Genomic DNA, 129251 nt, shown 5'->3' on the forward strand with positions numbered 1-129251 from the left:
CTTCCGGCGTCCGTCGCCTGGCAACAGCGCCCCCTGTGATGACGTACCGCATGTCATCACAGGGAGCGCTGTTACTGAGACAGATGCCGGGAAAGGAAGAACATTGAAGCAGCGTGGGATCGGCGGACTCAGGTTCGTTATAACTATTATGTCCGCTCCCCCCGCTGCTGCGCCCCCCTCCTGCCACCCATACCTGGCTAGCTAACTAACCTATATTGCAGGATCCTGCCTATCTAAACTGTGGGAACCTACCTAACTAACCCATACTGCGGGAACCTACCTAACTAACCTATACTGCGGGAAGGAACCTACCTATCTAACCTATACTGCGGACCCCTACCTAACTAACTTATACTGCGGACCCCTACCTAACTAACCTATACTGCGGACCCCTACCTAACTAACCTATACTTCGGGAACCTACCTAACTAACCTATACTGCGGGAACCTACCTATCTAACCTATACTGCGGGAACCTACCTAACTAACCCATACTGCGGGAACCTACCTAACTAACCCATACTGCGGGAACCTACCTAACTAACCTATACTGCGGGAACCTACCTAACTAACCTATACTTCGGGAACCTACCTAACTAACCTATACTGCGGACCCCTACCTAACTAACCTATACTTCGGGAACCTACCTAACTAACCTATACTGCGGGATCCTGCCTATCTAACCTATACTGCGGGAACCTACCTATCTAACCTATGCTGCGGGAACCTACCTAACTAACCTATACTGCGGGAACCTACCTAACTAACCTATACTGCAGGAACCTACCTATCTAACCTATACTGCGGGAACCTACCTAACTAACCTATATTGCGGGATCCTGCCTATCTAACCTAAACTGCGGGAACCTACCTATTTAGCCTAAACTGCGGGAACCTACCTAACTAACCTATATTGCGGGATCCTGCCTATCTAACCTAAACTGTGGGAACCTACCTAACTAACCATACTGCGGGAACCTACCTAACTAACCTATACTGCGGGAACCTACCTATCTAACCTATACTGCGGGAACCTACCTATCTAACCTATACTGCGGGAACCTACCTATCTAACCTATACTGCGGGAACCTACCTAACTAACCTATACTGCGGGAACCTACCTAACTAACCTATACTGCGGGAACCTACCTAACTAACCTATACTGCGGGAACCTACCTAACTAACCTATACTGCGGGAAACCTACCTAACTAACCTATACTGCGGACCCCTACCTATCTAACCTATACTGCGGGAACCTACCTAACTAACCTATATTGCGGGATCCTGCCTATCTAACCTAAACTGCGGGAACCTACCTATTTAACCTAAACTGCGGGAACCTACCTAACTAACCTATATTGCGGGATCCTGCCTATCTAACCTAAACTGTGGGAACCTACCTAACTAACCCATACTGCGGGAACCTACCTAACTAACCTATACTGCGGGCACCTATCTAACTAACCTATACTGCGGGAACCTACCTAACTAACCCATACTGCGGGAACCTACCTAACTAACCCATACTGCGGGAACCTACCTAACTAACCTATACTGCGGGAACCTACCTAACTAACCTATACTTCGGGAACCTACCTAACTAACCTATACTGCGGACCCCTACCTAACTAACCTATACTTCGGGAACCTACCTAACTAACCTATACTGCGGGATCCTGCCTATCTAACCTATACTGCGGGAACCTACCTATCTAACCTATGCTGCGGGAACCTACCTAACTAACCTATACTGCGGGAACCTACCTAACTAACCTATACTGCGGGAACCTACCTATCTAACCTATACTGCGGGAACCTACCTAACTAACCTATATTGCGGGATCCTGCCTATCTAACCTAAACTGCGGGAACCTACCTATTTAACCTAAACTGCGGGAACCTACCTAACTAACCTATATTGCGGGATCCTGCCTATCTAACCGAAACTGTGGGAACCTACCTAACTAACCCATACTGCGGGAACCTACCTAACTAACCTATACTGCGGGAACCTACCTATCTAACCTATACTGCGGGAACCTACCTATCTAACCTATACTGCGGGAACCTACCTATCTAACCTATACTGCGGGAACCTACCTAACTAACCTATACTGCGGGAACCTACCTAACTAACCTATACTGCGGGAACCTACCTAACTAACCTATACTGCGGGAAACCTACCTAACTAACCTATACTGCGGACCCCTACCTAACTAACCTATACTGCGGGAACCTACCTAACTAACCTATACTGCGGGAACCTACCTATCTAACCTATACTGCGGGAACCTACCTAACTAACCTATATTGCGGGATCCTGCCTATCTAACCTAAACTGCGGGAACCTACCTAACTAACCCATACTGCGGGAACCTACCTAACTAACCTATACTGCGGGCACCTACCTATCTAACCTATACTGCGGGAACCTACCTATCTAACCTATACTGCGGGAACCTACCTATCTAACCTATACTGCGGGAACCTACCTATCTAACCTATACTGCGGGAACCTACCTAACTAACCTATACTGCGGACCCCTACCTAACTAACCTATACTGCGGACCCCTACCTAACTAACCTATACTTCGGGAACCTACCTAACTAACCTATACTGCGGGATCCTGCCTATCTAACCTATACTGCGGGAACCTACCTATCTAACCTATACTGCGGGCACCTACCTATCTAAACTATACTGGGGGCACCTACCTATCTAACACATACTGGTGGCAACTATACGGGCTACCCTATACTGGAGGCACCTACCCTACCTATCTAACCTACACTGGGGGCAACTACCTATCTAACCTATACTGGGGCAACTATACAGGCTACCCTATACTGGAAGCACCTACGTAGCTAATCTATACTGTGGGCACCTATGCCTGGCTCCATGGGGGGGGGGGGGGGGGGATTTTTACACCCTCGCCCTGGGTGAAATTTAGCCTAGAAACTGCCCTGCCTAAAATCGACGATCATCTCAACCGTTTTTGTAGTGTTGAGGACCAGCCCGTTCTCCCTACACCAGTGGCAAATTCTGTCAATCATATCTATGAAACCGATCGATAATACAATAATTCGGGATCGATTGTACCCACCAACCTCTCTGTTTTCATACAATCCGATATGAAAAGTCTAACTGATAATACAATTGTTCAATAAAAGGTACCCATTAAAAAGGTAACATTTTTAGTGAAGTCGGATCACGCCACTAAAGGTAGTGTGATTCCGACCTGATTGCTAAGCTAACCTCTGTGAAATCGATATTTTGCTACCCCAAAATCTTTTGTACTGTTTAAGTGGACCTGAACTCTTGCACAGGACAGAAGGAAAATGTATGTATTTAGAGAGTTTAGCCTGTCTAATCCCCGCTCATCTGTGTCTCATCACCACTGTAATATGATATGGAGGCTGACATGTTTGTTTCCTTGTAAACAATGCACATTGCCTGGCTGTCCTGTTGATCCTCTGCCTGTAATAAATTCAGCCATAGACCCTGAACAAGCATGCAGGTCAGAAGTCTATAACAAATCTGACAAGATTAGCCGCATGCTTGTTTCAGGTGTGTTATTCAGGCACTACTGCAGCCAAGTAGATCAGCAGGGCTGCCAAGCAACGGTATTGTAGGAAATAAATATGGCAGCTCCATAGGTCTCTCCCTTTGGATTCCTTTGAACAAGAATGAAGAGTTCTAACACCTAACAAAGTTCCTAACGCAGAAAGAAGAATCCTTGAGACTCCTTTTACACCTGCATTCCGTTACCCTAGTTTGCTGCAAGGGGCTGCAAACTTTTACACTTATTGCAGTTCCTTGCGGTGAACCAGGAGTGTCCAATCCGACGCAAGGGTAACAGCGTGTTACCGCAAGCTCCGCCCTTAATGCAACGCGTGTTGTGTAAACGACAGTGTGTTGCACTGCGGACACATACGCATACCGACGGCACACATGCACGTACTGTTGTTTTTATGGTCTGCTCATATATTGGTTATTAATGCCAACAGAATATAACTGTTCCCTTATTTCCAGGGTGAGTAAGATGTATGAAGCCAGCAGCTCGTTCTCTCATGATCACGGGTTCTCCTGTGATGTAGAATCCAAGGCGAGTATACAAGCCGGGGTTCCATTTATCACCTCTGGATCTTTGAAAGTTGGGATTGACCTCGGCACCAGCCACACCTGGAATATCACCAAGACCAATACAAACAAGGTAACGTGTCTGACAGAAGCTAGAGAACCAAGACAGGGAGGTAAGCCCTCTAATGCTTGTGTAGGAGATTAGGCTCCTCCCAGGATGGCCACCTACCAACCATATGGGAGATCAACCAGGAGCAACCATGGCAGAGTCTCCAATAGGAATGTACGAGACTAGATGGTATTTCACCCTAACAAGCTGCATTTATTACTGAAATAATGTCATTTTAAAGGGGCACTATGGCGAAGAATTGTAAAATTTTAAATATGTGCAAACATATACAAATAAGAAGTACATTTTTTTCCAGAGTAAAATGAGCCATAAATTACTTTTCTCCTATGTTGCTGTCACTTACAGTAGGTAATAGAAATCTGACAGAAGCGACAGGTTTTGGGCTAGTCCATCTCTCCATAGGGGATTCTCAGGGATTTATTTATTTTCAAAAGCACTTAGTGAATGGCAGTTGCTCCGTCCAACTGGCAAATCAGTGTGCAGCGAGCAGGGAGGCTGACCAGCATCATTGTTTAAATCCTTTTCAGGGAATGTCTTTATAAAGAATAAAAGCCTTGCCGAGAAACCCCTATGAAGAGATGGACTAGTCCAAAACCTGTCGCTTCTGTCAGATTTCTACTGCCAACTGTAAGTGACAGCAACATAGGAGAAAAGTTATTTACTGTATGGCTCATTTTACTCTGGAAAAAAACACTTTTTATGTCTGTTTTTACACATTTTAAATTTTACAATTCTTTGCCATAGTGCCCCTTTAACTAGAGAGACCCATTATACAGTATCTCACAACAGTGAGTACACCCCTAAGTGAAGAATGGCAAACCTCTGCCCAAAGTGTCAATATTTTGTGTGCCCACCATTTGTTTTCCAGCAACTGTAGCAAGAGGCATGTTGAGGCTGTCTTATTTATTTCCTTTTAAGTAATCCCAGTTGCCTGGCTATCCTGCTGATCCTCTGCCTCTAATACTTTTAGCCATAGACCCTGAACAAGCATGCAGCAGATCAGGTGTTTCTGACATTATCGTCAATCTGACAAGATTAGCTGCGTGCTTATTTCTGGTGTTATTCAGACACTTCTGAATCAAAATAGATCAGCATAGCTGCCAGGCAACTGGTATGGTTTAAAAGGGAATAAACATGCTTGGGACCCCCGCCTGTCACGTGCACTAGTGTTTGTATATTTAATTTTTAATTGCAGCTCCCTACGCAGTTTAGTTAGGAGGGGGCGAATGAGAGGGCAATTCCTGCACGCTGGTGCCCCCTGCTGGCCATATAGCCCTTGCCTATATGTGATAGAGATGGGAAGTTCGGATCTTTTCAATGATTCGGATGATTCGAATCGGATCATTGAAAAGATCCGGATCTTTGATCCGAATCTCGGATCATTTTACTAGGGAAGCATTTGGGGGTGAAATGACTAGCAGGACAGGACTTTCCCTGCAGTGGACAGAGAAGGGGAGATGGTGAACAGAGACGGGCAGGGAGTGGACAGAGAAGAGAGGAGGGACGAGCAGAGAGCAGAAATGTTTGTTTGTACACAATACCCACATGCTGCAATCATATGCTTTACATGTATTTCACCTATATGTTCATCTGTATACTTTGAATGCAAACGTCTCACAGTGAAAGAAAGCATTCCCCAATGTGTCCTTTTCTCACCTCCAACACCCATCATACATTTAGGGAGAAGTGAAGTGCAGCAGTTTAGAACAGTGCAGGAGGATCATATTGCCCTGCAATCACAGTGCCTGCCCTGTCCTAGCCCAGCACGCTGTCTACAAAGTTACTGAGCTGTGCTTCTGAGCCAAAAGTTTCCCATTTGTTCACTATGCACAACTACGGAACAGACAGCCTGTAATCAGCAGCACGTTATAGCCAGTATGTGTGCTCTACACATATCTGGCAGTGGCACCAATGTCCCCTCTCTCTCATCTACCTGTCCCTGCAAGGCTGGCTCCCCTCCAACAGAACGATCCATCTCAGCTCTGCTTCCAGGACCCCGCTGCCCGCTGAGAGAGGGCGTGTCGCTCCTGGCCCCGCCCCCTTTGTGATCCGAATCGCTCATTTTGATGATTCGGATGATTCGACTCACAAAAGAGATTCGGATCAAAGATCCGAATCGTTCATGATCCGGACAACACTAATATGTGACTGAAGCCCTCTCCAACACATGGCTGAATTGCTCAGCCTCTGCATAATAAGTACTGCAGACTAGGTGTATTTTATTTGCACTTCTTATTGGCTGACTGGCAGTCTGCAGACTATAAGTGGCAGAGTGCTGCCTGGGAGTGAGCAATTTCCTTATGTGATGAGTGAGGGGGTAGTGGGGGTAAGTTCCTGGTGGTGGCAGCTCCAGGGCTTGCCTGCGCTCCCCCATTGTGTTGCATGCTGCTTTGGGGGTCCCGAGTGGTGGCAGTGCTCAGGACCCCCGCCTGTCATGTGCACTAGTGTTTGTATAAGGGAATAAATATAGCAGCCTCCATATACTTCTCACTACAGTTGTACAGTGACCAGATTTTTCTTGGCTCATCCCGGGACGGGAGGGGGTGCTAGTGCGCCGCTCTGAAAAATGGGCGTGTCCATGACCGTGGAGGAAAAGTGGGCATGTCCATGACATGGTGTGGGCGGAGCAAACTGTGCTGTAACTCTGAGGCAGTGGGCCAGAGTTTCCTCCCAGAACACAGATAGGCAAAGGTAATTAGGCAATGTTCCCCAAACACATAAGAAAGCAGTGTTCCCACAATGATGTGGTGAAATGGGAGATTGCATCATGGATGTCAGTCCATGACATGACTATGTACTCTGTAAAGTGCTGCAGAAGATGCCAGTGCTACATAACTACATAATAATGATATGGCGGGACATTAGACTTTGACTATGGTAGGATAGATTGTGAGCTCCTGTGAATACAGTCAGTGACATCACTATGTACTTGGTAATGTGCTGCAGAAGATGCCAATGCTATATAAATACATAATAATAATATGGTAGAACATTAAACTATGGCTATGGTAGGATTAGATTGTGAGCTCCTCTGAGGTCAGTCAGTGAGTATGGGCCGAACGGTTCGCCGGCGAACGGTTCCAGGCGAACTTTGGGGGTTCGCGTTCGCCTGCATCAGGCGAACTTTTGCGGAAGTTCGATTCGCCCCATAATGCTGTATTGAGCAAAATTTTTAGCCTCCATTTCACTGTCAGCAGACATGTTATTGTCAAACACCCTCCCTTCAAGCTAGGTCCTTTATACCATTTGACTCAGTTGTCTGCCTACACTAATTAGTTATGGGACAGCTGCTGCACACTCTGCTAGGGAGATTTTAATTGGCCTTCTCCTCCCACCTCCCTCCTACCCTTCTACCTATTCCCTCCTCCCTCCTACCGGAGGAATAATAGAACCATTAGGTTGGAGGGTCTCTTCTACCTATTCCCTCCTCCCTCCGGTTCTGCCAGGGAATTATACTATTTTAAAAAGCAGTATACATCATACCATAGCCGGGAATCGAACCCAGCTCTCACTGTGTGATGGACACGTCACCCTAAGCACTGTACCACTACAGTAGTAAGTGAAGCTAGCCTAAAATGTACCATTTATGCTCAACGCAATAGAACCATTAGGTTGCTTAAAGGAGAACTGTAGTGAGAGGTATATGGAGGCTGCCATATTGATTTCCTTTTAAGCTATTCCAGTTGCCTGGCAGCCCTGCTGATCTATTTGGCTGCAGTAATAATAATAATAATCCAAACATTTGTATAGCGCTTTTCTCCTGTTGGTCTCAAAGCACTCAAGAGCTGCAGCCACAGGGACACGCTCAAGGGGCCACCCTGCAGTGTTAGGGAGTCTTGCCTTGAACTCCTTACTGAATAGGTACTTGACCTAGCCAGGATTCAAACCCTGGTCTCCCATGTCAAAGGCAGAGCCCTTAACCAGTACACTATCCAGCCACTGTAGTGTGAATCACACCAGAAACAAGCATGCAGCTAATCTTGTCAGATCTTACAAAAATGTCAAACACCAGATCTGCTGCATGCTTGTTCAGGGTCTAGGGCTAAAAGTATTGGAGGCAGAGGATCTGCAGGATAGCCAGGTAACTGGTATTGCTTAAAAGGAAATCAATATGGTAGCCTCCATATACCTTTCACTACAGTTCTCCTTTAAAGGGAACCTTAACTGAGAGTGATATGGATGTTTCCTGTAAACAATACCAGTTGCCTGGCAGTCCAGCTGATCTTTGTGACTGCAATAGTGGCTGAATCACACCCTGAAATAAGCATGCAGCTAATCCAGTCTGACTTCAGTCAGAGCACCTGATCTGCATGCTTGTTCAGGGGCTGTGGCTAAAAGTATTAGAGACACAGGATCAGCAGGCGATTCAGGCAACTGGTATTATTTTAAAAGGAAAAATCCATATCCTTCTCCGTTTAGGTTCCCTTTAAGGATTTGTAGCATAAAAGCCAACTCACATTGGCTGGGATTTGACCCTGGGTCTCACTGTATGGTGGACAAGCACACTAACCACTATACCAACTGAAGCTGGCCTGAAATTGCTGGCCTAAAATTTACTATTTATGCTCAATACACAGTGAGATCTGGGTTCGATTCCTGGCTATGGTATGATCTATACTGGTTTTTAAAATAGTATAATTCCCTGGCAGAAGAGACCCTCCTGGAGGGAGACGGGAGGAGGAAGGAGGCCAATTAAAATCTCCCTAGCAGAGTGTGTCACCTGAGAGATCGCTCCTTAGTTTATGTTAAAGGTATTATGTGTATTCAGAATAATGTAACTATTTATTTGAATTGTTGTTCTGACTGCCCAGTTATTTCCTGAATCTGACCCTTTTCTGGTGTTTTAGGTGGAATTCTCCAACCAGTTTAATTTCCAGGTGCCCCCAGGAAAAGCTGTGAAGCAGATGGCCCTGGTGCAGAAGGCCATGGTAGAGGTGCCATACCGTGCAAGCGTCCGTACAACATTCAGCAACGAGGCCTCCATATCAGGGGTGTGGAAGGGGGTTTGCTATTTTAACATCTATGTCAAACAGGCTGATATCTAAATGCATGGAGCAGTCTGACCACCATGTACTGCAAATGCGGCCAAAGTCCCTCCCCAACCACCACTGAAAATGGACAATCACTGGATATAATCGGCCCAGAATACAACAATGACACAATATTAATATTTACAATGAGAACAAGGTTTAATAAATTATTTTCTATTGAAGTGTTCTATTTCTCTAGACTTTGCAGTCATGTTTTTATCCCTTTGGACCAGCCTACCACTTGGGATGGGATTGGAAGGCATCCCTACAATGCAAACATTTAAGCTCGGCATACACCATGCTGTCTTGGTTGTACAATGCTAAGTCTCATCACATCTATATGTTTTACTAACCCAGGCGATTATCTCTAGTCTGGCTTTCACCCAGGCCAGGATTTACATCCACTAGAGCCTATAGGCACAGATGTCCTGGCACCCAAGGCTCCGCCCTCCATGAACCTACAAACCCCCGAACTGCCCCGCAAGTGTGCTGGCTGTCACTTCTCCCTTACTTCCCTGGCCTGTCATAGGTAGCTACAGTTGTCCCCTAGCATTAGATTAGGCAGAGGTACCCTCAGTATTAGGTAGCTAGAGGTGCCCCCGACTGAAGACAGATCTTGTCAGTGGAATGCCGAGAGCTGGGTGTGTAACCTCTCATATAAGCTCTGCTTGGGACTCCGGACGGCATAGGGAAGGAGAGCAGGATTGGGGAGGGGAGTGAGCCGGCTTTCCATCATCAGGTGCCTGTAGGCACGTGCCTACTGTGCCTTATGGTAAATCCGGCCCCATACACCCCACAGAGGTAGATCTGACCAGTAGTCAATGATCTCCTAAAAGTTACATCTAAAGGCATTCTTCTATACTCCTCCTAACCTATAAGGTCTGCTCAGAGAACAGAAATCCTCATGGGTTGTCTGACTATGTGATGTGTCTCTCCACAGTACTATCTGTTATTATCCTTTACAACAACAGCATAACATTTGTAAAGCAGATGCTTGATTATACTTTGGAGTGAACAAGTTACTATATACGGCACCATTTACCCCAGACTGGGCACTGTTTGGGATCTGAGCGCTAGAGGGAACAAGGTTTAGTAGGGGTAGTAAAAAAAACCTCACATTTATCATTTCTGCCCTAGCATGGAATACAATATTACAAAATTGGATCCGCCAATACCAACACTGAAGTTGTATTTGTACAGTACAATGTCTCCTTGATGGATTGGCTTGAAACTCCCCAACAGAAGAACACCCATACTAAAAGGTTTTATGAAGTCTGGGAAATTGCATGGACACAATAACTACTGTATATACTCGAGTATAAGTCTAGAAATGTAGGTGTGATTCACTTGATAAATGTATAGGGGTCGACTTATACACGAGTCACAGGAAACACTGAACACACTGAGTAATGTGTGTACTAATAGTGACATTCCCATTTGCAGTAATTTACCCAGTGGTGAGTGACACTTTGAGGAAAGGAAATGCCAAGCAAACACAGGTCTGAAAGTCCTGGCCACAGCAATTAACAAGGAAAGGGGCAGGGGGGAAATACCGGGCTGCATACAAGGGAGTGAATAATTGCAGCACTTGGGGGCCTGGAGGGAGGTATTGGCTGCACTTAAGGGACAGGAGGGGTTAATGGCTGCAATACTGTATGCAGTGCTGTCATTAACCTCTTCAGGGCTTCAAGTGCAGCCATTAACTTTGCTGGATAGACTTATACCTGAGTCAATAAAAAAATTCCAGCATAAGAGGGTTGAATATTGGAGTTGACTTGTACATAAGGTGGCCTTGTGTTCGAGCAGATATGGGAAGTCTATCAAGGAAAAAACTCTCGCACAGGACAGAAAGAAAACATGGAGAAATGCACACTGTATGTATTTAGAGAGTTTAGCCTGTCTTATCCCCCCCCCCCCTCATCTGTGTCTAATCACCACTGTAATCTGATCTCTCCACTGTGTCAGTTGGCTGCCTTGGCAGAGCAGCTAAGTTGTAAACAGCATGTTAACCCTTTGTCTGCTCCCAATGAAAGCAGGAAGCAGACACACTGCAGGTTTATTGCAGGATTTGTATCCGCTGTAACAAAAATGTTTTACTTTAAAGGTTATTATGCTGTTGCTTATGTTTTAGAGCAGAGAGGACTTTCTGAGTTCAGGTCTCCTGTAAAAATCACCTTAGATGCAGCCAGCATAAGATCTGTTATTTAAATAGATATCAAAGACACGCCTTATATCCATATATTGCTGTATATTGGTATGTAACCTCACCAGTGTTGCCTAGCCTAGGATGTTCAGCTATGGAACACCCCCCGCCTCCCCCCCCAGCATTCAGGAAGAGCAGGTATATTGTGTACTGGCTTCAGAATTCTCATTAAACAGACATTCTACAGAGTTGCACCTGACGGGATGAAAGATGTCTCCACCCGTGATAAATGTTAGAAGGTAAATAAGGTAGAGAGAAGATTTTACAATGGGCAAACACTGACTAAGTAATTTATAAGTGGATATTAATAAAAAAAAGTATTAAAAAGACACTATGGCAAAAAAATTTGTGCAAACATATACAATAAGAAGTACATTTTTTTCCAGAGTAAAATGAGCCATAAATGACTTTTCTCCTATGTTGCCGTCACTTACAGTGGGTAGTAGAAATCTGACAGAAGCTACAGGTTTTGGACTATCCCATCTCTTCATGGGGGATTCTCAGGGATTTATTTATTTTCAAAAGCGCTTAGTGAATGGCAGTTGCTCTGTGTGGCGAGCAGAGAAGCTGGCCAGCATCATTGTTTAAATTCCTTTTAGGGAATATCTTTATAAAGAATAAAAGCCTTGCTGAGAATCCCCTATAAAGAGATGGACTAGTCCAAAACCTGTTACTTCTGTCAGATTTCTACTGCCTACTGTAAGTGACAGCAACATAGGAGAAAAGTAATTTATGGCTCATTTGACTCTAGAAAAAAACAGACTTCTTATTTGTCTACTGTATGTTTGCACATATTTCACATTTTAAAATTTTTTGGAGTAGTGCCCCTTTTCACTACAGTTCATCTTGAAGGTCAGATTCCAGATACAGTGGGTTGCAAAAGTATTCGGCCCCCTTGACGTTTTCCACATTTTGTCACATTACTGCCACAAACATGCATCCATTTTATTGGAATTCCACATGAAAGACCAATACAAAGTGGTGTACACGTGAGAAGTGGAATGAAAATCATACATGATTCCAAACATTTTTTACAAATCAATAACTGCAAAGTGGGGTGTGCGTAATTATTCAGCCCCCTTTGGTCTGAGTGCAGTCAGTTGCCCATAGACATTGCCTGATGAGTGCTAATGGCTAAATAGAGTGCACCTGTGTGTAATCTAATGTCAGTACAAATATAGCTGCTCTGTGAGGGCCTCAGAGGTTGTCTAAGAGAATATTGGGAGCAACAACACAGAGAAGTCCAAAGAACACACCAGACAGGGCAGGGATAAAGCTATTGAGAAATTTAAAGCAGACTTAGGCTACAAAAAGATTTCCAAAGCCTTGAACATCCCACGGAGCACTGTTCAAGCGATCATTCAGAAATGGAAGGAGTATAGCACAACTGTAAACCTACCAAGACAAGGCTGTCCACCTAAACTCACAGGCCGAACAAGGAGAGCGCTGATCAGAAATGCAGTCAAGGTGGCTCTGGACGAGCTGCAGAGATCTACAGCTCAGGTGGGGGAATCTGTCCATAGGACAACTATTAGTCATGCACTGTACAAAGTTGGCCTTTATGGAAGAGTGGCAAGAAGAAAGCCATTGTTAACAGAAAAGCATAAGACGTCCCATTTGCAGTTTGCCACAAGCCATGTGGGGGACACAGCAAACATGTGGAAGAAGGTGATCTGGTCAGATGAGACCTAAACTGACCTTTTTGGCCAAAATGCAAAATGCTATGTGTGGCAGAAAACTAACACTGTACATCACTCTAAACCATCCCCACTGTCAAATATGTTGGTGGCAACATCATGCTCTGGGGGTGCTTCACTTCAGCAGGGACAGGGAAGCTGGTCTGAGTTGATGGGAAGATAGATGGAGCCAAATACAGGGCAATCTTGAAAGAAAACCTCTTGGATTCTGCAAAAGACTTGAGACTGGGGCGGAGGTTCACCTTCCAGCAGGACAATGACCCTAAACATAAAGCCAGGGCAACAATAGAATGGTTTAAAACAAAACATATCCATGTGTTAGAATGGCCCAGTCAAAGTCCAGATCTAAATCTAATCGAGAATCTGTGGCAAGATCTGAAAACTGCTGTTCACAAACGCTGTCCATCTAATCTGACTGAGCTGGAGCTGTTTTGCAAAGAAGAATGGGCAAGGATTTCAGTCTCTAGATGTGCAAAGCTGGTAGAGACATACCCTAAAAGACTGGCAGCTGTAATTGCAGCAAAAGGTGGTTCTACAAATTATTGACTCAGGGGGCTGAATAATTACGCACACCCCACTTTGCAGTTATTGATTTGTAAAAAATGTTTGGAATCATGTATGATTTTCGTTCCACTTCTCACGTGTACACCACTTTGTGTTGGTCTTTCACATGGAATTCCAATACAATTGATGCATGTTTGTGGCAGTAATGTGACAAAATGTGGAAAACTTCAAGGGGGCCGAATACTTTTGCAAGCCACTGTAAATATGTTATCCCAGAAACAATGCAATTCTACAAAAATGACCCATGGAAAATCATATGGCTACAAATCAGGAATTATTGAAATATAAGTACCTATTACTGAATACCTCAAACAATAATTGGCATATGATATAAGCATTGTTATATCGTTAACTTCTTTATATTCTTTAAGGGTTTTTTCGCCTTCCTCTGGATCAACAGGGGTATGTGAGGGTGCAGGCTGGTGTTGTACCTTCCTCTGGATCAGCAGGGGTATGTGAGGGAGCAGGCTGGTGTTGTGCCTTCCTCTGGATCAACAGGGATATGTGAGGGAGCAGGCTGGTGTTGTGCCTTCCTCTGGATCAGCAGGGGTATGTGAGGGAGCAGGCTGGTGTTGTGCCTTCCTCTGGATCAACAGGGGTATGTGAGGGTGCAGGCTGGTGTTGTGCCTTCCTCTGGATCAGCAGGGGTATGTGAGGGAGCAGGCTGGTGTTGTGCCTTCCTCTGGATCAACAGGGATATGTGAGGGTGCAGGCTGGTGTTGTACCTTCCTCTGGATCAGCAGGGATATGTGAGGGAGCAGGCTGGTGTTGTGCCTTCCTCTGGATCAGCAGGGATATGTGAGGGTGGAGGCTGGTGTGTCTTCCTCTGGATCAGCAGGGATATGTGAGGGAGCAGGCTGGTGTTGTGCCTTCCTCTGGAGCAGCAGGGATATGTGAGGGAGCAGGCTGGTGTTGTGCCTTCCTCTGGATCAACAGGGATATGTGAGGGTGCAGGCTGGTGTTGTGCCTTCCTCTGGATCAACAGGCATATGTGAGGGAGCAGGCTGGTGTTGTGCCTTCCTCTGGATCAACAGGGATATGTGAGGAAGCAGGCTGGTGTTGTACTTTATACTGGTTGAACTCGATGGACGTATGTCTTTTTTCAACCAAAATAACTATGTAACTATATATCTAAATCTTCTTTTCTTCGTTTTTTTTTTTTTATAGGCTAAACAGTCTTAATTTCTGCCCGTTATCTTATTTTATGCTTTTGTTATCCTGTTAATTCTCTGTTATATATACTGTATGCAAAACTGAGTGCACTGTAACTATAGATCTTAATGTTTGCTACATTTAACTTTGTTCACTCGTTAAAAACAAAAAACAAAAATCATAGGGCAAAAACACTTGGGGCCATATGCAATTCACTTTTTCACCTGAGTTTTCTCCTAGGAGATAATGCTTCATCTTCAAATTGAAATATCTTTCCAGAACTGTTCAACTAAAAAAGTACCAAAAAGTAGGTGAGAAAGTACTATTAAAATTATTTTGAGTATTTTCTTGCTTGCTGGTGGCCTAAAATGCATTTTATTGACAAGTTTAAAATTTTCACCTAGGAGAAAACTCAGGTGAAAAACTGAATTGCATATGGGCCCATGTGTTTGCAGCATATAAAGAGGAGCTTTCAGGTCCAGTCTGCCTATCAAGGAAGCAACCAATGTCTCCCAAAACAGAGAACAATCGGATAGCATTGATTGGTGGTCTGTCCCAACCTAGATTTCAACAGTCACAGTAAAGCTAGCCATACATCTAACAATGATGGGCAGATTCGACCAAGAGACAAATCTCTCTGTGATAGAATCTGATTAGAGAGACATCTGTCGGCTGCCCATACACTGCAGGCCAATTCCCGATCAATTCCATGCTGAAACTGATCCGGAATCAGCCTTGAGTGCCTCCTCGCCATCCCCACTTATTTCTACTGGTCGCCGTCTGTCCCCTGTGCCCCGTGCTGTATACATTACCTGTCCGCCGCTTGCTCCAGGCTCCCTGCATGTGCATTTACACGCCCAATGTGGTTGCCTAGTAATGTAGTGTGCCATCTTGCTCCCGAATCGGTGCGATTTTCATCCAATTATAATAATCGAATCAGATTTAGGATGGTTGATCGGCCGCCAAGTCGCCTGACGTATGGCCACCTTAAAAGGAACCAGAGATGAAAAACAAAGATTTTATACATACCTGGGGCTTCCTCCAGCCCCATCCCCTCTGATCGCTCCCACGCCGCCATCCTCCGCTGCCCGCAGCTACAAGAACCGGGTCCCATCACTGACATCAGTCGGAGCCAGTCTAAGCAAAGGAGAAGTGCGCTGGTTGCGTATCTCTCCAGCAGCCACTGGAGAGATACGTAGAGAGCGCACGTCTCTTGCGTAGCCCGGCTCCGACTGACATCAGTGACGGGAGCCGGTTCTTGTAGCTGCGGGCAGCGGAGGATGGCGGCGTGGGAGCAATCGGAGGGGATGGGGCTGGAGGAAGCCCCAGGTATGTATAAAATCTTTGTCATTTTCCCATCTCTGGTTCTCTTTAAGAGTCCGCAGAACTGCACAGCGCTGGGTGCAGAGTGGAGCTGTGCAATGGCCAGTTCACCACTGTTCTCTCTTTCCATCTATAAACCTCCTAAAGACCATCTGTCAACTGGGGAAGCAGGCATTTCCCTTTCTTATTTATAAAAATAAAACATAAATACTTAGAATAATATTAGGTATAAAAAACATAACACTGTGTAGGTATAACAACCCGAAAACATTGGCTGGGTTTGGGGAAGTTTTATTCATGTTCTGCAATTTCCTCCCATTTCCTGAGGTGATGAAAACATTGAGCAGCAGACATCCCGGTGTCATCATCGTCAGCCTACAAGAGACACTAGCTACAGTCCCAGGACTCCGGACCCACCTGACCATGTCTAGTAAGTACTGCAGCATTCTGTGCCTGACCCTTGTGGGGGCCTGTCCCACTATGTAGCATTTTTGTTCCCCAGATATTGCCAAGCAGTATAGGGAGCCTGGTTCATTACCATCTTCCAGCGGTGGATTGAATCGATGCTTATCTCTCCTGTTCACTGTGGCCTCATAGCTCTGAACACCTCCTGCAATACTAGTGTCCCTGCATGTCACGTGAAATGAATGGGGAGGAGTTCAGATATATGGGGGGATACACCGCTGGAAGCAACTCTGCAATTGGTTGTGATAGGGCCCTGCTGGAGGGGGCTTCAGGATGTGTGGAGGAGAGCAGTGGGCCTCCAGGGGCCGCAGAAGCTATTGTTACACTTAGTGTTGGACTGGGAGCTGGAAAAGCTGAGGAAATCCACTTGCTGGCCAAGCAGCAGTAATCAGTGTTGCTGCTCGCAGTGAAGACTTGCTGCAGGTTTCTATTGGGAGTGATAACACAGGGTTACTGCTGCTTGGCCAGCAGGTGGATTTCCTCAGTTTTTGTCACCTCCCAGTCTGACACTGGTTACACCCCTGGTAAAATATTTAATAATAGTAATGTTAACAATAACAAAAGTAATATATACAAGCATAGTATTCCATGTCAGGTACGTTTACACAGATACCTGCCACTCATTTATATGGTGCATTTAGTTTTCAAAGGTGGTAAGACACCCTTTTTTTTGTTTATATTGCTTTGGATATGCCATGACCTGAATGTTAAAGTTTATACAGTACATGCTTACATGCTTAGACTGTCTGTGTGTTAAATAGCCACAAGGTGGCACTGTGTAGTTTGTAAGTGTGGATTTTCAGTGTTATGTGCTGTTGTGTCAAAGAAGGAATAGCAATAGCCACCGACCATCTTTTGATATATCATGAGAATGTTTGATGTTCTCTTTCCTAGACTTCCTACTGTTTGCCCTTTTCAACAGTGAGATTCTTGTTGGATTGCCTCCTTCCAATCCTTCTGATAACTTTCATGCACGATCTATGAAGCTTGGGAGGATGGATGACGCAGGGCTTGTGGCCTACAGTCCCGACGGGCTGCTCTACGTCGTACGTGGTGCCGATCTCTACCGAGGACCTGTGCCTGCAAGCTTTAAGCAGAATTGGTTTGATGAAGCTCAACAAGTCGGAAAAAACAACTGGGATCAGTTCAAATCTATCTTTTTCCACCCAAATGGTCATCTCTATGCTGTGACCTCGTTTGGGGAGTTCTACGAAGGCCCACCACCAACCAACAAGCTAGAACCTTGGAAGACCAATAAAATTGGTGACAATTCATGGGAAACATTTAGTGCTTTGTTTTTTGATGGAAATGGGATCCTCTATGCGGCCGATGAAAGTCAGCTTTTGAAACAAGAGCCACCTACGAGTGCAGATGAGCCATGGACCCAAACCAGCGACAACATTGGCTCTGGGAACTGGAGTAGCCTGAGTCATTTCATGGCATTTGATCCCGATGGCAACCTCTGGTGTGTCTCCAAAGAGGGTGGAAGGATGTATATGGGCCGCCCCCCAATGATGACCACCGTTAATACCTGGATTCAGGGAGTAAAGAGCCTGGGGGTAGATTACCACAACTATGCAGCGTTGATGTTCATTCAGGACCGCACAATTACCAGTCTGGAGTTCTTGGCTGACCGCGGCAAAGTTCTATTAGCCAGTAATGAGGTGGTGGCGGAGAGGGTCTACAACAACAAGGGGAGCAGCATTGACCTGGAGACCACCTATGTGTAAGTAGATAGACAATGCCAAAACAGTCAGCACTGTCTGTAGGCGGAGAGCTCTGAGGGCCGATTAATCATGTGCGACCTTCAAAACTCACTGATGTTCTGAGGACTGGAGCATTTCTATTTTTTTTAAAGTAAACTTCAGATGAAAGGTAGGAAAGAGGTTTTACTTACCTCGAGCTGCCTCCAGTCCATCTGCTCCCTCAATGTTCTCTTGGACCCCCCCATTGTGCTGCTGTGCAGTCTGCAATCCATTGCACATATGCCGTTTCCTGCCTGGTCTCCTCCACCACGCTCCCGTGATCAGGAGCATTCTGTGTAAATGCATTTATAGTGTTATCAAATTGCGCATGTGCAGAATGCTGCCGACCTGCGGTTGCGGGAGAGAGCAGCAAGAACCATGACTTTACGGGGCCGAAAGCTGCAGAAACGAGGGGACCAGGAGGACAGGGAGAGAGCTTACAGACTACAGGGGGTGGAGGAAGCCCCAGGTAAGGATAAATCATTTCCTCCCTTTCGACTCAGCCTAGGTACACTTTAACCATTTAATGTCGTAGTGACAGTATATCTATGCCCCTGGAGACTTCATCTTAGCTCCAGGGACGTAGATATATGTATCTCGACGCGATCGCTGCTGTGCGCAGTCCCACACGCATTCACGTCCCCGCTCTTTAGTACACAGATTGGTGAATGGGAACACAGGGGAGCACTAAGCACCACCAGGGAAGCTATATGTGGGTGGGAGGGGGAAGCACTAGGCACCAGGGGAGCTACATGGGGGTGGGAGGGGGAAAGCACTTGGCACCAGGGAAGCTATATTGGGGAAGGAGTGGGAAAGCACTAGGCACCAGAGAAGCTATATTGCCGATTGCCGAAAGATGGAGTAAGCACTAGGCAAGTAAGGCAACCAATATCAGGAATGGAGGGGGTAACTAGCCCCCAGTGAAATGAATGAGCACCACATGCGGAACTGGGGCGTGGCTAAAGGTGTTTCAAGGTGCTTCTTAGTGTCCCTAAGAAGACACTATTATTATTATTATTATTTTAAAATGAATCTCCGAAAATGGGATGCTCTGAATAGAATGTGCCATGGATGGGGGGGGGGGGGGGGGTTGGTGTAACCTACGGTGGGCTGCGTCTCTGGCCTCTCATCCTTATGCAGTGCGCCATGTTCACTTTCATTTTCCTGGCAGTGTAGTGCACGCCACAGTGCATGCTGGGAGATGTAGTCCATGGATGCCAGTACAGAGATGTATCAACTAATCAATATAAAATCATTAATTTTTTTAGTAGACAAAAATACATGAGTTGCTCTTTTTCATCGGATGATTTTTGAACCAAATCCATAGCCTTTGCAAAAGTTAGCCTAAAGAGTCGGAGCAATTTTGGGTACCTGGAGTCAGAGTTGGTGGTTTCATAAAGTCGGAGTTGGATGATTTTTGTATCAACGCCACAGCCCTGGTTATGGGACTCCAGCAGACATGATTGCTGAGCCTTCAGGAGTATTGGGCTGTAACGGTTGGGATGTGTAGGGATGATGATCAGTCATTAGCATTGTTGTATTGATCAGAATCGCTCTTTCTCCAGGGTGAAGAAGACATACGAGGTCACCAGCTCCTTCTCTCTAGATGACAACTTCATATTTGATGCGGGAGCCGTGGCAGTTGTAAAAGGCGCAGTTCCAGTTATCACCTCCAGATCTAAGGAGTTTGGGATTGACCGCAGCACCACTTACACCTGGGATCTGACCAAGACCAATACACACAAGGTATCGTGTCTCAGTGCTGGGAGTCCTGTGCTTGTGTCCCCGGCTCTGCCATGAGGATGGGAACAGATCCAGAACTATGATGCGGAAATGTCACAGCTGGAGACAAGACAAGACACAGAACATTTATATTGTGCTTTTTTCCTGGCAGTGTCAGCAGGCGTGCCCCGCGGCACGCCTGCAGATACGGTTCCCGACTGCGGGTTTGACCAGATCAAGCGGGGAGCAGCCTAATTTAAGATACAACAAGGCTGTTGCCCCTCATAGCACTTCTCACTGCCACCACTAGCTGCTGCTAGACATTTCACGATTCCCACTCTGCTGTCGAGTGATCTGCACACAGTCCGCGTTTTCGTATTTGGGTCAGCTTTGCGCTTAGGCCAAACACGGGATGCCACACACACAATACAATCGTGCAGTAGCAAGGCACAATCAGGCACTGAACTTGTAACGCAAGTTACACTGCAGACTCTCTCTAGGCTATGAGCGTTGGCTTAGTACAGCAGAAGTCAAACTTATTAAATAAAGGTTTAATATTCCAGAAAAAAGTGTAACAATGCAGAAAATAATATATACAAAAGATTTACAAAAACAAAGTAAAAATTACAAAGGATAAAAGTTACAAAGATACACAATAAGACAGTTTGCTTAAAATAAAATGGGAATAAACGTTACCAGCATATAGATCTGAGCGTTGTTGCGAGGAGAACGCGGTTCTGGTCAGACCAGGTTAGTCCTAGCGTTTTGCTATCTCCAAAGAACTACAACTCTAGATATTCCTAGCTCAGGTTTTATAGCCAGATTTATAGCCACTCAAATGTCCAGATCCAGGAATAATCCAATTTCCTCGGGTGTGACAGCACATCCTTGCTGACCAGAGTTTCCTGTTAGCCTTTGAAGTTCCCAGACTCAGTTAGTCAGGATTGTATGTTTGGTCAACAGGTAGCTGTTTACATGAATGCAAAGTTCAAAGCAATGCAACACCTTTTCAGGATGCAGGACAAAAGCGGAGGTTGCTATCTAATGACCTCTTTCCTTTCTGGGGGCACAGGTTACAGGTGACAAACACATCTGAGACAGTATTTCCTAGCAGATCAAAGGTGGGGACATGACTGCTATTGGCCTAATTAGCCATCTCCTAATTAGAGGCTAGCAAACCAGTTAAGCAGTTCCTGCTCCTACTATTCACAAGAGTTCACCCCTCAGATGCAAATGTACTATATCCTGTCATACAGACAATCACAGCTTCCCCCAAAGCCAGACTGGCTTTAGCAGACATACACATGATACAGTCAGAAAAATGAAAAATATGGCTTCCACGAGATACAATATGGCGGCTATGTTCTGCATATTACTGTACATATCATCATCACCACATAGATCCTCACAGGTGGGCTCAAAGCGCCAGAGCTGCAGCCAATAGGGTGTGCTCTATAGGCAGAAGCAGTGTTAGTGAGACTTGACCACGGTCTCCTACTGAATAGGTGCTGGCTTACTGAACAGGCAGAGCTGAGATTCGATCTCAGCTCTCCTGTGTCAGAGGCAGAGCCCTTAACCATTACACTATCCAGCCACCATAGAATAACCATGCTGGTGGATTCTCAGATGTTAGTCTGCCTCAGGGGTGGGACTCAAAACCATGGTGTCCCCAGCACCATCCTCATCACTATCCCCGCCCTTACAGATAAACACATCATCACCTGTTTTATTATAGAATTGGTCAAAGACACAGGGACTAGTCTGTGCCACATATTTACTACTAGCTGATTTTTGATTGGCTTTTGTAGGCTCCTCCCACCTTTCTGAATATTAATCCCAGTCACTCAGTGACCAACTTTGCAAAGTATGAGAGCCCTACCATTAACAGTGTAAGAATGGCTGCAGTTTACATTTTCCCAGTGACATTTGTATTTGTCTCCGCCCACTGATGACCCGGCATTTCCCGAATATGTATTTGTCTGGTGTTGGTTGCGTCCACTTTTTCTAACCCTAACACACAATTACTCAATTACTCAATTTTGTAAGCTTTACGGTCTTTGGTATCAATACAAAAGCCAATCAAAATTCGCCTATTGATTTTCAAGGGGAATATGTAATTGCTGCCATTCTTGCACTGTTAATGGCACAAGCCTCAAACCTGGTACAGTTGATCATTGGGTGACTGGGGTTCAAATTCAGAAAAGGGGGTGGAGCCACAAACAGCCAATCAGATTTGTTTCATTCCAATGCAAATTATTGATGCCGAAGACTACAAAGCTCACAAACTTGGTCATTGAGTAATTGTGTGTTAGGGATAAAAAAAGTGGGCAGAGTCAACACCAGCCAAATACATACCCGGGTAATGCCAGGTCATCAGCTATTATATATATATTGTCTTTTTTTTACTGTAATATCGTAACTCTGTCCTACAATGCTCCTAATTATTCACTTTCTGGTGTTCCAGGTGGAAATGTCCGAACCGTTCCCGTCACGGGTCCCCCCTCGAAAAGCAGTGAAGGAAATGTTTGTTGTGCAGAAAGCTGTGGTTGAGGTTCCTTTCCATGCCAACGTCACCACACACTTTAATTTCACCACAACGATATCCGGGGTGTGGAAAGGGGCTTGCTACTTTGACCTACATGTGGAAACGGTTAATGTCTGATTGGATGGATAGAGCAGAGATAGAGAGAGCATACTGCATGTACCACCCCTTCCTGTAACCATAGAGAGCATACTGTACTCTGATCTCCATATACTGCACGTACCACCTCTTCCTGTAACCATAGAGAGCATACTGCATGTACCACCCCTTCCTGTAACCATAGAGAGCATACTGTACTCTGATCTCCATATACTGCACGTACCACCTCTTCCTGTAACCATAGAGAGCATGCTGTACTCTGATTTCCATATACTGCTTGTACCACCCCTTGCTGTAACCATAGAGAGCATATTGCATGTATCACCCCTTCCTGTAACCATAGAGAGCATACTGTACTCTGATCTCCATATACTGCATGTACCACTCCGTCCTGTAACCATAGAGAGCATACTGCATGTACCACCCCTTCCTGTAACCATAGAGAGCATACTGTTCTCTGATCCCCATATACTGCATGTACCACCCCTTCCTGTAACCATAGAGATCATACTGTACTCTGATCCCCATATACTGTATGTATCATCCCTTCCTGTAACCATAGAGAGCATACTGTACTCTGATCCCCATATACTGCATGTACCACCCCTTCCTGTAACCATAGAGATCATACTGTACTCTGATCCCCATATACTGTATGTATCACCCCTTCCTGTAACCATAGAGAGCATACTGTATTCTGATTTCCATGTGCTGCATGTATCACCCCTTCCTGTAACCATAGAGATCATACTGTACCCTGATCTCCATATACTGCATGTCATTCTGTGCCTGTACAAACTGCTGCCTATCCTACTCCGCGGGAGGTAAAAACCACCCAGGTTTTACTAAAGCCAGCCCCAAAACTCAGATGGTATAAAAGTTCGGGCAGAACCGACCGAGTCTCCAAAATTCCATCAACTAAAGATCTTCACACACATGTGCTCCAGGAGAGCAGAGCACATGGACTACCATAACATGCTTTGTTTCATGGACTCTGATATTAATGCCTGTAGTTGCTCCAGGAGAGCAGAGCACATGGACCACCATAACATGCTTTGTTTCATGGACTCTGATATTAATGCCTGCATTTGAACTGGACTTTATTTCTTTCAATCTCCCCACCAGGACTGCTAAGCTAGGTAACCCTCACCATTATTTCCGCTTTGTGTTTATATGTTAATTAGTGTATATAAATGTGTATAATGCATTTTTGTTATTAAAACGTTTAAAAATCGTAACGGTTATGATCTGTTCCTGAACATACACAATCGTACTTACTCCTCAGAAAGCGTTACATTGTGTTCTGTAGTATCTCCAACCCATATGCTTGAATCGGGCACAGATAGACAGATCTGGAGCCGATCCCTGCATACTGCTAAGGGTTAAGTTACAGTGTTCTCAGTGTGCTAATATAGTTACAGTCGTGCGCTGACTCGCAGGTGGTGGCAAGCATTTGAATTGTATATGTGTGGTGAATCCTTTGGAGTCAGAATGCTCCTCTCGGCTAGTCGGTTCATAGACTGCGAATCCAAATATGGGCAACTATGCGCAAAGCGACAGCTAGAGCATATTGCATGTACCACCCCTTCCTCTAACCATAAAGAGCATACTGTACTCTGATTTCCATGTACTGTATGTACCACCCCTTCCTGTAACCATAGAGAGCTTACTGTTCTCTGATCCCCATATACTGCATGTACTCTGATTTCCATGTACTGCATGTACCACCCCTTCCTGTAACCATAGAGAGCATACTGCATGTACCACCCCTTCCTGTAACCACAGAGAGCTTACTGTTGTCTGATCCCCATATACTGCATGTACCACCCCTTCCTGTAACCATAGAGAGCATATTGCATGTACCACCCCTTCCTGTAACCATAGAGAGCATACTGCATGTACCACCCCTTCCTGTAACCATAGAGAGCATACTGTACTCTGATCTCCATGTACTGTATGTACCACCCCTTCCTGTAACCATAGAGAGCATACTGTACTCTGATCTCCATGTACTGCATGCACCACCCCTTTCCTGTAACCATAGAGAGCATATTGTACTCTGATTTTCATGTACTGTATGTACCACCCCTTCCTGTAACCATAGAGAGCATATTGCATGTACCGCCTCTTCCTGTAACCATAGAGAGCATATTGCATGTATCACCCCTTCCTGTAACCATAGAGAGCATACTGTACTCTGATTTCCATGTGCTGCATGTACCACCCCTTCCTGTAACCATAGAGAGCATACTGTACTCTGATCTCCATGTACTGCATGTACCACCCCTTCCTGTAACCATAGAGAGCATACTGCATGTACCACCCCTTCCTGTAACCATAGAGAGCTTACTGTTGTCTGATCCCCATATACTGCATGTACCACCCCTTCCTGTAACCATAGAGAGCATATTGCATGTACCACCCCTTCCTGTAACCATAGAGAGCATACTGTACTCTGATTTCCATGTACTGTATGTACCACCCCTTCCTGTAACCATAGAGAGCATACTGTACTCTGATCCCCATATACTGCATGTACCACCCCTTCCTGTAACCATAGAGAGCATACTGTACTCTGATCTCCAAATACTGCATGCACCACCCCTTCCTGTAACCATAGAGAGCATATTGCATGTACCACCCCTTCCTGTAACCATAGAGAGCATACTGTACTCTGATTTCCATGTACTGTATGTACCACCCCTTCCTGTAACCATAGAGAGCATACTGTACTCTGATCTCCATGTACTGCATGTACCACCCCTTCCTGTAACCATAGAGAGCATACCTAAGTCTAAAGTGTTAACAAATGATCCGAGCTCATCTATCCCTGCAACATACACCTATTGATTCGCTTGATAAATATATGTTTATAAGGTGTATATCATAAAACACAGTTCATTCGATTCATGAATATGTATATATGCAAATGTTGTAGGACTTCACAGTCTTCTATCAGGTCCTCTCCAATGCTTTATATAGGAGGTTTGGTTTGTAAGATGTTAGAGTGTGTTGCCTTTACCATCTGAAGAAAGAGCTATACTCAGAAACGCCGTGCGTCATGGTGACCCAGCCCACACTTGCTTATGCCTCTGATGGATTTTAAAGAACACTAAATAAATTCTGTGATTTTAGATGGTGCGGATCCTAATAACTTATTTTATACCATAGAGAGCATACTGCATGTACCACCCCTTCCTGTAACCATAGAGAGCATACTGTACTCTGATTTCCATGTACTGTATGTACCACCCCTTCCTGTAACCATAGAGAGCTTACTGTTAGTCTGATTTCCATGTACTGCATGTACCACCCCTTCTTGTAACCATAGAGAGCATACTGCATGTACCACCCCTTCCTGTAACCATAGAGAGCATACTGTACTCTGATCTCCATGTACTGCATGCACCACCCCTTCCTGTAACCATAGAGAGCATACTGTACTCTGCCACTAAAGACCACGTTTGTCAATAATCTAGTGGATACAGCAGTCCACGGCCCTCCCTGATGCGTTGACAAGAGATCTGACTTGCTGGATATTCTAGGCCGAACGCTACCTGATACTATTGTTTACCCTCCTTACCCTTCCTGTTGTGTTGTGCACTGTTCATCGCCCCCCTCCCCCCACCCTCCTCCTCCTGGAGGCTACTGACACGTCTATACAGCATCATCCCCAAACATTCCCAATCCCAGCCGCGTGACAGTGATCGCATGTGAGTTCTTAGCTTTAATCTCATCCTTATTACCAGTGTTATATTGTGGGAGTAAAGCCCACCAGAACTCTTGCACAGCACAAAGTGATTAGTCTTTTTTCCATATATACGGTAGTTGCTGAAGAAATTCCCTTCTCTGTGTTCTGTGTTTGTTTAGCCAGTTCAAAAGGGGTTGATTCATGAAAAATACCGTGCTCAAGCAGCGGGGGTTGATACTAGAGAGGTGAAGAATCGTGTGTTATTGCTAACGAGCGCACGCTACGCACAGTGCTGTCAGCATAGGGTGCGCTCTTCAGTTCCGTGCGATCCTTCCTAATGCAGCGCGATGGCCTTGGAACGCAACTGACTTCCTTCAGTAGCGTGGGCGATACTACGATAACTAACATAGTAGTGCCGCGCTACTGAAGTGTCGCGCTACGGAGCCACCGCCCAGTAATAGAAAAGGTCGCGTGGAAGTGATGAGCGTGAGCTACGCTGATGGAACTGCACATAGAGTGCGCTCATTAAAGGGGCACTACAAAGAAAAACTGTACAATTTAAAATATGTGCAAACATATACAAATAAGAAGTAAATTTTTTCCAGAGTAAAATGAGCCATAAATTACTTTTCTCCTATGTTGCTGTCACTTACAGTAGGCAGTAGAAATATAACATATCTGACAGAAGTAACAGGTTTTGGACTAGTCCATCTCTTTATAGGGGATTCTCAGTAAGGCTTTTATTCTTTATATATTCCCTAAAAAGGATTTAAACAATGATGCTGGCCAGCTTCTCTGCTCCCTACACAGCTTTTTGGCAGTTGGACAGAGCAACTGCCATTCACTAAGTGCTTTTGAAAATAAATAAATCCCTGAAAATCCCCCATGAAGAGATGGGATAGTCCAAAACCTGTTGGTTCTGTCAGATTTCTACTACTTACTGTAAGTGACAGCAACATAGGAGAAAAGTCATTTATGGCTCATTTTACTCTGGAAAAAATGTACTTCTTATTTGTATATGTTTACACATATTTTACATTTTACAGTTTTTCGCTGTAGTGCCCCTCTAACAAAAACCCACACTGCTTCACCTCGCTAGCTTTAACCCGCACTGCTTGAGGGCCTGTTCACACTAGGGGCGTTTTTTTTTTTAATTTTTTAAGCGGTGGCGATTTTCAAAATCACCCTGAAAGCGCTTGTGTAATGACTCCCTATGAGAGAGTTCACATCTGAGCGGTTCGTTTCCGATCCGCTCAGCAAAGCGCTGCCTGTACCATTTTTGAGGCGATTTCGCCTCAATAGAAGGTATAGGTAAATCGCAAAACGCTCAAAAAATCGTTTTGTGCAGTGATTGCGTTTTTAAGAATAAATACATTGTATTAATTCTTTTCCAGCTCAAAGAGTTCCCTTCCTGACTTGCGTCAGGGAGTGAAAGAACGGAATCGCTCTGCAAAAGCGCTTATTGAAGCGCTGTACAAAAACAGCAGCGCCCACCTGACTGCTGGTAGGAAAAAAAACTCCTCAAAAACCGCCTAATGCGAATGCTAAAGTGAACAGAATGCCCTGAATGTGGTATTTTTCATGAATCAACCCCAAAGAGCCTTATTAGTTCTTATCATAAGCTGTGAACAGACTGCAGGAGCTCTGCCACAGCTCACTCCTCATACAGTTACACTGAGCCTTAACCGTTTCAGTGCACCCTGGAAAGTGAATCCAAGTTTAAACTGCAGGGTTTTTTGTTTCTTTTTTAAGTTTTCTATAAATTGTAATTTTATTGACATAAAGGTTATCATGCTGTGGCTAATGATCTTTTAGAGCGGAGAGGAAGATTTGAGTTTAGTTCCACTTTAGTAGGTCATACATTAGAAGGGGCACTGCAGTGCTTTACCAGTCGCACACTGCAGCCTAGGCTCTCAGCAGGTGGTACGTCTGGCCCTGGCGGTACTTGGGCTGGTTCAGGGGGTACTTGCACTTATTATAGGAAGTCTAGAACTATTTGGGATATAAAAAAAATCAAATAAGCCTGTATAGGCATTTTTAGTTAATGGAGAACATGAAGGAATATTTGAAAAGGATTTATACAGAAATATTGTGCACTCCTAACATATATACAGTATATGTCTCAGGGTGTACTTGAGATGATGTCATTCACAGTAGGGGTTACCCAGCAAACACCTGATGTAATAATGCATAAAGGCTAGCACTCTCTCCTTGCATACCTCCCAACTTTTTGAGATCAGAAAGAGGGAAACATAAGCCACACCCCAACCATGTCCAGTCACACCCCTAATCACACATACTATAAAGATTTCATAGGAAAAATATGTTGTTTTATAATTCAAACCACACTGGCCCTTTCTATCTTGGTTAATTTTCCTTCATATTAACATTTGAAAATAATAAAGCAAGAGAACCAGTCCTTTAAACCAGCACCACACAGTAATGAAGTTCAATCAATCAATTTATTTATATAACAAAGTTAATTCTCACTAAAGAAACATGTTAAAAACACTTAAAATCAGTCATGCTGCCCAATACAATGACAATCATAATGCAAGTGCAAATCAATATACTATAGACATATATATATATATATTGTGAAATACTTATGCGCCTGGATATGTATTAGTATGGCTGATTATAATCAGCAATTAACACTGTAGAGTGCTCAAAACAGAGCTGCTCACAGTGATTGAACCCGGGTTCAGTATATGGCTCATAAACAGTACAGTGATATAACAATGTCGTACAAATAGTGAACACACAGTGTAAAAAACCAACCATCAATATGATGCATACAATATATAAGATGCAATATGATCAATTAAAGTGAAGAAAAAGATCCTAAAGTGAATAGTGATACTCAATGAAGTGACCATGATACTGCATACTGAAAAGTGGACACAGTAAAGATTGCAATATACTTATCCGGACAGCGCAATGAAGAGGGCAGCAGAGCAATAAAGGAGCCCCCGGCGGATGTCTCCACCGGTTCCGCGGCCGCAACGCCGCTTTGTCAAGAGCAAGGGGGACTCGTGTGTGGTAATGGCGATAGACGCCAAGTTTTATAGTGAGAGGAGGCGGAGATCACGTGATCGCGTAACGCACGCGAATCACGCGCTCTGTCTGGCCAATGACGCCGCAGGAGGCTGGGAAGGCGGGGAGAGGAAGACGCAGAGTCCACGCTGGACGCAATAGGGAAATGGGTGTGAGTCCTAGAGGCAACAGGCGAAGCAGAGGGGAGCGGCCATGAAACCCACGCTGGAGCGCAAACAGGAAGTAAGTATCAACTAAAATAAATACTACATTAGAATGCATCAACATATCAATAGAATCAAAAAGTACTTCAATAAGTATCATCTCGTGTTCAATCTACCTACAGGGTTATAAACTGCCAACCATATTAACATTATATATATATATTGATAACGACAGTATAGTAGATAGACATTCCAAACATACAGTCCAATGCGTGTCTGATTAGAGTTCCTGGGTACAGTTTATGTACACTAGGGACCAACAATAAGGTACCCCAGTATCTCATATCCGGAAAACAAATTCAGGGGGATCCAAATGTCCATCTGCTTAATATCACACATATATGTGTGACACATGAGACCCGCAAATCCAGCGAAAAGGAAGTCCAGGGCAAAGATCTCAGTCCACAATCAGTCCCACAGAGTCCGAGTTCACATGACCCCAAGTAACTCAACAGGAACATGATAACAAACAGGTATGTATATAGAGATATCCAAAATTCTCAATCAGGTTAGATTGGGGTTGTGGTCTCCTGTTGATCAACTCCGTTCGGTTCTTTGCTCTGGCAGTCTGGAAAGCCTTCTTGATGACTTTTTTTGGGTATCCACGAGCCAAGAATCTGTTCTGCAGGTCCTGTGCTTGTGATATAGGTCTGATGTGATAGAACCATCCTCTTCGATTTTCAGTATCACGTCCAAAAACTCTGTTTGTGATTGGGACATCTGTTTGTAGAATTTTCCGTTAAAGATGAAATAGTTGTGGCCCAAAACAAAGTTCAACAGCATGTGCCAGGGGGTAATCTGATTTCATCAAGTATCCGGAGTAAGTCCATACTATCACGTAGATAAGAGTCCAATGATGTAACATGCTTCTGCAGAAAAAAGTCAATGAAAGTACAGGCTGGTGCTGTTAGACTGTTTATACCTGCCACTATAGGTCTCCCTGGTGGATTTTGAATGGTCTTATGCACTTTTGGTAACATATAGAAGGTGGGCACTGTTGGGGTTCTTGGAAATAAAAATTCAAATTCTTTAGAAGAGATGATACCGCCTTGCTTAGCATCTAATAGCAAAAGTTCCAATTGATCCATATAATACATAGTGGGGTCACCTGGTAAGACCACATAATTATTACAGTTCTGTAGTTGTCTATACGCCTCCCTCAAATACATCTCCCTTGACCAGATCACGATGTTTCCTCCTTTATCAGCCTCTTTAATAATTAGCTGAGAGTTTGACTTCAAGTTGTCAATAGCTCTTATTTCGTTCTGACTAAGGTTAGCATCATATTGGGGTCGAGGACTCATCTTTGTAATGGACTTGAGCATGACATCAAAAAATATTCTAATAGCTGGAAAGTTACCAAAACAAGGTAAAAATTTGGATGGATTTCGAAATAAGCGAGATCTTTGACTCACCACATCTTGGTCTTCGGTTGATTCATTAAGTAATTCCAAAAGGTCATTGAGTGCCTGGCGATCCATTTTATTTAGATTTCCTTCCATAGGTGTAGTAGATTCAAAATGTTTCTTAAAAGACAACTTTCTGCAAAACAGATATAGATCCTTAACCAACTCAAATTTGTCCAGAGTCTTTGTTGGAGAAAAAGAAAGGCCCTTTTGTAAAACTGCAATTTCATGTGGTGATAACACATACTCCGTTAGGTTAATAATATTTAGTCTGTTGGACTGGCATGTTCCCTGTGTCTCCTGCGTTTGGCATTCCTGGGAGTGTCTAATATTGATCTGAGATCTCTTATATTTCTGGCCACCCCGTCTGGTTCGCCTTCTTCCGTGTCGCTTGATAAAAAATCACTGTATGTATCTGAGACATCAGTGGGTACTGATCCATATTGGCCATAATTGGGTTTAGGTTTTGGGTCCCCCCTACCACCGCCCTGGGGTGCTGGATTTCCACCCCTGGGTCCTGGTTTGGGCCTGCGTCTAATCCGTTTGTTATTGCCTCTATGTGTCCACCTGTATGCAGTACCAGTATCATAGTCATGTCGGTCCCTTTCCAATTTTTTCTTTTTACCCTCAATGATGGATTGCTCCATCCGTTCCATATCTTTTTTGAACATTACGGTAAAGGGTTTAACAATAGTGTCTTTACCAAGTCTACCCAATTTATTCTCCAAATCAGAGATGCCAGACTTAACCTCTAATAATAATTTTTGATCGTGCTCAATAAGCATATCTATAATGATCACCGAACATTTACCCAAACCTTCCTCCCATTTGTGTTTGGAATCTCCCAAAAGTTCCCATGTGGGGAATATTTGGACTCTTAGGCCCCTGGGATAAATGGACTCTTTTTTGTACTGTTCCAAGCTATGAATATTCCACCACAGACGAATGTGGTTTCTATGGAGATCCTTATATTGTCTAAGTATATTTTTGGTTTCATCTGGCATCTGCTGATCAGGGGGTACCCTGCTAGAAAAAGCTTTGTTCAATTTAGCGTTCCAACTGGCCTCAACTGACTCCAAATACCCCTCCATCCTTTCTAATCACTAGAAGATAATTCGTTAATATCACTGAGATAGGTGCCTGAGAAGAATTAGGGAAAAACCCTTAAAGCATACTATACAATGGCAATTATCTCAGCAACACTATCCATTGCGTGTGCTAGGACTAAATGTATCAGACAATAAAGCAAGAGAACCAGTCCTTTAAACCAGCACCACACAGTAATGAAGTTCAATCAATCAATTTATTTATATAACAAAGTTAATTCTCACTAAAGAAACATGTTAAAAACACTTAAAATCAGTCATGCTGCCCAATACAATGACAATCATAATGCAAGTGCAAATCAATATACTATAGACATATATATATATATTGTGAAATACTTATGCGCCTGGATATGTATTAGTATGGCTGATTATAATCAGCAATTAACACTGTAGAGTGCTCAAAACAGAGCTGCTCACAGTGATTGAACCTGGGTTCAGTATATGGCTCATAAACAGTACAGTGATATAACAATGTCGTACAAATAGTGAACACACAGTGTAAAAAACCAACCATCAATATGATGCATACAATATATAAGATGCAATATGATCAATTAAAGTGAAGAAAAAGATCCTAAAGTGAATAGTGATACTCAATGAAGTGACCATGATACTGCATACTGAAAAGTGGACACAGTAAAGATTGCAATATACTTATCCGGACAGCGCAATGAAGAGGGCAGCAGAGCAATAAAGGAGCCCCCGGCGGATGTCTCCACCGGTTCCGCGGCCGCAACGCCGCTTTGTCAAGAGCAAGGGGGACTCGTGTGTGGTAATGGCGATAGACGCCAAGTTTTATAGTGAGAGGAGGCGGAGATCACGTGATCGCGTGACGCACGCGAATCACGCGCTCCGTCTGGCCAATGACGCCGCAGGAGGCTGGGAAGGCGGGGAGAGGAAGACGCAGAGTCCACGCTGGACGCAATAGGGAAATGGGTGTGAGTCCTAGAGGCAACAGGCGAAGCAGAGGGGAGCGGCCATGAAACCCACGCTGGAGCGCAAACAGGAAGTAAGTATCAACTAAAATAAATACTACATTAGAATGCATCAACATATCAATAGAATCAAAAAGTACTTCAATAAGTATCATCTCGTGTTCAATCTACCTACAGGGTTATAAACTGCCAACCATATTAACATTATATATATATATTGATAACGACAGTATAGTAGATAGACATTCCAAACATACAGTCCAATGCGTGTCTGATTAGAGTTCCTGGGTACAGTTTATGTACACTAGGGACCAACAATAAGGTACCCCAGTATCTCATATCCGGAAAACAAATTCAGGGGGATCCAAATGTCCATCTGCTTAATATCACACATATATGTGTGACACATGAGACCCGCAAATCCAGCGAAAAGGAAGTCCAGGGCAAAGATCTCAGTCCACAATCAGTCCCACAGAGTCCGAGTTCACATGACCCCAAGTAACTCAACAGGAACATGATAACAAACAGGTATGTATATAGAGATATCCAAAATTCTCAATCAGGTTAGATTGGGGTTGTGGTCTCCTGTTGAACATTTGAAAATAAGAAATATATCAATCTAAAGGATGGAAATAAAGTTTTGAGTCAAACACATTTTTTCAGTAGAAAAATATATATTTACATAGAAAGAGGGACAAATGAGGGAAAAAGAGGGACAGAAGGACAGGGTCCCCAAAGAGGAGGGAGCTGTATCCTTGCAGCATTGGGACCTGGTTCAGATCCCAGCCACTATCTGCAAGGAGTTTGTAGTTTGTACATTCTCCCCGTGTCTGCGTGGGTTTCCTCCAGACACTGATTTCCTCCCACACCCCAAAAACATACAGATAAGTGAATTGGCTTTCCCCTAGGCCCTAGACTATGATACATACACTACACTATACATACATAGACATATGACTGTGGTAGGGATTAGATTGTGAGCCCCTCTGAGGACAGTTATGTGACAAGACAATATACTCTGTACAGCGCTGCAGAAGATGTTTGCGCTATATAAATACTAAATAATAATTATAAATGACACAACCAAACAAAACCAGAAATATAGACAAACAGTAAAGTATAAATGTCTACATTGCCATCTAGTGGCCATTCTGCATACTGCAGTATATGCAGTACATAACAACTCTCAGTAAACCGTACTTAGGTGTCCTTCAGACTGATCTGCAATGTGGCCTGCAGTGGCGTAGCTAAGTAGCTGTGGGCCCCAGTGCAAGTTTTGCATTAGGGCCCCCTGTCACGGACGGTTGCGGGGCCACAGGCGCGTCCTGTAACCGCCCGTGAAGAAAAAGCGATCGCACTCGATTCCCTGCATCGATTGCGCTTCAAATCGATACAATCTGGGTTGAGTGTGTAGGGGGAGCTGAAGTCCTTTTCTTAGCAGAGAGAGCACCATCCTAAAGGCTGGATGGCTCTTTTGATATGCTAATGAGCCTGAGCCTAATCTGCCCCGGAGAGTCCCTGGCTTCAAGCTGTGCTGATGGCCCATCCATCAGGTATAAGGTGACAAGCACCATGGCAGAAGCAATCTAGTTGGGCTAAAAGCCAGACCCACTGGCTCATTCCCAGCAGGGGAGGCGACACCTCGCTGGCTGCTCCAAACTTCAAAGAGCCTTTGCCTGGGAATAACCTGAGTCTCATAGCATATCCATAACTTCCCAGATCTGTCATATTTCTGGGGTTCCTGAGATGGCAGCTTCGCCAAACGTGGGGGAAGTGTAGCATGAGCCCCGGTGTTGGTTCTGAGGAAGTTTCAGAACATTCTGAGGTAAGGACTGCCAGTTAGGCAGTTTGGAATTGCCCTGCTGATACCACAAGGGTCTCACCCCTCATGTTTGGTATCAGGCTGCTGGGTACATCGAGGCAGACCTGAAAATATTAATAAATCTGCCCTGACCTGTACGGTTCTGTGAGATAGAGCCCATATATGGTTACGGCATGATTTCTGGCCCCAGGACAAGGGGAGGACTCATCTCATGTTCTAAGGGGGGGTGTGGGCCCGCCCTCACTCCCTCCTACTGAATCAGGGGCATAAGAATGGCAGAGGAGCCAAACTCAGTGTCCTCCACACTGAAACATCTTGAACTCATCAGATGCCAGCTTGAGGATATGCTGGCATCCACCTGGTCTGAACTCTGAACTCAAATTGAAACCCAGAACTCTGTTTTCCCACAAAAAGGACATCTTTCCAGGAACTAAGTATTTTTCTCCCTTCTTTTATTTTTTATACTGGCTATTACTGTCTTAATAATTGTGATTTTAATAATTGTCTGTATATATTAATTATTTATATTGCGTGAATAAACGACTTTCTCCAAGTCATTCACTGTCCGCTACCCTGCTTATCAGCACACACACAGAACTGATCCCGGGTCTCTGAAGATACGCTACTGTTTGTTTGTTGTTGGCTAGACAGAATACCGTGTGTTTAACCGTTTTATTCGCAGGACTAGTCAGTCAGTTAGTGGGCTCCACGGTCCCATGGTAACCGCGGTGGTGGCAGTTTACTCTGAACCAGTAGGTGACGTTGTAATTACCCGTGTCTCACAGGCTCCCTTCTGAGTTGTCTGCGGCTAATTCTTAACGGTTCCTGCGCATTGACTGCGACCAGAGTTCGCACGCTCTGTGCGCTGGCACCGTTTAGAAGGCTAAGTGCGGTCAGCCACTAGGGTTCCTGTGACAGTGTTAGGCAGCGGTTGGGACCTGTGTTGTGCTGAAAGTATCTACGATAGCGCTAGCGCTATCGAGAAACGAACTAATTCGTTGGTGTAGCTGGAAGGCAATATATTTTTTATATATACAGAGAGACTGTGTAGCCAGTACCCCTCCCCAAAAGTTTTATTTTATTTGGCATGGAAATGTCCGGGAACTACAAGAAAATGTGCCTGGCGGACCTGCAAAATCTTTGCCAAGAGAGAGGCATTGATGTCGGCCGCAAGACACAACGGGACCTGGTAACGGAATTGTTTCAATGGGATACCCAGCAACTGCGGGAGCCGGGGGTGTCCGCTGAAGTGGATACCAGCCCATCTGACCCAAGTCAAGGGGAACCAGAGACTGAAGATTCTGCGCATACGGAGGTTGAGCATCCTGCGGGCCCTGCTGCAACAGTTACGCCAGAGACTGTCAGTGTGGACCCCAATCCCAGAGTTTCTGAAAGTACTCGCCCGGAAACGGCCAGTACTGGACTGTCCATGGTTGCTGACCCGGTAATGCAGCAGGCATTACAAAAGCTGATGGAGACTGACCTGGACAAGTACCTGCAGTACATGGCGGAGCAAAAGCGAGAGGAACGGGAGCGCCAATCTGCAGAGGCGCGGGAGAGACGACAGCATGAGCTCAACATGGCAAAGGTTCAACAGGCCAGCCGGAGTTCACCGCCCAGCCTCCCTGCTGAAGGAGCTGCACCACCCGTAAGTGCAAAATTTAAATTTGCTAATATTGAAAAAGACACAGACATTGACTTGTTTTTGCGGTCTTTTGAAAAAGCATGCCGTCAGTATCGTCTGTCCCAAGACCAGTGGGCCAGACATCTGACACCTTTGCTGCGCTACAAAGCGCTTGATGCCTTCGCAGAATTGCCTGCGGAGAAGGATAATGATTATGCTGCTATAAAAGACGCTATCATTACTAAGTACCAGCTGACGCCAGAAGCCTATCGGAAAAAGTTCAGGGCCTGGCAGAAAAAGTCTTCTGATTCGTATCGAGATGTGGTCAGCAGCTTGCTCACCACACTCCGCCAGTGGACACTAGGCCTCACCAAAGGGTCTTATGGCATCCTGGAGGACTTGATAGTCCTCGAACAATTTCTGAACATTTGCCCTGCTGATGTACGACAGTTTGTGTTAGAACGCAGGCCGGCTTCAGCCACTGTCGCTGCAGACCTTGCTGAGACTTTTGCAACTACCCGGGTGGCTGATACCCGCAGAACTGTCCCATCCAGCTGGAGAGGAGGTCAGCCCAATACCTCGGCAGACCCTCCTGCCCCTGTGAGCCGTCCGCCACAGAGGCCACCCAGCGCAGCTGCTGCACCCAGGCCTGCAGCGCCTGGAGAGGTCACCTGTCACTACTGCCGCCAGCCCGGACACATGAAATTCGACTGTCCGGAGCGGAGACAGACACCACCAGCACCTGGATCATCTGCATCACCTGTACCTCACCCACAGCAGAGGCAACCCGCCAGCGAACCACAGCCTGGATCATCAGATTTTGTCCTGTTTGCCCACGGAAAGGAAATCCGCGACCGAACCGACCAGCAGCAACTTGTTAGAGTGAACGGCAAAGTTGTCACCGGATTTCGAGACACCGGAGCTGACATCACGTTAGTTCACTCACATCTTGTGCCAAAGGAGAGCATCAGCTCCAGCCGATCCCTTGCCCTTACTGGAGTAGAGGACACCCTTTTTCACATAGCCCACGCGACAGTGAAGCTGGATTGGGGAGTGGGAGGAATCCAAGAAAGGGTTGTTGGGGTTATGAAGGATCTCCCAGTCCCTGTGTTGCTGGGGACTGATTCGGGCAAGCTTGTGTCCTACTATGAACCTGCCACGACCGCCTTGTCGCTCACGGAAGGAGACGGACTCTCCACCCACCACCAGGTACTTTATACACTTGGGGGAGCACCAGGGGGAGGTGGGTTGAATGTGCCCAGTTCAAGGGTACCAGGTTCAATAGTGCCTGCTTCAAAGGCACCTGAGTTTGATGTACAGACTGTCTGTTGTGATGATGCTGTAACTGTACCTGAGTTTACTGTACAACCTGTCTAATGAAAAAATGTCTATACCTGTCAATGTCATTACTGCATGCAATGATGATTTGAGTAATGTCCGTCTGTGCCATTCTGACAGTGTACCTGTGCTAGCAGTACCGCGCAGCTGCACTGCTCAGAACCCGAGCTCAGAACAGGTGGAGGGGGTTCCGGCCTCCTCCCCCTCCTCTGACCGCAGGGATGAGACCTTTCAGCCGCTGGCCTCGTGTGACATGAGCCAGTTGGCTGAAACTGACAGCGCCGTATTCTCAGCCGCACTACAAAGTGACCCAAGCCTGAAGGTGCTCAGGCAGCAAGCCGCTGAGCCCCTCGCAGACGGGGCCGCTTTCAAGGTGTACTGGGAAGGTGGGAGACTGTACAGTGAGTCTGTACAGCCCCCTACAGGTAGATCCCACGCGAATACCAAATGGCTTGTGGTCCCGAGTGCGTTCAGGGGACATGTGCTGAAATCTGCACATGGTAATCCTCTGACAGGGCACTCAGGGGTCCGCAAGACACTTGCCGGTATTCGGAAACAGTTTTATTGGCCCCGGATGAACAGGGATGTAGCAAACTACTGCAGAGCATGTGCCGTCTGTCAGGAGCTGGGAAGGTCCAGGGATCCCGCGGGGTTCCCTTAGGTCCACAGCCACTTAGCAGGGGAACCCTGCGTGGGCTGGCTGTTGACCTAACCAACCCACTGCCCGTTGTCAGCAGTCCCGGCAGACACCACGTCCGACTGCAGTGGCGCAAACGCCCTGTCCAGAATGGTCCATGTCGGGTCAACCCTGAGGGTAGCAGACCGCGCCCCCGGTCCAGGGGAACCGAGCCACAGGCTCCAATAGGTTTTCCCGCCGCACCGGCAACCCGAGACCCGTCAGCCAGGTTGGCCGACACGCAGCGGGCAGCCGACCCCAGAACGCCAACGGGGAACTAGATCAGATCTCGCAGGTTAGCGGCAACGACACACATCTTGCTGATGAATGTCTATCTGCCTTCTCCCCAGGGAGGGCTGTCACGGACGGTTGCGGGGCCGCAGGCGCGTCCTGTAACCGCCCGTGAAGAAAAAGCGATCGCACTCGATTCCCTGCATCGATTGCGCTTCAAATCGATACAATCTGGGTTGAGTGTGTACGGGGAGCTGAAGTCCTTTTCTTAGCAGAGAGAGCACCATCCTAAAGGATGGCTCTTTTGATATGCTAATGAGCCTGAGCCTAATCTGCCCCGGAGAGTCCCTGGCTTCAAGCTGTGCTGATGGCCCATCCATCAGGTATAAGGTGACAAGCACCATGGCAGAAGCAATCTAGTTGGGCTAAAAGCCAGACCCACTGGCTCATTCCCAGAAGGGGAGGCGACACCTCGCTGGCTGCTCCAAACTTCAAAGAGCCTTTGCCTGGGAATAACCTGAGTCTCATAGCATATCCATAACTTCCCAGATCTGTCATATTTCTGGGGTTCCTGAGATGGCAGCTTCGCCAAACGTGGGGGAAGTGTAGCATGAGCCCCGGTGCTGGTTCTGAGGAAGTTTCAGAACATTCTGAGGTAAGGACTGCCAGTTAGGCAGTTTGGAATTGCCCTGCTGATACCACAAGGGTCTCACCCCTCATGTTTGGTATCAGGCTGCTGGGTACATCGAGGCAGACCTGAAAATATTAATAAATCTGCCCTGACCTGTACGGTTCTGTGAGATAGAGCCCATATATGGTTACGGCATGATTGCTGGCCCCAGGACAAGGGGAGGACTCATCTCATGTTCTAAGGGGGAGTGTGGGCCCGCCCTCACTCCCTCCTACTGAATCAGGGGCATAAGAATGGCAGAGGAGCCAAACTCAGTGTCCTCCACACTGAAACATCTTGAACTCATCAGATGCCAGCTTGAGGATATGCTGGCATCCACCTGGTCTGAACTCTGAACTCAAATTGAAACCCAGAACTCTGTTTTCCCACAAAAAGGACATCTTTCCAGGAACTAAGTATTTTTCTCCCTTCTTTTATTTTTTATACTGGCTATTACTGTCTTAATAATTGTGATTTCAATAATTGTCTGTATATATTAATTATTTATATTGCGTGAATAAACGACTTTCTCCAAGTCATTCACTGTCCGCTACCCTGCTTATCAGCACACACACAGAACTGATCCCGGGTCTCTGAAGATACGCTACTGTTTGTTTGTTGTTGGCTAGACAGAATACTGTGTGTTTAACCGTTTTATTCGCAGGACTAGTCAGTCAGTTAGTGGGCTCCACGGTCCCATGGTAACCGCGGTGGTGGCAGTTTACTCTGAACCAGTAGGTGACGTTGTAATTACCCGTGTCTCACAGGCTCCCTTCTGAGTTGTCTGCGGCTAATTCTTAACGGTTCCTGCGCATTGACTGCGACCAGAGTTCGCACGCTCTGTGCGCTGGCACCGTTTAGAAGGCTAAGTGCGGTCAGCCACTAGGGTTCCTGTGACACCCCCCAAGCACTATATACATAACAATTGATACGGTGCACCAAAACCTGCCAATGGCAACTACAGTGTCAGAGGTGCAGGAAGGGGATGGGGAACAGTGTGTTAATGTTTACTACTATTCAAACCATCTATGGTAGTGGTAATTTCCAGCACAGGACCAATAAACAGCTAATGCTGTGGTTGAGGGTGGGCCCCTCAGGGCCCCTCTAGTCCAAGGGCCCCAATGCGGTTGCTACCTCTAGACCCCCTATTGCTACGCCACTGGTGGCCTGTATTTGCTAACACAGCTGTGTTGGTATAAACAGATCTCACCCTTTGGTGGCATGTGGAACATAATTATAGAAAATGGACCTCACGTTCCTGTACTGCTAACGGTGTAGAAGGGTTCACACTTTTTCTCACAGTTATAGGATGTTAAACACACCTGACCCAAGGCAAGACTACCCAAGGTAAGCCCAGGGGTAGGTTCTTACTGTAATCACATACCTCTGTACTTTTTCTCTCCTTGTTCCCCAGTCCCCATAATAACACCTTAAATAATCTCACTTTTTGCATAAAGGTAGAGGCAGGTTTGCTGTGATATTCCCTCCTCTTTCCCACCCCACTCATTACTCTTAGCCTGTCCCCCTCCCACGGGACGAGTATTTACATTCACCATTGGTGAATGGGAACAGGGTCGTCGGACTGGGACACTAAGGGCCCACCGAGGAAGTTTCAGCCTGCCCCCCCCCCCCCATTTTGGGCTCACATACACATGTACTCCCGAAATTTTGCATGTTTTTATGGTAGGGAATAGATTGTAAGCACTTCTGAGGACAGTCTCCAAAAGGGATATGTCCACATACGGAGTGCCCAGCGCGCCGCAGCAAAAATAAATGGGCGCCACCACGCACCGGAACATCGGCGTGGTCATGATGAGTCATGGGCAGACTTTAAAAAAAAAAAAAAAAAACACAAAATAAGTAGCGGTGTTATTCACAGAGATTAGGTCTGACCAGATACATTTGAGATAAAATAATCAAGTAGTTACATGCCTCATGATAACTTATCAAGTAGTCAAATGGCAGCAGATTTTCTGACAAAATGCAATCAGATTGGTGGCAGATTCCCCACAAAATGCAATTAAATTGGCAGCAGATATCCCCACAAAATGCGAATAGATTGGCGGCAGATATCACCACAAAATTCAAATAGATATAGCGGCAGATATCCCCACAAAATGCAATCAAATTGGCAGCAGATATCCCCACAAAATGCAAATAGATTGGGGACAGATATCCCTTCAAAATGCAATTAGATTGGTGGCAGATATCCCCACAAAATGCAAATAGATTGGCGGCAGATATTCCCACAAAATGCAATCAAATTGGCGGCATTTTTCCAAACAAAATACAATCCGATTGGTGGCAGATATCCCCACAAAATGCAATTAAATTGGCAGCAGATATCCCCACAAAATGCAAATAGATTGGCGGCAGATATCCCCGCAAAATACAATTAGATTGGCGGCAGATATCCCCACAAAGGCAGGTCCCCAGTTAATGCTGAAAGGGGGTGCAGTGGGCACAGAGGGACTCCCCTCCCTCACCTGGAGCCCCCCCACGTTAAGGTAGGCAGGTCACAGGTGTCCCCAGTTAGGTAGGCAGCAGCCAGGTCTAAGTCCCCCCCCCCCCCCAGCTTGGAAGGGGGGACAGTGGGCACACAGAGCGGCGGGGAGGGTTGAAGCTTCCCCCCCTCCCTCACCTAGGGGCCCCCCTTCCGCGCTCCCCTTTGCGCACTCCCCCTCCCTCCAAAATTGCAGCCAGCGGCAGCGAGCGGGGAATATCTTACCGGCATGATGAGATGAGAAGATCCATCGCTCTGCGTGCCGCTGGCTGGTCTGGTCTCCTCCAATGCACTGTGTCCAATCAAGCTCTCACGGGAAGTACTGCGAGAGCGTGATTGGACACAGTGCATTGCAGGAGACCAGACCAGCCAGCGGCACGCAGAGCGATGGATCTCATCTCATCATGCAGATAAAGCTATTTCTCATTAGCTGCCGCTGGCTGCAATTTTGGAGGGAGGGGGAGTGCGGAAGGGGGAGCGCGGAAGGGGGGCCCCTAGGTGAGGAAGGGGGGGAAGCTTCCCTCCCCGCCGCTCTGTGTGCCCAATTTCCCCCCTTCCTGCGCTGTGCCCGCTCTGGGGCCCCCAGCAGGCGGGGCCCACCGATCTTTCCATCGGCAGTTCGGTGGGTCAGTACGGGCCTGAATGGGAACATGTGTTCCCAAAGCCAATCAAAGTGTCTAATAAATGACCCCTGTTGCAACCAGTAACAGTGATCGGGGGTTGTGGAGTCTGAGAAATATCCCAAAAAACCTTGCGCTCCTGTCCTGATGATAACCGACTGCTACAAATGCCGATTTTCCTTTTTCCCAATGCACTGTGCTGCTCCAATCACAATTGGCAAGGGGCAACAAATCTAGAAAAGATGAAGCACTCCATGGTCATCTGACGAAGGCGCAGAGCGCCGAAACGCGTAATGACGCCATACGCACGCTAAACCACAGCCACGCCCACACCCACTGCGGGACGGCTTCCCCGGACATCGGAGAACGCGCTACTGGCCACAGCGCGTTGTTGCCAAACCTGCATGCCTGTGTAGCGGTGGACTGTACCGCTGATGAGCGAGTTGTCATTTTATTTCCTGTAAGTAGAACTTTTAATTTGCGATTAAAAATTATCCCCTGATAATGCACCATGGAGCGCTTCATCTTTTCTAGATTTGTTGTGGAGTCTGAATTGAGGAGTCAGAGAAATTTCCCTAAGAACTGTAATTTACCGCATTTAAATGTATACTATTTTCCATTGAAATTTTAAAATCGATTTTCTCAAAAACTATAAGGTCTCCTCTTGTTCCCACTATTCTTCTTAACATATCTGGCAAATGTGGTGTTCCTACCATGTAAGGGGGCTTTGCGGTTAACCGCTAAAGTCGACGGGAGATGATCACGAATTAATTTTTACCGTGATCCCCACGATCACAACCGTGATTGCATTCCGAATATTTGTAATCACAGAATTTCCGTGGCCGATTTCCGTGATCCAGCATCGATCACAGATTCCGATTCGGAAGTCAAATAGTGAAAAAGTGCTGGTGAATCACGGCTATTCCATGATCACGGAAATTATCTGCCCATCACTGGCCTCCAGTATAGCTTAGCTAGATAGGTGGTCAGCCTGCTTGCTCACCCCGAAGTTCCTGTATATCGCTGCTACAGGAAGCTGCTGTCCTGCGTCCTTCCTCTGCACACAGCAGCCGGGTCTCGCTGCTCTGACACTTCTTTGACAAAGGTGAGGAGGTGGGGGCCTGCAAGAATGGCAGCAATTAAATATTCCCCTTTAAATAAATAGGTGAATTATGATTGGCTTTTGTAGGCCCCACCCACTTTTCTGAATATCACTCCCAGTCACCCAGTGCTCAACTGTGCAAAGTTTGAGAACCCGACCATTAACAGTGTAAAGGTGGCCACACACAATACAATTAAATGATCCGATTTTACGGCAATTCGATAAAAACGATCGGATCTCCCGAAAAAATCGAAAGCTTTTTTTTCATTCGACTGAAAAATCCGATCGGATTTCCCGTTTTTTCGATTTTTATCTATCCGGAATGCCAGATATTTTTCTTCAATTTCTCTAAAGATTGTATGGTGTGTGTTAGATTGTCAATTTATTAATATACACATCCTAGCAATTTTCTCAGAGTTTCCAATCATTTTTATCATAATTGGGGAAAAATTGAACATAGGTGTGTGGTACATTGGTCATATTTTTGAAATGTTACAATCCGTCAGAAAAATTGCTTGCAATTCTTAAATTGAACAGATATTTAAAAGAGTGTATGGTGTGTGGCCACCTTAAGAATGGCTGCTGTTTATATTTTCCCATTTAAAATAAACGGCTGAAATTTGTTTTGTGCTCCGCCCACTTTCCCTGGATTTTTCACCAAGTTTGGGGACTCTGGCTTGATTACTGTGAGAATGGCAGCCTTTTACATGTTTTCCATTGATGTGAATGGGTGAAATCTGATTGGCTGTTTGTAGCTCCACTCAGGTGTGCAGGGGGGCCGCGAGACCCCCAGAACCTATCATCCCAGGTAGTAAGGGATCTGTATATCAAGTTTGGTTGAAATCAGTAAAGGCGTTTTCGCGTGACCAGAAACACAGCCCAGGAAAGTTTGTAAACATGCTCTGCAATTTCCTCCCATTTCCTGAGGTGAGGAAAACATCGAGCAGCAGACATCCCGGTGTCATCATCAGCCTACAAGAGAGACTCTCTGCAGCCGCAGGAGACAGCGGACCCGCCTGACCATGACTAGTAAGTACTGCAGAGTTCTGTGTCTGTCTCTTGTGGGGGCCCGCCAGGTCTATGGGACGTCACCACCTCTGTACATGCCATATGCCGACATGGAGGCTACCATACATAAGCCAGCACTGAGACAGACATACAGATATCCACATGCTGAGGGGGATGCGTGTCCTCCACACGCCTGACACACGCTGGTCACATGACCTCCTGGCCTCAGCACTTCCTTCCTGATGGAAGGAAATTCTCACATTTGTAGATACAAACTCAGCACTTTCCAGATCAGCTCTGTATAATGTGAGCAGTAACCAGTGGCGTAGCTAAGGAGCTGTGGGCCCCGATGCTAGTTGTGCAATGGGGTCCCCCCCCAAGCACTCTATGCCTAACAATTGATGAGGCGCACCAAAGACTGCCAATGGTAACTACAGTGTCAGAGGTGCAAGAAGGGGATGTGGAGCAGTTTGTCAATGATTACCACTATTCAAAGCATCTATAGAAGTGATTATTATGAGCACAGGACCAATAGAGAGTTAATACTGTAGTTGATGAAGGGCCCCGATGCGGTCGCAACCTCTGCACCTACTCCCCTGGCAGTAACAGCGCATAACTTCATCTCTGTACATAGAAAACACCACCATCCCACAGTATTCCTAAGAGAAGCTAACAGATGGGCCAGTCAGGGTGCCCATACTTTTCTCGATTTCCAAAATCGGTATTCGGCTGATTCCATCATAATGATCAAATCTGGCAGAAATAGTTCATCCAGAGCGATCAATGACTACCTGGATCGATCAATTAATCAATGCGGCAAGCTGGAAAAATCGAGGTTGCAAGGTCTCAATTGGGAGCACAGTGGTAACAGAGTTTGTTTTCCTGATGACTGACGGACTCCTGACTCGTCTCCCCCCAGGTGTCTCCCCTGGACGGTGCTCAGGCATTGGGCTCACAAGTCCAGAAGGACTCGAATTTGTGATTCAATCGAAGTCTAATGATTTCAGCTGTGACCACAGGCAACGAGGGGTTAACTTACCCAGAAGTCTTCAGTGCCATCTGCGTTTTATTACGCGTCATAGGCGTAATGAAAGCCGCGTTCCAGGACACACTAACGCGCTTCCTTTTTCAAGACGGCAGTGAAGACTTCTGGGTAAGTTAACCCCCCCGCTGCCTGTGGTCACAGCTGAAGTCATTAGACTTCATTTAAATCACAAATTCACTAGCGGTGGTAAGTGTTGCAGGAACGTCTGTTCGCTAGTGCACCTCCACTGCTGATTATATCAGTGCATTTAGCTTTCAAAGGCGGTAAGATAAGATACCTTGTTTTTGTTTATATTTCTTTGGATATACCATGACCTGAATGTTTATACGTACATGCTTACATGCTTAGACTGTGTGTGTGCAAGGTCGCCACAAGGTGGGACTGTGTTTTTTGTCAATGTGGATTTTCAGTGTTATGTGCTGTTGTGTCAAAGAAGCAATAGGCACCAACCATCTTTTGATATATCATGAGAATGTTTGATGTTCTCTTTCCTAGACTTCCTACTGTTTGCCCTTTTCAACAGTGAAATTCTTGTTGGATTGCCTCCTTCCAATCCTTCTGATAACTTTCATGCACGATCTATGAAGCTTGGGAGGATGGATGACGCAGGGCTTGTGGCCTACAGCCCCGACGGGCTCCTCTACGTCGTACGTGGTGCAGATCTCTACCGAGGACCTGTGCCTGCAAGCTTTAAGCAGAATTGGTTTGATGAAGCTCAACAAGTTGGACAAAACGACTGGGATCAGTTCAAATCTATCTTTTTCCACCCAAATGGTCATCTCTATGCTGTGACCTTGCTTGGGAAATTCTATGAAGGCCCACCACCAACCAACAAAGAAGAACCCTGGAATGCCAAAGAAATTGGTGACAATTCATGGGAAACATTTAGCGCTTTGTTTTTTGATGGGAATGGGATCCTCTATGCGGCCGATGAAAGTTACTTTGTGAAAAGAGAGCCACCTACGAGACCAGATGAGCCATGGATCCAAACCAGCACCACCATCGGCTCTGGGAACTGGAGTAGCCTAAATCATTTCATGGCATTTGATCCTGATGGCAACCTCTGGTGTGTTGCCAAAGAGGGTGGAAGGATGTATATGGGCCGCCCCCCAATGATCACCACTATTAATAACTGGATCAAGAGAGTGAAGAGCCTGGGGGTAGATTACCACAACTATGCAGCATTGACGTTTATTCAGGACCACACAATTCAGAGTATTACCAGTCTGGAGTTCCTGGCTGACCGCGGCAGAGTTCTATCAGCCAGTAATGAGGTGGTGGTGGAGAGGGCCTACAATAACAAGGGGAGCAGCATTGACCTGGAGACCACCTATGTGTAAGTAGACAGGCAATGCCAAAACCTTCAGCACTGTCTGTAGGCGGAGAGCTCTGAGGGCCGATTAATCATATGCGACCTTCAAAACTCACTGATGTTCTGAGGACTGGAGCATTGTTTTTGTTTATTTTTTAAGTAAACCTGAGGCAAAAGGGAGGAAAGAATTTTTACTTATGGGGCTGCCTCCAGTCCCTTCTAGTCCGTCTGCTCCCTCAACGGGAAGCAGAAAATTTGGGCACAGGCAGCAAGTGGACTAATTGGACGCCGTCATAGACGCCAATGTATTTTATCAGTATTTGGGCGCGGAACTGGAAATTTGGGCACCCAGCAAATGGCGGGCGCTGGTACAGTGCCCGCTAAATATCGGACACCATGGGCACCCAAATGCCCATATACTGTATTTATAGTGCCTGTGGCGGCACCTGAGAACTTGCTTTTTGGCAGGTAGTTAGTTTGTGCAGGTAGGGGAGTGGTTATGGGTTAGGCGTCAGGTAGGCAGTTTGTGCAGGTGGTGGGAATTAAGGGTTAGGCGTCAGGTAGGCTGTTTGTGCAGGTGGAGGGGTTAAGGGTTAGGCGTCAGGTAGGCTGTTTGTGCAGGTAGGAGAGTGTTTATGGGTTAGGCGTCAGGTAGGCTATTTTTGCAGGTAGGAGAGTGTTTATGGGTTAGGCGTCAGGTAGGCTGTTTGTGCAGGTGGAGGGGTTAATGGTTAGGCGTCAGGTAGGCGGTTTGTGCAGGTAGGAGAGTGTTTAAAGAAAACCTGAACTGAACATTAAAAGTCAAAATAAGCATACACAAGTCATACTTACCTTCCATGTAGCCTACTCCTCAGTGTCTTTCTCCTCTCCCGCGTCCTGTTTGTTCACTGTGATCAAGGGAATTTTCCGACCTCCATTTTGAAAATGGCCATTACCCATAACAGCTTTCTGGTCAGCACACAGTTAAACTGTAACATCGCCCACTTGAGCCATAGGGAAACATGGACATTACTTGGTACATCAGTTTTCCTCTCAGCTATAACTGACAGCAACTGATATTTTACTGACAGCAACTGATATATTTCAGATCTGACAAAATATTGTCAGAACTGGAAGGGATTATTGTCAGAATAAAATGTTGAGCTTCTGAGAGGAACTGATGGCAAGGTAACTATGTAATGTTCATTTGAAGTTACCTCATGTGTTTATTTTAAATATTTTTACTCAGTACAGGTTCTCTTTAAGGGTTAGGCGTCAGGGGGGAGGAGTCTGTGTGAGAGTAGAGAGTTAAGTTTAGCTATAGTAAAATATTGGTATTTAATATCGATATTTAACACTTTATGATTACTGTCAGGGTGCTTGTTCTAAGCACACTGATGGTGAGTGTGAGGACATCTAGTGGTAAAAAAAAAAGGGGTAAAATGGGGTAAGCGGTGAGCGGCATTACTAACCTACGGTGAGCTGCTCCTCAGGCCTCTCATCCTTATGGAGCACGCCATGTTCGTTTTATTTTCCCGGCAGTGTAGTGTACACTGCAATGCATGCTGGGAGATGTAGTCCATGGATTCCAGTACAGGGATGGATCAACCAATCAATATACAATTATTCATTTTTTGGTAGACAAAAATACACGAGTTGCTCTTTTCCACCACTGGCGGCTATGGAGTTCCAGCATATTGAGTGCTGAGCCTTCAGGAGTATTGGGCTGTAACGGTTGGGATGTGTAGGGGAAGCAGGAGATTTGGGCGCATGAGACAAGTGGACAAAAAGGGCGCCCCATTCACTCCCATTCAGGGCCGGATTTGTACTTTTTACTGCCCAAGGCCCACTATCACTGGCCGCCCCATGACAACGGTAGGGTTAGAAAAGGGCTTTCAGACATGAAAAAATGGGGTGGTTAGTGATACTGATAGATCAGGATATCATTTACAAAAAAAAAAAAAAAAAAAGCGGTTAAGGGAGATTAAAAGCTAGGTATCAGTGACATGACTATGTACTTTGTAAAGTGCTGCAGATGTCAGTGCTATATAAATACACAATAATAATATGGTAGGACATTAGACTATGACTATGGTAGGATTGGATTGTGAGCTCCTCTGAGGACAGCCAGTGACATGACTATGTACTCTGTAATGTGCTGCAGAAGACGTCAGTGCTATATAAATACACAATAATAATATGGTAGGACATTAGACTATGACTATGGTTGGATTAGAGTGTGAGCTCCTCTGAGGACAGTCAGTGACATGACTATGTACTCTGTAATGTGCTGCAGGAGATGTCAGTGCTATATAAATACACAATAATAATATGGTAGGACATTAGACTATGACTATGGTAGGATTAGAGTGTGAGCTCCTCTGAGGACAGTCAGTGACATGACTATGTACTCTGTAATGTGCTGCAGAAGACGTCAGTGCTATATAAATACATAATAATAATATGATAGGACATTAGACTATGACTATGGTAGGATTAGATTGTGAGCTCCTCTGAGGACAGTCAGTGACATGATTATGTACCGTACTCTGTAATGTGCTGCAGAAGATGTCAGTGCTATATAAATACATAATAATAATAATAATATGATAGGACATTAGACTATGACTATGGTAGGATTGGATTGTGAGCTCCTCTGAGGACAGTCAGTGACATGACTATGTACTCTGTAATGTGCTGCAGAAGATGTCAGTGCTACATAAATACATAATGATAATATGGTAGGACATTAGACTATGACTATGGTAGGGATTAGATTGTGAGCTCCTCTGAAGATAATCAGTGAAGTCACATGACTACAGTATGCATTCTGTAACAGCACTATATAAATACTTATACTTAGGACTACTTCACACGGGTGACCTGCTGGTCGCTTAAAGGAAACTAGACCTGTGGATAAAAGCAGATTTGATACTTACCCGCGGCTTCCTCTAGCCCCATAAACACGTCTGTGTCCCTCGCCGTCCTTCCACGGTCTGCCGTTCAGCCGCAATCAGCCCCAGTAACTATCTCAGTCGCGTCAGTCTGGGTCTATTGTCCATGGGTGGGAGGTCTGCGCATTCGTAGAAGACACAGACTGGATCCGACTGACGCAATTACCAGGGCTGATCGTGGCTGAACTTTTTGTAGGGCTGGGAGAATGCGTGGGTATCAAATCTGCTTTTATCCACAGCTCTGGTACACTTTAAAAAGAATCTGAAGCGAGAATAAATCTCGCTGATTCTCTTATATATAGCAGGGGCATGTTTGCCCCTGCTAAAACGCCGCTGAACGGGGGTCCCTTACCCCCCAAATCCCCCCCTGCTGTCGTGGATTTTGCTGCTGCTGGAGGCAGAGCTAATGGCTGTAGCTCTGCCTCTCTTGGCGCGTTTATCAGGCGGCGGATCTCCGCATCTCCCCGTCCCTCTCAGTGAAGGCAGACTGAGAGGGGCGGGGAGACGCCTCTCCCCATCCCTCTCAGTGAAGGCAGACTGAGAGGGGCGGGGAGAGGCGGCGATCAGCGCTGACAGATGCACTGAGAGGCAGGGCTATAGCCGTTAGCCCTGCCTCACCAGGAAGTGATCCCCACGCTGCACGGAGGGGATTTGGGGGGTAAGGGACCCCCGTTCAGCAGCGGTATCAGGGGCGTAACAATAGGCCCTGCAGCGCCTGCGCCCGCGGGGGGGCCCGGCCCCCCCCCCTGGGGCCCGCTCGGGGCCATTTTTGGGGGGCTGGAGGGGTGGCAACATGAGGGGAAAGCCTTGCCCACAGTCGGCGGGGAGAGGGGAAGTTCCCCCCTCTCACTCACCTCGGGGCTCTCCCCTCTGCGCTCCCCTCCAGCTAGTGAATGTGTGTGGGCAGAGGGCAGCAGCGGAGGCGGCAGATACATACCTTCTTCCTTGCGTTCCATCGCCGCCTTCTCGCTCTAGCGGCTGACGTCACTTCCGCTTCCGGAAGTGACGTCAGCCGCTAGAGCGAGAAGGCGGCGATGGAACGCAAGGAAGAAGGTATGTATCCCGCCGCCGCTGCTGCCCACACACATTCACTAGCTGGAGGGGAGCGCAGAGGGGAGAGCCCCGAGGTGAGTGAGAGGGGGGAACTTCCCCTCTCCCCGCCGACTGTGGGCAAGGCTTTCCCCTCATGCTGCCACCCCTCCAGCACCCAAAAACCGGCCACGAGCGGGCCCCAGGGGGGGAGGGGGCCCGCTCTGAAAATCTGCAGGGGGGCCCGGTGGGGCCTAGTTACGCCCCTGAGTGGTATAACAGCGTTTTAGCAGGGGCACACATGCCCCTGCTATATATAAGAGAATCAGCGAGATTTATTCTTGCTTCAGATTCTCTTTAAAGAGGAGCTGTTAGGTATAAGGTCTCAGAGAAAATAAACAAATATAACAGTAGCTAAATACTGGCTGTACTTACATTACATATGCATTTCACTGTCCACGTTTGGATTTCACAGAATATTTATATAGTATATGCAGAGAATGATGCTCCTGACAGCCCATGGCAGGTTCCATGTTTGTGAAGCCAAATGTGTCGTCATGTCCTGCCTGCTTCCCTATTCACAGAGGAGCTCGTACAGAATAACACAGTGTGCAGTGAATATTAATGAGCCATGTGGCTAGGAACAATAGCGGACTCCTGCAGTGTACTCTGCCCCGGAGATTTATCTGTGCTGTGGCTGGACTGAGTTAGAAGCTGCTGAAACTTGATCCCGTCTTCTCCTTAGCAGCCGAGGGGAGGGCCCCAGAATGCTTTGCAGTATGGAATGCGGCTTGCGTCTTCCTTAGGAGCTTAGCTTTGCTGATAAGCACACATTAAATGTAAGAGAGATTTTTATCTTTAGTAATGTCTTTTTGGCTTCTGTCTAAACTGTTTAACACAGGAGAATAGAGGTTTAAATTAGCTTCTGCAGCCTGACAGTTACTCTTTAAGTACTGTCTATTAAAATGAATGGACAGCGGTGATACAAGTGGTACCGTTGTTGTCATCTGCCTGGCACTTAGGCGATCCTGCAAGGTACGAGGTGTTAAAATCATTGCATGCTGGGAAACGCAGTCGAAAGCCGCCAATTGCTTTTCTGCTCGCTAGCAGAAAAGCATTTGAGCGAAACGCTGCAGGACACCCCTCTGAACCGGGCCCTAGGGTGACACATTGGTGGAATGTGTTTGGAGAGGGACATACAGTATAATATACAGGAAGGAAAGACAGGGTGAGAGGTGTATAAAGTTTAGAGACTGGAAGGGGGAGGGGAAGAGGAGGTAAGGGGAAACACAGCCAGAGAAGGATGGAATGGAGAGATGGGAGAGAAAAGGAAAGGTATAGTTTTGTGGTGATACAGAAGGCATCATTCTTGGAGGACAGCTAGAGAGAACTGCAGAGAATTATCAAGCTAGCATGAGAAAGATGTGAGGACATTTCTGCTGAGAGCATCTCTCACGGGCTTCCATCATTGCAGGGACCTGTGTCTGCTCTCTTCCTCACCCTGAAAGCAAGGCAGCTCTAGCCTGTAATCTAATGACAGATAAGGCTGCAGTGATTGCTGGTCTCTTCCAGACCAGACACAAGCACGGAGCAGCTTCAACGAAGTTCCAGGCTTGAAGGAAGGGTGAGAGAGAGAGCTCACCAAGGAATGAGTCACTGTAGTACTGGCAGCAGTAGGGAGACACACTTGTGGAAACAGTAAATTCGGGCGCCTGAGGCTAGTGGACAAATCGGGCGCCGCCATTCACTCCTATAATAAATATCGTTTAATGGGCGCCCGATAGGAAAAAAGGGCGCCGGTGAAAAATAACGTTTTAAAAGCGGCGCCCGGAGACTTAATGTTTTATTACTGCTTCTCATGATTACACATTATTTAATGATTTATAATTTTTTAAATATTATTTTTAAACGAAAAACAGTACAATATTTTTTTCAAACATTATTTTTAAACGAAAAACAGTACATTTTTTTTTTTTTACATTATTTTTAAACGAAAAAAACAACAGGGGGGTCTTAGGTTTAGGCACCAACAGGGGGGTCTTAGGTTTAGGCACCAACAGGGGGGGTCTTAGGTTTAGGCACCAACAGGGGGTCTTAGGTTTAGGCACCAAAAGGGGGGTCTTAGGTTTAGGCACCACCAGGGGGGTCTTAGGTTTAGGCACCACCAGGGGGGTCTTAGGGTTAGGCACCAACAGGGGGGTCTTAGGTTTAGGCACCAAAAGGGGGGTCTTAGGTTTAGGCACCAACAGGGGGGTCTTAGGTTTAGGCACCAACAGGGGGTCTTAGGTTTAGGCACCAACAGGGGGTCTTAGGTTTAGGCACCAAAAGGGGTGTCTTAGGTTTAGGCACCAACAGGGGGGTCTTAGGTTTAGGCACCAACAGGGGGGTCTTAGGTTTAGGCACCAACAGGGGGTCTTAGGTTTAGGCACCAAAAGGGGGGTCTTAGGTTTAGGCACCAACAGGGGGGTCTTAGGTTTAGGCACCAACAGGGGGTCTTAGGTTTAGGCACCAACAGGGGGGTCTTAGGTTTAGGCACCAACAGGGGGGTCTTAGGTTTAGGCACTAACAGGGGGGTCTTAGGTTTAGGCACTAACAGGGGGGTCTTAGGTTTAGGCACCAACAGGGGGGTTTTAGGTTTAGGCACTAACAGGGGGGTCTAGGGGTTAGGGGTAGGTACAGGGAGGGTTACTTAGGCACCAACAGGGGGGGTCTTAGGTTTAGGCATCAACAGGGGGGTCTAGGGGTTAGGGGTAGGTACAGGGAGGGTTACTTAGTAATTTTTTTTTTTAACGTTATTATACGTTTCAGTATTTAAACGAAAGATTAACGTTTTTACAATTGCCGATTTAATGCACATTATTTAATCATTTATAACTTTAAAAAACATTAATTTTAAACGAAATACAGTACAATACATTTTTAAACGTTATCCATGCTTATCGTTAAAAACCCGGCGCCCTTTTTTCCCAGCGCCCCTTTTTAACGTACGCCACACTTGTTATGCACAGACACTTGCTTTCTCTCCCTCGATCCCCAGAAGTACACACGCCGACATTAGTTACCCTTCTCTTCTTCCTCCTCGTTTGGTTTGAAACTCCCTCTCCTCAGCCCTCCCCCTCAGTGTCAGAGTGGAGAGGGAAGGGGCGCCCTTTCTGTGCCATGTACGCTGGCAGGAGATACTGGGGCAGGAGCACAGCGTGGCTGCAGACAGCTGATTGCCGAAAAACAGCTGTTCTCTGCTGCCAGTGTGTGACACCCGCCCCAGCTCTCCTATCGGTAGATTTCCGCCCTAGGCATAGAACTAGGTGGCCTGTGCGGAAATCCGGCCATGCTCCCATTATAAATATTGTTTAATGGGCACCGAACAGGGAAAAAAGGGCGCCGGAGATTATTAACGTTTTACAAACGGCGCCCGGAGATTTTTAATGTTTTATAACTGTGCTTGTGATGATTTAACTTTACAAAATGAGCCCGTGACGAATAACGTTTATAAAAATACTAAACATATTTATCCTATTTAATTAAAACATTATTTAACATTTTAACCCTTACTGTTTGTAAAACATTATTATTCACAAAATAAAGCGATCAGTACGTAACGTAAATTCCAATATATTTTTTACAGTCACTATTTGTAAAACATTATTATCCACCCAAAAAAATGATTTACATTTCTTTATTTAATTTTTTTTATTTATTAATGTTTGTAAAACATTATTATCCATGGGGGGTCTTAGGTTTAGGCACCACCAGGGGGGTCTTAGGTTTAGGCACCCCTAGGGGGGTCTTAGGTTTAGATACCACCAGGGGGGTCTTAGGTTTAGGCACCACCAGGGGGTCTAGGGGTTAGGGATAGGTACAGGGAGGGCTTTGGGGTGGTTAGTTTTAGGCACCACCAGGGGGTCTTAGGTTTAGGCACCACCAGGGGGGTCTTAGGTTTAAGCACCCCCAGGGGGGTCTTAGGTTTAGGCACCACCAGGGGGGTCTTAGGTTTAGGCACCACCAGGGGGGTCTTAGGTTTAGGCACCACCAGGGGGTCTAGGGGTTAGGGATAGGTACAGGGAGGGCTTTGGGGTGGTTCGTTTTAGGCACCACCAGGGGGGTCTTAGGTTTAGGCACCACCAGGGGGGTCTTAGGTTTAGGCACCACCAGGGGGGTGGTTAGGGTTAGGCACCACCAGGGGGTCTAGGGGTTAGGGATAGGTACAGGGAGGGTTCTGTGTGAGAGTAGGGTTAGGTGTAGTTTAAGTACAATTGTAATAATACTAATCAACAGTTATTATGAATGTACTTATATTAATATCATTGTTATAAACAATATTTTCACATTTTATTATAATAATAAACGATAAATCAAGATTATTCATAACAATATATAATTATAATGTTTAAACAAATATTACTTTTTTTTTTAACAAACCTAATTATAAGTAGAGGTGTACCGAACGGTTCGCTGGCGAACGGTTCCAGGCGAACATTGGGGGTTCGCGTTTGCCTGCGCTAGGCGAACTTTTCCGGAAGTTCGATTCGCCCCATAATGCACTATGAGGGTCAACTTTGACCCTCTGCATCACAGTCAGCAGGCACATTGTAGCCATTCAGGCTACAGTAAGCCCTGGAGCCCCCCCCCCCCCCCTTATATAAGGCAGGGTCCGGCGGCCATTACAGTCACTCGTGTGCCTGCTAGAGAGAGGAAAGGGACAGCTGCTGCAGACTTTTTCTCTTAGGGACAGATTAGTTAGGTTCTAGGCTGCTTTGCTTGTTCCTGACTGATTAATATTGCTTTTAAAGCACCCAGCAACAGCTCTTTTCAGAGCTCAACCTGTACATTTTTTTTTTCTGACACTTTTGTTGCATGCACAGCCTTGCTAATTGATAGTGTGTGTGCCACTGCCAGCAGCCCAGCACATTCAGTGACTGACTGCCTGTGTGTGTGACAGGGAGCTGCACATTGTACTACCCAGTACTGCATATACCCCAGTACCTGTTGTGTTTACTTAACCCACCTCATCACTGCATATACCTAGCTTTGTGTTGAGTGAACCCAGCTCACTGCATCTAACTACCCAGTACCTGTTGTGTTTACTTAACCCACCTCATCACTGCATATACCTAGCGTTGTGTTGAGTGAACCCAGCTCACTGCATCTAAGTCTAACTACCTGTTGTGTTGAGTGAGAACCCACCTCACTGCATCTTAAGTACCTTTACTGTATACTGTTCAGTGAACCCAGCTCACTGCATCTAACTACCCAGTACCTGTTGTGTTTACTTAACCCACATCATCACTGCATATACCTAGCGTTGTGTTGAGTGAACCCAGCTCACTGCATCTAACTACCTGTTGTGTTGAGTGTGAACCCACCTGGCCACCTCACTGCATCTAACTACCTGTTGTGTTGAGTGAGAACCCACCACACTGCATCTTAAGTACCTTTACTGTTGAGTGAACCCAGCTCACTGCATCTAACTACCTGTTGTGTTGAGTGTGAACCCACCTTGCCACCTCACTGCATCTAACTACCTGTTGTGTTGAGTGAGAACCCACCTCACTGCATCTTAAGTACCTTTACTGTTGAGTGAACCCAGCTCACTGCATCTAACTACCTGTTGTGTTGAGTGTGAACCCACCTGGCCACCTCACTGCATCTAACTACCTGTTGTGTTGAGTGAGAACCCACCTCACTGCATCTTAAGTACCTTTACTGTTGAGTGAACCCAGCTCACTGCATCTAACTACCCAGTACCTGTTGTGTTTACTTAACCCACCTCATCACTGCATATACCTAGCCTTGTGTTGAGTGAACCCAGCTCACTGCATCTAATTACCTGTTGTGTTGAGTGTGAACCCACCTGGCCACCTCACTGCATCTAACTACCTGTTGTGTTGAGTGAGAACCCACCTCACTGCATCTTAAGTACCTTTACTGTTGAGTGAACCCAGCTCACTGCATCTAACTACCTGTTGTGTTGAGTGAGAACCCACCTCACTGCATATAGCTAGCATACCCCCGAGATGGACAAAATGGACAAACCAGGTAGAGGAAGAGGTAGAGGCAGACCCAGAGGAAGGCCACCAGGCACCGGCAGGTCTGTGGCTGTGCGAGGTGGTGTTGCTGTGATTTCATGTGGACCTGCCCCAAAATACAGTGCTCAGAAGAAGGCACGTGCCATCACTTCCCAAAATCGTGAGGAGGTGATTGAGTATTTAACACAGAACACCTCATCTCCCGCAGCCACCAGCGCTACAACAAGCACCACATCCGCTGCATTTGACACTTCGCAGGAGTTATTTGGTGGTGGTGGTGAAATCACTGATTCCCAGCCACTACTGCAACAACAACAAGAAGGCGCAGGTACACCACCTCATACGTCTGAGTTAGGTGGCGATAGTATGGACGTAACGTGTGTGGATGGGGATGATGGTGGACCACCTGAAGTTGGTGCACTTGAGGAGGTGTCTGAGGAAAGCGCAGCTGGCCAGGAGGATTATGATGACGATTATACGGATACCACATATGTTCCCGGTAGAGGAGATGACCAGGGGGACAGTTCAGAGGAGGAGTCAGAGAGGAGTAGGAGGAGACGACTCCATGATAGAAGCAGAGGGAGCTCGTCCTCAGAAACTGGGGGCAGTGTCCGGTGCCATGTATCGCCAGCTATGGCCAGGGAGCACACATGCCCTTCAACGTCAGCTGCTGCTGATGCCACCGTAGCGCCATCACCCCAGGGGGGCTCAACGGTTTGGAAATTTTTTCACGTGTGTGTCTCAGATCGGAGCAAAGCCATCTGTTGTCTCTGCCAGCAAAAATTGAGCCGTGGAAAGGCCAACTCTCACGTAGGGACAAGTGCCTTACGAAGGCACCTGGAGAGAAGGCACAAACAGCTATGGCAAGAACACCTGAGTAAAAGCAGCACTCCTCAAAAGACAAGCCAAACTCCTTCTCCTCTTCCTCCTTCAGGTGCATCGTCTTCATCCACTTTCTCCCTTGCACCTTCACAGCCACCCTCCTCCACACCGCCTCTTCCCTTGAGCGGTTCCTTCTCCTCTGCCCACAGCAGTACCCAGCTGTCCGTAAAGGAAGTATTTGAGCGGAAGAAGCAAATGTCTGCCAGTCACCCTCTTGCCCGGCGTCTGACAGCTGGCGTGGCGGAACTATTAGCTCGCCAGCTATTACCATACAAGCTGGTGGAGTCGGAGGCTTTCCGTAAGTTTGTGGCCATTGGTACACCGCAGTGGAAGATACCAGGCCGCAATTATTTTTCTCAAAAGGCCATACCCAAACTGTACCGTGCAGTTGAGAGGCAAGTGGTGTCATCTCTGGCACACAGCGTTGGGTCAAGGGTCCACCTGACCACGGATGCCTGGTCTGCCAAGCACGGGCAGGGCCACTACATTACATACACAGCCCATTGGGTCAACCTGGTGACCGATGGCAGCAAGCAGGGAGTACGTGGCTGCGCAGAGGACCGACTTGTCACACCTCCACGGCTTGCATGCAGGCCTCTAGCCACCTCCTCTCCACCTGCTATCACCGATTCGCTGTCGTCATCCTCCTCCTCCTTGGCTGGTGCCGCCATCTCCTCCCCAGCTACACAGCCCCAGCACCCCAGGGCCTATGCTGCATGCCAGGTGCGACGGTGTCATGCAGTGTTAGACATGTCTTGCCTGAAAGCGGAGAGTCACACTGGAGCAGCTCTCCTGGCTGCTCTTAACAAACAGGTGGAGCAATGGCTGACCCCGCACAAGCTTGAGATCGGCAACGTGGTGTGTGACAACGGCAGCAATCTCATTGCTGCGTTGAATTTGGGAAAGCTGACACACATACCCTGCATGGCACATGTGCTTAATCTGGTCGTGCAAAGATTTGTGTCCAAGTACCCAGGCTTAGAGGACGTCCTGAAGCAGGCCAGGAAGTTGTGTGGGCATTTCAGGCGCTCTTACAAGGCCATGGCACGCTTTGCAGAGATTCAGCGTAGAAACAACTTGCCGGTGAGATGCCTGATTTGCGATAGCCCGACTCGCTGGAATTCCACCCTGCTGATGTTCTCTCGCCTGCTAGACCAGGAGAAAGCCGTCACCCACTACCTGTATCATTACAGTACAAGGACACAATCTGGGAGGATGGGGATGTTGTGGCCCAACAACTGGACACTGATGCGAAATGCATGCAGGGTCATGGAGCCCTTTGAGGAGGTGACCAAACTGGTGAGTCGCGATGAGGGCACCATCAGCGACTTCATCCCCTACGCCTACTTCCTGGAGCGTGCCGTGCGTAGAGTGGTGGATACAGCTGTGGAGGAGCGTGAACAAGAAGAGTTAGGGCAGCAGGATTCATTGGAGCCATTTACACAGGAACCCGATGTTTCCACCGGCGGCAGCACAGAGGGGGGAGGAGGAGGAAGAAGAGGAGTCGTGTGGGGAAGGAGAGGAGTCATACTCTGATGATGGTGATGATGAGGAAGGTGTTTCTGTGGAGGAGGAAGAGGCGGCGGAAGGAGAACAACCGCGGCAGCCATCACAGGGGGCTTCTGCTGCTCCACGTTCCCGTGGTATTGTTCGTGGCTGGGGGGAGGAAGAGGAGTTGCGTCCCGTCACTGAGGAAGAGCAAGAGGAGATGGAGAGTACCTCTGTATCCAGCTTTGTGCAGATGTCCTCTTTCATGTTGTCCAGCCTGTTGAGGGACCCCCGTATCAAAAAACTCAAGACTAATGACCTGTACTGGGTGGCCACGCTACTAGACCCTCGGTACAGGCACAAAGTGGCGGACCTCTTACCAACTCAACAAAAGGCGGAAAGGATGCAGCACTTGCAGAACAAGCTGTCGATGATGCTTTACAATGCGTTTAAGGGTGATGTGGCTGCACAACGCAATCAAGGTACCACTGGCAGTAACCCTCCTCCTCCCAAGTCCACGCAGGCAAGAACAGGACGCTCCAGCGATCTCAGGGTGATGTCGGACATGCGGACGTTCTTTAGTCCAACTCCTCGCCATAGTCTTTCTGGATCCACCCTCCACCAACGCCTGGACCGGCAGGTAGCCGACTACCTGGCCTTGAGTGTGGATGTAGACTCTGCGAAAAGCGACGATGAACCCTTGGACTACTGGTTGCGCAGGCTTGACCTGTGGCCAGAGCTGTCCCAATTTGCCATACAACTTCTCTCTTGCCCTGCCGCAAGCGTCCTGTCAGAAAGGACCTTCTGGAGGCATAGTTACTGAGAAGAGAAGTCGCCTAAGTCACGACAGTGTTCAGTACCTGACCTTTATCAAAATGAATGAGGAATGGATCACGGAGGGCTACTGCACGACCAAAGACTAAGTCAGTCCACTCCCCACACACAGCATCTCTGCCTGCAGGCCGCTTGACTGCCTTCTCCGCCACTACCAACAGGGTCCAGGACTCTAGGCGGATTCCTGAATTTTTAAGGCCGCTGCTAGCAGCGGCCGCTAGAATAATTTTTCTGGTGCGTGTACATGTGCCCATCCCTCTTCGTGATCATTACCTTGCAGCGGTGAAGGGGCTTGCGCATCACAATGAAGCAATGACCGCCGGCTATTTGAGTGTCTCGGGTGGGGGTGGCACACAAAAGATATTAAGGTCGTTGCTTCATTGTGGTCAGACCAAATTTGATCAGCTGGAAAGTCACTGTTCTGTCATTCAGCTACATCAGCCGGGCAAGCATATGGGCTGAAAAGCCACCATCACCTGCACTCTCGTCACGGTGCGCACCAGTCCAGCACGGCCGTCACTACACAAACGGCTGTTTGCAGTCACTGCATACCTTTCACTGCATCTGTGACTGCACATTATACCTGGCAGTCAGTGCATAACTTGCACTTGAATGGATACACTTTCAAACAATTTAAAAATACAACCATCTAAACTTTCAAACAATTTAAAAATACAACCATCTAAACCTTCAAACAATTTAAAAATACAACCATCTATCATTTTCAAAAAATTTAAAAAAAGGGCAAAAATACTTGCCCTCCGTAAAACATTCTTGGCAAATGCTTTCGACTTGGTTTGTCTTCCGCTGGCTCAAGGGTCCATCTGACCACAGATGCCTGGTCGGCAAAGCACGGTCAGGGCAGCTACAGCATGGGTCTCAGCAGGCTCCCACTTCGGGCCGGAATCCAACCTTCATTCCCCGCGGTGACAATGGCAGACTTGCCCTCCATAACGGATTCCCGTTAAAGGATTTAAAGTTAGTTCATTTCAATTAGGGCCGCAAAAGGTCCTCCTGAGTCCTGTATTGTTATTTTTGGTCACTACCTCGGGGCGGGCGTGCATGCCTACCTGCTTCCCTCCTTGCCTGGATGTGTGGTGGTAGACGTTGATCAGGCTCCAACTCCGGAACGCAATACAAAAGGGAGCTCGTCCTCAGAATCAGCTGGGGGCAGTGTCCGGTGCCATGTATCGCCAGCTATGGCCAGACAGCCAACATGCCCTTCAACGTCAGCTGCTGATGCCACCGTAGCGCCATCAGCCCAGGGGGGCTCAGCGGTTTGGAAATTTTTTCACGTGTGTGTCTCAGATTGGAGCAAAGCCATCTGTTGTCTCTGCCAGCAAAAATTGAGCCGTGGAAAGGCCAACTGTCACGTAGGGACAAGTGCTTTACGAAGGCACCTGGAGAGAAGGCACAAACAGCTATGGCAAGAACACCTGAGGAAAAGAAGCACCCCTCAAAAGACAAGCAGCGGAGAACAACCGTGGCAGCCGTCACAGGGGGCTTCTGCTGCTCCACGTTCCCATGGTATTGTTCGTGGCTGGGGGGAGGAAGAATGGATACACTTTTAAACAATTTAAAAATACAACCATCTAAACTTTCAAACAATTTAAAAATACAACCATCTAAACTTTCAAACAATTTAAAAATACAACCATCTATCATTTTCAAAAAATTTAAAAAAAGGGCAAAAAAACTTGCCCTCCGTAAAACATTCTTGGCAAATGCTTTCGACTTGGTTTGTCTCCCGCTGGCTCAAGGGTCCATCTGACCACAGATGCCTGGTCTGCAAAGCACGGTCAGGGCAGCTACAGCATGGGTCTCAGCAGGCTCCCACTTCGGGCCGCAATCCAACCTTCATTCCCCGCGGTGACAATGGCAGACTTGCCCTCCATAACGGATTCCCGTTAAAGGATTTAAAGTTAATTCATTTCAAATACACAGCAGGGCCTCGAAAGTCCGCCTTCTGTATTGTTATTTTTGGTCGCTACCTCGGGACGGGCGGGCGTGCATGCCTACCTGCTGCCCTCCTTGGATGTGTAGTGGTAGCCGTTTCTCAGGCTCCACACCGGATTCCATCCCTCATTTCCCGGCCATTACCCGGGGTCACAAATGACAGACTTGCCCGCCTCCATATGATTCTCGTGAAAGGAATGTGGTGTCATCTTTGCCCGCCATAACTGGTTCTCGTTAAAGGATTTAAAGTACATTCATTTCAAATACACAGCAGGGCCTTGAAAGTCCGCCTCCTGTATTGTTATTTTTGGTCACTACCTCGGGGCGGGCGTGCATGCCTACCTGCTGCCCTCCTTGGATGTGTAGTGGTAGCCATTTCTCAGGCTCCACACCGGATTCCATCCCTCATTCCCCGGCCATTACCCGGGGTCACAAATGACAGACTTGCCCGCCTCCATATGATTCTCGTGAAAGGAATGTGGTGTCATCTTTGCCCGCCATAACTGGTTCTCGTTAAAGGATTTAAAGTACATTCATTTCAAATACACAGCAGGGCCTCGAAAGTCCTCCTCCTGTATTGTTATTTTTGGTCACTACCTCGGGGCGGGCGGGCGTGCATGCCTGCCCGCTGCCCTCCTTGGATGTGTAGTGGTAGCCGTTGCTCAGGCTCCACACCGGATTCAAACCTCTCATTCCCTGGCCATTACCCGGGGTCACAATGGCAGACTTGCCCGCCTCCACAGGATTCTCATTGTAGCGGTACTGAACAAGTACACAGCAAGTAGAAAATGTAAATTAAAAACAAAACGTAAGCTTTTTAACAATGCCATGCAAAGTTGAGAAGGAAGTCACACATTACCTGACATCACTGAGTGAGGAAGGGCAATCACGCCATGTTGCGCAGTAGTCCAGCATGGCCGTCACTACACAAACAGCTGTTTGCGGTGCGTTACACAGTGAGTTTGGTGTGTCAGTGTGAAGCAGTACTCTAATTACACTCCCTGTTTGATGTATACACATGCAAGATGTTTGAAAGCACGTTAGGCCTGCAATTTAGCATTCAATGTGATTTCTGCCCTTAAAACGCTGCTTTGCGTCACATCCAGATTTTTCACCGGGACTTTTGGCATGTATCCCACTCCGCCATGCCCACCTCCAGGTGTTAGACCCCTTGAAACATCTTTTCCATCACTTTTGTGGCCAGCATAATTTTTTCTATTTTTCAAAGTTCGCCTCCCCATTGAAGTCTATTGCGGTTCGCGAATTTTTCCGCGAACCGAACCTTCTGCGGAAGTTCGCGAACCGAAAATCGGAGGTTCGCGACATCTCTAATTATAAGTTTCAGTTTAGAAACAGGGAAGATTAACAGTTTAAGAATTGCCGATTTCATACACATTATTTAATGATTTATAAATTGTTGAAACACTATTTGTAAACGAAATTCTACACAATATTTACAATGTTTACACCACGCGCCCTTTTTTCCCGACGCCCTTTTTTGATGTACGCTGTGTAGGGATGATCAGTCATTAGCATTGTTGTATTGATCAGAATCGCTCTTTCTCCAGGGTGAAGAAGACATACGAGGTCACCAGCTCCTTCTCTCTAGATGACAACTTCATATTTGATGCGGGAGCCGTGGCAGTTGTTAAAGGCGCAGTTCCAGTTATCACCTCCAGATCTAAGGAGTTTGGTATTGACCGCAGCACCACTTACACCTGGGATCTAACCAAGACCAATACACACAAGGTACCGTGTCTCAATGCTGGGAGTCCTGTGCTTGTGTCCCCGACTCTGCCGTGAGGGTGGGAACAGATCCAGAACTATGATGGGGAGATGTCAATGCTGGAGGCCACATAGAATAATCATGCTGGTGGATTCTCATACGTGGCTCTGCCTCAGAAGTGGAGCTCAAAAGCATGGTGTCCCATAGCAACATGTTTATCCTCCCCACTCTTTCTTTACAAATAAACACATCATCACCTGTTTTACCAAAGATGCAGTCAAGGACACAGGCACTAGTCTGCGCCACACATGTACTATTTTATATATAGAGCAGCAGGGCTGGATGTTTATTAACCTTGGCGGTAATGACGAGCTCAGCTCGTTCATTTACATCGCGATGGATTGCTCAGCCCCTGGAGGGTCTTTTTCCACCAAATTTTCGGAGGGGGTGTAGCTAGCACTTTGCTACCTACATCACCCCTCCAATCGCCGCCGGCCCACTCTGATCCCCCCGATCGTGCTGTTTTATACATACCCCCCGGAGCCCGCGTCGGCGCAGCCTCTCCATTGCCTCCATAGCCTTCAGGGGTGGCGGCGATCGGAACTGCGCATGACGTCATGCCCGATCGTCGCCATAGCAATGCCTGAAGCTATGGCGGAAGTCTCGGCCATCGCGGGATCGCGGCCAGGTAAATATCGCCTGCGGGGAGCGGAGGGAGGGGACAGTGCTGAGGGACTTGGGGGGAAAGTATAGCTAGCCTAGTGCTAGCTACACCAACTTAGACACCTTTTTTTTAAAAGAAGCCACCCGCGGCCGCATTTAATTGAACGCCAGGGTGGTTAATTTTGAGAGCCCATGGGCACCCTGAACTACATCCTGCACAGTAGCTGCATATCCTGATAAGAATATGGGTTGGCATGGCGGACTGCACCGCAGGTGTGCTGGCTGTCACCTCTCCTCCTCGCCCCCTTCCTTCCTCTACCTGCCCGTGCTCACCATCCTGGAGTGGCACTGATGTCACCACTCCCTGAGCAAAGAGAGCTGGATGGGCACGCTGCATGGGACTACTCATCCAACTCTCTAAGCTCCCTCCCCATGGTGACCAGCCATCTCCGCTCATGTAGCATAGAGAGCTAGATGGGTAGGTTCAAAGGTGGCAAGTGTGAGCCCATTACAGCTTCCTCTTGGCTACCAACTCTTTGGGAACCCAGTCCTTACATCCCTCTTACTTCCTCATTTGCCCCATTTTCAGGACTGATGTACAGATATATGTTAATATATGTATTGTTAGATGAATTTGCAGATGAAGGAGGTATAAATTGAGAACTGCAGGAAGCCCAGAACAGAGCCCTGGGGGACTCTGACCGAGAGGGGGGTGGGAGTTGAGGAGGAACCATAGAAAGAAGTTATGAAGGTGATCAGAGAGGTATGAGGAGATCCAGGCCAGGGCACTGTCGCAAATCCTTAAGGACTGTAGGGATTGGAGGAGGAGGGGATGGTCAACTGTATCAAACGCTGAGGAAAGGTCAAGGAGTAGCAGGATTGAGTAGTTGCCTTCAGCTTTGGCAATGGTAAGGTCATTTTCTACCTTGACAAGAGCTGTTTCTGCTGAGTGGGCAGGACTGGAATCCAAATTTTAGGGGTCGAGTAGGGAGTTGGTGCTGCGGTTGTGCGTGATGGGTCTGTGGACCAGGCGTCCAAGGCGCTTTGAGTCAAAAGGGAGGCTGGAGAATGGGCGGTACTTAGGGGGGTGGGAGGGGGGGTCAAGGGAGGGTTTTTTCAGCAGGCAAAGTACCTTGGCCTCTTTAAAAGCTGAGGGGAAGTTGCTGGTGGAGAGGGAGAGGTTGAACAAAGAGGTGAGGGCCGGGGCCAGTGGTTATTATAATCAATATGGGAGATTAGATTGGTAATTTTAGGGCTACTCCAGAAATTCCATTTGAAAAAAAAGTATATAAATATATAATTTACAGTAGGTATTTATACTGTTCTATCCTCACTTTGTCTTGCAGCATCCCTAATTATCACTTTCTGGTGTTCCAGGTGGAATTGTCCAAATCGTTCCCGTCACGGGTCCCACCTCGAAAAGCGGTGAAGGAAAAGTTCATTGTGCAGAAAGCTGTGTTGGAGGTTCCTTTTCATGCCAACGTCACCACACACTTCAATTTCACCACTACGATATCCGGGGTGTGGAAAGGGGTTTGCTACTTTGACCTGCATGTGGAAACGGTTGATGTCTGATTGGATAGAGCAGTCCAGTCCCCATATACTGCATGCACCACCCCTTCCTGTAACCATAGAGAGCATACTGCATGTACCACCCCTTTCTGAAAACATAGAGAGCATACAGTACTCTGATTTCCATATACTGCATGTATCACCCCTTCCTGTAACTATAAAGAGCATACTGTTTGGAAACCCCTTGTGGATGAGAGAAGTTCCAGGAGAATGGCCAAACAAGTTCAAGCTGAGAGAGAGGCTATGGTACCATACACAATTATTCATTTCAATATAGGGAATCAGAAAAACATATCCAAAATCATTACACATCAAAACACGTCAAGTTCCCCTCTTGTCAGCTAAGAAAAGCAAGCTGAGATTGCGGTGGGCACAGGATCACCAATACTGGACAGCTGAAGACTGGGATAGTATAGCCTGGTCTCACCAATCTCCTGCACTCTCTCCCTTCTGCGTCTTGTAAAATGCTGCATGTTTTGTTAACCACTTTTCATTCCTGTTTTTTTACATACATACCGGGGCTTCCTCCAGCCTAAAGCCTTCCTCTTCAGCCTAAATGCTACATTCGCCATCCTCTTCCTCCTACTCGATCCCCCGCTATGGCTCCTAGTAACATCGGTTATTCGGGGCCAGTCAGCTCAGGTGCAGTGCGGCCGTGTGCGCTCCCCCGTTGCTCTTCCATGGCCAGCAGATCAGGCCGAAGGGGGTTGGAGGAAGCCCCGGTATGTATGAATTTTTTTTTTGTTTCATCTCAGGTTCTCTTTAAGAATCCTGTCAATTTTGGCATATACAGTAAGCGGTGTCACTATTGATACAACAATAACTTTATTACCTGCAGTGTAAGTGACACATATGTTGTTTTGTTTTTTTTCAGGACAATCTAGGCTTTCTTGGGGTAATATTGTTTTCCAAGTATAAATTCATTTTCACAAATCATAAATCTTGGGGCCAGACCAGCAAAACTTTAATGGGCATCCCAGTGTCCACAGCTTTCCCTTGCCTACCCCGGGTGACCCTCACAGCGCTGGCAGTGGTGTATCTAATGACTATGGGGCCCATATGGGCCCCTCAGATGTCGGCACTCTTGAGCGATGCCACCTGCCCCTACCCGATGTAGATTAGTAGACTGGGCAATTTCCATTTCCATGCAATGTGCACTGGGTATAGTCCGTGGGCACTGAGACAAAGTCAGAGGGTGGAGACAGGGGCATAACAATAGGGGGTGCAGAGGTAGCCACCGCATTGGGGCCCTCAGGCCAGAGAGGCCCCAAAGGGCCCGCCCTCAACCACAGTATTATCTCTCTATTGGTCCTGTGCTCATGATAATCACATCTATAGATACTTTGAATAGTGGTAATCATTAACAAGCTGTTCCCCATCCCCTTCTTGCACCACTGACACTGTAGTTGCTATTATCAGGTTTTGGTGCGCCGTATCAATTGTGATGTATAGAGTGCTTGGGGGAGCCCATTGTACCACTTGCATCGGGGCCCACAGCTCCTTAGCTACGCCACTGGGTGGAGAAACAATACAGAACACATCAAGAACCACATGGACCCTCAAAAATCAATAGGTGAATTTTGATTGGAGTTTGTAGGCTCCACCCACTTTTCTGAATATTAATCCCAGGCACCCAGTGCCCAACTGTGAAAAGTTTGAGAACCCGACCATTAACAGTGTAAGAATGGCTGCAGTTTACATTTTCCTAGTGACATTGGTATTTGTCTCCTCCCCTTTTTGGTTATGGGAATAAAAAAGTATCCTATATGTTATTCCAGGTAATGTACTATGTGTGTGCCAAATTTCATTCAAATAACTTTCCCATTTATTAGTGTGTGTGTGTGTGTGTGTGTGTGTGTGTGTGTACAAAGTGTGTGTGTGTGTGTGTGTGTGTGTGTGTGTGTGTGTGTACAAAGTGTGTGTGTGTGTGTGTTACAATCAAGTTGTATTGTTTGCACTATCGTGGGCTTATTACGGATGTCAAAATTCATTCAATAAATACATTATTAATATTAAACATATCAAATTAATTGATTTCAGGACGGGGTTTGAAAATCAAGTAGAATTGGTACAGGAGCTGACAATAGTTGTATGTGTGAACACTCCAAAGGACTTGTTTATACAAATGACACCTTATATAAAATTATTACTTTTATAATGTACTAAAATTCACATTAAAATGATATATGAATGTCAGTTTGCATAACAGCTCAGCTGGATGTCGCAGTTGTGACTAGGGAAGGTCACTGAGATGCGAATAACTGATAAGTTGATGCAGGATTTTGAGAATCTGAAAATGTATGGAGCTTGAAATCGACCAATCATCTCCTGCAAAGGTGAAATTTGATTGGTCCATTTATTGTCAAGCTGCATAACTTTCTATACGAAACTTTGCATCAACATAGAATTACAGTTAGGTCCATAATTATTAGGATAGAGACAACTTTATTTTTTCAAATTTTGGGCTGCCATCATTGCCAGCAAAGGGTTTTCTACCAATCAAGCATTAGAAATAAATATTTTATGCCCAGTTATTTAATTTCTCCAATTACCTTTGACCTGAAATGAAGGGATTGTGTAAAAAAATGCTTTAGTGTGCGTACAGACATGCGACTATAGTCGTTTAAAACGATCGTTACCGACGGCATTGCCCGTCGATCGTTCGTAAAAAGTGCACGAACGATCATTAAAACGACCGACCAACGAGATATGTCGTTGGTAAAGAACGATCCATTCTGCCAGATCTTTTCCAACGACCATCGTTCAAAAAGTAATGTCTGTACAACGATCGGTCGTTGATCGTTCGTTCTCAAAGCTTTGCACAAGCTCAAACAGTTCTTTTTGACACTTGTGTTTGAAATCAGTTTATAAATCATGTTGCGCACGCAACGCTCGTTCCAAGATCGTTCGTACACGAACGATGTTCAAAGTAGCCTTTCTTCAAACGATCATTGGCAGATACCTCCTTTAACATTGTTCGTCGTTCAGAACGAACGATCGTTATCGTATGTCTGTACGTACCCTTAGAACCTCACATTTTTATGCAATTGTTTTGTGCTCCCCACTGAATTATAGCTGAAAGTCTGTACTTCAACTGCATCTGAGTTGTTTCAAGTTTTAAATCATGATGATACCATTTATTGGCTAACTAAAAAGAATAAGAATAAGCAAGCTTTCGGCCTTGCAGCCTTCGTCGGGCTTAAATCCTGTTTGCTTTAAAGGGAAACTCCGACCAAGAATTGAACTTTATCCCAATCAGTAGCTGATACCCCCTTTTACATGAGAAATCTATTCCTTTTCACAAACAGACCATCAGGGGGCGCTGTATGGCTGATATTGTGGTGAAACCTCTCCCACAAAGAAATTGTGAGTACGTACTCTTGGCAGTTTAAATCAGCCTGCAAGCAAACGGGATTTAAGCCCGACGAAGGCTGCAAGGCCGAAAGCTTGCTTATTCTTATTCTTTTTAGTTAGCCAATAAATGGTATCATCCCGATTTAAAACTTCTTGCTTTTACTGCTGGCTAACATGGTATAATACCCTACTGCTACTACTGAGTTGTTTCATTTAGTCTTTGTTCACATAGCATTCCATCCACTTGTCAGTCAGCGTTGGCCGGCTTTTGAAGTGTTTTTTGGGGGGGATTGCTCTGCGTTGGATGGGTTTCTTACGCACTTTTCTAAGCGCTTTTGCAGAGCGATTGCGTTTTTTCACTTCCTGACATCAGTCAGGAAATGAACTGTTTGATCCGGAAAAGAATAAATACAATGTATTTATTCTTAAAAACGTGAACGCAATCGCTGCTCAAAACGATTTTGTGAGCGTTTTGCGTTTTCCTATACCTTCCATCAGTGGCGGCGTCAGGGGGGTGCTTTGGGGTGCTGAAGCACCCCCTAAAATTCTCCAAGCACCCTATTAGCACCCCCCAGCATGAACTGACTTTCAGTTTACCGGCAGCAGCAGCCAGCAGCTCCGGCAGCAGCAGAGCAGGGCTACGGTAAAATGGCGTCCAAAGCCCTGCTCTGGAGACTTTGAGTCTGCAGTGCAGGGCTTCGGTTGCCATTTTCCAGTAGCCCTGCTCAGCGCGGGAGTTTCAGCTGCTGGCTGCAGAGGACATGGGAGCTGCGAGCTGGATGGAGGCCGGGACAGGAGGTCTGCTTCAGGTGAGTAAATGTTTTTTTTTAATTACAGCCAGCCAGGTGTATGTTCTGGTCAAGTCTGCTACATGATTGAAGTGTTTTCTGGCCAGGTCTGCCTGCCACATGATTGCATGTATTTCTAATTAAATCTGCCACTTGATTGCATGTATTTTCTGGTCAAATCTGCTGACATGATTGCATGTATTTCTAGTCAAATCTGCTAAAAAGATTGCACGTATTTCTAGTCAAATCTGCTGACATGATTACACGTATTTCTAGTCAAAAATCTACCACATGATTGCATGTATTTTCTGGTCAAATCTGCTGACATGATTACACTTATTTCTAGTCAAATCTGCCACATGATTGCATGTATTTTCTGGTCAAATCTGCTGACATGATTGCACGTATTTCTAGTCAAATCTGCTGACAAGATTGCACGTATTTCTAGTCAAATCTGCTGACATGATTACACGTATTTCTAGTCAAAAATCTGCCACATAATTGCATGTATTTTCTGGTCAAATCTGCTGACATGATTGCACGTATTTCTAGTCAAATCTGCTGACATGATTGCACGTATTGCTAGTCAAATCTGCCACATGATTGCATGTATTTTCTGGTCAAATCTGCTGACATGACTACACGTATTTCTAGTCAAATCTGCTGACATGATTGCACGTATTTTCTGGTCAAATCTGCCACATGATTGCATGTATTTTCTAGTCAAATCTGCCGACATGATTGAACGTGTTTTCTAGTCAAATCTGCCACATGAGTGAATGTGTTTTTTAGTCAAATCTGCGACATGATTTAACGTATTTTCTGGGCAAATCTGCTCACATTACGTGAATTTTCCTGAGAAAACCTGCACAATTATGTGAATTTTTTGGGGAAAGGGTCACCAAAACTTGGGCCCACTGTCTTTGCGTTGCAATTTTAAAGGGAACCCGAGGTGAGAATAATATTGAGGCTGCCATATTTATCTCCTTTTAAGCAATACCAGTTGCCTGGCTGCCGTGCTGGTCCTCTGCCTCTAATTCTTCCAACCATAGACCCTGAACAAGCATGCAGCAGGTCAGGGGTTTCTGACAATATTGTCAGAACTGACAAGATTAGCTGCATGCTTGTTTCTGGTGTAATTCATTTCACTACTACAGCCAAATAGATCAGCAGGGCTGCCAGGCAACTAGTATTGTTTAAAAGGAAATAAATATGGCAACCACCATATCACTCTCACCCCGGGTTCACTTTAAATTACAGTTAGCTCCACCCTCATCCGGTCATGGCCACGCCCATTTTTATGCCGCGGCGCAGGTTGTAACTACACCCATTTTTTGCCAAGGCACACTTTGCGCACCGCAGGTCAACAGCTACCCCAGAAATCGGTCCAGCACCTGCTTAGCACCCCCCCCCCCCCCTGAAAAAATCCTGGAGCCACCATTGCCTTTCATTGAGGCGGGATCGCCTCAAAAATGGCCCAAGCACCGTTTATCTGAGCGGATCGGAAACAAACCGCTCAGATGTGAACTCTCTCATAGGGAATCATTGCACAAGCGCTTCAGGGCGATTTTGAAAATCGGCAGCGCTTAAAAACTTTCAAAAATGCCCCTAGCGTGAACGAGCCCTCAAAGTGGATCCGAGATAAACTTTTATTCATTGCATAATTGTGCCCCTTACATATAGTTTATAGGGCATTCCTCAAGCCAAATACTTGTTTTTCGTTTTAATACCCTAATTCCCTATAAACTAAATAAGCCTCGCCCACAGCTCTTCCAGCGCCTAGGCATTCCCGTGTAGAAAGTGCTCATGGGAGCTTAGTCTGGGGAGGAGGAGTTTTTTCCCAAAGGAGGTGGAGGAAGAGGTGTTATCAGCCAGAGAATTCAGAGGCAAGGGGGCGGAGAGGAGGAGAGGGGAGTTTTCACAGGCTGAGGGGTGGAGATGCAAAGCAGCTTGCCTGTGTAATGATGACAAGCAGAATACGGCTGCTCTCGTATCACAGGAAGAAATAATCATATACTGTTGCAGTTGTTTGCGGCCAGATTTGCTGTGTAAACTATCTAAACTTCAGATAAGATATATAGACAAATTACTTGCTTTAGTTAGCTTTTCATCTCGGATCCACTTTAAAATTCATTGTAGTAATGTACAGAACCAAAATTAGAAAAAAGTTCTCTGTCCAATTATTTATGGACCTAACTGTATTTCCATCTCATCGACCATCCCTACTAGTGATACAACTACTTGTCAGGCTTTATTCTTACAGCAGATAGGGTATTTATTATATTATATTTAAAATATTCCTGTGTACACAACAAATATAATAATCCAAACATTTATATAGCACTTTTCTCCTGTCGGACTCAAAGCACTCAAGAGCTGCAGCCATAAGGGCACGCTCAAGAGGCCACCCTGCAGTGTTTGGGAGTATTGCCTTGAACTCCTTACTAAATAGGTACTGACCCTTGCCAGGCCTCCCATGTCAAAGGCGGTGCCCTTAACCAGTACCCTATACAGACATTAGATATGCAGTGTATCCGGAAAGCATTCACAGTGCATCATGTTCGATTAACTTAATTCACCACAGTTGAACCCCATCTCAAGGATGATCAGGGGAGACAGGATGCACCTGAGCTCAATTTTGAGCTTCATGGCAAAGGCTGTGAATATTTACGTACATGCACTTTTTCTTTTATTTTGAATACATTTACCAAAACCTTAAACTTTTTTACATTGTCATAATGTGATGTGTGTTGAATTCTGAGGAAAAAATGAATTAAATCCATTTTGGAATAAGGCTGAAACATAACAAAATGAGGAAAAAGTGATGCCCTATGAACACTTCCCGGACGTACTGTACACTATATCTGACTATAAAAATACGGTGAGCGATTCATTGCAACAACACAAGTAACTTGTTTTTTGAGGACTATGCGCTGCTATTACAAGTTATTTATGATGACGATTATCTGAAAATTGGAACATTTTATCATATTATTTTCTTTTAGCTACAGTTTAAATTTATAAGGAGTTGGAACTCCTGGATTCCTCGACTCCAACTCCACAGCCTTATTTAGATGTCAGCTTGTTTGACGTAGAGGTTGAAGTAACAAACCCCCTTCCACAGCCCGGATATGGTGGTCTCATTGCTGAACGTTGTACGGACGCTGGCACGGTATGGCACCTCTACCATGGCCTTCTGCACCAGGGCCATCTGCTTCAGCGCTTTTCCGGGGGGCACCTGGAAATGGAACTGGTTGGAGAATTCCACCTGGAACACCAGAAAAAGGATATAATTGGCTTGCCTGAACAAAATTCTGAATACATGTAATACTTTTAACATAAAGTAAGTGTGTATGTGGTGCAATCTCTCAGGTGACACACATGGGGAGAAAGGCAGACCAGCCAGTATGGACCTTCCCCTACTAATCACTATTGTCCTCTCTGCAGTAGAAGCAGTGGTGGCAGGGCGTGACTGACCAAAGCATCTTCAAACCTTCTGCTGGGGCTCCTCACATATCCCCCAAATATCAGGCAGCTTCCCCCCCAAAAGTGTTAACCAGGCAGCAGAATGTCCCCCAGATGAGAAGTAGAATCTGAATGAAGAACACCAGGGATGCTACAGAGCAGCACCACCTCCCCTCCCCCCAATAAGAGACACCCAAGGCACATGCCATACTTGCACCAATGTAGATACGCCCCTGACCTCACCAGCTTCTATCAGACACGGTACCTTGTTTGTATTGGTCTTGGTGATATTCCAGTTCTGCTCGGTGCTGCGGTCAATCCCGACTTCCAAAGATCCAGAGATGATGGTTGGAATCCCGGCTTTTATGTTTGCCTTGGCTTTTACATTGCATGACAATCCATGATCATGTGAGAATGAGCTGCTGGCTTCATACGTCTTACTCACCCTGAGGGAGGCATAAATTATGATCAGTCTTAACATTCAACACTTTCCTGCGCCTGTCAGCAGAGGGCGCTCAACGTTACCAAAGTATAATCTCATTGTAGTAAACTCCAAGGGACCAGGAAGAGAGGTTTACTATATCAGAGGTTTACTAATTGTCCTAGAAATGGCCCAGCATGCACTGGTACATTCTCTGCTGCAAAACAGCAACTCTGTCCTCCCATTGGAGGTACAGTACAAGCACTTGTCCTAGAAATGGCCCAGCATGCCCTGGTACACTCTCTGCTGCACAGGAGCAGCTCTGTCCTCCCATTGGAGGTCCAGTACAAGCACTTGTCCTAGAAATATCCCAGCATGCCCTGGTACATTCTCTGCTGCACAGGAGCAGCTCTGTCCTCCCATTGGAGGTACAGTACAAGCACTTGTCCTAGAAATATCCCAGCATGCCCTGGTACATTTTCTGCTGCAAAATAGCAGCTCTGTCCTCCCATTGGAGGTTCAGTACAAGCACTTGTCCTAGAAATATCCCAGCATGCCCTGGTGCACTCTCTGCTGCACAGGAGCAGCTCTGCCCTCCCATCGGAGGCACAGTACAAGCACTTGTCCTAGAAATATCCCAGCATGCCCTGGTACATTCTCTGCTGCACAGGAGCTGCTCTGTCCTCCCATTGGAGGTACAGTACAAGCACTTGTCCTAGTAATATCCCAGCATGCCCTGGTGCATTCTCTGCTGCACAGGAGCAGCTCTGTCCTCCCATTGGAGGTACAGTACAAGCACTTGTCCTAGAAATATCCCAGCATGCCCTGGTACATTCTCTGCAGCACAGGAGCAGCTCTGTCCTCCCATTGGAGGTACAGTACAAGCACTTGTCCTAGAAATATCCCAGCATGCCCTGGTACATTTTCTGCTGCAAAATAGCAGCTCTGTCCTCCCATTGGAGGTTCAGTACAAGCACTTGTCCTAGAAATATCCCAGCATGCCCTGGTGCACTCTCTGCTGCACAGGAGCAGCTCTGCCCTCCCATCGGAGGTACAGTACAAGCACTTGTCCTAGAAATATCCCAGCATGCCCTGGTACATTCTCTGCTGCACAGGAGCTGCTCTGTCCTCCCATTGGAGGTACAGTACAAGCACTTGTCCTAGTAATATCCCAGCATGCCCTGGTGCATTCTCTGCTGCACAGGAGCAGCTCTGCCCTCCCATCGGAGGTACAGTACAAGCACTTGTCCTAGAAATATCCCAGCATGCCCTGGTACATTCTCTGCTGCACAGGGGCAGCTCTGTACTCCCATTGGAGGTACAGTACAAGCACTTGTCCTAGAAATATCCCAGCAAGCCCTGGCTGGTACATTCTCTGCTGCACAGGAGCAGCTCTGTCCTCCCATTGGAGGTACAGTACAAGCACTTGTCCTAGAAATATCCCAGCATGCCCTGGTACATTTTCTGCTGCACAGGAGCAGCTCTGCCCTCCCATCGGAGGTACAGTACAAGCACTTGTCCTAGAAATATCCCAGCATGCCCTGGTACATTTTCTGCTGCACAGGAGCAGCTCTGCCCTCCCATCGGAGGTACAGTACAAGCACTTGTCCTAGAAATGGCCCAGCATGCCCTGGTACATTCTCTGCTGCACAGGAGCAGCTCTGCCCTCCCATCGGAGGTACAGTACAAGCACTTGTCCTAGAAATATCCCAGCATGCCCTGGTACATTTTCTGCTGCACAGGAGCAGCTCTGTCCTCCCATTGGAGGTACAGTACAAGCACTTGTCCTAGAAATGGCCCAGCATGCCCTGGTACATTCTCTGCTGCACAGGAGCAGCTCTGTCCTCCCATTGGAGGTACAGTACAAGCACTTGTCCTAGAAATATCCCAGCATGCCCTGGTACATTCTCTGCTGCACAGGAGCAGCTCTGTCCTCCCATTGGAGGTACAGTACAAGCACTTGTCCTAGAAATATCCCAGCATGCCCTGGTGCATTCTCTGCTGCACAGGAGCAGCTCTGTCCTCCCATTGGAGGTACAGTACAAGCACTTGTCCTAGAAATATCCCAGCATGCCCTGGTGCATTCTCTGCTGCACAGGAGCAGCTCTGTCCTCCCATTGGAGGTACAGTACAAGCACCTGTCCTAGAAATATCCCAGCATGCCCTGGTGCATTCTCTGCTGCACAGGAGCAGCTCTGTCCTCCCATTGGAGGTACAGTACAAGCACTTGTCCTACAAATATCCCAGCATGCCCTGGTGCATTCTCTGCTGCGCAGGAGCAGCTCTGTCCTCCCATTGGAGGTACAGTACAAGCACTTGTCCTAGAAATGGCCCAGCATGCCCTGGTACATTCTCTGCTGCACAGGAGCAGCTCTGTCCTCCCATTGGGGGTACAGTACAAGCACTTGTCCTAGAAATGGCCCAGCATGCCCTGGTACATTCTCTGCTGCACAGGAGCAGCTCTGTCCTCCCATTGGGGGTACAGTACAAGCACTTGTCCTAGAAATGGCCCAGCATGCCCTGGTACATTCTCTGCTGCACAGGAGCAGCTCTGTCCTCCCATTGGAGGTACAGTACAAGCACTTGTCCTAGAAATATCCCAGCATGCCCTGGTGCACTCTCTGCTGCACAGGAGCAGCTCTGCCCTCCCATCGGAGGTACAGTACAAGCACTTGTCCTAGAAATATCCCAGCATGCCCTGGTACATTCTCTGCTGCACAGGAGCTGCTCTGTCCTCCCATTGGAGGTACAGTACAAGCACTTGTCCTAGTAATATCCCAGCATGCCCTGGTGCATTCTCTGCTGCACAGGAGCAGCTCTGCCCTCCCATCGGAGGTACAGTACAAGCACTTGTCCTAGAAATATCCCAGCATGCCCTGGTACATTCTCTGCTGCACAGGGGCAGCTCTGTACTCCCATTGGAGGTACAGTACAAGCACTTGTCCTAGAAATATCCCAGCATGCCCTGGCTGGTACATTCTCTGCTGCACAGGAGCAGCTCTGTCCTCCCATTGGAGGTACAGTACAAGCACTTGTCCTAGAAATATCCCAGCATGCCCTGGTACATTTTCTGCTGCACAGGAGCAGCTCTGCCCTCCCATCGGAGGTACAGTACAAGCACTTGTCCTAGAAATATCCCAGCATGCCCTGGTACATTTTCTGCTGCACAGGAGCAGCTCTGCCCTCCCATCGGAGGTACAGTACAAGCACTTGTCCTAGAAATGGCCCAGCATGCCCTGGTACATTCTCTGCTGCACAGGAGCAGCTCTGCCCTCCCATCGGAGGTACAGTACAAGCACTTGTCCTAGAAATATCCCAGCATGCCCTGGTACATTTTCTGCTGCACAGGAGCAGCTCTGTCCTCCCATTGGAGGTACAGTACAAGCACTTGTCCTAGAAATATCCCAGCATGCCCTGGTACATTCTCTGCTGCACAGGAGCAGCTCTGTCCTCCCATTGGAGGTACAGTACAAGCACTTGTCCTAGAAATATCCCAGCATGCCCTGGTGCATTCTCTGCTGCACAGGAGCAGCTCTGTCCTCCCATTGGAGGTACAGTACAAGCACTTGTCCTAGAAATATCCCAGCATGCCCTGGTGCATTCTCTGCTGCACAGGAGCAGCTCTGTCCTCCCATTGGAGGTACAGTACAAGCACCTGTCCTAGAAATATCCCAGCATGCCCTGGTGCATTCTCTGCTGCACAGGAGCAGCTCTGTCCTCCCATTGGAGGTACAGTACAAGCACTTGTCCTACAAATATCCCAGCATGCCCTGGTGCATTCTCTGCTGCGCAGGAGCAGCTCTGTCCTCCCATTGGAGGTACAGTACAAGCACTTGTCCTAGAAATGGCCCAGCATGCCCTGGTACATTCTCTGCTGCACAGGAGCAGCTCTGTCCTCCCATTGGGGGTACAGTACAAGCACTTGTCCTAGAAATGGCCCAGCATGCCCTGGTACATTCTCTGCTGCACAGGAGCAGCTCTGTCCTCCCATTGGGGGTACAGTACAAGCACTTGTCCTAGAAATGGCCCAGCATGCCCTGGTACATTCTCTGCTGCACAGGAGCAGCTCTGTCCTCCCATTGGAGGTACAGTACAAGCACTTGTCCTAGAAATGGCCCAGCATGGCCTGGTGCATTCTCTGCTGCACAGGAGCAGCTCTGTCCTCCCATTGGAGGTTCAGTACAAGCACTTGTCCTAGAAATATCCCAGCATGCCCTGGTGCACTCTCTGCTGCACAGGAGCAGCTCTGCCCTCCCATCGGAGGTACAGTACAAGCACTTGTCCTAGAAATATCCCAGCATGCCCTGGTACATTTTCTGCTGCACAGGAGCAGCTCTGTCCTCCCATTGGAGGTACAGTACAAGCACTTGTCCTAGAAATATCCCAGCATGCCCTGGTACATTCTCTGCTGCACAGGAGCAGCTCTGTCCTCCCATTGGAGGTACAGTACAAGCACTTGTCCTAGAAATATCCCAGCATGCCCTGGTGCATTCTCTGCTGCACAGGAGCAGCTCTGTCCTCCCATTGGAGGTACAGTACAAGCACTTGTCCTAGAAATATCCCAGCATGCCCTGGTGCATTCTCTGCTGCACAGGAGCAGCTCTGTCCTCCCATTGGAGGTACAGTACAAGCACCTGTCCTAGAAATATCCCAGCATGCCCTGGTGCATTCTCTGCTGCACAGGAGCAGCTCTGTCCTCCCATTGGAGGTACAGTACAAGCACTTGTCCTACAAATATCCCAGCATGCCCTGGTGCATTCTCTGCTGCGCAGGAGCAGCTCTGTCCTCCCATTGGAGGTACAGTACAAGCACTTGTCCTAGAAATGGCCCAGCATGCCCTGGTACATTCTCTGCTGCACAGGAGCAGCTCTGTCCTCCCATTGGGGGTACAGTACAAGCACTTGTTCTAGAAATGGCCCAGCATGCCCTGGTACATTCTCTGCTGCACAGGAGCAGCTCTGTCCTCCCATCGGAGGTACAGTACAAGCACTTGTCCTAGAAATGGCCCAGCATGCCCTGGTACATTCTCTGCTGCACAGGAGCAGCTCTGTCCTCCCATTGGAGGTACAGTACAAGCACTTGTCCTAGAAATGGCCCAGCATGGCCTGGTGCATTCTCTGCTGCACAGGAGCAGCTCTGTCCTCCCATTGGAGGTACAGTACAAGCACTTGTCCTAGAAATGTCCCAGCATGGCCTGGTGCATTCTCTGCTGCACAGGAGCAGCTCTGTCCTGCCATTGGAGGTACAGTACAAGCACTTGTCCTAGAAATGGCCCAGCATGCCCTGGTACATTCTCTGCTGCACAGGAGCAGCTCTGTCCTCCCATTAGAGGTACAGTACAAGCACTTGTCCTAGAAATATCCCAGCATGCTCTGGTACATTCTCTGCTGCACTGGAGCAGCTCTGTCCTCCCATTGGAGGTACAGTACAAGCACTTGTCCTACAAATTGCCCAGCATGCCCTGGTACATTCTCTGCTGCACAGGAGCAGCTCTGTCCTCCCATTGGAGGCACAGTACAAGCACTTGTCCTAGAAATATCCCAGCATGCCCTGGTGCATTCTCTGCTGCACAGGAGCAGCTCTGTCCTCCCATTGGAGGTACAGTACAAACACTTGTCCTAGAAATATCCCAGCATGCCCCGGTACATTCTCTGCTGCACAGGAGCAGCTCTGTCCTCCCATTGGAGGCACAGTACAAGCACTTGTCCTAGAAATGGCCCAGCATGCCCTGGTACATTCTCTGCTGCACACGAGCAACTCTGTCCTCCCATTGGAGATACAGTACAAGCACTTGTCCTAGAAATGGCCCAGCATGCCCTGGTACATTCTCTGCTGCACAGGAGCAGCTCTGTCCTCCCATTGGAGGTACAGTACAAGCACATGTCCTAGACATATCCCAGCATGCCCTGGTACCTTCCCTGCTGCACACGAGCAACTCTGTCCTCCCATAGGAGGTACAGTACAAGCACTTGTCCTAGAAATGGCCCAGCATGCCCTGGTACATTCTCTGCTGCACGGGGGCACCTCTGTCCTCCCATTGGAGGTACAGTACAAGCACTTGTCCTAGAAATATCCCAGCATGCCCTGGTACATTCTCTGCTGCACAGGAGCAGCTCTGTCCTCCCATTGGAGATACAGTACAAGCACTTGTCCTAGAAATTGCCCAGCATGCCCTGGTACATTCTCTGCTGCACAGGAGCAGCTCTGTCCTCCCATTGGAGATACAGTACAAGCACTTGTCCTAGAAATGGCCCAGCATGCTCTGGTGCATTCCCTGCTGCACTGGAGCAGCTCTGTCCTCCCATAGGAGGTACAGTACAAGCACTTGTCCTAGAAATGGCCCAGCATGCCCTGGTACATTCTCTGCTGCACGGGGGCACCTCTGTCCTCCCATTGGAGGTACAGTACAAGCACTTGTCCTAGAAATATCCCAGCATGCCCTGGTACATTCTCTGCTGCACAGGAGCAGCTCTGTCCTCCCATTGGAGGTACAGTACAAGCACTTGTCCTAGAAATGGCCCAGCATGGCCTGGTGCATTCTCTGCTGCACAGGAGCAGCTCTGTCCTCCCATTGGAGGTACAGTACAAGCACTTGTCCTACAAATATCCCAGCATGCCCTGGTACATTCTCTGCTGCACAGGAGCAGCTCTGTCCTCCCATTGGAGGTACAGTACAAGCACTTGTCCTAGAAATATCCCAGCATGCCCTGGTACATTCTCTGCTGCACAGGAGCAGCTCTGTCCTCCCATTGGAGGTACAGTACAAGCACCTGTCCTAGAAATATCCCAGCATGCCCTGGTACATTCTCTGCTGCACAGGAGCAGCTCTGTCCTCCCATTGGAGGTACAGTACAAGCACTTGTCCTAGAAATGTCCCAGCATGCCCTGGTGCATTCTCTGCTGTACAGGAGCAGCTCTGTCCTCCCATTGGAGGTACAGTACAAGCACTTGTCCTAGAAATGTCCCAGCATGCCCTGGTGCATTCTCTGCTGTACAGGAGCAGCTCTGTCCTCCCATTGGAGGTACAGTACAAGCACTTGTCCTAGAAATTGCCCAGCATGCCCTGGTACATTCTCTGCTGCACAGGAGCAGCTCTGTCCTCCCATTGGAGGTACAGTACAAGCACTTGTCCTAGAAATATCCCAGCATGCCCTGGTGCATTCTCTGCAGCACAGTAGCAGCTCTGTCCTCCCATTGGAGGTACAGTACAAGCACTTGTCCTACAAATGGCCCAGCATGCCCTGGTACATTCTCTGCTGCACAGGAGCAGCTCTGTCCTCCAATTGGAGGCACAGTACAACCACTTGCACATTTAGTGGACTACAAGGTTAAGTATACCTTAGGGCTGCATTGCCAGGCTGGACAAATTGCTGTTACATTATCCAGGGCTCCTTAAAAATTATTATTATTATTGCTCGTATGTATGTAAAAAGTATCTAGCCTTCTGTCAGAAAAGGTATCTAGCCTTCTGGGCTCTCAGGATCAGATATGAAGCAATTTCATATTTGCACTTTTTTAAGCTAAACCATAACCTAGGTAAAACATACATCAATGAATTTTTGGCATCGAGACCAATCGGTGAAAATCTCTCACATGTGGGTAAATACCGACAACTCCCGTTTATGAAATACTAGCTGGTGGCCCGGTGTTGCCCGGGTATGTATTTGGCTGGTGTCGGATCTGCCCACTTTTCTAACCCTAATACACAATTACTCAATGACCACGTTTTTGAGCTTTGCGGTCTTTGGCATTAATAATCTGCAATCAAATGAAACAAATCTGATTGGCTGTTTGTGGCTCCACCCCCTTTTCTGAAGTTGAACCCCAGTCACCCAATGATCAACTGTACCAGGTTTGAGGCTTGTGCCATTAACAGTGCAAGAATGGCAGCAATGTAAATATTCCCCGTGACCAATTGTGCAAAGTTTGAGAACCCTACCACTAACAGTGTAAGAATGGCTGCAGTTTACATTTTCTCAGTGAAATTTCTATTTGTCTCCATCCACTGATGACCCCGTGTTGCCCGCTTATGTATTTGGCTGTTGTTGGCCGCGGCCCACTTTTTCTAACCCTCACACACAATTACTCAATGACCGAGTTTGTGAGATTTGCAGTCTTTGGCATCAATAATTTGCATTGAAAAGAAACAACCCCAGTCACCCAATGATCAACTGTACCAGGCTTGAGTCTTGTGCCATTAACAGTGCAAGAATGGCAGCAATGTAAAAATTCCCCTTGAAAATCAATAAGTGAATTTTGATTGGCTTTTGTAGGCTCCACCCACTTTTCTGAATATTAATCCCAGTCACCCAGCGACCAACTGTGCAAAGTTTGAGAACCCTACCATTAACAGTGTAAGCATGGCTGCAGTTTACATTATCCCAGTGAAATTTGTATTTGTCTCCACCCCCTTTTTGGTTATGGGAATAAAAAGTATCCTATACTTTATTCCAGGTAATGTACTATGTGTGTGCCAAATTTCATTCAAATCCGTTCAGCCATTTTTGCATGATCGAGTAACAAACATCCAAACATCGAAACTTTCACATTTATAATAATAACTCATGCTAAAAAAATGCTATTTGGTCTCAGAAGGTTGTAGTTTTTTTCATGGCTCATGAATATGCTATTATTGTACGCAGGCAATGTACAATACCAGAAATATGGATGAATTATACATTGATGACCAGCTTTGCCACTCGTAATACCAGGCAAGAATCTGATGATGCAGGGGGCAGGACTCTTAAAGAGGAACTCCAGTGAAAATAATGTAATAAAAAAGTGCTTAATTTTTACAATAATTATGTATAAATGATTTAGTCAGTGTTTGCCAATTGTAAAATCTTTTAAATCCCTGATTTACATTCTGACATTTATTACATGGTGACATTTTTACTGCTGGCAGGTGATGTAGCTGCTGCATGCTTTTTTGGCAGTTGTAAACAGCTATTTCCCACAATGCAACAAGGTTCACAGACAGGAAACTGTCAGGAGTACCACGGTCCTCAGAGTTTCTTGTGGGAGGGGTTTCACCACAATATCAGTCATACAGCGCCCCCTGATGGTCTGTTTGTGAAAAGGAATAGATTTCTCATGTTAAAGGGGGTATCAGCTACTGATTGGGATAAAGTTAAATTTTTGGTCAGAGTTTCTCTTTAATTCTGCCTACTGAGGCCGGACTATAAAAAGACAAACTATGTAACTTCACTTGCCCTAAATCTCCCAATGTTTAACGTATAGACAACTGCCAAAGGAGTCACGTAGAGGTAGCTTGCTTAAGCTGGTACTTCTACATACATGGACTTTTGCATTTGTATTCTTTTACATTTTATTATTTTTATCATAACACTGTTTGCTACATTTTTCATATTTGTTACTTATAACATTTTTCTGTAATAATAATAATAATAATCTAATTGTACTTTTTTAATGAATGACACAAAGTCATTTATTCGGCTATTTACCTGTATTGAGTACCGCAGCACGAACTTGCCTTCTGGAGAGACCTTTACCCAGAGAAGTCGTATAATGTAGAATGATTAGGCTGTTGTAATTACCCTTTCTTTCCCCAGGCTGAGAAAAGTCAGAAGGGACCTATTGCCCTTTGTTTTGCTTATATTAGAACCGATGATGTCAGTGTTTACCATGTAATTGTGCGTTCATGCTTTCACTCCCTGCCTCTCTGTATGCCCAATTCCAGATATTCTAACACATTGATTGTATCCACGTGATTGGATGGTCTGTGTGCTGAGTAGACTGAGAGGCTGAAGTGGGCTGGCTAATATGGGGCCCGTGACAGCACTGAGTGCCTTATTGCAGTTGGTGCTAACTAAGCAGTATTGGGTGTAGAGTTTCAGCGGGTGGCAAGTTGCAGCTGGTACTAAACAGTATTCTGTGCCATATTACTGGGTGTTAAGCAGTACTGGGTGCCACATGGGTACAGGCTAATCGGGGTACAGGGTGCCATGTGGGTGCTAGGTATGTGGATGATGGGTGCAAAGTAATGCAGGCTCTTGTGGGTACTGGGTGGCATGGGAGTACTGGATGTAGGCTTTGAAGTTACTGGATGCCACGTGGGTTGTGGGTGAAGGCTGTGTGGGGTATTGAGTGCCACGTGGGTGCTTGCTGTGGGTGCTGGGCGCCATGTGATTGCTGGGTGTGAGATATGGGGATGCAGGTTATGTACTGAGTGCTATGTGGGTATTAGGTGACATGCAGGTGTTAGGTGTGAGCTATGGGGGTGTTGGGCAAAGGGTCTGGGAGGTACTGGGTGGCATATGGGTGTGGGCCTGTACTAGGAAGTACTGGGTGTCATGTGGATGAAGCAACATGTGGTACTGGGTGTTATGTCGGTGGGGTTTACTGTGTGCCATAAGGGTGGGGCTACTGGGTGCACCAGTAGGTGTTGCCTAGTTATGTTTCACTGGCTCTAATGAAGTCCTTAGTGCCTAGTGGCAGAGAGTGGCATAGCATGGGATCATTTCTTCCACTCACCTTCATGGCTGCCACTCTTGTCCCCCGGCAACAATAGTCCAGGGGACGGAGTACCCTATCCCCACCTTCTTTCACTGAGCACTCCCTCCGTGCTGGGTGATTGGTCAGAATGAGGCACAGGGCTAAGCTTGTGCCCTGAGGCTTAGAGGGTCCAGTGCGCCTCTTACTCAGGACAACACTCCAGGCAATAGCCATAAAACCGGCCTTGTCCATAAGGCTATGTGGAAGAACGATATGCTTATTGCTCTCGCTATCTAATTTTTATTGACTTGCTGACATGCTTCAAAACTCTATGTAGAAAATTGTGCCGCAAAAGGAACACGCTAATAAAAACTGTTGCCGTGGTTTCCATTAGCTTTAGCTACACCTTGTAATCCGACTGCTAACAATCGGAATGACATTGCAAAATGCTGGTAGTGGAAAGGGGCCCTCATTTGTGAAATAAGGCCGACCAGGAGAGCTTATTCATACGTTCCGTGAGTCAACCCTCTTATTAGGTTATTGTTAAACATTTTGGTTGGCTCTTGAATTCTGCTATACTCAGAGGCAATCAATCACTCATGGTTTGATTGTCTGTACCATTGATGAGGCAGGCTGGTAAATTTGGAATGATTTTGCTCCAAATCAATCATTGCAAAAGCTTACTAGGTTTTAAAAATATGTTTGATTCCAATTACATTAACAGATCAAAATCACACTGGTTTTAGTTGTACCGTTCAACTTCAATATAGTCATAATTAATAGATGAATTTGGTTGATCACTTGTAGACCAAGTATGACTAACTTCAGGCTGCTTTCACAGTAAGACATTAAAGTCCCACGTTACAACAGCCTGTAACGCAGCCCAACTCACAGTAATGAAAAATCAATGTGCTGTTCAGAGTGCCCACGTTGTGTTACATTGTAACGCTACACGTTGAATGAAAGTGCAGCATGCTGTGCGTTATACTGGGCTTTAGCTGCGTTAGACTGCTTGCACATGCTCAGTGACTAGCCACATGGCTAAATAATATTCACTGCACGGTGGTGACGTAACTTGCATGCGTAGTGTTGTCTGGATCATGAATTAATCGTTCATTTGATCCGGATCTTTATTGTGAGTCGAATCATCCGGATCATCACAATGAACAATTCAGTTCACAGTGGATGTCTGTCTGGAAGAAACAGGAACATACAGAATGTACAGTGCAGGGAAAGTCCTGTCCTGCTAGTCATTTCACCCCCAGTCTGCTTCCCTAGTAAAATGATTCAAATGATTTGGTTCAAAGATCCGGATCTTTTCAATGATCCGATTCGAATCATCCGAATCCTTGAAAAGATCTGGACTTCCCATCACTATCCTGGAGAGGCTGTTCTATCAGTATAGATTGAACGAAAACAGCGCACCAAGAGCTGCATAATGCGGCTCAATCTGACGTCCAACTTCAACAGCACCATGCGTTACGTTAGGGGCTTGTCATGCGACCTTAACGTCCCCTAAAACGCAACGTCTTGGTGTGAAAGAGGCCTTCGATGCACAAAGACATTATTACATGATGGGACTGGTGATGGCAGACACAAACTCATCGCCCTCAAGACCCTCTCTATAAATTATTTGCTTTACACTGCTGTGTATGTGAAATGCATTGGCATTATTTACTTACGTAAATGTGGCCTGTAGAGATACACTGCTCAGCTTGTTATCGTAGATTTGTTCGGTAACCAATTCAGGGCCAACTGATATAACTCTGCCTTCATTTACTAAGAAGTCCAGGCTGGTTATTCTCTCAATCGAGTGATCTGGTATAAGCATCAATATTCTGTATTGGTGGTAACCTGTTCCTAGATTCATCGCTCTTCCAAGCCAGTTCTCTTGTGCATGAGTTGGTGGGGGACCCATAAAAATATTTCCGTTCTCTTTGGAGACACACCAAAGGTTGCCACTGGGATCAAAAGCCATGAAATGGCTTAACTCACTCCATACATTCCCCAAGCCAATGGTGGTGCTGGTTCCAATCCAGTCCTCATCAGCTTTTGTAGGTGGTGTCCGTTTCAAAAAATCGCTTTTGGTGACTCCATGAAGGACACCGTCTCCATCAAAAAACAAAGCAGTGAATAAGTTCCACTTTCCAGCACCAATTTTCTGCGCTTGCTTAGACAGCCATGATTCATTCTTATTGGTTGGTGCTGGTCCTTCAAATAAGTCACCCTGAAAGGTTGCAGCATAGAGCCGACCATCTGGGTGAAAAAATATAAATTTGAATTGCTTCCAGTTACTTTTTTTTTCCACTTTCTCAGCTTCCTTGAACCATTTCTCTTCAGAGCTCACTCGCACAGGTCCTCTGTAGAGATCTCGACCACGTACAACATAGAGCCGGTCATCGGGGCTGTAGGCCACAAGCCTTGCATCCTTCATCTTGCCAAGCTCCATGGCTTGACCATGAAAGTTATATAAATTGGAAGGAGGAAGTCCAACAATGAATTTATTGCTTGTCTGAAGAGCAAACAGCATGAAGTCTAGAAAAGAGGAACGTACAATCACATGCCAGAGAAGGTTAGCAGTGCTTCCACTGCCTACAATTTATTTATTTATTGTATTTATAAAGTGCCATAAATCTTGTGTCTCTACTGTCAAACTTTTTCTCTTGTAGCTTTGGATAAAGCAGCCCTTTTTTTTAGGTTAATTAACAATAAATACTTACCTTTTAAAAAAAGTTCCCACACCATTATCCTCGGAAATGGTCCCATGTCAATATCCTCAAAACTTGCGAACTTCATTGAAGCTCTCCGCCGGCCACCGACACACATGACTCACTCCACTGCAGCTTTCAGCTTTACTAAGTATAACTGAGAGCTCAGTCACTCCCATACTTCTGCTGTCCTCCCCATGCCTATCACCACCACCCATACTGGCACCTAGAGCACCCATGGGTGCACTAGGTGCTAGCATGGGTGGGTGCAATAGACGTGGGTGGGTGGATAGGTGTGAGCAGGTGGGGAGGACAGCGAGAGCTGGCGGAGGAGCGTCCGCATAGGACGGCTCTCTTAGCTATACTGAGAGCAAAGTATCTTTAAATTTTCCTCCAGGGCACGCCATTGGTTCATTAACTGACCAATGTGGATCAGGAGGGAGCCAGCGGGGGAGCGCTAGGGACGGGAGTCTCAGCTATACTTAGTATAGCTGAGACTGAGCTGCGGCGGGGAGCAGTGTGTGTGGCGGGCCAGCGGACATCTTCAATAAAGTTATCTAGAGAATATTGACGTGGGAACTTTTTTTACAGGTAAGTATTCATGGTTTATTAAGAACTAGCTGGATGCCCGGCGTTGCCCGGGTACGTATTTGGCTGGTGTTAGCCCCACCCCCTTTTCCTAACCAGGGACGGATCTAGGGGGGGGCAAGCGGGTCTCTTGCCCCAGGCGCAGTTTGTTGAATTCTTAAAAAGGCGGCAAAATTTGGATGGGGAATGGCAGTTTAGGCGCCAAAACCTGACCTTGCCCCAGGCGCAACTTGGGGCAACTTGGTCTAGATCCGTCCCTGTTCCTAACCCTAACACACAATCACTTAATTACTTAATGACCAAGTTTGTGAGCTTTGCGGTCTTTGGCATCAATAATTTGCATTGAAATAAAATAAATCTGATTGGCTGTGGCTCCACCCCTTTTCTGAATTTGCACCCAAATCACCCAATGGCCAAGTGTACCAGGTACAGGTGATTAACAGTGCAAGAGGCTTGTGCCATTAACAGTGCAAGAATGGCAGCAGTTAAATATTCCCCTTAAAAATCAATAGGTGGAATTTGATTGGCTTTTTTACGCTCCACCCACCTTTCTAAATATTAATCCCAGTCACCCAGTGACCAACTGTGCAAAGTTTGAGAACCCTACCATTAACAGTGTAAGAATGGCTGCAGTTTACATTTTCCCAATGAAATTTGTATTTGTCTCCGCCCACTGATGTCCCGACATTGCTCGGGTATGTATTTGGCTGGTGTTTGCTCCGCCTACTTTTTCTAACCCTAACACACAATTACCCAATTACCAAGTTTGTGCACTTTGCAGTCTTTGGCATCAATCATTTGCATTGAGATTAAACAAATCTGATTGGCTGCTTGTGGCTCCACCCCTTTGTCTAAATTTGAACCCCAGTCACCCAATGACCAACTGTACCAGGTTTAAGGCTTGTGCCATTAACAGTGCAAGAATGGCAGCAATTACATATTCCCCTTGAAAATCAATAGGTGAATTTTGATTTTCTTTTGTAGGCTCCACCCACTTTTCTGAATATTAATCCCAGTCACCCAGTGACCAATTGTGCAAAGTTTGAGAACCCTACCATTAACAGTGTAAGAATGGCTGCAGTTTAAATTTTCTCAGTGAAATGTGTATTTGTCTCCGCCCACTAATGACCCGGTATTGCCCGATTATGTATTTGACTGGTGTTGGCTGCACCCACTTTTCCTAACCCTAACACACAATTACTCAATTGCTCAATGTCCAAGTTTGTGAGCTTTGCGGTTTTTGGCATCCATAACCTGCATTAAAATGAAACAAATAAGATTGTATGTTTGTGGCTCCACCCCTTTTATCAATTTACACCCCAGTCACCCAATGATCAACTGTACCAGGTGTGCCATTAACAGTGCAAGAATGGCAGCAATTAAATATTCCCCTGAAAAATCAATAGGTAATTTTTGATTGGCTTTTGTAGGCTCCACCCACTTTTCTGAATATTAATCCCAGTCACCCAGTAATTAACTGTGCAAAGTTTGAGAACCCTACGATTAATAGTGTAAGAATGGCTGCAGTTTACATTTTCCCAGTAAAATTTGTCTCCGCCCACTTATGACCCCGTGTTGCCCGCTTATGTATTTGGCTGGTGTTGGCTGTGCCCACTTTTCTAACCCTCACACACAATTAATCAATTACTCAATTGCCAAGTTTGTGAGCTTTGCGGTGTTTGGCATAAATAATTTGCACTGGAATGAAACAAAACTAATTGGCTGTTTGTGGCTCCACCCCCCTTTCTGAAATTGAACCCCAGTCACCCAATGATCAACTGTAACAGGTTTAAGGCTTGTGCCATTAACAGTGCAAGAATGGCAGCAATGTAAATACTCCCCTTGAAAATCAATAGGTGAATTATGATTGGCTTTTGTAGGCTCCACCCACTTTTCTTAATATTAATCCCAGTCACCCAGTGACCAACTGTGCAAAGTTTGAGAACCCTGCCATTAACAGTGTAAGAATGGCTGCAGTTTACATTTTCCCAGTGAAATTTGTATTTGTCTCCGCCCCCTTTTTGGTTATGGGAATAAAAAGTATCCTATACTTTATTCCAGGTAGAGTACTATGTGTGTGCCAAATTTCATTCAAATCCGTTCAGCCATTTTTGCGTGATCGAGTAACAAACATCCAAACATCCAAACATCCGAACTTTCCCATTTATTATATTAGTAGGATACTCTGAACATACAGTGGTGTGAAAAACTATTTGCCCCCTTCCTGATTTCTTATTCTTTTGCATGTTTGTCACACTTAAATGTTTCTGCTCATCAAAAACCGTTAACTATTAGTCAAAGATAACATAATTGAACACAAAATGCAGTTTTAAATGATGGTTTTTATTATTTAGTGAGGAAAAAAAACTCAAAACCTACATGGCCCTGTGTGAAAAAGTGATTGCCCCCCCTTGTTAAAAAATAGCTTAACTGTGGTTTATCACACCTGAGTTCAATTTCTGTAGTCACCCCCAGGCCTGATTACTGCCACACCTATTTCAATCAAGAAATCACTTAAATATGAGCTATCTGACACAGAGAAGTAGACCAAAAGCACCTCAAAAGCTAGACATCATGCCAAGATCCAAAGAAATTCAGGAACAAATGAGAACAAAAGTACTGTAATTGAGATCTATCAGTCTGGTAAAGGTTATAAAGCCATTTCTAAAGCTTTGGGACTCCAGCGAACCACAGTGAGAGCCATTATCCACAAATGGCAAAAACATGGAACAGTGATGAACCTTCCCAGGAGTGGCTGGCCGACCAAAATTACCCCAAGAGCGCAGAGAAAACTCATCCGAGAGGCCACAAAAGACCCCAGGACAACATCTAAAGAACTGCAGGGCTCACTTGCCTCAATTAAGGTCAGTGTTCACAACTCCACCATAAGAAAGAGACTGGGCAAAAACGGCCTGTATGGCAGATATCCAAGGCGCAAACCACTTTTAAGCAAAAAGAACATTAAGGCTCGTCTCAATTTTGCTAAAAAAACATCTCAATGATTGCCAAGACTTGTGGGAAAATACCTTGTGGACCGCCGAGACAAAAGTTGAACTTTTTGGAAGGTGCGTGTCCTGTTAACTCTGTCGTAGAAGTAACACAGCATTTCAGCAAAAGAACATCATACCAACAGTAAAATATGGTGGTGGTAGTGTGATGGTCTGGGGTTGTTTTGCTGCTTCAGGACCTGGAAGACTTGCTGTGATAGATGGAACCATGAATTCTACTGTCTACCAAAAAATCCTGAAGGAGAATGTCCGGCCATCTGTTCGTCAACTCAAGCTGAAGCGATCTTGGGTACTGCAGCAGGACAATGACCCAAAAGACACCAGCAAATCCACCTCTGAATGGCTGAAGAAAAACAAAATGAAGACTTTGGAGTGGCCTAGTCAAAGCCCTGACCTGAATCCTATTGAGATGTTGTGGCATGACCTTAAAAAGGCAGTTCATGCTAGAAAACCCTCAATTAAAGCTGAAATACAACAATTCTGCAAAGATGAGTGGGCCAAAATTCCTCCAGAGCGCTGTAAAAGACTTGTTGCAAGTTATCGCAAACGCTTGATTGCAGGTATTGCTGCTAAGGGTGGCCCAACCAGTTATTAGGTTCAGGGGGCAATTTCTTTTTCACACAGGGCCATGTAGGTTTTGAGTTATTTTTCTCACTAAATAATAAAAACCATCATTTAAAACTGCATTTTGTGTTCAATTATGTTATCTCTAACTAATGGTTAACGGTTTTTGATGAGCAGAAACATTTAAGTGTGACAAACATGCAAAAGAATAAGAAATCAGGAAGGGGGCAAATAGTTCTTCACACCACTGTATGTTCAGAGTATCCTACTAATATAATAAATGGGAAAGTTCGGATGTTTCACGTCGTACACAGCGAATGGTGAATGGATACATTGTTAATCAATGTATCCATTCACACTCGTGCGACCGTCCGGATTAGTGTTGGGCGAACAGTGTTCGCCACTGTTCGGGTTCTGCAGAACATCACCCTGTTCGGGTGATGTTCGAGTTCGGCCGAACACCTGATGGTGCTCGGCCAAACCGTTCGGGCGCATGGCCGAACTAAGAGCGCATGGCCGAACGTTCCCCGAACGTTCGGCTAGCGCTGTGATTGGCCAAACGGGTCACGTGGTTCGGACCCCGAACGCGCTCTGATTGGCCGAACGGGTCACGTGGTTCGGCCCGAACGCGCTCTGATTGGCCGAACGGTCACGTGGTTCGGGTAAATAAATACCCGAACCACGTCATATCTCCGCCATTTGTCTGTGGGTTTAGCTTTGGGTAGACAGGCAGGGTAGTTCGCGCTCCAGCCACGCTAGCCAGGGTCCCCCCAGTCATTGTGTGTCGCTGCTGGGAACAGTAGTACACCGCTCGCTCAGCCACACTATATAGCATTGTGTGTACTGCCACTGTGTACCTCGCTCAGCCACGCTATATAAAGCATTGTTTACTGCCACTGTGTGTACACGGCTCAGCCAGACTATATAGCATTGTGTGTACTGCCACTCTGTGTACACCGCTCAGCCAGACTATATAGCATTGTGTGTACTGCCACTGTGTGTACACCGCTCAGCCAGACTATATAGCATTGTGTGTACTGCCACTGTGTGTACACCGCTCAGCCAGACTATATAGCATTGTTTACTGCCACTGTGTGTACACGGCTCAGCCAGACTATATAGCATTGTGTGTACTGCCACTCTGTGTACACCGCTCAGCCAGACTATATAGCATTGTGTGTACTGCCACTGTGTGTACACCGCTCAGCCAGACTATATAGCATTGTTTACTGCCACTGTGTGTACACGGCTCAGCCAGACTATATAGCATTGTGTGTACTGCCACTCTGTGTACACCGCTCAGCCAGACTATATAGCATTGTTTACTGCCACTCTGTGTACACCGCTCAGCCAGACTATATAGCATTGTTTACTGCCACTCTGTGTACACCGCTCAGCCAGACTATATAGCATTGTGTGTACTGCCACTCTGTGTACACCGCTCAGCCAGACTCTATAGCATTGTGTGTACTGCCACTCTGTGTACACCGCTCAGCCAGACTATATAGCATTGTGTGTACTGCCACTCTGTGTACACCGCTCAGCCAGACTCTATAGCATTGTGTGTACTGCCACTCTGTGTACACCGCTCAGCCAGACTATATAGCATTGTGTGTACTGCCACTCTGTGTACACCGCTCAGCCAGACTCTATAGCATTGTGTGTACTGCCACTCTGTGTACACCGCTCAGCCAGACTACATAGCATTGTGTGTACTGCCACTCTGTGTACACCGCTCAGCCAGACTACATAGCATTGTGTGTACTGCCACTCTGTGTACACCGCTCAGCCAGACTATATAGCATTGTGTGTACTGCCACTCTGTGTACACGGCTCAGCCAGACTATATAGCATTGTGTGTACTGCCACTCTGTGTACACGGCTCAGCCAGACTATATAGCATTGTGTGTACTGCCACTCTGTGTACACCGCTCAGCCAGACTATATAGCATTGTGTGTACTGCCACTCTGTGTACACCGCTCAGCCATACTATATAGCATTGTTTACTGCCACTGTGTGTACACGGCTCAGCCAGACTCTATAGCATTGTGTGTACTGCCACTCTGTTTACACCGCTCAGCCAGACTATATAGCATTGTGTGTACTGCCACTCTGTGTACACCGCTCAGCCAGACTATATAGCATTGTTTACTGCCACTGTGTGTACACGGCTCAGCCACACTATATAGCATTGTGTTTACTGCCACTCTGTGTCTGCTGGGAACAGTAGTACACCGCTCACCCGCCACTGTATAGCATTGTGCTCTGTGTCGCTGCTGGCAATAGTGGTACACCGCTCACCCACCACTGTATAGCATTTCTGTACTGCCACTGTACTGCTGCCAGTCAGCGTGTACTTTAAGGATAAATGAAATGAGGAAGAAATCCGGTGAAAGAGGGAGGGGCAAGGGAAGAGGTGTTTCCCCTGACGGTTCACGTACAGGCCACAGGGGAGCACCCAAGAAAACCCACTCAATACCGCCCATGTTGTCCAGGACAACAACCCTCACAGATCCAAAAGAACAGGACCAGATAATTACTTGGATGACCTCTCAAGCGTCCAGCAGTGGGTTAAGCAGCACCAGCACATCACGCACGAGGTCCGAGTCCTCAGCCAGTTACAAGGAGCCAGTGGGCACAAAGCTGACACAACCGGCAGCGACACCACGCACACAACTGCCAGATAACCAGTCCGATGAATTACCTCAGGACACAATGGGGTATTCGCAGGAGCTATTCCCAGCCCAACAAACTTCCACCTTTGAAAGGTCAATGGAGGAACAGCCAGAAATGTTGTGCCCGGATTCACAACCATTCACTGTGGGAAATGCACCGGGCACTGAAATACAACAAGGCGAGTCCGAGGACTTTGAAACCCAAATCCCAGAGCAAGTTGGGCAGGAGGGGTTGCAATTGCAGGAGGTCGGCCGAGAAGCTCTGGAAGACGACGTTGGAGTGAGCTGCGCAGAGGTTGTTCTGGGGAGCTCTACTCCACGGCGGCGGCCCCCCACAATGACATATGACGAGTTTGAGGAGATGGAAGAGGAGGGTATGGACAATGTGGACATAGACCCAGATTTTGTTTGTGAACGAGAACATCGCCGTCGTAGCAGCAGCACAGATGAGTCTGTTGAAGAACCCACTGCTGCACGAGTTCGCCTTGTGCCACAAGGTAGGCGGCGCGCAATTTCAGGCACCACAAGCGTGGAAGTTCAAGTGAGAGGCAAAAGAGGCGCAAACAGAAATCGCCAGCAAGGCAGGTGCTCCAAAGTCTGGGCTTTCTTTGAAGACTGCACTGAGGATGTTACCATGGCGATGTGCAAGGTGTGCAAGACCCGCCTGAGCAGGGGGAAAAGTATTAACAACCTCTCCACCACCAGCATGAGCCGCCACATGCTATCCAAACATCCCACTCTGTGGGCAAACTCGACAGGACAGGGTACCAGCAACACTGCCTCCCTTGGGTTCACCAGACTCACCACCAGACCCGCTTCAGCAGCAGCAGTAGCCCAGCCATTGCGTGGTTCACAACATTCACAAACATCAGACGACGCTGACACTGTCACTTTCCGGAGTAGTGCTCTTGAGGTCTCCCAGTGTTCATCAAACACAACAACCAACAGCCCTTCAGTGTGCAGCCCTACGGTTCAGTTGTCTGTCTCGGAGATGTTTGAGCGCAAGAGGAAATTGCCAGCAAATGACCCCCGGGCCGTGGCAGTAACAGCCAGCATAGCCAAGCTTCTGGCCTGCGAAATGCTGCCATATCGAGTGGTGGAGACAAACAGCTTCAAGGGCATGATGTCAGTGGCCATCCCACGTTACGTGGTTCCCAGCCGCTACCACTTTGCGCGCTCTGCAGTGCCTGAGTTGCATGAGCACGTGGTCAGCAAAATAACCCGAAGCTTGAAGAATGCCGTTGCCTGCAAGGTTCACCTCACCACTGACACCTGGACGAGTGCGTTCGGCCAGGGTCGATACATCTCCCTTACCGCGCACTGGGTGAACCTTGTGGAGCCTGGCAGCGATTCCTCACCTGCTACGGCGCGGGTGTTGCCCACGCCGCAAACAGCCGCACCGCCGTCCCTCCCACTGGATAACAACAGCAGCACCTACCTCTCTGACTCCTTCTCCTCCAACGCATCTCAAAGCTGTACCTCATCCGGAAACGCTAACCCAGCACCAGCAGCAGTAGGATCGTGGAAGCAGTGCAGCACAGCTGTTGGCATGCGTCAGCAAGCGTTGCTGAAGCTGATCTGCCTTGGGGATAAGCAGCACACAGGGGAGGAAATTTGGAGGGGAATAAAGGAACAGACGGATTTGTGGCTGGCACCGCTGGACCTGAAACCGGGCATGGTTGTGTGTGATAATGGGAGTAATCTCATTCGCGCTTTAAGGTTGGCTAAGCTGACAAACATCCCTTGCCTGGCGCACGTGATGAACCTAGTAGTTCAGCGGTTCCTGAAGACATACCCAGGTGTGGCCGATCTTCTGTTGAAGGTGCGTCGAGTGGCCAAACATTGTAGAACTTCCAGTACTGCTTCGGGGGCACTCGCCAAGATGCAGGAGCGCTTCAATCTCCCCCACCATCGCTTGCTGTGTGATGTCCCTACGCGCTGGAATTCTACGCTGCACATGCTAGCCCGCTTTTGCGAGCAGAAGAGTGCAGTGGTCCAGTACATGACGGCGCAGTACCGAGGCGCATCCGGCCAGCTGCCAAGCTTCTGTGGATCCGATTGGGCCAACATGTTGGACCTCTGCCAAGTCCTCCAAAATTTTGAGCAATCCACGTTGCTTGTGAGCAGTGACAACTCTTCAGTCAGCATTACCATACCACTGCTGTGTTTACTGAAGAGGTCAATGTTGAAAATCAAGGAAACAGCTGTCATGATGATGCAACTGGGGGAATCTGAAGGAGAAAACGATCAGCGTGATGGTACCAACATCAGGCCATCCGCCTCAGGAAACGCTGGCCCCAGCAGCTATGACGAAGAAGAGGAGGAGGAACAGCTGGAGTTGGAGCAGGAATTTCCTGCCACCACTGACGAGGGCCAGAGAGGTGCACGTTGGACTTCCACAATTCAGCGCGAATGGTGAGCAGAAGCAGACCAGGAAGAAGGTGACGACTATGATGCATCACAACAACTATCACAACGCTCACAAGAGGATGATGAGGATTCTGGTAGGACTCTGGCACACATGGCTCAATTCATGCTACACTGCATTGAACGCGACCCACGCATTGTGCGCATTCTGGACAACACCAATTACTGGGTTTATACCCTTCTGGATCCACGGTACAAACACAATGTTCCAAAACTGCTTGAAGAAAGAGTCAGACAGGTCAAAATGGAAGAATACCAGCAGGCCCTTGTGGAGACTTTAGAGAGGAGATTGACATCCTCCCCCTCCTCTAGCCAGTTGTACGCCGACAGACTGACTTCCGCAAACCCAGGACGACCAGGAGGGCAGCAAACAACACAAGCCGCAGCTAGTGCCCAAAAGGGAATGGTATCGGCAGTGTCCTTGGAGTGGGAAAATTTTCTGACACCCATGCAGCAGCAGCCCACAGAACAGCAAGCGTGCAGATCCACCTCCAACACCGATCGCCTGGAGAAGATGGTCAAGGACTACATGTCAGATGGCGTAGCTGTGTCTAACAATCCATCTGCACCCTTCAACTATTGGGTATCGAAGCTAGACACCTGGCACGAACTGGCAATGTACGCAATAGAGGTGCTGGCTTGCCCGGCAGCCAGCGTTATGTCGGAACGCTGTTTCAGTGCTGCCGGAGGCATCGTCACAGATCGGCGTATCCGCCTCTCCACAGAAAATGCAGACCGTCTGACTCAAATTAAAATGAATCAATCCTGGATTGGAAACGACTACGCAACACTCCAGGACCCCAACCAAGTAACATGACCAATGAACATCTGGGATGGTTTAGCGTTTCCGGTCCCTGTTTATTGAACCTCTCATCTGTATTACATTTATGACTGCATGGCAGCAAAAAGCATTGCTGCTATATCCGCACGCTTTTTGTCCTCATGCAAGGCCTGGGTTGTTGTGTCTCAAAAAGCATGGCCTTCTCCTCCTGCGCCTGCTCCTGTTCCATCACGTGTGCTGCTGCTGCTGGGTTAGCGTTTCCGGTCCCTGTTTATGGAACCTCTCATCTGTATTACACTTATGACTGCATGGCGGCAAAAAGCATTGCTATATCCGCACGCTTTTTGTCCTCATGCAAGGCCTGGGTTGCGTCTCAAAAAGCGTGGCCTTCTCCTCCTGCGCCTCCTCCTTTTCCATCATGTGTGCTGCTGCTGGGTTAGCGTTTCCAGTCCCTGTTTATTGAACCTCTCATCTGTATTACATTTATGACTGCATGGCGGCAAAAAGCATTGCTATATCCGCACGCTATTTGTCCTCATGCAAGGCCTGGGATGTTGTGTCTCAAAAAGCGTGGCCTTCTCCTCCTGCGCCTCCTCTAGTTCCATCACGTGTGCTGCTGCTGGGTTAGCGTTTCCAGTCCCTGTTTATTGAACCTCTCATCTGTATTACATTTATGACTGCATGGCGACAAAAAGCATGTTACCTGTGCAAAGAAACATTACATTTTCCACATTTAAAAGACAGTTTTTCCTTTGAAACTTTACAATCAATTTTCTCAAAAACTATAAGCTCTTTTTCAAATATTTTTTTTCCTCTTGTACCCACTCCCAAGGTGCACATACCCTGCAAATTTGGGGTATGTAGCATGTAAGGAAGCTTTACAAAGTACGAAAGTTCGGGTCCCCATTGACTTCCATTATGTTCGGAGTTCGGCGCGAACACCCGAACATCGCGGCGATGTTCGGCGAACGTTCGCGAACCCGAACATCTAGGTGTTCGCCCAACACTAGTCCGGATCCGATCCGGGAACGCAGCTCCGGGACGATCCGGCTTTTTTCCAACATGCTCTATTTTTCAGTCCGTCCCGGTGCGGCTGCGGACCCGGGCCAGATCCTGACCCGAACATGCGGCCATGCTGTGCAATGAGAAACGGATGTTTCTCATCACACTGGCAATAGGACCGGATGCTTCCAGCACCGGTCCTATGCCACTTGGAGGGCCCGGACTACACGCCGGTATCCCCCATGCTTGCGGTGCCTTTCTGGCACTGCAATGTATCTAGTTCCGGCTACTTTATTGTAGCCGGAACTGATACATTCTGGATCCGCAACTGGTGGCAACTTGACCCTTACGGTCTCTTTGCGGCCCCCGGACCCGGACCCCCGGACACTTGCAGACTCGAACCGCAAGTGTGAACGGGGCCTAAGTTTAACATCGATTTTCTCAAAAACTACAAGGTCTTTAAAAAAACAACATACCTTGCAAATTTGGTGTTTACTAATAACCACTTAAAGAGACTCTGTAACATTAAAAAGATCCCCTGGGGGGTACTCACCTCGGGTGGGGGAAGCCTCCGGATCCTAATGAGGCTTCCCATGCCGTCCTCTGTCCCACAGGGGTCTCGCCGCAGCCCTCCGAACAGCCGGCGACTGTGCCGACTGTCAGTTCAATATTTACCTTTGCTGGCTCCAGCGGGGGCGCTGTGGCGGCTTTCCGTTTCCGAACTACACGGAAATACCCGATCTCATTCGGGTCCGCTCTACTGCGCAGGCGCAGGAAACTTGCGCCTGCGCAGTAGAGCAGATCCGACGGCGATCGGGTATTTCCGTGTAGTTCGGAGCCGACAGCCGTCAGAGCGCCTGCGCAGGAGCCAGGAAGGTAAATATTGACGTCACCGCTGCCCGGACTCCACGGAGGGCTGCAGCGAGACCCCTGACGGATGGAGGACGGCGTGGGAAGCCTCATTAGGATCCGGAGGCTTCCCCCACCCGAGGTGAGTACCCCCCAGGGGATCTTTTCATGTTACAGATCCTCTTTAAGTCAGCAGCCATTGATGCGAACCAAAATGCAAACGTACATTTTTAACAAACATTTTTTTTTGCATTAAATGCGAACGGCGAAAAGCCCAAGTTCGACAGGAACTGTTCACTGGCGAACTGGCGAACTGTCTAGGCCATCACTAGTCTACTTTACTTTTTACTCTTTTTTTTTTTTTTATTCCATTTTATGATGTGCACACATGATAGTTCCTATTTTTGTAGCACTTTGTGGTATATTGACTCTTGATTTCAAATTTTTCATTTTGTCTCATGGACATGGAAGACAATAAATCCTGACAAAGGTTTCAGAATATCTCGCCCACTGCCACATGCCCGTCTCAAACTAAAAACAAAAATATTCTAACCAGAGCTGTACTCTTGAAGCCCCTTTTACACTATGGCGTTGCGGTAAGGTATTTTACCGCAAGAGGCCGCTAAGTCACTCTAAGTTTATGTAGACTTACACACTAAGGCTGCTTTCACAGTGGGACGTTACAGGCGCACGTTAGAGCAGCCTGTAACGCAGCCCACCGCACAGCAATGAAAAATCAATGGGCTGTTCACAGTGCCCACGTTGCGTTACATTGTAACGCTGCACGTCAAGTTAAAGTGCTGCATGCTGTACATTATACGCGGCTAAGCTGCGTTAGACTGTTTGCACATGCTCAGTAATGTTGGAGGAGGAGGTCTCCCCTCCTCCTCTACGGCCAGCCACATGGCTAATTAATATTCACTGCATGTGACGTGCAGTGTTTACTTCCTGGAGCGGCCGCTCTGTGTGGCGATTGGCCGGCAGCACCACGTGATGCGGATCACATGGTCTCCGCATCACATTGCACAAAAAAGGCGCACCAAGAGCTGCATAACGCGGCTCTAGGTAGCGTCCTCGTCCAGCACCACCAGGCGTTGCGTTAGGGGCACGTTATGCGACCTATAACATCCCCTAAATTGCAATGTCCTGGTGGGAAAGAAGCCTTAATGCAACGCGATGCAATGGAAGTATTCAAGTCGCCACAATGCCATTGCAAAGTCAACAGTGCGTTGCTGCATGATCCATGCCTACTGCATGGATTACCATATTTTTGGAATATAAGATGCTCCTCCTGACCATGAGACCCACCTAGGTATGGAGGACAAAAGCCAGAGGAAAAATATATATACTACATCTGGTGCATCCACGGTGAAGGGGCATCTTGTGGATTATGTCCCCTTTGTACCTCATGCTTCCTTGTACCTCTTGTGTCTCTATGTGTCTCCTTGTGTCCTCTATGCCCCTTTGTGTTCTGCTCTATACCTTTTTGTGTCCCCCTTGTGTCCTCCTCTGTGTCCCCGTGTCCTCCTTGTATCCTCCTCTATGCCTCTTTGTGTCCTCCTGTGTCCTCCTCTATGCCCCTTTGTGTCCCCCTTGTGTCCTCCTCTATGCCCCTTTGTGTCCTCCTGTGTCCGCCTCTGTCCTCCTTGTGTCCTCCTGTTTTCCCCTTTGTGTCCCCCTCTTTGTATCCGTTTCCTCCTTGTGTCCTCCTCTATGCCCCTTTGTGTCCTCCTTGTGTCCTCCTCTATGACCCTTTGTGTCCCCCTTGTGTCCTCCCTGCCCCTTTGTGTCCTCCTCAATGCCCCTTTGTGTCCCCCTTGTGTCCTCCTCTATGCCCCTTTGTGTCCCCCTTGTGTCCTCCTCTATGCCCCTTTGTGTCCCCTTGTGTCCTCCTCTATGCCCCTTTGTGTCCCCCTTGTGTCCTCCTCTATGCCCCTTTGTGTCCTCCTGTGTCCGCCTCTGTCCTCCTTGTCTCCTCCTGTGTCCTCCATGTGTCCGCCTCTGTCCTCCTTGTGTCCCCCTCTATGCCCCTCTGTGTCCCTCTGTGTCCTCCTCTGCATGGGCACAGTACAGGGAGTCCCCAACATTGCGGCGGGTTGTAGGTTCATATTGGCAAGCGTTCACGTTCAGGAACTCCCTTCATTTGGACTATAAGATGCAGTGACTTTTTTTCCCCACTTTTGAGAGAAAACGTGAGTCTAACGGTCATTTTACACTTAATCAGTTGGTATGAGTTTTTTTTTAGTACATTGTGAAAAAGATTTCAGTTAAAATGCATTTAGTGTGAACTGTGCCATAGGAAAACATGGGCCTTACTTTGAAAATCAGTTTTCTTTCAGTTATAACTAAGAGCAACTGCTTAAAGGGAACCAGAGAGGAATCAAAACCTAAAATAGGTAAAGGTTTCATAAATACCTGGGGCTTCTTCCAGCCCCAGAAGCCTGGATCGTTCCCACGCTGCCATCCTCCGCTTCCTGTATCGGCGGTACCGGGTCCCGTCACTTCCGGCGGAAGCGGGCAATTGTCCATATGCACAGGGGTTCCCGGCATACCCTTATGCATGCGGCTGCGCAGTATGGAGCCGCACGCGTAAGGGTATGGAGGGAGCCCCTGTGATGCGGACAATTGGCCGCGTGATGACGCCGACTGGCCTAAACTACGCGACCCGGTACCGGCGCATACAGGCGGCGGAGGACGGCGGCGTGGGAGCAATCCGTGCGTATGGGGCTGGAGGAAGCCCCAGGTATGTATAAAACCTTTCCCTTATGTCTTCTCTGGTTCTCTTTAAGGACCACAATCGCAAAAGATTTCATTTTTTTAGCACCCTCACAGTAGTTACACCAACCATACAGAAGATTCACTGTGACATTTATTTCAATGTCTAATATGGCCCTTTAATTATCTACATGTCACTGTACCCTCTATGTGTCAGTCCCTGCACTACAGCTTGCCAAGGGTTACCCTATGATGGGATTACAGTTACAGAAGTCCGTCAGCGCTAGTGCAGGGACTGACACATAGAGGGTACAGTGACATGTAGATAATTAAAGGGCCATATTAGACATTGAAATAAATGTCACAGTGAATCTTCTGTATGGTTGGTGTAACTACTGTGAGGGTGTTAAAAAATGAAATCTTTTGCGGTAGTGGTCCTTGAAGTGTTAAAGGGGCCTTGTAGTCCAAAAATTCAGTATGCAACAACAAGTCAATGGCGACGCAGTGAAGTGTGAAAGACAGAGCGCAGGAATCCCAGTGACAGCTTCCCGTCCAGCAGGGAGTGCATCACTGAGTGGGGGGTGGGCCTAAGTTTATTATCCTGTCGGTGATGTCTAATGCAGGGTAATGTCAAAGGGGCTTTGGAGCAGTTCTCCTTTAGCGGGCTCTCCTGCCACGGGGGAGAATCATACCACAGAAGTGTAAAACTGCCCTAAAGGTTAACTGAACTGACATGACAATGAAAAGTTAACTGAACTGACATGACAATGAAAAGTTAACTGAACTGACATGACAATAACTGAACTGACATGAAAGGTCAGTAAAATTCAAATGCACAGACAGCACCCACAAATATTACTGGAGCGGCCCGGAAGGATGGCGAGGGAGCTGAAGGAAGGCCTAGGTAAGTATAAATGCTTTGCAAGTTTGATCTCAGGTACACTGAGCAATTTTTAAGTCAGATTCCTTGTAAGTTCAAACTTATTCGGCCAAATAAAATTGTTTCTGATGCTGATTCTGATAATGGTACTTTCTGATCATACACTTCATATAGACAACACAGTCACTGTTGATTACAGATGTACTACACCAAGGACCATATTACCATTCTTGAGATTGCTAGGTGAGTGACCAAACGAACAAAATCAAAGTGGGACTAAACTAACATTTAAATACCTACTCATATGTGTGTAAAAGATCATTTGAAAGCATTCCCAAGCATTCCTGTGTGTAAAAAAGTTTATTTTCAATGCAGAAAACAGTAAAAACTTGTACTACTCTGCTAATCGGCAAATGTAATCATTGCCAACTGGGATAAGCTCTCAGACTGGTCTCTTCACTCTGCTCTCCCTCCTCTGCTGCATAGACACGTCACCGTGGCAACAGCTGAGACACTTCTGCAGAGGAGGAAGGGGGGGGGGGGTAAAGTAAAGAGACCAGGCAGGGAGCTCATCCTGGCTGGCAATGATTAAATTTGCCGATTAGCATAGTAGTACAAGGAGGAAGTTGAAAATATAGTTTCGCTCAGGGTGTTGTGAAACCTAACTGCTTACTGGCTTCAACCCAGCTCCATTTTTAGAGAGGTGGTGGCCCTGGGCTAGTGCCCATTTTGCCCAGCCCTGCACAGGCTGGTAGTGAACACCCACAGCTGCCAGCAAACAGTTCTCAGGTTAAACAGCAAAGCTCGTCAGAGCAAACTGATTGTGTCACTTCAGCATGGAGCAACTACCAAACTACCTACAGCCTTCAAACAGAGTGAGGGCAGCAGGTGAAACTAGAGAAACTGAGAGAAATGCATATGGCCACATGAGAAAACTAGGACACCCTATGGAAGCCTGCGTGTTTTTGCATTATTCTAGGGAATATGAAAGTCTGAACAGAAACGCTAGGAGTTTAAAACTCCTTATCACATACACTGTATAAACTGCATTATTTCGGATGTGCCTTCATCATCATCATCATCATCCTACTAATATAATAAATGGGAAAGTTCGGATGTTTGGATGTTTGGATGTTTGTTACTCGATCACGCAAAAATGGCTGAACGGATTTGAATGAAATTTGGCACACACATAGTACATTACCTGGAATAAAGTATAGGATACTGTTTATTCCCATAACCAAAAAGGGGGCGGAGACAAATACAAATGTCACTGGAAAATTTAAACTGCAGCCATTCTTACACTGTTAATGGTAGGGTTCTCATACTTTGCACAGTTGGTCGTTGGGTGATTGGGATTAATATTCAGATAAGTGGGTGGAGCCTATAAAAGCCAATCAAAATTCACCTATTGATTTTCAAATGGAATATGTAATTGCTGCTATTCTTGCACTGTTAATGGCACAAGCCTCAAACCTGGTACAGTTGATCATTGGGTGACTGGGGTTCAATTTCAGAAAGGGGGTGGAGCCACAAACAGCTAATCAGATTTGTTTCATTCCAAAGCAAATTATTGATGTCAAACACCGCAAAGCTCACAAACTTGGTAATTGAGTAATTGATTAATTGTGTGTTAGGGTTAGAAAAGTGGGCACAGCCAACACCAGCCAAATACATTAAGCGGGCAACAGGGGGTCATAAGTGGGCGGAGACAAATACAAATTTTACTAGCAAAATGTAAACTGCAGCCATTCTTACACTGTTAGTGGTAGGGTTCTCAAACTTTGCACAGTTGGTCACTGGGTGACTGAGATTAATATTCAGAAAGGTGGGAGGAGCCTACAAAAGCCAATCATAATTCACCTATTGATTTTCAAAGGGAATATTTACATTGCTGCCATTCTTGCACTGTTAATGGCACAAGCCTCAAACCTGGTACAGTTGATCATTGGGTGACTGGGGTTCAATTTCAGAAAGGGGTGGAGCCACAAATAGCCAATTAGATTTGTTTCATTCCAATGCAAATTATTGATGTCAAACACCGCAAAGCTCACAAACTTGGTAATTGAGTAATTGATAAATTGTGTGTGAGGATTAGAAAAGTGGGCACAGCCAACACCAGCCAATTACATAATCGGGCAACATGGGGTCATAAGAGGGCGGAGACAAATACAAATTTTACTGGGAAAATGTAAACTGCAGCCATTCTTACACTGTTAATTGTAGGGTTCTCAAACTTTGCACAGTTGATTACTGGGTGACTGGGATTAATATTCAGAAACGTGGGTGGAGCCTACAAAAGCCAATCAAAATTAACCTATTGATTTTTCAGGGGAATATTTTATTGCTGCCATTCTTGCACTGTTAATGGCACAAGCCTCAAACCTGGTACAGATGATCATTGGGTGACTTGGGTTTGAATTGATAAAAGGGGGTGGAGCCACAAACAGCCAATCTTATTTGTTTCATTTTAACGCAGGTTATTGATGCCAAAAACCACAAAGCTCACAAACTTGGTCATTGAGAAATTGAGTAATTGTGTGTTAGGGTTAGGAAAAGTGGGCGCAGCCAACACCAGCCAAATACATAATCGGGCAATACCGGGTCATCAGTGGGCGGAGACAAATACATATTTCACCGAGAAAATATAAACTGCAGCCATTCTTACACTGTTAATGGTAGGGTTCTCAAACTTTGCACAGTTGGTCACTGGGTGACTGGGATTACAATTCAGAAAAGTGGGTGGAGCCTATAAAAGCCAATCAAAATTCACCTATTGATTTTCAAAGGGAATATTTAATTGCTGCCATTCTTGCACTGTTAATGGCACAAGCCTCAAACCTGGTACAGTTGATTATTGGGTGACTGGGGTTCAATTTCAGAAAGGGGGTGGAGCCACAAACAGCTAGAAAAGTGGGCACAGCCAACACCAGCCAAATACATAAAAGGGCAACGCCGGGTCATAAGTGGGCGGAGACAAATACAAATTTTACTGGGAAAATGTAAACAGCAGCCATTCTTACACTGTTAATGGTAGGGTTCTCAAACTTTGCACAGTTGGTTCCTGGGTGACTGGGATTAATATTCAGAAAAGTGGGTGGAGCCTAAAAAAAGCCAATCAAAAATTACCTATTGATTTTAAAGGGGAATATTTAATTGCTGCCATTCTTGCACTGTTAATGGCACAAGCCTCAAACCTGGTACAGTTGATCATTGCGTGACTGGGGTTTAAATTTTTATAAGGGGGTGGAGCGCCAAACAGCCAATCTGATTTGTTTCATTTTCATGCAGGTTATTGATGCCAAAGACTACAAAGCTCACAAACTTGGTAATTGAGTAGTTGATTAATTATGTGTTAGGATTAGGAAAAGTGGGCGCAGCCAACACCTGCCAAATACATAATCGGGCAATTCCGGGTCATAGGCGGAGACAAATGCAAATTTCACTGAGAAAATGTAAACAGCAGCCATTCTTACACTGTTAATGGTAGGGTTCTCAAACTTTGCACAATTGGTCACTGGGTGACTGGGATTAATATTGAGAAAAGTGGGTGGAGCCTACAAAAGCCAATAAAAATTCACCTATTGATTTTCAAGGGGAATATGTAATTGCTGCCATTCTTGCACTGTTAATGGCACAAGCCTCTTGCACTGTTAATAACCTGTACCTGGTACACTTGGCCATTGGGTGATTGGAGTTCAAATTTAGAAAATGGGTGGAGCCACATCCAATCAGATTTATTTTATTTCAATGCAAATTATTGACGCCAAAGCTCACAAACTTGGTCATTGAGTAATTGTGTGTTAGGGTTAGGAAAAGGGGGCGGATCCAACACCAGCCAAATACATACCTGGGCAACGCCGGGCGTCCAGCTAGTTATTATTAATTTATAAAGCGCCAACATATTCCATGGCGCCTTCATGCATAACGAGTATGGACATTTCTGTATTACAAGCAATTCTCATGGAATCACTTAATCAGCAGGTAAATGAGTAAACAGCTGAGAACAATACACCAGTCCTCAAACCTGACATGTATTGGTGACTGAGCTGATGCCCAGCTGGGGGGATAGCCCCAGGATCTGACTTCAGAGATGGACTACCACACAATACGGTACAATTTTTTCACCAAATGCGATCTTCCGATGCGATTTGTATAGAAAATTTGCAGTGTATGAATGCAATCGATAGTGAACGATTCTTTGGTCGATTGCGAGGATAAAATCGAGCCAAAAGTTGGATTTTATAATCGCATTTGAAGAAAGAATCATTCAGTAAATGTGAACAATCCGATTAGTTACGATCATTCAAATCGCATTAAAAGATCACATTTAGTGAAAAATTGTACTGTTAATGGGCACCTTACGTTTAGAGATGTCACCGGTAGCTGTTAATCTGATGTGTTCTATGGCTTTTCTTACCACAGAGGAGCGATTCAGCTAACATCTACCCCCCCAACTACTAAGTACATAGGAACAGAAGAAATGCCCGCACGATGTCCTAAAATAAAATCCGTTTTGATAGCGTTTTGCAAGTGATTTTGTGAGCGATTTCCCTGCTCCTATATAATTCATTAGAATGCTACCGAAATGCTGCATGTCCTGCGATTGTGATTTGCCTAATCGCAATCGCTGTAGAGGAATCTGTCGCATCTATTTACATTGGCAGAGCGTTTAGGGAAATTGGTAGCAACTGAAAGCGCTCCCTAAACGCTAAAAAAAAAACCCAAAATGCTCTAGCGGGTTCCAGGCCTGAAGAGTGAGGCAAACTTTCCTCAAAAACCTTTTGTTTAAAGAAAACCAGAGATGAAGCACCCTCATGTATTTTACCTTATAAATCAGTGGGAACATGACAGTAAACACCTAATCTGCTCTTTGTTACATTGTTCTCTGTTTAATCTGACTGTTATCACCTTTGATAAGAATCCCGACTGAGCAGTCGGTCTGGCTTTGCTACAGAATGATTATAGCTGAGACTGTGTTCTTTGGTGTCTTTTCAAGCCCAAGCCTGCCCCCTGCTGGCTGTGCTCAGGAATCATTATAGCTGAGTCATTATAGCAAAGCCAGACTCAATGCTCAGTCCGGGATTCTTATCTCAGCTAGATAACAGACACTTTTAGCAGTGAGGATGAAACAGAGAGCAGAGTAAATGTTTTCTCTAATGTTCCCACTGATTTCTATGGTAAAATACATGAGGGTGCTTCGTCTCTGGTTCACTTTAATGAGTAAATCAAGGTTAATTTTTATTTGATTACTCGTGATAAAATCATTTATTTTCCAGAGATAAATATAAACAAGATTAGACATCAATATATCAACATTCTCAATAATGAATTAAATATTTAATGGGGTGTCCTCTTTTTTCGCTGTAGAAATGACTCTGAGTACAAGATGTGGCCCCTCGGGGTTGAGGTTGGACAAGTAATGGAGTAAACTCTACTTACTAGACATGGTCAGGCCAGGCTGGGTCCTCCGGCAGCTGTGGTCAGTCTATTACATACACAGAAGAGGCAATTGCAGAGTTATTTTCACTTTCTCAGGTAATGTATTTATTATACGTTGCTGTCACTGGAGACGCCTTTGATGGATGTTGGGAGGTTGATTTTTTTTAACCAGTCAGACAAGTTGCTTGGAAACGAAATCATAAAGGTAATTACAATAACTGATTACAAAGTAACTGATTTTGTTTGTGAGCTTCCATGTAGAACAGTGGCGTAGAGATAGGGGTTGTACAGCTTGTGACTTCACCAGGGCCCCCGGACCAGAAAGGCTCACTAAGGTTGGTAGGTATAACTGGTTAGGTCCAGAGCTGTGGGGGCCTCCAACTACTAACCTTCCCTGTCTATATATCGTATCTAAAGTTTAGATAGTTTACACAGCATATCTAGCTGCAAACAGCTTCAACAGTTTATGATTATTTATTCCTGTGATACAATGACAGCGGCCATGTTCTGTTTGTCACATTACACACAGGCAAGCTTGCCTACATCTCCACCTCTCAGCCTGTGAAAACTTCACGCCCCTCTCTTCCTCCCTCCTCCCCTCTGCCTCTGAAATCTCTGGCTAGTAACCTCCTCCTCCTGCCCAGACTGAGCTCCCATAAGCCCTTGCTACTAAGGCGCAGAGTGCCAAGGCACTGGAGGAGCTGTGGGCGACGCTTGTTTAGTTTATAGGGAATTAGAGTATTAAAACAAAACAAAAAAAAGTATTTGGCTTGAGGAATGCCCTATAAACTATATGAAAGGAACACAATTATGCAATGAGTAAGATTATCTCGGATCCACTTTAAGCCACTGGACATTTGGTTATACTACTACAGAATGCCTGATTTTATGCAAGTGTACCTATAAGACAGGGGTAGGGAACCTATGGCTCGGGATGGCTGCATCTGGCTTACAGACAAATCAGTTGGGGTTGATTCGCTATGCTACATTGCTCAGGCAGTGCAAGTAAAATTTTCAAAGTAGGCACGCTACTGCCTACTTAGAGAGCCAGACAGGGGAAATACAGACTAACAGCTTGTACAATTAGCTAGCTGACTTGGGTGTTGATTCACTTTGTAGGACGAGATCCCCGCACTTTGGCCCAATAGGCTGCCTGTCAAATGACAGGCAGCCTATTGGGCCAATCAAAGTGCGGGTACCTCATCCTACAAAGTGAATCAACACCCAAGTCAGCTAGCTAATTGTACAAGCTGTTAGTCTGTATTTCCCCTGTCTGGCTCTCGGTGAAATTGCTGGTGTTGCTGAAACCCAAGAGAAGCTGAAGACGTGTCTGACACGCCGGATCAACTTTATACACATCACCATGGCAACTAGGACGTGAGCCCTCTGCTGCACATGTGCACTGTTCCAGTTTGAAACATACTGTATGGCTCTCAGGGAAATACATTTTAAAATCGGTGGCGTTTATGGCTCTTTCAGCCAAAAAGGTTCCTGACCCTTGCTATAAGATATCGATGAAGGCAGTCTTACTGTACAGCATTTTTCCAAACTTGCCTAAAATATTTGCACAGTATGAATGACATGTAGTGTGTGGTTTGGCTGCATATTTGTCATACGAACAATAAATAGGTCAGTATAGATTTACATTTGGGCGGGCTCCCCATTTGTGTTGCTGGGCTACTATACTGTAATATGACTGGTGAGTAGAACCCCAGGATTATTTTGGACGGATATCCTGTAGCGTTTTGCATATACTGTAGCAAGATTATCATTTGTGTATGCAATCTGATGTCCCTGATAACACAACTAATTGTATAATTGAGGCATGTGAGCAGCCAGGGCAGACGTGTCAGAAAAGGAGAGGCAGAGAGGGATTGATGAAAAGACTCTCTGCGTTTGGCCAGAATGTGAAGAACGTGGTTTAACCCTTTAGGAACCAATTTATTTACAGGCTTGCAAGTGCTCCAGGCCAATTTATTTTAGCACATTTGTTACATTTCCCTGCTTCTAATTATTACTGCTGTAAAATGTATTTAAAACCACGAGTCACTAGGGGGCAGCGTGCGACAATAACAGAGGACTTGTGCTGTCAGTTTCTGTATTTTCTGCTAGTAGAGCGAGATCAAAGCATTCCAGGAATTTACAGCACAACGAGTTCTGCTGGCTGAGGTCAAAAGCTGAGCACTTATCTCAAATGAGATAACTCTATTGAAGCTGCTAATGGGGTAAAAGTTATTATGATTTTCATGAAAGAGAAAAAATACAACTCAAAGATTATTATTATTTTCGATTTAAAGAGTTCCATCATCTTCTGTGTTGCTTTACAAAAGAGAATACACAGTGCAGACAGTTACAAGGCGATGGGTACAGATAAACAACTGCACACAGGTCAACAATGCCCAAAGTTGTGGGAAAGTACCTAGAAATCAGACCCATCACAGCCTTTCTCAACTTTTTATGCCCTGGAGGAACCCTTCAATTAATTTTTGGATCTCACGGAATACTGGCATTAGAAGTGGGTGTGGCTAAATACATTTTATTATCGTAATGGTGGCCACTAATTAACCAATATTTTTCATCCAATCTTACTATTTCTATGTAATATAAGGTAACTGCCTGAATTATCCATTCCATATATTCATTCAGTTTACCCTTATACTACACTAGCTGGTGGCCCGGCGTTGCCCGGGTATGTGTTTGGCTGCTGTTGGCTCCGCCCACTTTTCCTAACCCTAACACACAATTACTCAATTACTTAATGACCAAGTTTGTACGTTTTGCGGTCTTTGGCATCAATAATTTGCATTGAAAAAAATTAAATCTGATTGGCTGTGGCTCCACCCCTTTTCTAAATTTGAACCCCCAATCACTCATTGGCCAAGTGTACCAGGTACAGGTGATTAACAGCGCAAGAATGACAGCAATTAAATATTCCCCTTGAAAATCAATAGGTGGATTTTGATTGGTTTTGTAGGCTCCACCCACTTTTCTGAATATTAATCCCAGTCACCCAGTGACCAACTGTGCAAAGTTTGAGAACCCTACCATTAACAGTGTAAGAATGGCTGCAGTTTACATTTTCCCAATTAAATTTGTATTTTTCTCCACCCCACTGATGTCCCAACATTGTTCGGGTATGTATTTAGCTGGTGTTGGCGCCGCCAACTTTTTGTAACCCTAACACACAATTACTCAATGACAAAGTTTGTGAGCTTTGGCATCAATAACTTGCATTGAAATAAAACACATCTGATTGGCTGTTTGTGGCTTCACTCCCTTTTCTGAATTTGAACCTCAGTCACCCAATCACCAACTGTACCAGGTTTAAGGCTTGTACCATTAACAGTGCAAGAATGACAGCAATTACATATTCCCCTTGAAAATCAATAGGTGGATTTTGATTGGCTTTTGTAGGCTCCACCCATTTTTGTGAATATTAATGCCAGTCACCCAGTGACCAATTGTGAAGTTTGAGAACCCTACCATTAACAGTGTAAGAATGGCTGCAGTTTACATTTTCCCAGTGAAATTTGCATTTGTCTCCACCCACTTTTTGGTTATGGGAATACAAAGTATCCTATACTTTATTCCAGGTAATGTACTATGTGTGTGCCAAATTTCATGCAAATCCTTTCAGCCATTTTTGCGTGATCGAGTAACAACTATCCAAACATCCAAACTTTCCCATCCTACACATATAATAAATGGGAAAGTTCGGATGTTTGGATGTTTGTTACTCAATCACGCAAAAATGGCTGAACGGATTTGAATGTAATTTGGCACACTCATAGTACATTACCTGGAATAAAGTATAGGATACTTTTTATTCCCATAACCAAAAAGGGGGCGGAGACAAATACAAATTTCACTGGGAAATGTAAGCTGCAGCCATTCTTACACTGGTAATGGTAGGGTTCTCAAACTTTGCACAGTTGGTCGCTGGGTGATTTGGATTAATATTCAGAAAAGTGGGTGGAGCCTATAAAAGCCAATCAAAATTCACCTATTGATTTTCAAAGGGAATATTTACATTGCTGCCATTCTTGCACTGTTAATGGCACAAGCCTCAAACCTGGTACAGTTGGTCATTGGGTGATTGGGGTTCAATTTCAGAAAGGGGAGTGGAGCCACAAACAGCCAATCAGATTTGTTTCATTCCAATGCAAATTATTCATGTCAAACACCACAAAGCTTACAAACTTGGTAATTGAGTAAGTGATTAATTGTGTGTTAGGGTTAGAAAAGTGGGCACAGCCAACAACACCAGCCAAATACATAAGCGGGCAACGCCGAGTCATAAGTGGGCGGAGACAAACACAAATTTTACTGGGAAAATGTAAACAGCAGTCATTCTTAAACTGTTATTGGTAGGGCTCTCAAACTTTGCACAGTTGATTACTGGGTGACTGGGATTAATATTCAGAAAAGTGGGTGGAGCCTACAAAAGCCAATCAAAAATTACCTATTGATTTTCAAGTGGAATATTTACATTGCTGCCATTCTTGCACTGCTAATGGCACAAGCCTCAAACCTGCTACAGTTGATCATTGCGTCGCTGGGGTTTAAATTTATATAAGGGGGTGGAGCCCCAAACAGCCAATCTGATTTGTTTCATTTTAATGCAGGTTATTGATGCCAGAGACCGCAAAGCTCACAAACTTGGTCATTGAGTAACTGAGTAATTGTGTGTTAGGGTTAGGAAAAGTGGGCGCAGCCAGCACCTTCAAAATACATAATCGGGCAATGCCGGGTCAACAGTAGGCGGAGACAAATACAAATTTCACTGAGAAAATGTAAACTGCAGCCATTCTTACACTGTTAATGGTAGGGTTCTCAAACTTTGCCCAGATGGTCACTGGGTGACTGGGATTAATATTCGGAAAAGTGGGTGGAGCCTACAAAAGCCAATCAAAATCCACCTATTAATCTTTAAGGGGAATATTTAATTGCTGCCATACTTGCACTGTTAATGGCACAAGCCTCTTGCACTGTTAATCACCTGTACCTGGTACACTTGGCCATTGGGTGATTGGGGTTCAAATTCAGAAAAGGGGTGGAGCCACATCCAATCAGATTTATTTTATTTCAATGCAAATTATTGATGCCAAAGACCGCAAAGCTCAAAAACTTGGTCATTAAGTAATTAAGTAATTGTGTGTCAGGGTTAGGAAAAGTGGGCGGGGCCAACACCGGCCAAATACATACCTGGGCAACGCCGGGCGACCAGCTAGTTTATAATATTAGTAGGATAATAACATTCTAATAACTGTTTTTTTCTGAATGTAGGCTCATTCAGACACTGCCTCACAAATTTTAAGGTGTCTTTATCAAGTTACAAGTTTTGTTGTCTCCATGTACAAAATATAGAGTTATGTTTCTATGGTTACATATTTTTGTTCTTACATGTTACACTAGTGTATAAAATAATGCAAATAGTTGAAGGCCCGGTTCACATTAGCTTTTAGCAGCGGATCCGGCAGTACGGTTCCGTGGTCCGCTCCGCTGAACGGACAAAAAGATGCTGCAGGCCCTAATTTTGTGGACCGTTGTGCCCAGCGGCCTTCAACAAATTAAAAGCACATTGAAAACAATCAATAAACATTGTTTATACCAAATGTCCGAATTCAGAAAGTAAATCATTTATCCATGTTTCCCTAAGTATAACACGGGACTCAACATACAAAGAAATTCAACTTACAAACAAACTCCCGGAACGGAACCTGTTTGTAAGTAGGAGACCGCCTACAGGAGTTGCGCATGGCCAGCTAACAGAAGGAAAGCTTCAGAAATAGTAGTGGAGTGAGAACATTTTAGTAGGTCACCGAGGAGGAGATGACTATGAACTTGTGACGTAGGTATTTCCCTTTCTTAATTTGCACAAAAAAAAAAAAAGAAAGAAAAAGAAACCCTATATTTTTTTTAATGGTTTTATGCACAATTAACATAACACAGTTTTGAGAGTAGGTGTAAAACAACCCAAAACATTGGCTTGGGTTGGGAAAGTTTGTAAACATGCTCTGTAATTTCCTCCCATTTCCTGAGGTGAGGAAAACATTGAGCAGCAGACATCCCGGTGTCATCATCAGCATACAAGAGAGACTCGCTGCAGCCGCAGGAGACACCAGACCCGCCTGACCATGACTAGTAAGTACTGCAGCATTCTGTGCCTGACCCTTGTGGGGGCCCAGCATGCCTATGGGATGTCGCCACCTCTGTACATGCCAAATGCTGACACGGAGGCTGCCGTACATATACCGGCACTGAGGCAGCCATACAGATATCCACATGCTGAGGGGGATGCATGTCCTCCACATGCCTGACACACGCTGTTCACATGACCTCCTGTCCTCAGCACTTCCTTCCTGATGAAAGGAAATTCTCACTCACTCTTCTAGGTACACACTGAGGCCTAGTGCACACCAGAGCGTTTCGGCTGCAGTTTGCGATCCGCTTGCGGGTGCGGATCCGCTTGGGTAATGTATTTCAATGGGCTGGTGCACACCAGAGCGGGAGGCGTTTTGCAGAAACGCATACTCCCAGGCTGCTGCAGATTTTGGATTGTGGAGGCATTTCTGCCTCAATGTTAAGTATAGGAAAACCGCAAACCGCTCTGAAAAACGGCACTTCAGAGCGGTTTGCCAGGCGTTTTTTGTTACAGTAGCTGTTCAGTAACAGCTTTACTGTAACAATACATGAAATCTACTACACCAAAACCGCAAAACGCTAGCTGAAACGCTGCAGAAAAAGAAGAAAAAGCGTTTCAAAATCTGCTAGCATTTTGCGGATCTGCTAGCGGTTTTTGGTGTGCACCAGGCCTAAGGCCTAAGGTGCACACCTGGTGCACACCAAAAACCGCTAGCAGATCCGCAAAATGCTAGCAGATTTTGAAACGCTTTTTCTTCTTTTTCTGCAGCGTTTCAGCTAGCATTTTGCGGTTTTGTGAAGCGTTTTTGGTGTAGTAAATTTCATGTATTGTTACAGTAAAGCTGGTACTGAACAGCTACTGTAACAAAAAACGCCTGGCAAACCACTCTGAAGTGCCGTTTTTCAGAGCGGTTTGCGGTTTTCCTATACTTAACATTGAGGCAGAAACGCCTCCGCAATCCAAAATCTGCAGCAGCCCGGGAGTATGCGTTTCTGCAAAACGCCTCCCGCTCTGGTGTGCACCAGCCCATTGAAATACATTACCCAAGCGGATCCGCACCCGCAAGCGGATCGCAAACCGCAGCCGAAACACTCTGGTGTGCACTAGGCCTTAGTGCTTTCCGTGGCAGCACGGTGGTGTAGTGGTTAACTCTCTCGCCTTGCAGCGCTGGATCCCTGGTTTGAATTCCAGCCAGGGCTTGAACGATCTGCAAGGAGTTTGTATGTTCTCCCCGTGTCTGTGTGGGTTTCCTCCGGGCGCTTCAGTTTCCTCCCACATCCCTAAAACGTACAGATATGTTAATTGGCTCCCCCCTAAATTGGCCCTAGACTACGATACATACACTACATAGACATGGGACAATGGTAGGGATTAGATTGCGAGCTCCTTTGAGGGACAGTTAGTGACGACAATATATATAGTGTACAGCTGCGGAAGATGTCAGCGCTATATAAATACTAAATAATAATATCAGCTCTGTGTAATGTAAACAATAACAGCGCACAGCTTCATCTCTGTGCATAGAGAACACCGCCGTCCCACAGTGTTCCTAACACAAACTGACAGATGGTAAAGTCAGGGTGACCATGCATTGCTCGATTTTAGGCATTGGTATCCAGCTGATTCAATCATAATGATCAGATCTGACAGAGATCGATACCGCAACATGGCCACACAATCTATCATTGCAATCAATTTCTGGCTGAAGAATCTCGGTTGCAAGTAGAGATGAACTGCTCGCCGTGAAGCTATGGGCAGCTTGACCCCTGTACTACTTCCGGGACACAATGACCCACAGTAGTACGCATGCCCTGGCCTGGTGGTGCGCGTCCTTGATTTTGCGCCTGTGGCCAGGCACGCTCTGCACATGTGCGTGACGTTACAAAGCGTGCCCGGCCACAGGCACGCAATCAAAGATGCGCATCACCAGGCCAGGGCATGCGTACTACTGCGGGTCATTGCAACCCGCAAGTAGTACAGGGGTCAGGCTGTCCATAGTTATTCGCTGGCAAAGTGTTTGTCAACATCACCAGTTGCAAGGGTGCAATTGGGTGCGCAGTGTTAACAGCGTTTGTTCTCTCGATGACTGATGGACACCTGACTGGTCTCCCCCCAGATGGAAGGGTACTCCATGGGCCCGGGGGAGGGGGGGAGGTAGCCTACGTGCCCTCCAATCCCAGACATCAGTATTAGGTAGCCTACGTGCCCTCCAAGGCCAGATATCAGTATCCAGTAGCCTATATGCCCCCTACTCCCAGACATCAGTATTAGGTAGCCTATATGTCCCCCACTCCCAGATATCAGTATTAGGTAACCTATGTGCCCCCCACTCCCAGATATCAGTATTAGGTAACCTATATCCCCCCCTCCAGATATCAGCATTCAGTAGCCTATGTGCCCCCCCCCCACTCCCAGATATCAGCATTCAGTAGCCTATGTGCCCCCCCCCCCCCACTCCCAGATATCAGTATTCAGTAGCCTATGCGCCCCCCTCCCCCCCCACTCCCAGATATCAGTATTCAGTAGCCTATGTGCCCCCCTCCCCCAGTCCCAGATATCAGTATTAGGTAGCCTATGTGCCCCCCACTCCCATATATCAGTATCCAGTAGCCTATGTGCCCCCCCCCACTCCCATATATCAGTATCCAGTAGCCTATGTGCCCCCCCCACTCCCAGATATCAGTATTAGGTAGCCTATGTGCCCCCCCCCCCCCCCCACTCCCATATATCAGTATCCAGTAGCCTATGTGCCCCCCCACTCCCAGATATCAGTATTAGGTAGCCTATGTGCCCCCCCACTCCCAGATATCAGTATCCAGTAGCCTATGTGCCCCCCACTCCCAGATATCAGTATCCAGTATGTGCCCCCCACTCCCAGATATCAGTATTAGGTAGCCTATGTGCCCCCCACTCCCAGATATCAGTATTAGGTAGCCTATGTGCCCCCCCCCACACTCCCAGATATCAGTATTAGGTAGCCTATGTGCCCCCCCCCCCCTCTCCCAGATATCAGCATTCAGTAGCCTATGTGTCCCCCACTTCCACATGTTATGTACTGTTAAGGGAAGCAATTACCACCAACCATCTTTTGATATATCATGAGATTGTTTGATGTTCTCTTTCCTAGACTTCCTACTGTTTGCCCTTTTCAACAGTGAGATTCTTGTCGGATTGCCTCCTTCCAATCCCTCTGATAACTTTCATGCACGATCTATGAAGCTTGGGAGAATGGACAGTGCAAGGCTTGTGGCCTACAGCCCCGACGGGCTGCTCTATGTCGTACGTGGTGCAGATCTCTACCGAGGACCTGTGCCTGCAAGCTTTAAGCAGAATTGGTTTGATGAAGCTCAACAAGTCGGACAAAATGACTGGGATCAGTTCAAATCTATCTTTTTCCGCCCGAATGGTCACCTCTACGCTGTGACCTTGTTTGGGAAGTTCTACGAAGGCCCACCACCAACCAACAAGCTAGAAACTTGGAAGGCCAAGAAAATTGGTGCTGTTGCATGGCAGACATTTAGCGCTTTGTTTTTTGATGGAAATGGGATCCTCTATGCGGCCGATGAAAGTAACCTTTTGAAACAAGAGCCACCTACGAGTGCAGATGAGCCATGGACCCAAACCAGCACCATTATCGGCTCTGGGAACTGGAGTAGCCTGAGTCATTTAATGGCATTTGATCCCAATGGCAACCTCTGGTGTGTCTCCAAAGTGGGTGGAAGGATGTATATGGGCCGGCGCCCCCCAATGATGACCAACGTTAATAACTGGACTCAGAAGGTAAAGAGCCTGGGAGTAGATTACAACAACTATGGATCGTTGATGTTCATTCAGGACCGCACAATTCAGAGTATTACCAGTCTGGAGTTCCTGGCTGGCCGCGGCAGAGTTCTATCAGCCAGTAATGAGGTGGTGGCGGAGAGGGTCTACAACAACAAGGGGAGCAGCATTGACCTGGAGACCACCTATGTGTAAGTGAACAGTGTCAAATGTGTTGTTTTTCTGCTAGTTGACCTCTTACCTTTTCCTCTGCTAGAGAACCACACGTAGCTACCAGCTGTCTCAATGCTGCAATACAGAGCACTGTGGTTTCCCCTGCATTCTGACCACATTGCCAAAATGTATATCTTTCTGCAACCACATTCACTTTAGGGGCAAAGAAGTTCTTTAATGCAATGAGGGCTGAATCATATGTTTCATCTGTTACCTTTCACTAGCATCAATTAATCCATTCTCGTTTGCTGCAAGTACATAGTTCTCAAACAATCAAATTCAGGCAGTGAAGTGCATTGTAGGCTTATCTAGGTATGGAAGAAACAGGGTTGTGTAGGGCCAGAAGTGCCATCCTTGTCACCAATGTTGTTGTGTTCAGTAATCATGGATGCAGAGTAACTGGAACTAGTTTTATGTACAAGATTCAGCAGCTCTCTACATTAAGCAGTACTTTCCTCTGTGTCTCCAGAATGTATCAACAGGAACCAACAACACACAGCAGTATAAATCATCTTGTAAGAAATGCAAGTAGCACAGTACCATCTACAGGCCAGATGTATGAACAACACAAACAGGACAGACAATGCCCAATCCTACAGATCTGTCTATAGGCGGACAGCTCTTAGGGCATATAAATCATATGGGTCCTTCAAAACTCACTTTTTTTGGTGGCCAGCCTGCAGTAGCTCACAAAAGTAACCACACCTCTCACATTTTTGTACATATTTTATACCTTTTCATGGGACTACCCTGTAGATATGACACCGTGATTCAATGTGATAAAGCAGTTAGTGTACAGCTTGTATACATACGCCCATTAATGTCTAAACCCCTGGCAACAAAAGTTTGTACACCCCTAAATGAAGAATGTCAAATTGTGCCCAAAGTGTTGGTGTTGTGTGTGCTCATCATTATTTTCCAGCACTGCCTAACATGCTAGGGACCTTGCGCCCCTCCATCTTCTGTATGAGGATGCCCGACAGATGCTCAATAGGGTTTAGGTCACACTCCCACCACCACCATGCTTCACTGTAGACAAGATACACTTGTCTTTGTACTCCTCACCTGGTTGCTGCCACACAGTCTTGATATCATCTGACCCAAATAAGTTTATCTTGACCTCATCAGGACATGGTTTAAGTAATCTACAGTCTGCTTGCCTTCAGCAAACGGTTTGCAAGCTTTCTTGTGCATAATGTTTAGAAGAGGCTTCCTTTTGGGATGACACCCATGCACACCGGTTGGATGCAGTGTGCAAGGTGTGGTCTGAGCAATGACAGGCTGAACCAATATGCCTCCAACCTCTGCAGCAATGCTGCCAACACTCATACGTCTGTTTGCCAATGAGCAGTCCAAAGATTGCACACCAGCAGACTTTTTGGTGGTGGGTGCTTGACCAAGTGGCAATAGACCATCCAACTATCCAAGAAAGGTCCCCACACCACACTTTAAGGAACTGTGTTTATTATTCCATCACCAATATACAAAAAAATAAAAGAGGTCGGTTGTGAATAGGTGATGGAACAATAAACGCAGTTCCTTAAAGTGTGGTTCGCGGACCTTCATTGGATAATTATTTGCAAAAGACAACTTGTATGGTCTTGGCCACCATGCTGTAGCCCAGTTTCAGGGTGTTGGCGATCTTTTTATAGCCTAGGCCATCTTTACGCAGATCAACAATTGTTTTTTTTTTTTAAGATCCCTAGTTAGTTCTGCCATGAGGTGCCATGTCGGACTTGGTGACCAGTATGAGAAAGTGTGAGAGCGATAACACCAAATGTAACACACCTGCTCCCCATTCACACCTGAGACCTTGTAACACTAACCAGTCACATGACCCCAGGGAGGGAAAATGTCTAAGGATCCGTTCACATTGCTCCGTTAGAACAATTTTCGTTTGGCATGTTCTGCCAAATGGACCACAGGTTTGGGGAGGCTGCGATAATTCCTTCAAATTGACCGCATGCTAACAGAATGGATGAAAAACTGATGCCAAATAAAAACGGATTTTACATGGATCAGTTTTTGATCCGTCCAGTGTGATCCAGGCCTAAGGGTCTGAAGGCCGCCACTGGGTAAAATTTTAAGAACTTCTGGTTTTGAGAATTAGTGGACTAAATTACAGAAGTTGCTCTTTTCCACCACTGGTTGTGGAGCTCCAGCAGACATGAATGCTGAGCCTTCAGGAGTATTGGGCTGTAAAGCAGGGAACACACTTGACAGTTTTCGTACGCGTTTTCTGCACAGAAAAACTGAGAACTCATGTTAATCAATGTGCTAGTACACACTTACTGTGTTGTTCGCGCGCAGAAAAAAAACTGACATTCTGCATCCTGATTCTGCACATTTTGTCAGTTTTCTCTATCAATTACATCAGCTGCTGTGAAAAAACGCGCGCGTTGTCCTGCACAGAAACACACTTGGTGTGCAGAAAAAGTATGCAGAAAAACGCGCGCGGAAAACTGAAAGTCAAGTGTGTTCCCTGCCTAACGGTTGGGATGTGTGGGGATGATCAATCATTAGCATTGTTGTATTGATCAGAATCGCTCTTTCTCCAGGGTGAAGAAGACATACGAGGTCACCAGCTCCTTCTCTCTAGATGACAACTTCATATTTGATGCAGGAGGCGTGGCAGTTGTAAAAGGCGCAGTTCCTGTTATCACCTCCAGATCTAAGGCGTTTGAGATTGACCGAAGCACCACTTACACCTGGGATCTGACCAAGACCAATACACACAAGGTACCGTGTCTCAGTGGTGGGAGTCCTGTGCTTGTGTCCCCGACTCTGCCGTGAGGATGGGAACAGATCCAGAACTATGATGGGGAGATGTCACAGCTGGAGGCCACATAGAATAACCATTCTGGTGGATTCTCAGACGTGGCTCTGCCTCAGAGGTGGAACTCAAAACCATGGTGTCCCCTAGTAAGATGTTTATCCTCATCACTCCCTCCTTACAAATAATCACATCATCACCTGTTTTATTATAGAAGTGGTCAAGGACACAGGGACTAGTCTGCGCCACATACATACTATTTCATATGGTTGGCAGCAGGCTTGGATGTGCTTCTGGGAAGCCCATAGGCACTCCGAACTCCACCCTCAACAGTAGCGGCATATCCTGAAATGAACATGTGTTGGCATGGCGGACTGCGCTGCAGGTATGCTGCCTGTCACCTCTCCTCCTCGCCCCTTCCTTCCATGCTTGTGCTCACCATCCTGGAATGGCTCTGATGTCACCACCTTACACTGGCAGGTACATACCCTAGGTTCCCTCTTGTCGCCCAGTCTTTTCCGTTCACCTACTCTGGCAAGTCCCCCCAAATGGTTAACTACTGTAGGTTCCTACCCTTGTGGATTTTTCCACGTCATTATTGTGGATGCCACCATAGGGACACCTCAATTTTTTCATTTGCAGCTAATAAGGCTTTCCCTATTAAGCAGTAGTTCAATTGCAACACAAAAAGAGTTATGTATGTAATTTCTTGTAACCTTAGGTCACGTATTGGTGAACACCATGGGGGTGCCAACTGGAAGACCTTTTGCAAGTCAACAGTTTCTAAACGCATTAACCTCCCTGGCGTTCTGGGTAATGCGTACATAAGTACGCATTACCGTTTTTGTTAAATATTTTTTAGCTAGCGTATTGCTAGCTACAGCAGTACGCCATGCCGTCTGCGTCCGCATCCACCCTCCCAATCCCTGCCGGCCATACTTACGCGTCCGAGATCCCACGAGAAGCGTGACTTCCTATCGTCGCTTCTCCCATCGCCATGGTGATGATCGGACATGACGTCATCATGGGGAGCTCCGATCATTCCCATTGCGCAGCCTGGCGGAGATTCGCCAGGCTGCGCTAGGCGTTTCGGGAGGACAGCCCCTTTAGCGGCGCATCGCGGCGGATCGCGATCGGACAGAACATGTAGCTAGCAAAGTACTAGCTACATGTTCTGAAAAAAAAAAAGTAAAAAGACCCTCCAGGGGCTGAGCAATCCTCCTTGGCGTACATGGACAAGCTGAGCTCGTCCATACCGCCAAGGAGGTTAAGATATCCCATAAGGGTGATATGACTTATTTTGTCTTCCAGGTGGAGGAAAGTGGGGGTGATCTCCAGAGGCTTCTCAAACGAGAGGCATTCTGGATACATCAAATGTGTACATGTACCCCAGATGGTCTGAACACTCATTGGGACCTGAACCTTATGTATGACTATTAAATGCAGGCTCTTGTTCAGCTCTTTTTTTGAGCCTCTGTTGTGCATGTGTCTGTCTTTTATAGGCATGATGTTAATTCATTCATACTGTGATCTTCTCTATTCTTATGCGATTGCCAGTTATTATTACAACACCAGTTTTTGCAATTTTTATAACCTTTGTAGTAAGCAATTTTTTGCAACACAGGTTTTTTTTTAAAGAGTAACTGTGATTTTATAGAGAACCTAAACCCACAAAAAAAATGAATTTCACTTACCTGGGGCTTCTACCAGCCTCCTGCATCCATCCTGTGCCCTCGCAGTCACTCATGGCTCTTCTGGTCCCCCGCTGCTAGCTAGTTTTGTTTTCGCCAACTCGGAGTCGGCGGGCCGCCACATGCACCTTTGCACACGTTCCCACTGGAGCAGGAAGCTATCACAGACGCCAACACGTATCTTTGTACGCATTGCAGGTGGGACAACCCAGCATGCCCTGCAACTTCCTTTTTGTACCAAATTTTGTGTGTACCAAATAAGAGTCATGTAAACTGGGGAATGATCATTTATCAACAAGAAAAGTAATAGTGATTTTAACTTTTGGATTGCCTGTTTAGAATCCTTATTACTTGTTTACCAGATAAAAATAAAGAATTGATTTTTGATTTTATGCCCGACAGTTACACTTTAACTTTGTTGGGCATGGAGGTCACTAGAGCATTACAAATTGCCACTGGGATCTTCTTCCACTCCTCCATGAAGTTGATGGATGTTAGAGACCTTGGGCTCCTCCCTTAGAGGTCAGGGACGGATTTGTATTCTTTACCGCCACTGTCAGCAGCCGTCCCCCTTCAGTACAAGTGGCCAGATAACCCTTCCATCCAGTATAGGTAGCCAGATGACCCTTCCCCCACCTCCAGTATAGGTAGCCAGATAACCCTTTCCTCCAGTATAGGTAGCAAGATGACCCTTCCCCCACCTCCAGTATAGGTAGCCAGATGACCCTTCCCCCACCTCCAGTATAGGTAGCCAAATAACTCTTCCCTCCAGTATAGGTAGCCAGATGACCCTTCCCCCACCTCCAGTATAGGTAGCCAGATGACCCTTCCCCCACCTCCAGTATAGGTAGCCAGATAACCCTTCTCTCCAGTATAGGTAGCCAGATGACCCTTCCCCCACCTCCAGTATAGGTAGCCAGATGACCCTTCCCCCACCTCCAGTATAGGTAGCCAGATGACCCTTCCCCCACCTCCAGTATAGGTAGCCAGATAACCCTTCCATCCAGCATAGGTAGCCAGATAACCCTTCCATCCAGTATAGGTAGCCAGACTACCCTTGCCCCACCTCCAGTATAGGTAGCCAGATAACCCTTCCATCCAGTATAGGTAGCCAGATGACCCTTCCCCCACCTCCAGTATAGGTAGCCAGATAACCCTTCCCTCCAGTATAGGTAGCCAGATGACCTTTCCCCCACCTCCAGTATAGGTAGCCAGATAACCCTTCCCTCCAGTATAGGTAGCCAGATGACCCTTCCCCCACCTCCAGTATAGGTAGCCAGATGACCCTTCCCCCACCTCCAGTATAGGTAGCCAGATAACCCTTCCCTCCAGTATAGGTAGCCAGATAACCCTTCCCCCACCTCCTATATAGGTAGCCAGATAACCCTTCCATCCAGCATAGGTAGGCTGTTGAACCTTCCCTCCAGTATAGGTAGCCAGATGACCCTTCCCCCACCTTTAGTATAGGTAGCCAGATAACCCTTCCCTCCAGTATAGGTAGCCAGATGACCCTTCCCCCACCTTTAGTATAGGTAGCCTTGCCAGATAACCCCCCACAGTTTAGGTAGCCTGATCACCCCTCCCCTTCCCTCTAGTATAAGAAGCCAGATGACCCTCCACCCTTCCGTATAGATAGCCTGATGATCCTCCTTTCCCCAGTTTAGGTAGCCAGGTGATCATTGCCCTCTTCCCCAATATAGCCTGCCGCCCATTCCTGAGACCATGTAACACTTAGGGGGGTACTCAAATTGGTTGCCAGTGGTTTAGACATTAATGTGAGAGGGGTGCACTTACTTTTATGATATACTGTATATGTGTGTGTATGTATTTTTTTAAGTGATTATTTTTACTGTTATATCCTGACTCTGCCCTGCAGCATCCCTAATTATCACTTTCTGGTGTTCCAGGTGGAGTTGTGCAAACCGTTCCCGTCACGGGTCCCCCCTCGTAAAGCGGTGAAGGAAACGTTTGTTGTGCAGAAAGCCGTGGTGGAGGTTCCTTATCATGCCAACGTCACCACACACTTCAATTTCACCACTACGATATCCGGGGTGTGGAAAGGGGTTAGCTACTTTGACCTGCATGTGGAAAGGGTTGATGTCTGATTGGACGGAGCAGTTCAGTCCCCATATCTGATTGTGACTGTGTATCTGATGTGCACACAGGATTCTTTCATATAATAAATATCATCTATGCTGTAAGAATGAAGCTGGATGTGTAGCTGTGTCACTAATAGGATGGTCAATGAGATGGAAAGAATTCTGCGTTGATGCTGGTTTATGCAAATTTTGTATGCAATTGTATGCACTTTCTTTGCTCATAAAATCAGTTAATTTGATATGTTGCTAAATTTGGGGTTACACAGTAGTACTATCCTCTTCATATGCACTCCCCGGAGAGCTGCAGGGAATCCACTGAGAATGTGGTACACATTGAACACAGAAGTGTTGTCTATCACCCATAAACGGGTTCAGATTGTACATAAAGAATGTGTAATAGAGGAAGAATAGCCTCATTCTCCTGCAGAGTACCTGCACATCACTCTTATATGTACCCACAGTTGCATTGCCTAGCGCCTGATCCATATTCAGATCATGCATGAAGAATGTGTAATATAGGAGTAATCCCCTCATTCTCCTACAGAGTACCTGCACATCACTCTTATATGTACCCACAGTTACATTGCCTAGGTCTGATCCATGTTCAGATCATGCATGAAGAATGTGTAGTAGAGGAAGAATCGCCTCTTTCCCCTGCAGCGTACCTGCACATCACTCTTACATGTACCCACAGTTACATTGCCTAGAGCATAATCCATGTTCAGATTGTACATGAAGAATGTGTAATAGAGGAAGAATCCCCTCATTCTCCTGCAGAGTACCTGCACATCACTCTTACATGTACCCACAGTTACATTGCCTAGGGTCTGATAGATGTTCAGATTGTGCATGAAGAATGTGTAATAGAGGAATAATCTCCTCATTCTCCTGTAGAGTACCTGCACATCACTTACATGTACTTACGGTTACATTGCCTAGGGCCTGATCCATGTTCAGATTGTACATGAAGAATGTGTAATATAGGAAGAATCCCCTCATTCCACTGCAGAGTACCTGCACATCACTCTTACATGTACCCACAGTTACATTGCCTAGAGCATAATCCATGTTCAGATTGTGCATAAAGAATGTGTAATAGAGGAAGAATCTTCTCATTCCTCTGCAGAGTACCTGCACATCATTCTTACATGTACTTACAGTTACATTGCCTAGGTCTGATCCATGTTCAGATCATGCATGAAGAATGTGTAATAGAGGAAGAATCCCCTCATTCTCCTGCAGAGTACCTGTACATCACTCTTATATGTACCCACAGTTGCATTGCCTAGCGCCTGATCCATATTCAGATCATGCATGAAGAATGTGTAATATAGGAGTAATCCCCTCATTCTCCTACAGAGTACCTGCACATCACTCTTATATGTACCCACAGTTACATTGCCTAGGTCTGATCCATGTTCAGATCATGCATGAAGAATGTGTAGTAGAGGAAGAATCGCCTCTTTCCCCTGCAGAGTACCTGCACATCATTCTTACACGTACCCACAGTTACATTGCCTAGAGCATAATCCATGTTCAGATTGTGCATGAAGAATGTGAAATAGAGGAAGAATCTCCTCATTCCTCTGCAGAGTACCTGCACATCATTCTTACATGTACTCACAGTTACATTGCCTAGGTCTGATCCATGTTCAGATCATGCATGAAGAATGTGTAATAGAGGAAGAATCCCCTCATTTTCCTGCAGAGTACCTGCACATCACTCTTACATGTACCCACAGTTACATTGCCTAGGGTCTGATAGATGTTCAGATTGTGCATGAAGAATGTGTAATAGAGGAATAATCTCCTCATTCTCCTGTAGAGTACCTGCACATCGCTTACATGTACTCACAGTTACATTGCCTAGGGCCTGATCCATGTTCAAATTGTACATGAAGAATGTGTAATATAGGAAGAATCCCCTCATTCCGCTGCAGAGTACCTGCACATCACTCTTACATGTACCCACAGTTACATTGCCTAGAGCATAATCCATGTTCAGATTGTGCATAAAGTATGTGTAATAGAGGAAGAATCTCCTCATTCCTCTGCAGAGTACCTGCACATCATTCTTACATGTACTTACAGTTACATTGCCTAGGTCTGATCCATGTTCAGATCATGCATGAAGAATGTGTAATAGAGGAAGAATCCCCTCATTATCCTGCAGAGTACCTGCACATCACTCTTACATGTACCCACAGTTACATTGCCTAGGGTCTGATAGATGTTCATATTGTGCATGAAGAATGTGTAATAGAGGAATAATCTCCTCATTTTTCTGTAGAGTACCTGCACATCTCTTACATGTACACACAGTTACATTGCCTAGGGCCTGATCCATGTTCAGATTGTACATGAAGAATGTGTAATAGAGGAAGAATCCCCTCATTCCCCTGCAGAGTACCTGCACATCACTCTTACATGTACCCACAGTTACATTGCCTAGGGCCTGATCCATTTTCAGATTGTACATAAAGAATGTGTAATAGAGGAAGAATCCCCTCATTCCCCTGCAGAGTACCTGCACATCACTCTTACATGTACCCACAGTTACATTGCCTAGGGCCTGATCCATTTTCAGATTGTACATAAAGAATGTGTAATAGAGGAAGAATCCCCTCATTCCCCTGCAGAGTACCTGCACATCACTCTTACATGTACCCACAGTTACATTGCCTAGGGCCTGATCCATGTTCAGATTGTACATGAAGAATGTGTAATAGAGGAGGAATCTCTTCATTCCCCTGCAGAGTACCTGCAAATCACTCTTACATGTACCCATAGTTACATTGCCTAGAGCCCGATCCATGTTCAGATTGTGCATGAAGAATGTGTAATAGAGGAAGAATCCCCTCAATCTCCTGCAGAGTACCTGCACATCACTCTTACATGTACCCACACTTACATTGCCTAGGGCCTGATAGATGTTCAGATTGTGCATGAAGAATGTGTAATAGAGGAAGAATCCCCTCATTCCCCTGCAGAGTACCTGCACATCACTCTTACATGTACCCACAGTTACATTGCCTAGGGCCTGATAGATGTTCAGATTGTGCATGAAGAATGTGTAATAGAGGAAGAATCCCCTCATTCCCCTGCAGAGTACCTGCACATCACTCTTACATGTACTCACAGTTACATTGCCTAGGGCCTGGTCCATGTTCAGCTTGTGCATGAAGAATGTGTAATAGAGGAGGAATCCCCTCATTCCCCTGCAGAGTACCTGCACATCACTGTTACATGTACCCACAGTTAAATTGCCTAGGGACTGATCCATGTTCAGATCATGCATGAAAAATGTGTAATAGAGGAGGAATCTCCTCATTCCCCTGCAGAGCACCTGCACATCACTCTTACATGTACCCACAGTCACATTGCCTGGGGCCTAAGTACCAATAACTAGTTTTGATTTTTTTTTTTTTAAAGGGACCCTGAGCAGAGGGGTAAATTGAAAATCTGGACTTACCTGAGGCTTCCTCCAGCCCCCCCATAGCCCACAAGGTCCCACTGGCGGCTCTGGTAACTCTGTGACTTCAGTTGAAGATGCGCACCACCGGCATATCATCACGTCGTCCTGTGCATGCGCACTTCTCCAAACCACACATGTGCAGGAGGCTTACGACAACCGGCGTGATGATGCCTGGATTACCGGAGCCGCCAGCGGGACCACAGAAGGGGCCAAGAGGATCCCGGGGGACCTCGCGTTCGCATTGGCAATGACAGGCTGGGATGGCTGACAGGGAAGAGTGTCAACTTCCTGCACACAAGCTTTATTTTGTTCCCAAAAGCAGAAGCCAACATAATATAGCTTTAAAATTCCTAAGCTTTGGCAGTGATGCAATGCCTTTATATACTTTCAATCAACAAGATTGTGCTATGCAAATAAGAGGAGTTGGAGTTGAGGAGTCAGACTTGGTGGAATCCTAAACTGAGGAGTCAGAGTTATCATCATTGTAATCAAAAGTTACAACCTGCTATCTTTAGAACGCAGTAATTCAGTGTTCTAAGTAGACAGGAGACTGTGTGGGGACATCTAGTGGAGTCAAAATAATATTACATCAAAAAGTAAATGTCTTATACCTATAATATGCACATTAACCCCTTCTGCCCCCTCTCCGCTCTCCATATAACACACTTGTAAATAATCCAAAGTGACGGAATCTAAAAGGCAAAACATAAATTGTCACCTTAGGGCCTTAGC

The 129251-nt window shown here is 46.3% G+C and overlaps 4 protein-coding genes across 4 annotated transcripts; 3 read left to right on the forward strand and 1 right to left on the reverse strand.

Annotated features, from left to right (window-relative positions):
- Positions 1-16440: 16440 nt before the first annotated feature.
- LOC137545158 (uncharacterized) lies at positions 16441-23959 on the forward strand. Its single transcript, XM_068266274.1, has 4 exons — positions 16441-16616; positions 17546-18377; positions 19962-20142; positions 22583-23959. The coding sequence occupies exons 1-4, from the start codon at positions 16484-16486 to the stop codon at positions 22778-22780; spliced, it is 1344 nt and encodes a 447-aa protein (XP_068122375.1). The 5' UTR covers positions 16441-16483; the 3' UTR covers positions 22781-23959.
- Positions 23960-44682: 20723 nt separating this feature from the next.
- Positions 44683-68246, forward strand: LOC137562615 (tachylectin-2-like). The gene is made up of 4 exons (XM_068274127.1): positions 44683-44775; positions 46295-47135; positions 63828-64008; positions 66026-68246. The coding sequence occupies exons 1-4, from the start codon at positions 44769-44771 to the stop codon at positions 66221-66223; spliced, it is 1227 nt and encodes a 408-aa protein (XP_068130228.1). The 5' UTR covers positions 44683-44768; the 3' UTR covers positions 66224-68246.
- Positions 68247-72612: 4366 nt separating this feature from the next.
- On the reverse strand, positions 72613-108450 carry LOC137545162 (tachylectin-2-like). The gene is made up of 4 exons (XM_068266278.1): positions 108344-108450; positions 86386-87238; positions 74093-74273; positions 72613-73630 (listed from the first exon to the last, which is right to left on the reverse strand). Exons 1-4 carry the CDS (start codon positions 108348-108350, stop codon positions 73433-73435), a joined length of 1239 nt encoding a protein of 412 aa, XP_068122379.1. The 5' UTR covers positions 108351-108450; the 3' UTR covers positions 72613-73432.
- Positions 108451-114141: 5691 nt separating this feature from the next.
- On the forward strand, positions 114142-125149 carry LOC137562607 (tachylectin-2-like). The gene is made up of 5 exons (XM_068274114.1): positions 114142-114198; positions 114386-114487; positions 117616-118459; positions 121040-121220; positions 124853-125149. Exons 2-5 carry the CDS (start codon positions 114481-114483, stop codon positions 125048-125050), a joined length of 1230 nt encoding a protein of 409 aa, XP_068130215.1. The 5' UTR covers positions 114142-114198; positions 114386-114480; the 3' UTR covers positions 125051-125149.
- Positions 125150-129251: the final 4102 nt, after the last annotated feature.

This window comes from Hyperolius riggenbachi, chromosome 1, assembly GCF_040937935.1.
Source record: "Hyperolius riggenbachi isolate aHypRig1 chromosome 1, aHypRig1.pri, whole genome shotgun sequence".
NCBI classification, from domain to species: Eukaryota; Metazoa; Chordata; class Amphibia; order Anura; family Hyperoliidae; genus Hyperolius; species Hyperolius riggenbachi.

Bases quoted from the DNA above. Each gene is read 5' to 3' on its own strand.
- LOC137545158 (XM_068266274.1), top strand. From the start codon at position 16,484: ATGTTCTGCAATTTCCTCCCATTTCCTGAGGTGATGAAAACATTGAGC. The intron at 18,378-19,961 runs GTAAGTAGATAG...CTCTTTCTCCAG, and splicing joins GACCTGGAGACCACCTATGT to GGTGAAGAAGACATACGAGG. The intron at 20,143-22,582 runs GTATCGTGTCTC...CTGGTGTTCCAG, and splicing joins CCAAGACCAATACACACAAG to GTGGAAATGTCCGAACCGTT.
- LOC137545162 (XM_068266278.1), bottom strand. The intron at 74,274-86,385 runs GTAAGTAAATAA...TGCCTCCCTCAG, and splicing joins TCTCTACAGGCCACATTTAC to GGTGAGTAAGACGTATGAAG. The intron at 73,631-74,092 runs GTACCGTGTCTG...CTGGTGTTCCAG, and splicing joins CCAAGACCAATACAAACAAG to GTGGAATTCTCCAACCAGTT.
- LOC137562607 (XM_068274114.1), top strand. The intron at 118,460-121,039 runs GTAAGTGAACAG...CTCTTTCTCCAG, and splicing joins GACCTGGAGACCACCTATGT to GGTGAAGAAGACATACGAGG. The intron at 121,221-124,852 runs GTACCGTGTCTC...CTGGTGTTCCAG, and splicing joins CCAAGACCAATACACACAAG to GTGGAGTTGTGCAAACCGTT.
- LOC137562615 (XM_068274127.1), top strand. The intron at 47,136-63,827 runs GTAAGTAGACAG...CTCTTTCTCCAG, and splicing joins GACCTGGAGACCACCTATGT to GGTGAAGAAGACATACGAGG. The intron at 64,009-66,025 runs GTACCGTGTCTC...CTGGTGTTCCAG, and splicing joins CCAAGACCAATACACACAAG to GTGGAATTGTCCAAATCGTT.